The 116,252-nt window shown below is 41.9% G+C and overlaps 4 protein-coding genes across 7 annotated transcripts; 2 read left to right on the top strand and 2 right to left on the bottom strand.

Moving 5' to 3' along the window:
• The first annotated feature begins 15,988 nt into the window (after positions 1-15,988).
• PDZK1 (PDZ domain containing 1) lies at positions 15,989-43,965 on the top strand. The gene is made up of 9 exons (XM_075198245.1): positions 15,989-16,082; positions 25,266-25,477; positions 28,552-28,753; positions 31,342-31,475; positions 34,052-34,247; positions 36,051-36,247; positions 39,060-39,314; positions 40,349-41,062; positions 43,320-43,965. Exons 2-9 carry the CDS (start codon positions 25,268-25,270, stop codon positions 43,380-43,382), a joined length of 1,971 nt encoding a protein of 656 aa, XP_075054346.1. The 5' UTR covers positions 15,989-16,082; positions 25,266-25,267; the 3' UTR covers positions 43,383-43,965.
• Positions 43,966-48,873: 4,908 nt separating this feature from the next.
• GPR89B (G protein-coupled receptor 89B) lies at positions 48,874-73,169 on the bottom strand. 2 transcript variants are annotated; one of them, XM_075197309.1, is made up of 15 exons: positions 72,964-73,169; positions 72,278-72,426; positions 69,762-69,821; positions 69,441-69,544; positions 68,159-68,265; positions 66,417-66,518; positions 64,261-64,381; positions 62,421-62,501; positions 59,453-59,562; positions 58,691-58,779; positions 57,739-57,831; positions 57,458-57,553; positions 55,481-55,570; positions 52,971-53,036; positions 48,874-49,824 (listed from the first exon to the last, which is right to left on the bottom strand). In XM_075197309.1, the coding sequence occupies exons 2-15, from the start codon at positions 72,317-72,319 to the stop codon at positions 49,618-49,620; spliced, it is 1,368 nt and encodes a 455-aa protein (XP_075053410.1). In that variant the 5' UTR covers positions 72,320-72,426; positions 72,964-73,169; the 3' UTR covers positions 48,874-49,617. The 2 variants fall into 2 exon arrangements, with proteins under 2 accessions (XP_075053410.1, XP_075053409.1); XM_075197308.1 differs by having other exon boundaries at positions 72,997-73,169.
• Positions 73,170-73,263: 94 nt separating this feature from the next.
• On the top strand, positions 73,264-81,877 carry GTPBP8 (GTP binding protein 8). 3 transcript variants are annotated; one of them, XM_075197311.1, is made up of 7 exons: positions 73,264-73,485; positions 74,141-74,488; positions 75,638-75,736; positions 77,551-77,681; positions 77,781-77,880; positions 79,594-79,712; positions 81,311-81,877. In XM_075197311.1, the coding sequence occupies exons 2-7, from the start codon at positions 74,165-74,167 to the stop codon at positions 81,387-81,389; spliced, it is 852 nt and encodes a 283-aa protein (XP_075053412.1). In that variant the 5' UTR covers positions 73,264-73,485; positions 74,141-74,164; the 3' UTR covers positions 81,390-81,877. The 3 variants fall into 3 exon arrangements, with proteins under 3 accessions (XP_075053412.1, XP_075053414.1, XP_075053413.1); XM_075197312.1 differs by lacking the exon at positions 73,264-73,485 and adding an exon at positions 73,508-74,001; XM_075197313.1 differs by lacking the exon at positions 75,638-75,736.
• An 8,026-nt stretch (positions 81,878-89,903) lies between these two features.
• Positions 89,904-98,653, bottom strand: LOC142139584 (aquaporin-3-like). The gene is made up of 7 exons (XM_075197310.1): positions 98,453-98,653; positions 97,924-98,050; positions 93,207-93,344; positions 92,592-92,710; positions 91,509-91,726; positions 90,593-91,210; positions 89,904-90,561 (listed from the first exon to the last, which is right to left on the bottom strand). Exons 1-6 carry the CDS (start codon positions 98,558-98,560, stop codon positions 91,027-91,029), a joined length of 894 nt encoding a protein of 297 aa, XP_075053411.1. The 5' UTR covers positions 98,561-98,653; the 3' UTR covers positions 89,904-90,561; positions 90,593-91,026.
• Positions 98,654-116,252: the final 17,599 nt, after the last annotated feature.

Below are 116,252 nucleotides of genomic sequence, written 5' to 3'. Positions count from 1 at the left end.
TACTTGCTAACTCTCCCTGGATGTCAGGGAGACTCCCTGAAATAGGGGTGATCTCCCTCTCTCCCTGAAGAGTCTGGCATTCTCCCTGATGCTGGGGCAGCACGGTGGCTCAGTGGTTAGCACTTCTGCCTTACAGCACTGGGGTCATAAGTTCAATTCCGGACTATGGCCTTATCTGTGAGAAGTTTGTATGTTCTCCCCGTGTTTGCGTGGGTTTCCTCCGGGTGCTCCAGTTTCCTCCGACACTCCAAAAAAACATACTGGTAGGTTAATTGGCTGCTATCAAATTGACCCTAGTCTCTCTCTCTCTCTCTATCTGTGTGTGTCTGTCTGTGTGTGTGTGTGTGTGTGTGTGTGTGTGTGTGTGTGTGTGTTAGGGAATTTAGACTGTAAGCCCCAATGGGGCAGGGACTGATGTGAGGGAGTTCTCTGTACAGCGCTGCGGAATTAGTGGCGCTATATAAATAAATGGTAATAATGCTGAGCCAGTACAAGACGTGTTTGGCTTCGCCATCTGGGGCATGATTACACAGTTCAGAAATTGTGTCCTATGTCCATGTATTGATGCCTTTGCAGGTGGCCATTTTCATGGAGACCAAGATTTAATCAAAGACTGACAGGTAAGACAACATGACTTCAGTAATGGAGACAGAAATGTAAAGGACACTTCAGTCTCTAGAGATTCATTAGCTGCTTTTCTTTAACGCATAGTTGCCTACTCTCCCGGAATGTCCAGGAGACTCCCACATTTCTGGGAGTGCAGGACAACCTCCCGGTTCTCGCCCCTACAATAGATAAGTGGTGGGGGGCTGGGCTTAATGATGCAAATACCGTGTCATCTTAGCCCCGCTCCCTGCTGTAATTGGCCAAAATTGTGACAATCGTTTAGGGGTCGGTGCAAAAATTATGCGATTCATTAATCCCCGCCCCCGCACACCCACCTCCCCCGGGATCTCACTGAAGCCGACGAGGTAAAGTTGGCAAGTATGATTTATATGTTTGAAATTGTTGCAGCGATAAAAGTTGCTATCGGACATTAGCAGTCAGACAGGTCCCGGGTCTTGATGCAGAAAGACTTATGTATATGGCTGAAACAGTATTGGGATTTTTTTTGTGCTTGTTGAAATTATATTTATGTGTTAAAATTTGGAAAGAGAATAAAAGTTATTTTGAGTCAAATACATTTTCCAGCCCACATCTGATTCTTGCAGTACACATATTATATAATTAATAAAAACATCTCCCACTCTCCTACTGTCAGACATGCATAGCTTGTAAATGTGCTCATAAGATACTGGATAATTGTATTTGTCGATTAATAGACTGTGGATTGTCTCTACATCGCCACCTGCAGGTCAGAAGTGATACTGTAGAAACTTAAAAGAACTATTTAAAAATCATTAAGAACTGTAACTATAATACCAACCTCATCTTTTAATAGGCATCTCATGGAGATTTCTTTACGTGATAAGCAATGGTGCAATAAATAACAAAATCAATTCTCATTATCTTGCATGTGATAAACACAACAAATTAGATCAAGTGGTAAAAACTAGCTTAAATTACAACAGTCTGGACTCTAATTACAAGCAACATGTATGATTAGCGCAGTCCTACTACACTGAAAAAAAATTACAATCTCAAAACAGTCCAGCGCCCTAAAGTTATGTTTTCTGAAACTACATTATTTTTAGCGTTGTTGTGTTTTTTAAAATTAAAAATACATTGCTAGAATTTTGGGGGGAAAAATTTCTTCGGACGAAAAGAATAAACATAATTAATGTTTACATCTGAATACCTCATACAGACCCCATGCACTAAATACAAAGTATAAGCCTATGATTGCTCTTAGCTGATAGATACCATAAGTTTCAAGATTTACATGTGTACTTGTGCCTGTTGTTTTAGTTACTAGTGATGTTCATTGCTTAGTTAGTAAGGTGGAATCGGGCACTTGGAGTAACTAAAGGTACCCGAGACCCAGAGTAAAGTAGGAGTTTGTGTTCCCTGCCATCCCCCAAACACACACACAAACGGACACGACACACACAAATACCACCAGGGGAGGGCTGGCAAATTTTAGCCCGGGGGCAATATTCAACTCAGCAGCCTATTTTAAAAGGAAAAATAATGACCCATCCCAAGGTAGCCCAATACTGGACCGGCCTGTGGACAGATACCTCTCAGCCCCTAAACACCACATATGTCATACCTGCTCAGAGCCGGATTAACAATAGGGCTAAAGGGGCTACAGCCCAGGGGCCTCAGGCAGCTGGGGGGCCCAGAACCATTCATCGGATTGGGGGCGTCCCCGGCTCCGACTGTCATCTGTGCAAGGAGAATCACAGGCAGCTATCAGCAACTGTTATGCTGTTAGCTGCCTGCTGTCACTGTAATACTTAAGCACTACAGGGAGTGGAACAAAGGAAGGAGGTAAGCTCACAGGGGGGGGGGAGCTCATGGGAGGGGGCCCTCACAGTACCCTTAGCCCGGGGGCCTCCCTTCCCTTAATCCGGCCCTGTACCTGCTTAGTCCACAGATGTTTCACCAGCGCCAGGGGCAAACGCAGAATTTGTAGAGAGGGGTTTCAACACCACGCTGCCAGTGGGCGTGACCAGCATGCATGGGGGCGTGGCTATAATGTTAGACAGTGCTTGGCTGCTCTCCAACTCTTCCTATCCCCATAATATACATGGGCAATGCTGCGTGTACTACTGTTAGGTGCACACAACTTTCCCTTTTCAAGGAGAGCTCAATTATACAGTGCCCCAGGCTTGGAGGGGGTTTTCCAGGCACTAGGAATGCCCCCCCCCCTCGGTTTGCCTATGAGCGCTACCTGCTTTTTTAGGGGGTTCTGCACATCCTCATGCCTTTCTCCATAATCTCTTTCCATTCCTACCTTGAGACTGAGTAACATATCAGGGTTAGGGCTGTCATCGATACCACAAGTGCGGATCCAGTAGCATCAATAATCTCCAGAACTATGATCACCACTTGTGGTGACCTCAGAGAATACATTGGGCTATCCTGAGTGGCTTCAGATTCCTCCAGTCAGTGGTTTGATGAGAGCTGTGAAAGACAAAGGTGGAGATGTCTTTGTAGGTGAATTGATCTGTGCAGTCTTGAGACCTTTCACGAACAGATGGAAGAATGTTTTATATTACTCTCTAAGGGGTCTATTTAAGTAGCACCACATATTATGAAAGATACTTTTCAATCCTCATCGCATAGATGAGAATTGAAAAGTATCTCATATTTATTAAAAAAAATCACTGTGAAGTGTAACACTTATTTTACATATCTTCTTCTTCCGGTCCTTTTGCAATGTGTTTTCCGGCTTGATTGAATCCCTGTGCGCATGCGCCGACCGAAAAGCTTGGGCATGCGCATAGAGAAACCTACTATACTGCAGTAAACGAAGTGTATCATGTGACAAGGAGGGATCAGATGATCCCTCCACATATGCGCTGTGCAGCTCTGCTATTCGGAGCAGAGCAGTCTTCAGTGAAAGTTTTTAATTATGTTAATGTACGCCAGCGTACATTAACATGATTGAAAACTTAATTTCGGTCATTGGTAAATAGCGTTACTAAGCACTCCCCATACACTGTTATGGGCAGCGCTCAGTAAAATGAAGGGAGATGCAAAGCAGCAGATATACATTATCTGCTGCGATGCTGTGATGATAAATCTGAAATTTGTGATTAAAGTGGGAATTAGGTTTGATAAATAGGCCCCTAAGAACTATAAGCAAGTAAGCTGTTAAAGAGAATAGTCTACAAAAAGAGATGAGCGGCAGCAGAATTTCACGTGATTCGAATTTCGAAGAGTTGCAAAGTTCTGACGATTCCTTTTCCCAGTTCAGTCTTTGGTTCCGTTAATTCCTATTTTGTGGAATTTATGAATGAGTAGGGAAACGAAGGTCAATCAATTTTTCTCTGTGGTGGGGTTGGGGTATAAGGGAGAAGTTCTGGCGGAAACAAAATTGATAGCGGAAATCCAGGCGGAACAGAAATGATCGGGGGAATTCTACATGGAACACAGACAGCCTGTTTCATCCTTGTTAGAACTCTTCATCGCAGGATAGGATTTCCTGTTCAGTATTGCAGCGCATTTTAGAGACAGACTCACTGAAAAAGATTTACGGAGCCTTTAATGCCTACAGTAGTTACGTTTTATTTGTAAGTATAAGCTCATGTCTTGTTCTAAAGACTCAATGGATAAAGCGTTGACTGAAAGGGCTGCTACCTGTATGTAAACGAAATGACCCTACTGCGCTTAGTAGGATGTTAGAGAGGAAGCTGATTGAAGAAGCTACAGAACAAAAACAAAACACAAAAAAAAGGTGCTTTTAATGTGCTTATTATTACTATAATGTGACAAATACATATTAATATGATTAAAACTGATAGCAGCAAAATATTCCAGTGTAATTAACACAATAGATGACTCAGAAAACCCCATATAGAGCACTTCAGTATTGATCCTAATGGACGAGATTATAATTCCGGCATTATCTTGTTGAATAGAGGAGTATTCCATCCTGTACACTATCAAGTTGCAAAACAGAACAACGGAATGTTCAGAACATCGATAGCGCCTGATATGACTCAACAGTCTTAAAGGTCAGGAATCCTAATCTACAGCGATTGTCAATAGTCATCATCTTGGGGTCAGGTCCTCAATTGGACGGTTATGAGCGTGATTGTCAGGATTTTGCAGAATGACACTTCTCACTGTATTGGTAATTTTGCATCTTGGAGAATTTAAAATGTAAAGAAATTCGGGAGCATTTGAGACGTGGTCCACTTTTCTCACATTCCTGTCCCTCTAACTTACATACACTACAAGTGAGCACTTAGGAGTCCATTACTACAAAGGAAAGTGTAAGAGCTTATTAACCATTACATGTCTGATGTGTTTGAGATGTGGTCTCGTTGGCATTTAACGCAACACCGGTGTGTGATCGGCCTCAGAGTGGCAGTCACAGGCCATGGTACATCTGCATTACCCTGCTCTGCATTCACCTGTGGTACGTCCAAAAGGGGAAGAGAGAAAGAGAAAATATGTATCGAGGGGCACTCAAAGGGTTTAAATTGTTGAATGTAGACTATCAAATTGAGAAAAATTCATATATATATAAAAAACATAACTTTATTGGTATTCATTAAAATACTGGAATTCCCCATGTATTATTAGGGGTTAATGACAAATCACAAAATTAGCGAAAATATTAAAAAGTGTAAATGAGTAATAGTGACCAGAATTGAGGATACTGTTAATAAGCAGTGTTACCTGCTATTCTGTGTTGCTGTCTGTAATATTAATTGTGGGTGAAATACCCTATATAGTATAAGTCAAAATACCTGTAGTCTAAACCTTACAGTAATAAGAGTATAATCCTATTAGTAATATGTGATGATATAAAGACCGCGTCTATACGCGTAGTCACTCTGGATAGAGTTGAAAGGACAGATCAGGATATACAGTTTCCTGTAATCAGCTGTGCCTTATTTACATAAAGATTATGCTAATAGGATTATCCATGACACCTATACGGTACTATTGTATTATTCATTTTTGTCTATTCATTGTAATCAGCTGTGCCGTGTTTACATGAGGATTATGCTAATAGGATTATCCATAACACCTATGCAGTACTATTGTATTAATCGTTGTTGTCTATATGTATAGAGACTTTATTGATAATCTGAGTCTAGTTTCATCATCCAACAATAGTAAAATCAAAAGCCCATAATGAGTGGCTCTGCATGGTGGAGTTAGTACTGCTTTCCCTGTAAAGGACCCTGTATAGCAGACGCTGATATACGTGACTATTGTGTTAACATATCTATCCTTTTACGGAATATAGATAATGTTATAAGTAGCCCCCTAACATGAGCACAGTTATAGGCGGAAAAGACTGAAGGTTAGAATGATATTACAAGTTTGACAAGACAGCATTGCACAGAAACGCCTAACGCGCGTTTCGCTAATTGGCTTTATCAAAGGCAAGCCGAAGCAGCCCTTCAGTGTCCTATTTAAAGCGTATAGCCCCGCCTCCAAATGACGTCAGTGTAAGTGACGTTTTGGGGAAACCAGGGGTGGAGTTATTTGATTGGCAGGTATGCATGACAATGTTCTAATAGCTTTATAATAAACACGCTGTAAATGTACCAACGGTTTATAGTAGCAGAGAATGTATGTTTTTGAAAGGAAATACCTTCCGAGACAGTTTGATAAGGATACAATAATCTAGATGTGAAGTTATATAGTTGTATGAATAATTTGGAATGACCAAAAACTAAGATTACATGTTGTCACATATAATAAACTGTATATTTATAAACGTTATTTTGGATACAATATTAATATACATTTGGCTGAAAATATGAATCCTGATTTCATTAAGAGAGATACATTGTTGATTATAAGATTATAAAAGGTGTCATTCTTAAGAGGTAAGTATAGATTATTCAGATAATCAAAATAAGTCTGGTGTGTTGTAAACATTAATAAAGCAAATTTATTTTCCCTAACAAACTGTACTGTGAGTGAGTTATTGTTTTTAATTAAGTTAAGAGGGATAAGTAATAATAATCATTATCCCATTGTGTGAAAAAAATAGTGAATAATTTAAACGTGAGGTGAAAAAGCAACAATTCAAGAAAGATAAATATAAAATAAAAATTGGAAAGTAAAAAGGTGTTGATCAATGTACATGATGTACATAGTGAGAAATAAGTGAGCTATTTATTTAAATGTCAGAATACTTATTTGTGTTGGAACAAAATATTAAATCTGTAGTGTGATATGCAATACTGGTTGTAAAGGTAGTGTGAACAGACAGTGATGATTACCATAACAGTTTGACATCTTATAAAAAAGAAAAAATAATAATAATTAGTGTCACATATTCTCATCATAATGATAAGAAGTTTATTTTGTACACCTATCATATACAAAGTTCTTATATAGAGAGTTTTAGTTTTCTGTTTTGTTTACCAGAAAAAATAGAAATAACTATATGCAAAATATTTATCCAACCAAAATTTAGTTTGATAGGTCATAAAAATACCATATAATTATTGGAATCATTTAGGCTATGTGGGGTTAGGCTATTCATAATGAAGATCTTTTTAGTCTCCCTTTTGAGTAGTTCCCGTTGGAGGTCTCCCCCTCTTAGACCTAGTGTAATTTGTTCCATCGCAAAGGCTTGGAGCAGTTTGGGATCCGAATTGTGGCATCTTAAAAAATGTCTGGCCACAGAAGTTAGTTGTTTGAAATTATCCTTATCTTTTTTAGCTCTCCTTATATTGCCCACGTGTTCCAGAACCCTGACCTTAAAGGGTCTACTGGTCATCCCTATATAATGTAAGTCACACGGGCAGGTAAGACAGTAGACAACATTCAGTGAATTACAGTTCAAAAACTGTTTGATCTGCCAATTCTTGAGATAACGATCAGTATAATTTTTTGTCTGTTTCATATATTGGCATGCACGACAATGACCACATTTGAAAAAACCCATTGTTTTGGGAATAAGTTGTTTCTCTGGAGATAAGATGCTGTGAACTAAATGATCTTTTATATTTTTTGACCTTCTCCAGGTTCGGATTTTAGGATATCTAGATGTTTTTGAAAAAATTGGTTAATTTGTTTCCATTCTTGGCAATATGTGCCGATCATACGAAGTTGATTATCTTTTATACCTGGTTTAGGGACAGGATAAATTAAGGAATCCCTCTCTTTTGAATTGGCCATCCTTTCAGCTTTACTAATAGTTTTGTTACTATATCCTCTGCATTTTAGTTTAGCTCTTAGTTCTTTAACTCTTTTATTATAAGTATCTTGGTTTGAGCAATTTCTTCGTACCCGGAGCATTTCTCCCTTAGGGATGCCACGGATAACAGCAGGATAGTGAGAACTGGTTGCATGCAATAAACAATTTGTAGCCGTTGGTTTACGATAGATGTCTGTATTGAGCTTACCGTCAGGTCCTTTTAGAATAGTTAGATCAAGAAAATTTATTTCAGATTTCTGTATCTCGGAGCAGGAATTTCCTACTCAACAACCGTACAGGAAGAACAACAGACGAGGACGCTACTAACAAATGATATGAAAGTCATCAATTTGTCTGAAAAAGTTCTCAATTCACATCATATTTCACTTTTAAGCAGGGGTCTTTCCTTTTCACCAGTTCAGAAATTTGATAGATTTGAATGGGAGAAAGACCTTATGCTTTTCTCTAGAAAATTACTTTTAAAAAAGTTCTTTATTACTAAACAAAGAGAACAGGCCACTACTGTGGAAATGTACACCAATCCTGATACTCCTATTTTTGGAACTGAAGCTGAAATACAGGCACTGCAAATTTTAGAGGAATTGGATTCCTCCAATGATGTGCCTGGAGATATAACTAATCAACCAGACAGGTTAGCCCAACCTAGATCTAAGAAATCAACCTTTACTCCCGATGTATCGATATGTCCGCAAGTTAAAACCTTTAGAGATATGGTCTCCAAGGATTTGGACTCACTATACCAGATGAGATGTAGAGGCATATGTACTAATAATTTATCTAAGAAGGAAAACGAAGCGCTTAAAGAAATAGAAGATTGGAGGGATATTATCATAAAGCCTTCAGACAAAGGTGGCAATATCGTTTTATGGCCCCGAGAAATGTACCTAAAGGAAGTTTATAAACAACTAAATAATGGCGATTGTTATAAACGCCTAATATTTAATCCAACAGCTAACTTCCTGCTACAATATAATCATTTGATTGAAAATGCCTTCTCAATGGGTATAATCACACAATTAGACTTCCAATCCCTTTCTGTTGATAATCCGAAGATATCGACAATTTACTTACTTCCCAAAGTTCATAAAAATGAACATAATCCACCAGGGAGACCCATAATTTCTGGGGTGGGGTGCCTTACCGAAAAAGCTAGTCGTTTTGTTGACATTCACTTACGGGAGTATGTAATCAGTTTAGATTCATACGTTAGGGACACTCTGGATGTATTATCTAAACTTAACAACATCATAGTAAATGAGAATACCCTACTGGCCTCATATGATGTCGAATCCCTCTACTCTAATATACCCCATAAACTGGGAATAGAAGCAGTCAAGTATTTTTTGGATATGGGAACTAGGAACAACTTTCATGAGTTCCTAATTTCACTATTGGATTTTGTGCTGTCTAAAAATTATTTTCTTTTTGAAGATAAATTCTTTCTTCAAATTCGGGGGACTGCAATGGGCACAGTGTGTGCTCCGACATATGCAAATTTATTTTTGGGATGGTGGGAGAGAGAATACGTTTTTATTGAGGCCAACTACATGTACACTAGCCACATTACTATGTGGCTTAGGTACATTGATGACATACTCATACTGTGGGAAGGAGATGTTAATCTATTTAAGGAATTCACTACTCTACTTAATACTAACACTCTTAATTTGAAACTTACCTCCGAGATACAGAAATCTGAAATAAATTTTCTTGATCTAACTATTGTAAAAGGACCTGACGGTAAGCTCAATACAGACATCTATCGTAAACCAACGGCTACAAATTGTTTATTGCATGCAACCAGTTCTCACTATCCTGCTGTTATCCGTGGCATCCCTAAGGGAGAAATGCTCCGGGTACGAAGAAATTGCTCAAACCAAGATACTTATAATAAAAGAGTTAAAGAACTAAGAGCTAAACTAAAATGCAGAGGATATAGTAACAAAACTATTAGTAAAGCTGAAAGGATGGCCAATTCAAAAGAGAGGGATTCCTTAATTTATCCTGTCCCTAAACCAGGTATAAAAGATAATCAACTTCGTATGATCGGCACATATTGCCAAGAATGGAAACAAATTAACCAATTTTTTCAAAAACATCTAGATATCCTAAAATCCGAACCTGGAGAAGGTCAAAAAATATAAAAGATCATTTAGTTCACAGCATCTTATCTCCAGAGAAACAACTTATTCCCAAAACAATGGGTTTTTTCAAATGTGGTCATTGTCGTGCATGCCAATATATGAAACAGACAAAAAATTATACTGATCGTTATCTCAAGAATTGGCAGATCAAACAGTTTTTGAACTGTAATTCACTGAATGTTGTCTACTGTCTTACCTGCCCGTGTGACTTACATTATATAGGGATGACCAGTAGACCCTTTAAGGTCAGGGTTCTGGAACACGTGGGCAATATAAGGAGAGCTAAAAAAGATAAGGATAATTTCAAACAACTAACTTCTGTGGCCAGACATTTTTTAAGATGCCACAATTCGGATCCCAAACTGCTCCAAGCCTTTGCGATGGAACAAATTACACTAGGTCTAAGAGGGGGAGACCTCCAACGGGAACTACTCAAAAGGGAGACTAAAAAGATCTTCATTATGAATAGCCTAACCCCACATGGCCTAAATGATTCCAATAATTATATGGTATTTTTATGACCTATCAAACTAAATTTTGGTTGGATAAATATTTTGCATATAGTTATTTCTATTTTTTCTGGTAAACAAAACAGAAAACTAAAACTCTCTATATAAGAACTTTGTATATGATAGGTGTACAAAATAAACTTCTTATCATTATGATGAGAATATGTGACACTAATTATTATTATTTTTTCTTTTTTATAAGATGTCAAACTGTTATGGTAATCATCACTGTCTGTTCACACTACCTTTACAACCAGTATTGCATATCACACTACAGATTTAATATTTTGTTCCAACACAAATAAGTATTCTGACATTTAAATAAATAGCTCACTTATTTCTCACTATGTACATCATGTACATTGATCAACACCTTTTTACTTTCCAATTTTTATTTTATATTTATCTTTCTTGAATTGTTGCTTTTTCACCTCACGTTTAAATTATTCACTATTTTTTTCACACAATGGGATAATGATTATTATTACTTATCCCTCTTAACTTAATTAAAAACAATAACTCACTCACAGTACAGTTTGTTAGGGAAAATAAATTTGCTTTATTAATGTTTACAACACACCAGACTTATTTTGATTATCTGAATAATCTATACTTACCTCTTAAGAATGACACCTTTTATAATCTTATAATCAACAATGTATCTCTCTTAATGAAATCAGGATTCATATTTTCAGCCAAATGTATATTAATATTGTATCCAAAATAACGTTTATAAATATACAGTTTATTATATGTGACAACATGTAATCTTAGTTTTTGGTCATTCCAAATTATTCATACAACTATATAACTTCACATCTAGATTATTGTATCCTTATCAAACTGTCTCGGAAGGTATTTCCTTTCAAAAACATACATTCTCTGCTACTATAAACCGTTGGTACATTTACAGCGTGTTTATTATAAAGCTATTAGAACATTGTCATGCATACCTGCCAATCAAATAACTCCACCCCTGGTTTCCCCAAAACGTCACTTACACTGACGTCATTTGGAGGCGGGGCTATACGCTTTAAATAGGACACTGAAGGGCTGCTTCGGCTTGCCTTTGATAAAGCCAATTAGCGAAACGCGCGTTAGGCGTTTCTGTGCAATGCTGTCTTGTCAAACTTGTAATATCATTCTAACCTTCAGTCTTTTCCGCCTATAACTGTGCTCATGTTAGGGGGCTACTTATAACACTATCTATATTCCGCAAAAGGATAGATATGTTAACACAATAGTCGCGTATATCAGCGTCTGCTATACAGGGTCCTTTACAGGGAAAGCAGTACTAACTCCACCATGCAGAGCCACTCATTATGGGCTTTTGATTTTACTATTGTTGGATGATGAAACTAGACTCAGATTATCAATAAAGTCTCTATACATATAGACAACAACGATTAATACAATAGTACTGCATAGGTGTTATGGATAATCCTATTAGCATAATCCTCATGTAAACACGGCACAGCTGATTACAATGAATAGACAAAAATGAATAATACAATAGTACCGTATAGGTGTCATGGATAATCCTATTAGCATAATCTTTATGTAAATAAGGCACAGCTGATTACAGGAAACTGTATATCCTGATCTGTCCTTTCAACTCTATCCAGAGTGACTACGCGTATAGACGCGGTCTTTATATCATCACATATTACTAATAGGATTATACTCTTATTACTGTAAGGTTTAGACTACAGGTATTTTGACTTATACTATATAGGGTATTTCACCCACAATTAATATTACAGACAGCAACACAGAATAGCAGGTAACACTGCTTATTAACAGTATCCTCAATTCTGGTCACTATTACTCATTTACACTTTTTAATATTTTCGCTAATTTTGTGATTTGTCATTAACCCCTAATAATACATGGGGAATTCCAGTATTTTAATGAATACCAATAAAGTTATGTTTTTTATATATATATGAATTTTTCTCAATTTGATAGTCTACATTCAACAATTTAAACCCTTTGAGTGCCCCTCGATACATATTTTCTCTTTCTCTCTTCCCCTTTTGGACATACATGTTATAGTATGTGAGGGTGCACCACAAATCAGTAATAGATTATTTACATAGGTCACATTTGGTTTGACTTTATTAAATATTTTCTGTATGGGTTTACCCAGTGCGGTCTACAATTTTCTAGCTTCACCTCTGGTACGTCAGCAACTGTCCAAATAATGATTATTAGATTATCAGCTACACTGGATGGAACATGGGTGCGCGATAGTAGAACTACCTGCAGTTCTGGTTGAGATGCTGATTTCACCCCATTGCTTGAACGTTTTTCCTCATACCACTATAGATATAATTCTCAAAACTGTGTCCTATTCATCGGCAAACCAAGGGGGGGGTATTTCCTAGTGCCTGGAAACCCCCCTCCAAGCCTTGGGCGCTGTATAATTGAGGGGGCTGGACCCTGCCCCTGCTTCACACGGCTCTGCTTGAAAAGGGAGAGCTGCGTGCACCGAGCAGTAGTGCATGCAGCATTGCCCGTGTATATTATAGGGATAGGAAGATTTGGAGAGCAGCCAAGCACTGTCTAAAATGATAGCCACACCCCCATCCATGCTGGTCATGCCCACTGGCGGCGTGGTGTGGAACCCCCCTCTACAAATCCTGCGTTTGCCCCGCTATTCACTTTCTACTCTGTCTTCCAGTATGTACAGAGAAATGTTTTATAATATTTTCCTTCAGGGTTATCTGTCTCCACACAGCAGGTTTACTATAGGCCTCACTGAGTCTTAAATGTCATGTCAGTGATGCAACCTGATATCATTGCATGCGGGAGTGTCCGTATATTAAACGCCTCTGGAGGTAGGCGCACAGGTGCGCCTCAGATAATTTACTAAATTATGTTCCTCCTCTGACTCCGCAGTGGGGCGTTTTGGATTTAAATCCCTGCGTTGTTTAAAATGACCAAGAGTAGCAGAAAACTGTTAATCATCTCAGGTGGATTCAAGGAAACTTTATCGTTTTTTGAGACTGAATTGTTTTACATATTTCAGATCGATTGGATTGAATCATCTTTGCTTAAAGAAAAAAGTCTGGGAGAGCTGTATTGATTCCCTAGTTCCATCAAACGCCAGATCCAGTCTTGTTTTAAGTCTACTTCATGGTATGAAACTAGACTTCTGCTGGGTGACCCTCCGATTGCCTTGCATGACGATTAGCTCCTTAATTACCTAGTATGCCCACTCTGATCTCCTTGTATTACTGTAGGACCCTGGTCATGAGAGGGCCTTATTTCAATTGTCTGGTTTTGGGATTGTTGGGCGCCTCCAGTTGATAATCTTTTGGTGAATATCATTCCCCTATGGTAGCACCTACATGAGCTCTGGTCGCACCTGGGACCTATGATGTGATTATTAATTGATACGCCATGTATGCTCACTATGTACAATGAGATATGTATTGATATGTCTTGCTGTTATTGATTCACTTGTTTTACATCTAATTATTATTTTTTCTGTACTCTTTAGAGTATATTGTATGTCTGTTTGGAGCCTTCACCATCAAAGACATCCAAGCACGGGCTGTTCTCTAATGGCGGATTCAAGCGGCGATGAATTGATAGTCTGTGATGATGACGTACACACTGATGAGGGTGAGGATGAAGCTGAAGATGATGACGATAACATCTTTTTAAAACTTTCTATTTAAATGTAGTTTGCAATCTACCCCCAAATAGGAAAGGGACTTGGGGCATTTCTATATCACGTAGCGTCTTGAAAGGCTGCTGTTTTGGCAATTTCTCAATAAGGGTAGGGTGTCATAGACAGACTGACCCCAAACTGGCTTTGTCCATTTCAATAGCAAACAATAGAGTAGTGCGTTTTTAACAAAAGTGAAACATCATTTAATTCATAAATTTGTATCCATGGACAACAAATCAATGCCCGTACATTAAATAAAATCAATTCAAGCTTATCTGTGCACTAAGATCATCCACTGTCCAGTTAAGATCTCGCCAAACACCGGTAATCCTGGCTCCTTGGCATCAATATACCGACAGGGGATATGATTCCTCAGCCCTCTCAGGCAGGTGACAATGCGTCCTCAGCTGGTGAGTCCGAAAAACGAGTGCACCTCAAAAGAGATCCTTGACGCGTTTCGTCTGTTAGACTTTATCAAAAGGATGCCTGAGAGGGCTGAGGAATCATATCCCCTGTCGGTATATTGATGCGAAGGAGCCAGGATTACCGGTGTTTGGCGAGATCTTAACTGGACAGTGGATGATCTTAGTGCACAGATAAGCTTGAATTGATTTTATATAATGTACGGGCATTGATTTGTTGTCCATTGATACAAATTTATGAATTAAATGATGTTTCACTTTTGTTAAAAACGCACTACTCTATTGTTTGCTATTTTCTATCTGAGTTATAGTTTGGAATACCCTAATCTGCATAAGAAGGATCTGGAGTTCGCAGAGGGATATTGTCTCAGATAAGCGAAATTATATTATTTATCTGGTACGAGGATAATTTGATAATCAATCTGATCACTGCTCCAACTTGGCAATATCACACTATGTTTTGGCGCTTCTTTTTCTCGTTTGTGTATTTAGATTGTACATCTGCAAGCTGATGTATCAAAGTGAAGCAGCCTAATGTATGTGACTTTAAATATTTTGAGCACAGGTTTTAAACACGTGATCATTGGTGTTTGCACTGAGCGCCGTTGTCTTTTCACATTGTTTTAATATATATATATATAATATAAATGTATAGTGGCGTGTGTTAGTCTGTCTGTGTGTGTGTGGAAAAAATAAAACCAAGCTGCAGCGCCACCTGCTGGGCGGAATTATACACTGACCTACTAAATTCTTAGTGTGTGTGGAAAAAAAATTCAGAAAGGGCTGAAATTTGGTATACTAAGATGTTTTTAATTTGTTAATTTAATTTGTTAATTGTTAAAAGTGTTTATAAAGATTTTAAAAAAATATATATATATTTCTTGAAGGAGAACTGACAGTTGGGAGTGGTTGGTGGTTGCCGGGGGTGACAGTGGGGAGTGGTTGAGGCCTGGGCTATGGCCCAAATGCATGACAAGAACCCTTTTAACACCTTAAGTAGCTTGATTTGACTAGAATGCATGAGTATCATGCACGGGTTAACTTGTATATATATATATATATATATATATATATATACATACATGTATATATATATATATATATATATATATATACATGGATATATATATATATATATATATATATGTGTAGACATATATATATATATATATATATATATATATACACATAAATATATATACATACATATACACACACACATATATATATATATGTATATATATATATACACATATATATATATATATATATATATATATATATGCATGCATATATATATATATATATATATATATATATATAGTAAAGTGAATGCTACAATGTTAGATAATAGAATTCTGAGCAGATATAATTCCATGTTTATCCACTAGTGTGGAGTTAAATAGATCATCTTTTAAGTCAACCTTTGCCCAACCAAAGTCCGGCTTAACTGTGCCAGTTCAAGGGAAGACTTCACCCTCGGTGAGAGGACACTAAGCCACCCGTCCCAGTCACATCTGAAAGGTAAGGCCAGCTTCTGCTTACACTAGTGCATGCAAGGAATATATAGGACTTATTCACACTTGTGGGTGTTACTGTTCCTCTTTCATACATTGTAGCAAGATGTTGCAAGTGTTACATTGTTCTGTACATTCCGCACACAATGCAGTTTGGAGAAATGAGGAGGGTTTAGAAATGGAAAGTGCAGCAGTTTGCATATCAGAAATTGCACTATTTTTTACCACTACGTACATTACATTTGGAAACCAATTGTTTTGTTTTTTAATGGTCTTGAAACGCTGACACTGAACGGATGTGTTAATAAAATCCATATCAATTTTGATAAAATAATAATAACCAACTTTACCATTTAAAACCCAAATCCTCTTCCCTATTATACAAGACTGTTCTTCTGAATCTGACGTAAAGATCTGTGTGGTTATAACTCAATATTGGCTGAAGAAAGTATCTGCTGGTCAGCAAAATGTGTAATGGTATTTGCCTTGTACGATGTATGGGTGTACAATGCAGTGTTTTGTACCGAAAATAGAGAATCATTGGATCTGTCTGAGGTTGGAGAAGCCGCAGCGGAATACCAAATCTGACAATATATTGTGCTGACGTTTGGAAACTGCAGGATTTGTTGGTCTGCAGTGAAAAAAAAAAAATCCTGCAAACCTGAGCTTTGTGAATTCAGCACTATGGAGTAATGTAGATTCTTTTTTTTAAGCATGTAATTTCCTGGCAGTGCTGTAAGTCCAATCATGCTGATTAATCATTGAAGGAGACCTATTAAGGAGTTTCGTGTCTGGCGAAATATTTGAGTGTAAGCTCAGAAGATTCTATTATCCATAAAAAGAGATAGTGTTTCAAGAGAAGAGAGCATAATACTCTATAAAGTATATCCTTTATAAGATCTCATTTTGAATATAAGATACTACACCAGAGGGTATATTTACTAAACTGCGGGTTTGAAAAAGGGGAGATTCTAGCTGTCATTTTCTAGAATGTATTAAACAAATGATAACTAGAATCTGATTGGTTGCTATAGGCAACATCTCCACTTTTTCCTACCCGCATTATAGTAAATATCCCCCCAGATGTGCACAGTTAACTGCCCTTTTAAATCTCTCCTGAGTTGTAGAAGTTTAATTAATAACACGTTTTGTCCCAACTTTCACCATGAATTTCTTATGTTAAAAACATAAGGATATTTGCACCGTGGTAAGTGTCCTTTTATAGAGGTCACATAACTACAATGTGACTTATAATGTCCTTTTTAATTCACAACCGATGGTATATTGTTCCTTACAGTACAATACCTCAGCTAAAAAGCGGGACAAGGTGCAGACAAACAGGGACTATGGTCACGCAGCATTGGGTGTGTAGTCTCATCACATGGGGAATGCTACCTCCCCCGGGGGTACTGAGCTTTGTGAATTCAGCGCTGTGGAACACTGTAGATCCTTCCATACTATATATAAGTTCCAGTCAGTGGGTTTATAAGCAGAACCATAATGTTGCATGATCATTGAAGGATAGCTATTAAAGAGTTTCATGTCGGGCGAAGGATTTGAGTGTAAGCTCTGAAGGTTTTATTATACATAAAAAAGAGACACTGTTTCATGAGAAGAGGCCATAATACTATAGATATATTCTTGATAAGACCTCATTTTAAATATACGGTACTACATTAGAGGTACACATTTTATTTAGATGGACACCCATATCCCCTACCCCGATAACTTCCTTACAAATATAAGTGATGACATCACTACTCTCCAAATATAAGTGATGACATCACTACTTTCCAAATATAAGCGATAGCATCACTACCCTACAAATATAAGTGATGACATCACTACTCTCCAAATATAAGTGATGACATCACTACTTTCCAAATATAAGCGATGACATCACTACCCTACAAATATATGTGATGACATCACTACTCTCCAAATATAAGTGATGACATCACTATTTACCAAATATACGAATTAGAGATCAGCTACATTTTCAACACTGTTCTCTAAAAAATTTGCCTTGTTTTGGCCCTGAAATGTTGCAGGTTTCACCACCAGTTTGTGGCCCTAAATGTTCCTAAGCCAACCCCACCCACACCACACGGTAGAATTAATTGGCAGTTCTCGCCCCAGCATCATTCATTGCACAAAATGCAAATTTACAGAAACAGTACAGACCGGGAAAGGAAAAGCAGAACTGAAGGATTGTATGGCTGGAACGTCAGATATAAGTGGCCTATTCTATGCAAAGTTATCTCTAATATGAATGTGTGATAAAAGATATTTGACATATATTCTTGTCACTTATGCAATATGAACCACTAGCTTATGTACTGTTGTAGTTTTGAGTTGGAAAGCAATGATCAACAACAATAATAAGTGTAAAAACAAGTAGTATTTTACACCACATCAATGTGACAAGAGCCTCACATCACTGCTCTGTGCTGCTGGGGGACCCTGTTCCTTTCACTCTATAACTCTCAGTCTGTGGCTTCCTGCTGCCTCCATTCCCCTCCTAATATCATGTCACTGCCCCTGTCACATGCAGCCCTGTCCTCACTAACACATCACTCATCTCCTGATATACTATGTACTGCTGGGTACCATGCTCCTTCCACTATATAACTCTCAGTCTGTGGCTTCCTGCTGCCTCCATTCCCCTCCTCACATCATGTCACTGTCCCTGTCACATGCAGCCCTGTCCTCACTAACACATCACTCATCTCCTGATATACTCTGTGCTGCTGGGGGACCCTGCTCCTTCCACTATATAACTCTCAGTCTGTGGCTTCCTGCTGCCTCCAGTACACATATCCAGAAATAATTTGTGCTGCTGCGAGCTGCCTTATGATTTGATTGGCTACAGGTTGTTCTATCCTCGCCAGCTTTAAACTGAGGACATCCTACACGGGCAGGAGACTGGTGCACAGATTCAGAACCGTAACTTAAAATTTTAGCACCTTGGGCGAGAAAGAAAAATACTGATCCCTTGCTCTCAATTTTAGCCAAATGAACCTAAAATATTCATAAACTACACCCGTTTATAATTATTTATAAATGATTACATCATCAAAAGTGTAACTGGGAGATTTTGCATCCTGGGCAAGGAGTTAGGGCGTTACACTTCCCAGTTTCTAAATTATTAGGCCCCACCCCATTCCCCCTTCATTTTTGAATGTCTCTTTCTTTACTTATGCTATGTCAATTTTTTGGGAACTTTTGTTTGTTTATTTGACCTATGTCTACTTTGTTTGTACTGGCGCCATGTACGGCACCTTATAAATAAACGCTAATAAGAATAATTCAAAATAGAGGGAGATTGGAGCTTCCTCTTGTGCTCTCTTATTACAATAACAAAACAGTTAAATCTCAGGGTAAGGGGATAAGTCACAAGTATCTTGGAATGTGGTGATACGAGGAAGGTGACACTGGCGTATTAGGAATCCACAATGTTCTGACCAGGCGCTAAAGAGAGGATACTCTTACACCCAGCAAACATGATTAGACAGCAGAATCACTCTGCTGTGACAGAGGTGCTGCTTACCCTATTAACTTATATGATCTGCTGACTGAGCATGTTCTCTGAGTTGTTTCTTGGACAGTAAATTGCTTCTGTGATATTGCACTAACTGTTGGATGTTTAAATTCTTGAAAAGTTAATGCCATCTGTGGATAAACCTGGTACCTGCAAAGCGCTGTTTTTGCCCTGTCAAAGAGAGGAGATCAGTGAAGTGACAGCTCACCTCTCCCTGATTCCTGAGCTTCTCCCGTCATTCCTGCCCTGTCTGTCACACATTTCTGTAGAGGGTAGAGCAGGACCCCAGAGAGCAAACAGTCCCAAATTCTACACTAACAGTCTCCACTGTGTGCACACATTTTCTAGACAAGCTGGTTACACTTTAACCCTTGTTTGTCTGATTAGGCAGTGTTAGGCTGTTTGGCTAGTATGGGTTTCTTCTAAGTGTGGGTTTATTACAAGTGTGTATGCAGATTTATAGAGCACAGTAAGAACTACATAGGCGTTCAACAGGAGGGGAACAAGAGGGGGATATTTTAACTTTATAAACTGCTACAGAAGTAGCTGTGTGCAACCAATGCTTCTGACATCCGCTTCCTCAGTATGTTTGGATGTTTTCCTTTTGCTGCTGTTTGTTTTCTCACACTCAAACCACACTCACTACTTACCTCTCACTACCCCTCACGTGTGCTCGTTTTCCTTTTTCACCAATATTTATCAATTATCTTTATGCTCCCAGTTACCAATTACTCCCTCTATTACTCCTGCATAGCTACCCATAGCAATGCTTCATGTGGAACTAGTCCCCTTTCCTCTTCTGACCCTCAGCTCATGAGAAGCAATCTCTTCACTGGCATTCCTGGTACTTGATTGTTCTAGTAGTGTATTGTATTTATATTATTGCTCTGCCGTTGTATTGCTTTGTTGTGGTTTTACTGCATTGATTACATTGCCGCTGTCATACTTCACTGTTTGCACACTACCTCTCTTATCGCTATTGCTGATCCCATTACCGCTAAACCACCGTCATTCTCTCCATTGTCCCTCCATTCGCCATCTTCCTTATTGCCATAATCTCACCTCACATCTCCCCTCTCACTGCCCGACTATCGCAGTCATACTTCCTTTGACCTTTATTTATATTTCACCTCTGACATGATTTGCTCCTGCCCCCGCCATGTCTTGCACTTGCTTCCTTCTTATTGCCCCTTCCCTCTCCATCTTAACCTGCCCCCTCTGCTCCCCACTGACGAGCCCCATCTCTGCTTATTTTCCACCCTAAGTTACCCCCCTTCCCATTCCTGTCCCCACCGTTCAGACTCCAGCCCCCTGAGGACCTCCCTCCTCATTTTGTTTCTCATCCCATCCCCCCCTCTGTCCCTTTCATCCACTTTGATCAAAACCCTGACATCCACTGCAAACCAGCAACCCCAACAACCTCATCCACATCTCCTCTATTCCCACCCTCCCTCTCTCATCTGCTCTGTGGAATGTCAGATCAGAGTGCAACCAACTGGCCTGCATCCATGATCCCTGCATCTTTAACCTTCTCACTATCACTGAAATCTGGAAATCCCCTGCACCTTTCCCACTGCTCCCTCTTTTGGGAACCTGTCCTTATCTCCCAGTCCCAGACCTGGGGGCCGGCAAGGTAGCAACATGGGAATCCTTCTTTTACCTGGTTGCACCTGTCGGGTTAACCCCGTGAACCCTCCCTCTCCTTCTCCTCTTTATCCGCCTCTTCCACCTGGTTCACCTCTGCATGGCCGCCATCTACTGTCCCCTAGGTCCTGTCCCAATTCTTTGATAACTATGTCACCTGGCTCCCTAACTTTACGTCCTCTGCCCTTCCCTCCCTCATCTTGGGGAACTTTAACATCCCTATCAACAAATTTTCTTTCATTGCCACCTACAAACTTCTTTCCCTCTTCTCCTCCCTCAGTCACTCTCAATGGACCATCTCTACCTCCCAGAGCAGTGGGCGCTCATTTGATGTGTTTTTTTCCTACCTCTGGCAAACAACCCTGCCTTCCCACTCTCTGACCACCATCTTCTATCCCTTAGCATCTCCCCACAACTCGCCTTCCTCCATCCCTAAATCTACACTCACCAAATGCAAAATTGATGCCGTTGACCCTACCACATTCTCTTCCTTTCATGAATAACTTCTTTTCTCCATCACCACCTCTGCTTGGCTTGAAAATCCTATCTCCCTCCATAATCATACCCTCACCTCTGCAATTGACTCTACAAATATTCTCCCATACTGCTGAGTGCCTCTAGAGGAAGTTGAGCTTTCATGCTGATGTGTTCCACTTCAAATACATTCTCTTATCTTACAGTTCTGAACTATCACTCTCTCATTTCCTCCCAGTAATCTAACCCCTATTGCCTCCCACCTTTAACTCCCTCCTCTGCCCTCTTCCCCCCTTCCCCTCTACACTCTCTGCTCTTTAGTTTGCCACCCACTTTATCTTCAAAAGTCCATACGATATGACAGCTCCTCCCATTAGTATCTTCTCACCCCACCCTTTTCCTCCACTGTACCCCACCTTTTCGCCCTTAATCTACCAATGGAAACAATGTCTCCCTCCTCCTCTTCCCACGTCCACTCTCCCCAGTAGTGTCCCCTCCCTCCCCTCCTGTACCCCTGTGTCCACAGATGAAGTGAACTTTTCTCTAACCTCCTCTCATCACTCCAACTGCCCCCATCCCCACTGATCTCCTCCACTTCTTCTCTCCTGAGGCCTGCTCCAAGCTTGTTCCTTACCTCAAAATATCCCTCTCCTCTAGTACGTTCCCCTTCTTATTCAAACATGTCCTTGTCTCCCACGTACTCAACCCTACCTAAACCCTACCTTTTTCTCTATTTACTGCCCTATCCCCCTCCCTCCCTTTTGCTTCTCAAGCGGGTATGTACATCTTCTTTACCACCTTCCTCTCCTCTAATTCGCTCCTCAGTCCAATCTGGCTTTTGCTCCCTCTACTCCACAGAAACCGGCCTGACCAATGGTTTTCTCTCTGCTGAAGGGTCACTTCTCCTTTCTTATCCATCTCAATCTTACTGCTGCCTTCGATACCATTGACCACCCTCTCCTCATACAATCACTCCATTGCATCATCATCCATGTCATTGGCCTCTCCTAGTTTACCTCCTACATTACCAACTGCTCCTTTTCTGTCTCCACAGGAAACTCCATCTCCCCCCTTTTTCCTTGCCTGTCAGAGTCCCCCAAAGATCAGTTCTTAGCGCCCTGCTCTTTTCCCTCTACACCCTCTCCCTTGGCAATCTCAGTAGCTCCTTTGTCCTCCAATATAACCTGATTGGTTATGACACCCAAATATATCTACCCCCACCACCCCTGACCTCTCCTCTCCTCTTCTCTTGTGTCTGTTGTCCTCTTTCTCTTTCTCATATTGAATGGCCCAACACTTTTTGAAACCCAATATGTCTAAGACTAAAGTCATTGTCTTACCCCTCCAGGGTTCTCTCACCTTGTCTCCTCTCCCTATCTGTTGAAAGCACTACAGTCTTTTCTGTCCCTCATGCCTGGGAGTCAACATAGACTCCTCCATCTCCTTCACTCCTCATATTCAGTCCCTCTCCAAATCCTTCCGCTTCCACCTGTAGAACATCTCCAGGACCAATCCCTTTCTCACCATGGAATCAACCAAAACTCTTATTCGCTCCCTTGCCATCTTTCGCCTAGATTACTGTAACCTCCTCCTCTCTGATACACCTGACTCTTACCTCGCTTCTCTTCAGTCTATCTTCAATGCCGCTACCGGCCTTATTTTTCTCTCTTGCCAGTATATCTCTACTGCCCCCATCTCTGCTAGTTGCAACATTGGCTCCCGGTCTCTTACAGAATCCAATTAAAACTCCTCACCCACAAAGCCCTAAGACATTCCTCAACCCCCTACACCTGCAACCTCATTTTTATCCACTACTCACTCCCAGTCCTTCCGCTGTGGCAACAAATACTGCCTTACCATCACACCGATTACCTCTCCCACTCCAGCCATTAAACTAACCTCTAGTCTCCAAGGCTTTAAACATGCCCTTAAAGCTAATTTCTTCATTCAAGCCTATAATGCTTTCCCCTAACTCCTCTCCCTCTGCTACCACCTCTACTCTCCCACTCAGTGCCACCCTATTTCTGTCTACCCCTTCCCTCTAGGATGTAAGCTCTCAAGAGCAGGACCCTCTTTCCTTGTGTTCTCTTTGATCATTAAACCTTCTGCCTGGTCCTCTGCAAATGAAGGTCTCCTCCCCAGCCCAGTTTCTCAAGACCATGCTCCTGGGCACAGAATTACATCACAGGGGTATAGCTTTTCACTTATCCACTGTCTAGTCATTAACTCGATCTGCAATATAATGCTCTCAGTTTGAACTCTGTTAATTTGTACCTGGCTGGTCTTTGTATAACTAGGTATAGTGTAATTGTGTATTTTTCTTAGCTCTCTGTGTATTGTGTACTATTGTTAATGTCTATAATGTACATCCCTAATGTACAGAGCAATGGACCATTTGTGACGCCTTATAAATAAAAGATAATAATATTGCTCCACTATCAGTGATACTACTAAGCCACACAGAGAACGCATACTAGAATCAGATGTCTGGATTGGCTGTGATGGCTGGAATTATACGAGCTGACTGGGTATGTAATGATATAGAGCAGTGATGGCTAACCTGTGAGACTCCAGGTGTTGTGAAACTACAAGCCTCAGCATGCTTTGCCAGCTATCAGCTAGTTATCTACTGGCAAAGCATGCTGGGGCGCTGCCTTGTTCATGTTGCATTGGAAGGGGAGGTAAAAAGTGGGGACAGATTTATAGTTGGGATAGGGCATGTCCTAGATAAACTTTAAATTTCACTGTAAAAATAAAACTATTGTGTTTGTGTCCTACACGAAAAAACAACCAGTAATTAACTTATGTGCAAAATAATAAACTAATTTGCACCCCTTGTATTGTAACATGGTTTGTCCAGGAGCAAATTTCTTCCTTTTTTGCCTTACTTACCTTAATGAATCAGGTCCAAAGTACACTATAGTATAAAACTGTACCTGAAAAATAAATATAATACTTTACAACATTGTTTTAAACGCTGCATTGAGAAACATAAATGTAATCAGTTCAGAGCAGTGTCAGAAATCCTGTGTATTCCTACATCTGTGTCTTGTTCATTTTCAATAACCCCTTTCACAACCTTTACCAATGTTCTCATCACACAGTAATGTAACCAGGCCCGGCGCTCCCATTAGGCAAGGTTAGGCACTTGCCTAGGGCGCCGGGCTTTGGAGGGCTCCAGAATGAAAATTACTTTAAAACTGTGCGGCAAACGCTGACCATACCTGTCACGGCCGCCGCACAGCATTCAGATGCACGGGGGAGGGGGGAAGAGGCTATTGCTCACCACCGCCGCCTCTCTGCTCCATCTCCTCCCCTCCACTCACTAGTGTCAGTGAGTGGAGGGGAGGAGACGGAGCAGAGAGGCGGCGGTGGTGAGGTAAGGAAAGACGGGGTGAGGGGGGAGGAGGGCGCCGATTGTTGCGGGGGGGTCGCCGATTTAGTAAAAATGCCAAGGGCACCATGGAGGCTAGCACCGGCCCTGAATGTAACATTGTATTCACATATGCATATGTCAATGTTCCGTCACAGAAATGTCCCTCAACGTCAAGCCTCGGGAATTTGTCTTAACCAAAGAGGATGGGAAGGGCTACGGATTTTCCCTACGTGTTGAAAAGGACGTAACTGGTCACCTTGTCCGGTCTATTGAAAGTGGAGGTGTCGCAGACAAAGCTGGATTAAAAGATGGAGATCGAGTATTGAAGGTCAATCAAGTTTTTGTGGATGACATAGAGCACCCCGAGGTAACATCTTACTTCCTCCTTACTCGCTGTGGACTTGGGTTTTGACCCAGCCGTGCACACAATGACACACATTACTTGCCAGTGGGCCATACCCCAAGCTACTATATTGTGAGAGGATGATCACATCTCAGTTAGATTTACAGGAGAGGTCTGGGAGTAGATAAAGGTATTAGAGGAAGGGAAAGCAACTAATGGAAGTGTACTGAGTGGTGATCTCTACAGGTAGAGACAAAGACAATATTGCACATGCTATAATTACACGCACTGACTCACCTGTCAAATTTCGTCATGTATGGATTAGGGTCATAAGGTTTCAGAGTGATATTGCAAGGGACGTGCTCTCATTTTTATAGAAAAATAATATGTATAGTAATGGAGGGGCCTCAACTGGATTGTCGAATTGATAGAATTTTTTTTAAAAAAATTGCCAGAATTTTTGAAATTTAGATTGATTAAAAACAGGATCAACCAAAGTCAAGGCAGTTTTGACCACTTGCAAACCGACTCGAACAGGGTCCAGCTTAAATTGATACATTTTAACTGTTTTTATGGGAACAGCGAGCCTTGGGGAATGGCAAATGTGAAATGCAAACTGTCTCGAAAACAGTCAAGCTTGAATTCATACATTTTAACTGTTGTCATGGGAACAGTCAACCTCTGGGAATGTCAAATGCAAACCTTGAATGCTGAAGAGGAAAGTGACCCAAAAAAATTCATACCTCAAACTTGAGTCTTATAGCGATATACTCTGTAAGCCCAATCTCTTCACCATCAGCTCATTGGTGTTAAAGAATGTGCTTGTTTCTAAATATGAAATATCCCAACGACAAACTGTGTGTAGAGCTGAGAGTCTCTCACCGGGCTTCATTTATCCGCTGTTGAGACAAACAGCGGTTTTCACGCTCAGGAACTTCTCTCTCTCCTCAGCTGCACTGTCAGCTGAACGACAAGGGAATATTAATTACCCATTCAGCTATTCAATTCTGGCCAAAATGGTGCCTCGCTTCGTATCATTGGATGGGACATCACACTCAATGTGACTGTAGAACATTCCAATTCTACACCAAAGTTCAAAGCAATAAGGACTCAGTTAAACTTAGTTTCGAAAATTAATTTTAACCTTGGTGGAAGGTTCCCCTTTAAAGTAGGGTTGGGGGTACATAGAGGGGCAGGCTAGGTTCGGGGCTTGGGGGCCTATTGGCCTAACATTTTGAGGACAGAGCTAACAGTCTAGAGGATATTTACAATTGCAAAAGTAAAATTTATGGTTAAACTCCCTAAAGAGTCGACCTATCACTGTAGACACCATGACAGCAATTGTGTAGTCTGATCCAATATTCATAATATAGCAATTCACTAGGAACTGGTGACAACAGAGTATCTTATGAGTATAGGTTTAGTCATAGAAGTGTTGCCTCTGTCCTGTAGCATTGTTGAATGTACTTTAATAAATGTACATTTTATGTAAACTAAAAAATAACAACAATTTTTAACCTACAGGAAAAAGAGTTTCTGTAATAAATGATGGGTAGAATTGTATCAGTTTCAGTGCTATTCATGTCTGTTTTTTTTAAGTCTGATATATCTAGCAAAATGTATCTGTCAAGGAACCAATTTAAGAAAGCGTTACATCTTTCAAACGCTGATAATTAAAAAAAGAATGCAAGTGAATGGACCTATACAAACACACTTTGTGATATCATCATCATCATCATTTATTTATATAGCGCCAGCATACAGCGTAGCGCTTTATAATTGGGAACAAACTGTAACAAAACAATACTGAGTAATACATACAGACAGAGGTAAGAGAACCCTGCTTGCAAGCTTACAATCTATGGGACAATGGGAGTTTGAAACACAAGTGTACATGCTACATCATATTGCACATTGGACCAGCTAGAATGCAAAGGTAAAAGTATAGAGTGGGCTGTGTCATCAGTCATACAGCAATGTTGGTCAGAGGCTTGTAGTCTTGTGTTAGCTGTGTAGAGGGTGAAAATAGGGTAACCTAAGGAGATTAAGATGCTGGTTGAGGAATATCATAAGCTTGCCTGAAGAGGTGGCTTTTCAGAGAACGTTTGAAGGTTTGAAGACTTGAGGAAAGTCTTGTGGTGTGAGGATGGGAATTCCATAGATAACCGTTTGATATCGGCACTGTATGCAGCTTTCACAAGTGTTAATGCTCAGTACAGTATAACTGAGATCTACGGGGGCATTCAGTAAGCGCATAGTACACTCTGCCACAGGGAGGCTTGGAGAACATACTTCCAACAAAAAGTAAGGACAAAGTAGAATGACTATGGTTTTTTTTTTACATACGCCCCCGTCCCTTTTACAGACCATGAATCGGGACAGTCCCGCCAAAAATAATTGGGAGTTATGCCTAAACCAGTGATGGGCAACAGATGGCCTTAGGCTCGCATGCGGCCCTCCAAGCCTCTCAAGTCTATCATGTAGCCCATTACTCTCCTAAACTAAACCAAATACGACAAAATATTTGAAGTACCAAATACATAAAATGGGGAGGGGGGGGGGTGAGCATCCACTCAAACTTGAGGGCTGAAGGAGTTGTGCTCCTTGAGGTGAATTTGAGGTGATGAACAGAGGGGTTACTCATTGTATTATGCAGAAATACCAATTAAATTTCAAATACTAGAAATGTTAGAAAGAATTTATTTTTATATAGTAACTCAATTAAAAGTAAACAAAAATGCCCAAAAATACAAAAGAAAAAAGAAAACTCTATTCTTGCCCATCGTTGCATGGTAAATATTACATCTCAAAAATGAATATGTTATAAGTTTATTTATGCCTTGGGTAAGGGGATAAGAGAGAACTCAGCCCAGAACATTTAAAGCCAAATTCCACCTGAGAAACCTGTACAATTCTGTGCCCAAATGCGGAGTAAAGTAAATATTCTGTGGAGCAGATTTGAAATATGTGATCAGTCTCGAACTCTACACTTTTTCATATATAGTTGTTATACAACAATTTACCAGCAGGTGGCGGAATACAATAAATACAACTATTAGAACACAAAATAACTTTAATGCATTTTTGATCATTCACAGGTAGTGAAACTTATTGTGGACAGTGGAAAATATATGACGATATCAGTTTTGGATGAAGCTTCTTACGTAAATGCCAAGAAAAATGGGGTGGACTTGTCAGGCAAAAAATCACCTTCAGATGAACCCGTTTCCCCAAAACCGAGGCTTTGCTATTTGGTGAAAGATAAAAGCTCCTTCGGATTCTCTCTAAAAGCACAAAAAGGTGAGAACGGACACAGTCAATTTTACAATAAAAACTGATCTTATGCACTCAAACCCTTCCCTTTTTTATGTGTTATAATATTTTCTTAGAGTGAAGCTAATCCTCTTGTACTTAGGTGGTGCCTCATACATTGATTATCTAAGCATCGTCCCATACATTGATCACTCCAGTTTTCTCCCTTTTACATATAACATACATCAGCTGTGCCCTCCCATGTATACATAAGCTTGCCCAGCCTGACAGCACTACAGTACCCACACATGAGAATACCAGCTACCCCTACATGAACATACCAACAGTGCCTGCACATGATCATTGCACGTCAATCCCCACATGATTATACCAGCATTGTATCCACATACATACACCAGCAGTGCCCCCACATGATTATACCAGCATTGTATCCACATACATACACCAGCAGTGCCCCCACATGATTATACCAGCATTGTATCCACATACATACACCAGCAGTGCCCCCACATGAGCATACCAGCATTGTATCCACATACATACACCAGCAGTGCCCCCACATCAGCATACCAGCATTGTATCCACATACATACACCAGCAGTGCCCCCACATGATTATACCAGCATTGTATCCACATACATACACCAGCAGTGCCCCCACATGAGCATACCAGCATTGTATCCACATACATACACCAGCAGTGCCCCCACATGATTATACCAGCATTGTATCCACATACATACACCAGCAGTGCCCCCACATCAGCATACCAGCATTGTATCCACATACATACACCAGCAGTGCCCCCACATGATTATACCAGCATTGTATCCACATACATACACCAGCAGTGCCCCCACATGAGCATACCAGCATTGTATCCACACATACATACACCAGCAGTGCCCCACATGATTATACCAGCATTGTATAAACATACATACATCAGCAGTGCCCCCACATCAGCATACCAGCATTGTATCCACATACATACACCAGCAGTGCCCCCACATGATTATACCAGCATTGTATCCACATACATACACCAGCAGTGCCCCCACATGAGCATACCAGCATTGTATCCACATACATACACCAGCAGTGCCCCCACATGATTATACCAGCATTGTATCCACATACATACACCAGCAGTGCCCCCACATCAGCATACCAGCATTGTATCCACATACATACACCAGCAGTGCCCCCACATGAGCATACCAGCATTGTATCCACATACATACACCAGTAGTGCCCCCACATCAGCATACCAGCATTGTATCCACATACATACACCAGCAGTGCCCCCACATCAGCATACCAGCATTGTATCCACATACATACACCAGCAGTGCCCCCACATCAGCATACCAGCATTGTATCCACATACATACACCAGCAGTGCCCCCACATCAGCATACCAGCATTGTATCCACATACATACACCAGCAGTGCCCCCACATGAGCATACCAGCATTGTATCCACATACATACACCAGCAGTGCCCCCACATCAGCATACCAGCATTGTATCCACATACATACACCAGCAGTGCCCCCACATGATTATACCAGCATTGTATCCACATACATACACCAGCAGTGCCCCCACATGATTATACCAGCATTGTATCCACATACATACACCAGCAGTGCCCCCACATGATTATACCAGCATTGTATCCACATACATACACCAGCAGTGCCCCCACATGATTATACCAGCATTGTATCCACTGTGACCGTGTGAGGGGAAAAAAGGTAAAATCTCCTGGGGTAGATGGCGACGAACAGCAGCAATAAGTTACTTGAATGCAGGGTTTTCATTTTAACTGGCCTCGACCAGTTATATTAGTACAAGCCAAGTAAGCTAAACAAAACATAAATAAAACCTTGCCTGTCCCGCACTTACGGAAACATTTGTGGAGACCCTGTCTCCTGTGCAGGACCTTATGTCCCACACACAAGTCATATACATTGACACAGTTTCTCACCACAGCAGAGTCTCTTAGGAGACATCCAACCTCCTCCCCAGGACTGAGACCCAGATTGAAGCAGAGCTACAACCTTTAACAGGCATGTGTCAGGTGCAGCTCCTAATTAGTCTGCTGTGAGCCTGCAGACCAGGCGACCCACACTGGGCCTTTGTATGGAGCCCACCTTGCTCTCTGCAAGCAAAACACCAGGGACCCTTACCAGCTTTTCCTGAAGCCGAACACTCTTTTGGAATCTCCTTCCTAAACAAATCAATCTCTCTGGGTTTAAAAGCATGTAAGTCAAACAGCCTGGGGCATGGATACCTGCCACTCAAACCAGTGACTCTGTCACACCACACATACATACACCAGCAGTGCCCCCATACAAGTATACCTCTTGCGGCCCTGCATATTGTAGCCTCAGTGATAGTACTGCAGCTCTCCATGACCAGTATTTATGATGCCTGACTGGCATCCACAAGGCGCTGGTTCCCAGTGACCTGATAGGCTGCGTTCTTAAGAACATCGGCTCCGCCCACAAGATGGCTGCCCCCAGATAGTGCCATGGCCTGCACCATTTGTAAACTGTGGTTCAGTATAAGCCTGTCCTATATCACATTATTATATGCTCTTTGTTTAGGCAACCGTGGTATATTCCTGGACACGACCCCTGATGGAGCTGCTTCTAAAGCAGGGATACAACAAGGTGATCGCATCATTGAAGTCAATGGCAAGAATGTTGAGAGCAACTCGTATGAAGAAACTGTCAAGTTGGTAAGAGAATGGTTCAGGGGGTAGCGCGGTATACAGATATAGGTTCAAGTGACCCTGGGGGGCCCTCATATTCATGGTGAGTCAGGTGCTAAACGTCAGGGGCAAAACTGACTTTCAGTTAAATAAATGATTAGTAAACTCTAATACTCGTGTCAGGAAACGTCCTGGTACTGCAGGAGGACGTTTCAGTCTATTGTTGGTGATTGCTCACCAATAATAGACTGGAACATTAATTGGGATATTTTTAAATCTCTGAGGGCAATCTTTTGCTGTGAAAAATACCTAACTTTTTACAGACTGATTAAAGGACAGGGAAAAAGTTAATTACGGAAGGGAAGTCGCGCAGAAAATTATCATTACCCTATTTTGCCATTGTAAAATCCCCATTCACCGCTACTCAAGTGGCACCTAAACATCACCGTATATACACACGGAGCGGCCCTCTAACCTTCGAAAGGGCCACACATTAGCCTATCTCAGTAATAAAGTAAAACAACACATCTAATCAGAGATATAGACACCTATATGTAATAACATGTCAGCAGGAGTAATAAGTGTTTCAGCTATAACAGACTAATCTGTAAAGCAGGAAAGAGCTGGGGGCCACAGGTGAAGGCTCGGAGGGCCACATGTACCCCTAGGCCCATTGAAAAGAGTAGTTTTTCCTGACCCTAATTTTTGGCCAAAAGGAAGTTTCACACCATCATAAGTAGATGTGATATATCTTTTGTATTGACCTTGTATTAAGGGACAAAAAACAAAATTCATGCATGCATAAAGTACTGTTAGGGCTAATGGCTACCTAGATAAACTTTTAGAACAGATTGGATAGAGGTCTTCACCTATAGCAGCCGCCTTTCCCATAGAACGGATTGTGTTCAAAGTTACTCGGAGGACCCCAGGACTTCACTCTAGTCTAGTAAAAGTTTATCAATGGCCACCGTAGCACAGAGGTGGAGGGTAACCTTAATACAGGAGACAAATACCAGAGACAGTCCAAAGGCTGTGGTCAGTAGTGAGCAGGATAAACAGGTACAGGCCAGAGGTCAGGGCAGCTTGCAAGCAAGGGTAATCCAAAAGACAGGCAGAGGTCAGGGGCAATCAGCGTTTAAGCAGGGTCCAAAAACAAGCCAGGGGTCACAACAGGAATCTGATAAATGAAACAGAGTATCTGCAGGACAGAGCTGGTCTGCAAAATGTAGTACACAGGACGCTATAACCGGCAGGGAGGCTAAGCCCTCTCTGCCTTAAATACTGGTGTTGCCCAATCAGGAGTCAGGCCATCGAAATCAGCCATACTAGGTTGCCCAATTAATTTATACCTATTGCGCACGCACCCGGCTGTCCACACTTGCCGGAACGTGGCTGATTAAGTGAGTGTCCGGACTGTTGCCCTGGTGACGGCTGGGATGAAGAGGCCAGAAATGACGTCCCCCGGCTGTTGCCGTTACAGTTGAGACGCGGCCGAAGACAGAGACAACGAGCTGTCGCGGCTCATAACAGTCGCAGCGTGTAAATAAGTTAATTAGTAAGGAACGGAATATACATACGCATACACAGGGTGTATCTTACCTCTACCATCACTATTAGATTATGTAAACTGGATCTAATAGAAGAAGTTCTATTGAAACCAGTTTAAATCTATTAGTGGAAAAAGGAGAGACCCATAAAACTGGAGCAAGTCATACCTTGTTAAAATTATAATGAATTTATCATTTAAAAATGAAAATGGTTAAATATAAATTAACTTCATAGCTCTATTTGGAATCTATATTGTGCTCTTACAAATAGCAGACCCTTCAAATAGTGTATTGGTCACTAAATTTGCCCAATTTTTCTATATGAAGGGCTAAATAAACACAGTTATTCAAGCTAGCAAAGCAAAAAATAGAAATCTCTTCCAAAATGGCAGTACACAGCAGTTTTCGTAAACTGGTTCTTCTGGATCAAAACGACAGATGAGAAAAATGCACGTATCGGCATGAAGGAGTAAAAACCCTGTGGGAATGAAGGTATTAATGTACCTTAAGCCAAATTTATAGTATTTAACCGTCTTATACACTGTAATATATTCTCATTGCTGAGGCAGAAACCCTCTCATTTCCCCAAGTCTTCAACCAGAATTGTTTCTTGCTGTCATTGCATTTACTGTATGTGCTTAAAAGTATTTTATGTAGCTATAGAAAAAGGTTTAGGGTAAAATTGGCCCAGTGAAAATATTATATTCATCAACACTATTTATTTATATAGCGCCACTAATTCCGCAGTGCTGTACAGAGAACTCACTCACATCAGTCCCTGCCCCATTGGAGCTTACAGTCTAAATTCCCTAAAATACAAACACACAGACAGACTAGGGTCAATTTGATAGCAGCCAATTAACTAACTAGTATGTTTGGTTTTTTTTGGAGTGTGGGAGGACACCAGACCAAACACACGCAGAAATGGGGAGAACAATCAAACTCTTCACAGATAAGGCCATGGTCGGGAATTGAACTCATGACCCCAGCGCTGTGAGGTATAATAGTAACATATAACTGAATACCAGTCCTGATTGTCTATACCATTTCCTCTAGGTGAGGGAGTCCGGAGATACAGCGATGTTTTTGGTAGTTGATAAAGAAACAGACGATCACTTCCAGAAAATCAAGAAGAAGATCACAGCGGATCAGGCTTCTGTACGACTTCTCCCCAGTCCACCGAAGATCGTGGAACTGAGCAAGGCTCCAGACGGCTACGGCTTTTATCTGAGACAGGAAAAAAATCGGAAAGGTAAAAGAGACTATGGGGCATATTCAATTCTTTATTTTTCCCGCCACGTTAAAACTATTACCGTTATTACGGTAGTAGTTAAGCTGGATTTCAGCTCGCGGCTCAGGGAGCTGTGAGCTGAAATCCAGCGAGAAAAATACCGTAATAACGGTAATAGTGCGCGGAGCGCGAGATTTTCAACGCTTCCGCCGACAATTGACTATGCCCCTATGAATGATAAAATCATGATCTGTGTAGTTTGTAGCCGGAGTTATTTTCACAATTTTCAAACTTATCTTATTGAATAGAGTCCAAAGCTCAATTTATGTGCAAAGAAAATTAAAGATGGACACTTTTTTTTTTTTTTTTTAAATGTATAAGCCAATTGTTAAAAAGATGATCTGAGAAATCATTCATACGTCTTAGTGTGGTTGGTGTGTGTCACAGGGTACTGTGAACGGTAGCACGTCTACAGTTACAAAGCGTTAGCATCTATTGCGTTCAGTCACTCCTTGTTGATAGGTTGAAGCGAAGGGGCGGTACTTCTCCCTGTCACATGGGAGCGATTAAGTTAAGAAAAAGATATTTTGTTTAGGAGGCTTGGGGATCGGTTTCTAATTATTCAGCTGCATGTTTTTAGTTGCAATCTGTTATAATTGTCTGTGAAAATATTCTCTGCTTTTAGTGATATTTAACATACAATGATTGTTAGATTTAAATATATAAAAATATATATGTGTGTATGAATATATATATATATATATATATATATATATATATATATATATATATATTGCTGGCTATATAATTTTTATAACTTATATTATTTATTATCTGAATTACAATGATAGGGTGGCATTGTTTTATAGTGAATTTATTTAGATTATATTATATATTTCCTTACCTTATGAAAGTAAGCTTTAGTTTATGAATATTTATCCGCTCCTAAGGAATTATTCATATCAGTCAGCCAAGCTGAGGATGTCAGGACCAGGAAAGAGAGACAATGGAACATAGCAATAAAACTTTGACACAGACAAGGCTAAACCATGGAACAGGGAAACCAGGACACGGACCAAGATGGGATACATAAGGGTGCAGGCTACTCCTAAGACAAAGTTGTAGCAAATTTTGGATCCAAGGATACCAAAGGGAAAGACATAGGGGCAAGCCACGAAATGACCCAGCAACCTTCAGTGTTTGTAGAAGGCCTAGTGTAGGCCTGAAGGTTTCTAGAAGCTCATTACAGGTGATAATGATATTGCAGCTAGTTCACCTTTGATTTTGCGTAGACTACAACTGGAGGAGGATATCATCAATGTTGTTATCTGGCATTGATATAACCCGGTTAATGTAAATAATATGTATGAAATGCAGTGTTTACATTAAACTAGGTTTGCAGAGATTGCTACAGTATCTATCCCATCCCTACGTTGACAGCTCCCATTTTTAAGACACTAATTAGGAGGCATCACTTGGGTGCAGGTCAGAACCCTGAGTCTGAATGATAGACTTGCAGCTTCCTAGCTAACGGAAATTCACACACAGGGGTTGACCTGTGATATAAGCACAGATTTAAGGAAAGTATTGCCTATATATATTGCCAATTGAGCTTCATGTACCATTTCAGCTCCCTTTCACACATTGTCTAGCGAATTTTGAATTTGGCTTTTGCTGCTTGTGATGGATTGGAGGAAATTCTCTGCCGGGGAAAGTCAGGGTAAAACTTTAAAGTTAGTTTTTATCTCCATGCTTCCTACATGAACATTAATTATATACAGTCCAGTGCATACTGTCAATCATAACGAGGAATGTTGCCTGCAGGTCATTTCATTGTGGAAATTGATCCGAAAAGCCCAGCAGAGAAAGCAAATCTGAAGGACTATGACCGCATTGTGGCGGTGAATGGAGAAAGTGTGGAGCAGATGCAACATGAGGATGTGGTGGAAACCATTCGGAAGGGAGGAAACAAGACCACCTTACTGATATCAGATAAAGTGACAGATGAACTGTACGCTAAGGTGAGAAGTCCATAGGAGGGTGACAGACATTTGGTTGTTGAGTAAGTGGAGTCCAAAGTAGAAAAGAACAACAAATTCTCTTTTTTAAATAGCAATACATATTATATGACACATCCATAGAGCATAGTTTAACATCCTTCCATATAACCTTCTCATATAACAGAAATCTATCCCCAATATGATCCCCCGATATAAGAAAATATCTATCCTCCAATATAATCCTCCGATATAACCCTTCGATGTAACAGAAATCTACCCCCCAGGTATAACTCCGATATACCAGAATCTAACCCCCGATACAACCCTCCGATGTAACAAAAAACTACATCCCCCATATAACGAATATTTATCCCCTGATATATCCCCCCGATATAATGAATATCTATGCCCAATATAAACCTCCAATATAACAGAAAACTATCCCCCGACATAGCGATCCAATAAAACAGAATCTATCCTGATATAACCCTACGATATATCAGAAATCTGTGCCACGAACCCTAATCCCCGATATTCCCCTATAATCCAACAATATAAAATAATTGTATCCCCCATGTAACCTTACAATATTACATAAATCTATATCCCGGTATAACAACCAAACTGGCATCCATAGATTGTTACATTAGTTGGCAAAGTCTTGTCCAAAGATGAGCAGAAATCTAAAGTGCGCTACTCTTGGAGTCTTGATGCACCATTCATCTGTGGACCACCATGCCGCACTCCCCCAGTTGGAATCAAAGATAGTGACCTGAAGACCTCTACATGCACCAGATTCTACCTTTATATGTCTCCTGTTCCTGAATCTCAAGAGTCTCCATACAATAGAGACTAACCTTGGATGACATTAGACTCTGCCTCCATTAAAATTCTATGTGCTACTTTCCCATTTTTCCCTCATGACCGTATTTGTTGCAGATGGACTGTCATAAGGCATCTGATGCCTTCTATTAGACTGTTGTTATTAAGTCAACAATTGGCACTTTGCATGACTATTGTTGATTGACCATGTATCGATCGATGATGATGGGTTGGTACTGCTGCCGGTCATTGCTGCTGGTGTTTACTTCATCAACTTTATCCACTTTCCTGTTTGATCTCTGCAGCTCAGAGTAGTTACCCATTGGGCCATTAGTGTTACATTCAGTAAACCATGCCTGCTACACCACATATCAGTGATTAAGTTATTTCCATGGTAAAGAGATAGTGATAGACAGACCCTGGACATCAAGAGTGACTATTTCTTTACAAAGCTGTGGAATTGCTGTATTCGGTAAATAGTGTCTACAGGGCAATTTAGACCTAGGCCCCAAACAATGAATCATCCTGAGGATTCCCCAAGGTTAAAGGGCATCAAAATCTAGGCAACATTTTACCTAATTTTCCACCAGCTAGTAGAACCTATTTGCTAAATTTTGTTCTTTTTCTTAAAAACCACTGTGACACTTATTGCTTTTTTCCTATGGTTTTACGTTGGAGAAGTGGGTGAAACTGAGGGTGTATTGTGATTTAGTGTGTACCCATTATACCTTACTAACCAGCCAACCATAGATTCAACACTTTGATTTGCAAACATACGTTTTATCAATACCAAAAAAATACTATACTAAAGATTTTGAATCTGTATTGGGACCAAAATGTTGTAGAAAACTGGTCTCTTTGATGCAACTTTGGTGGTGGCAGCGGTGTGGTTCCTTGTAATGAAAATAGTGAGCAAAACTGAGAGGAACAGCGTGCTCCTGAATTTATTTTGAAGAAGTGACACATTCTGGATCCAACCTGTCCGTGGACCCACATTCATGTGACATTAGACAATCTTAGACCTTCTGATTCATTATTGTCATCATCACTGAGGGCAGACAGTATAATATCACCATTATCACACAAAACAGCACTGCATTATGGGGGATGATGCTGAGGCACTGTACGCTGGAGAGACAGGTAGAATGTCAGCCTTGGGGACAACGAAAACAGCAAACTAACTGATCCATTATCATAACCACCCCCCCCCCCCCACTTTCTACATCTGTCTAATTACCTTTATCCATATGTAGGTAAAGTCTATCTGCCCCCTTGCCCTGTATCCCCATTAATGTCATCAGTAGTATCTTGAGAACCAGAACCTTGCATTAGCTCTTTAGAATTGGGTAATTGTACATTTCAGCCAATGCTGTAAAAAAAATATTGTAATAATTGGCAAATGCGTCTTGCCAACACTATGGACACCAGTAAATACATTTTTTGCTTTTTGACCAAATGCTCCTGTTGTCAGTGTTTGTGTCCACATGAGAGTATTATATGCTTCTGATTTTAAGGTGCTCCTGTTGTAGGGGGAGATGGGTTTAATCTTTAGGGGTAGAGCTACTAAAGTTTCTAAAAAGGAAAAGCGGAGAGGTTGCCCTTAGCAACCAAACAGATTCTAGCTATCATGTTCTAGAATGTACTAGATATATTATAGCTAGAGTATAAAATAAATGATATATGATTGCGTGTTAATGAGAAAAAATTATATAAGGTTTATTTTACCACTTCACTTGGGTACATAGAGCTGCATTCAAATTCCCATCCCCAACACCTTATCTAGGAGCACTGTGTCCCCCAATACCCCTATTTTGATTAAACACACCTAAAACAGAATGTTATGGATTCTTGAGTCTTGCTAGAAGACAAAATCAAGAGACCTGAATGTAACATAATACATTTGTATTATGAATATAGCCTCTAGAGGCACCATATGACAATATCTATATAAGGTTGTTTATTGCCCACTTATCATATTACTGAGTATAGAATTCTGTGCTTGCTATTTCAGGCTGGACTCTCCCCATTCATTTATTTAAAACAATCAGAGACTTCCCCATCAGTGAAAGAAGAAACTACCAAACCAACGGAAAAACCATCTTCCAAACCAACTCCTGTTCCAGCGGTAACAGTGACCCCCAAAGCTCCGACATCTTCTCCAGATCCAAAGCACAAGCCCAGACTCTGCAAAATCAAGAAAGGTAGCTCAGGTTTCGGCTTCAACCTGAACGCTATCAAAGATGTACCAGGGCAGTACCTTAAGCAGGTAAGTGACCTGTCCATCTAGCGCAATTAAAAAACAGTGGTTATACATTATTGTGCTCTTCATGAAAGGAACTTCAACACGGTATGAATTCATTTGCATACATTACAGAAAGGTACTATTTATAAACATTCTATGAAGGTCAGTTATGAATTACAGTGCAAACCCCACAGAGCTTTTGTGCCGTATTGTGCCTATTTTTGCACAAATGCACTTACAGGGAAACTCTTAGATTTGTGGCCTAAGATTGTGGCCACTGCTGGGGTGCAAATAGTTGGGAGGAGTTAGATCGGTAAGTTCCTTGCCGAATATGGAGCGCACCTACTTCTACACCCACATGCAAAAAAAGAATTGTTTGCTGAATGAGACCACTTAAATTATATAAACAAGCATTCTGTTCCTTTATCTCACTTTGTAAAGCCTCTGCCTGCTAGGAAGGAGATTAAGGGAGTATGTTCATAAAATCCAAAACATACTCCATGCTCTCTGCTTTGATTAATATTTAGGATGCACCGAATCCAGGATTCGGTTGAATTCTTGGGGTCTTTAGCAAGAGTCGGGTTTGGCGGCATCCAAAGTATTTGGCCAACTTAATCCAAATTCTAATTTGCAGAAGGCATAGAGTTTTGATCCCCGGTGTCAAAAATGAAGGGCAGCAGTGGATCCAGGGATAAATAGGACTGCAATATTGGGACAGGAGGGATTGTTCCAGATTGAAACAGATTGGAAGTTGCTTTATCTGGATCAATTTCAAATGTAAGAGAGGGATCGCAGGAGATCCAAATAGGTTGAACTTGATGGACTGGTGTCTTTTTTTCAACCACATCAACTATGTTACTATGTAAATTACTGTAAACTTTTAATAATTCAGGCCTTCCCTGTGTAATCTGAATATGTAAGCGAGGGCTCAGTTTCGGTTTGGTACTCATCAGAATACTTGTAACAGGGTTCAGTATCCAGCTGCATTCTAAAATGGATTGATCGTATTCATCATGAATATAGATGTTCTGCTCTTAATAACTCTTTGAACTTGGCAGGTGACGAAGGGAGGCCCGGCGGACGTGGCCGGGATAAAAGAAGAGGACGTGCTGGTGGAAGTGAACGGAATTAATGTGATGGAGGAGTCGTATGATGATGTTGTGATGAGAATCAAACAAGCAGGAACGGACATTACGTTACTGGTTGTTTCACAGGAAGCTTTTGAACACTTCAAAGCACAGAACATCAAAATTAAAGCATCCATGGCCGATCCTCTACCCGAAGCCAACAGTGCTCCCAAAAAGAGTGTGGAAACCGCACCGAGCAAGGCAAAATCAGACCCCCCACCCGAAACCAACAGTGCTCCCAAAAAGAGTGTGGAAACCGCACCGAGCAAAGCAAAATCAGACCCTCCAACCGAAACCAACAGTGCTCCCAAAAATAGTGTGGAAACCGCACCGAGCAAAGCAAAATCAGACCCTCCAACCGAAACCAACAGTGCTCCCAAAAATAGTGTGGAAACCGCACCCAGCAAAGCAAAATCAGACCCTCCAACCGAAACCAACAGTGCTCCCAAAAATAGTGTGGAAACCGCACCCAGCAAAGCAAAATCAGAACCTCCACCCGAAACCAACAGTACTCCCAAAAATAGTGATGAAACCCCACCCAGCAAAGCAAAATCAGACCCTCCACCCGAAACCAACAGTACACCCAAAAATAGTGAGGAAACCCCACCCAGCAAAGCAAAATCAGTTCCTGAGAAAATCGAATTGGTGAGTAAACACTCTGTGCCCAAAAAAATAGTCTCACTTACAATGTAATTCACGGCAATGATTATAGTGATATTATAAAAGGAGGCACTTTACAGAGATGACTTACATGTATTGTATAGCGTTAGATATTTTCGATGTATAGCATTGCGTATTTTTCTTTTATAGTGTATGCAATTGCGCTACAACTTACTTAGTGATGTCAAAAGTGTTCATGGTTAAATCAGCTCCGTACTGAGCTTTAGTTGTAAGGCTTCTTTCAGACCAGCCTATTTTCTCCGTACGCGGATCGAGCACAGAGATCATTGAGCTCTACGCAATGTGCTTTGGGATATGGAGTAAACTGATGCATCCACCATTTTTATCCATGTTAGCTCTATGGTCTTCATGGTCACTGGAATGGAAACATAAGCGAAACTTGAGATTGAAAAAGCCTCACGCAAGCGTATGCGTATGTACGCCGTATACAGAGTTAAGAATGCGGCCAGGTCTGAATGAGTAACAAATGTGTCCGCTGGACAACAGACGCACCCCTAAAACACTTACGTCCAACTTGCAAACATGTTCAAAACCCTGTAGCTTTATAAGTTATTAAAGCTACTTTTATAACGCATCAATTAAATTTGAAAACCCTAGATAATACAGCAGGTACAACTTAACAATATGCGTACAACACGCTCACCAAATTCTACTCTATGGCAGAGCGACTACTAAAGTCTCAATAAGTGCCATTTGCAAAGCTCAGTTACAAGCAGTTTGCTAGTTCAACGTTATTATCATCTTCAAATTACAACTGCCCCTGACGACCCGTAAATAAAAACACGTTTTGAGTCATATCTATGACTACGTCCCAGTAGGTATCCATATGCAATGGCGTGAACATGGTGTTACTGTACATTGTCCTCATCAGAACACCCCTTCCTTCCCTTTCAGGTGTAAGGAGCGGTAAGTGCCAAAAAGTCACAGGTCTTAATAGCCGTAGTTGCGTACATTCACTTTCGGAGCATGTGCTGTGCAAAAAAACTCTGCAAAGATATGTTACGCAAATGGACGTACGTCTCATTCTGAATCAGGCCCTAAGTGTTGTCACACGGCCACCCTTCTGGTGATGCGCACACAACCACTTCTTGCTTGTACTTTGCTCTTATTGTCAGGATAGCAAAGTAGCTCACAACCCAAAATTCCACAAACTTTCCTGTGACCCTAATGCCTTAATTAACAGAGACCAAGTCCCTAGTCACCGGCCAACTTGTTCGGCATTGGTCACACTGCATAAGTAACAACTCAAGCTTAAATACTTTACACTCCTCCCTCAGCCCAAGCTTGATGGACAGGTGACACTCCCACCTGGACTTTATAGAGGAGTTCTCTGCAGGTGCTTTGCTTGATTAGTCTCCCTGCAGACACGCCCTGTCAGTTGTGGAAAAAGATACCTCTAAACCACTTCAAAATATGTAAGTTAAATCACATTCTATACCATTATTTTGGCACACATATGTCCTCCGCCTGTCTATCTTTAACCTAGGTATACTGTTGTATAAATGTGTAACCATGTTTGCAGCCTTGCCCTGCGGACTGTCAGCTAAACATATAACTTTTCTCTTAGAGATCTGTGGAAAACCACTCCCTTTGTCCCATTGTATAATGTAATACGCGTGCAATTCACTTCTCTCCCAAACACAGCACATTACAGACAGAAGTACAATTGAATCCTTGAGTCCTGAATGTTGTCATGCTTAAAATAATTAGAGAAAAGCACAGGAAAAAGTCCTGTTATGCCCTGGCTAGCAGAAATATCTATGTAACATTCATGGGATGTATAAAAAGCAACTTTAAATGTAGCAAAGTGTGTAATATTTATACTAAGGAGGAAGCCAATGGGCATACTTTAAAAATGTACACTAAAATTTACCTGTTATATTTTTTCTTTAACTAGCCATTTTGACAATGTGTGAGTCCCAGGCACTGATCTCATTAAGTCCCTGTATGAGAATACTTCACAGTAATACATTTATCTGGTGCTCAGATCTGTGCATAGTCCTTGCTGGGTCCAAAAGCACTAAAAATAGTGGTGATTCGTGATGTTGCGGATTTCCGGATAAACACAACTGAACCTGCTGGTTGCCCATTTCTCTATATAAATATGATACAAGTGTCAAATTGTATGCAGCCCATTCATTTATACGGCGACATTCAACAGAAATCCACCTATGTGCCTTTAGTATTTAATACAATGACTGAACTATATTCTATTTTACAGGAAAATAAAGCATCAAAGGAACAGCCACCCAACAATCAAGATGACGATGACACCAATCTATAAGCCAGTTATCCCTTGGCCCATACACAAATTACAGACAGGAACCTGGCGGGGTTTGAATGACGTCTTCCTTCTCGGTGATCCCGGCTCAGTCATTTATATTCACAGACTGAAACTCAGAAATTGTTCACAAGACACAAAATCCCATCATTGGGGAAACTGTGATACGGTTATATCTTAATTGCCTGGTTCCCGTGTTTATTGATTACCTATTGGATGAGACGGTTGTTCTGTAATAATTAAACACGGTGCAGAACTCTCTCTTCACTCCTAGTTAACACTACAATAAAATGTTTCACTTTATGGCTTGTTTATATCCTTGAGAACTCAGAAATCAGCTGGAACGATGTCTTATCAATCTCAGGGAGCGGCCAAGAAATGGTGGAATATTAAACATGTTTTTATCGTACTAAAGTGAACTTTGTACGCCTTATTTTTTAAAGTTACACCCCCCTATTTTGTTTTTAATAAATTATCTCGAGATTGATACTCCAGCGCAGATTCGTTGTTAATGTATTGGTAGATTCTGTAAAATGTGGATAAAAGGTTTGTGAATGTGTTTGCAAATAAGATGGAATAAACAAAAATTTTAAGAAGTTTTTCTTTTTTTTTTTTATGTTTTACCACAATAAAATTCTTACTGATACGTTGGAGAATATCCCTCAATCAGATCTTCTCTTTCACTATTTAATCTCTGAAGAAGAAAGTTACAACCTTGTTGCTTTAACAGCACATTTGCCTTAAGCTGGGTACACACTACAGAGAAGTAAACGATTAACGATATACCAACGACAGAATAAATTATAAAAATCCCGATCAGCATACCGATTGACGTGTACACACTATACACGATTATCATCAGATCTCTGCTCTTCATCTGTCAAAATTATTGGCTGCAAGGTAGTCCATAAAAGGCAAAAAAGTGACAGTTCAGGTCTTAATTCATTGAGAGACATTCAGCCCGGAAATTGTATTGGGCAGCCTGTCTTGACACAGCACTGTGCGGAGTGCAGAACTGTAAGCTGGCCGTAAATTCTGTGTGACAGCTTTATCTCCGGCAGCTGAAGCTTAACCCCAGGAATGGACGGACGCTGCTCTAATCTCCTCATGCTGCACTAATCTTATCCGTTCCAGCCCACACACAGAGGGTTAAGACTACATGTGCCAGGGGGAGAGAGGGGGGAGCAGCCCGTACCATCCATATCAGTCTCTTCTCTAAAGCAAAAAAGCCGCAGACAGTTGACAGAAACCGTGGATCATGACAAGATCAGCAGCAGGCAGACTGAGACCTGTCACTCTGAGATGCATTATTGTCCGATAGTCGGGTGAATTCATACCCACTGCAGGATTGGAATGTGATTGGTCGGCAAAAATTAAACAGTACGACCAACCGAACGACACGATGATTGGCACTTTGGGGCGACTTTAGATCATTGTGTAAGTATACACACTACACGATATCTGATCAAACAGTCGGATGTCGGCTGATTTGTCCAATTGGACGAAAAACCTGTAGTGTGTACCCAGCTTTAGTTTTCAGAATGTCCTCTCAGCGTTTACAATTAGGATGTCGAATTAGTTCGTACACCCCAAAAATACAAAGTTAAACTAAAGGACTTTTCCTTTCACCCCGATACCTTTTAATGAAACCTTAAGGAATATACTTTTGATATTGGTTTACAGACCTCACATAGAAAAGTGTTGTCTAAGGCAGTATCTAATATATAAGATTGCTGCAGAGGCAACCAGTGGAGGCTGCAATTCCATTCCGGAAGTATGGCAAGGCATGCTGAGACTTGTAGTTCCACACTAGTAGAAGAGCCACTGAAATACAACATTACCTAGCAGTATAGTTATATGCCAATCACATTCAGTGTTCTCTGTATAAAAATGATTCAACAAGGAAATAATTTAAAAGAATAGTTCATTATGAATAACATTTTTCAATATAATGATTACCCTTTATTAGATCTCATCGTCTGACAACCAGCTCATGGCCTCTAGTGACAACCGTCTACGTAAGGATCATCCCCACCCATCTGCTTTGCTAAATTGTGTATCTCAGTCAGAGCCGGATTTAGACCTCATGGTGCCCTAGGCAAGATATTGGTATGGGCCCCAGCCCCCCCCTATGCCCCCCACGCCGCCCCACCCCAGCCCCCCCACACTCCCCCCAGCCCCCCGCCTTCCTGAAACAATCCATAGCATTATATTTTTTTTTAGCATAGCATATACTCCTATTGTTAAGTAGAAGGGTAAGCTATGTGCCGCCGCACATCACGCTAGTGGCGTATAGGAGCTAGCTGTAGGCTTCTGTCCCTGCCAGATTTGTGGCTGTGTTTAGCAATATGTTTAAGCAGTGCCTTGATGTGTCTGGAAAAGTCTTACAAAATAAAGTATCAGCATTTACAACAAAGCAGTCAGCTTCAGACTTATACTGATACTGGAAGGATTTCAATCACCAATGCACAGTACAATATACATCAGAACAAGTGTGGTCTGCATAAATTCAGATATATGGAAATCACAAAGGAATTGTGTGAAATTACTTTCTTAAAATACTATACAGTTTATAATGCACAGCTAAAATAATTATAATGTTTACTTAGGCTACTTTATTTCATACTGAGCACTGATCATTAGTTTAAGTATTTATTCCTAGTATGTGGCATTGAGCCATTATATGTACGGTATGTTTGTCTTGCTACTTTCTATCAGTAGATAAAATATACAGAATATTGACATTGTGGGAAAAGTCTACCCAGAATTTGTAAAGAATTAGTAAAGAATGTAAAGCATTATGTATCATCAGTGCTGGAAGTGAGGGTGTATGTGTGGCACTTCTTCACCCCACTTCCTTGCAAGCAGCATATATCCTCTACAAGCAGATACATGTGAGTATAAGACAGTTGTTGCATCCACCTGATGAGACTGCTGTTGTTGCTGAGCACCCCCTTCTTGTACTCTTCTTATCAGCACCTGGACCCCTTTACATCACCAGCCCGCCTGCAGCTCACAGGGAGATCTCTCAAAGTTGTAACGTCATTGCCCAAAGACGTTGAAGTCTGCCTGCACCCCAGAGAATCATCAGCCTCTCCAAATTACTCTATTTGCTTGTGCCTGAGGTCTATCTAAACTTCAGCTCCCAGCTTACCTCACATCAATGGGCTCCCAGTCCCTTCCGAATCTGGAACTGCCCCCTGGTGCAGTGTGAGTCGCGGCACCGCCCCCTCCCCTCCCCGCGACTCGCGGGTGCCGCGAATCGGGGGAGGGGCCGATTTTTTTTTTATTTTTTTTTTACTCCTTTGTCCCCCCCATCTGGCCCCCAGAGAGCCGCTAGGCCCTAGGCAGGTGCCTAGGTTGCCTAGCGGTAAATCCGGCCCTGATCTCAGTTTAAGAGTTAGATTTACTAAAACCTCCCAAAAGGAAAAGTGGAGATGTTGCCCATAGCAACCAACCAGATACTAATACATTCTAGATAATCATAACTAGACTCCTACGGGCAACGTCTACACTTTTTTCTTTTTTAGAAATTTTAGTAAATCTAACCCTAAGGGGCATATTCAATTGTCAGCATTAACGCTGCAAAACGAGCGCTCGAAAAATATTACCGTTTATACGGTAATATTGCGCGCGAAAACCGTTAATACGGTAGTTTACTCGCGGAATTTCAGCTCGCAGCTGAAATTCCACGAGTAATTACCGTATTAACGGTGAGATTTTTCGAGCGCTCGTTTTGCAGCGTTAACGCTGACAATTGAATACGCCCCTTGTCTTGTTTCAGTCTCAATGAAGCGAAACATCATCTCTCTGCGGTGGCAGAAAACCATCCTCTAAATATCTAACATAACACAAAGCCGCATTCAGGAGGACAATGGTCACATCTCAGAATTCATTGGTCTTACACTGATGCGTCTGGACAGTCCATTTGCACCATTAAGGTAGAAACTGGAAGTGCGCCTAGGTGTGCAAGGAGGCGGAGAAAGCTCAAGAGGTGACTGTGCAAAAGTCTAAGTGACCCATCAACGTCCAACCTTCCAGCACTTTATTACGTCGCCTTTCATTAACTAAAACAAGTTTAGTTTTTCTCTTACTAATCAATTCTGACGCTTCCAGCTCTGCAAAATCGCCATATCAGACCCTTCCTCTCCCAGGTTGCCATCAAAACTCTTACCCACTCACTGATCATTTCTCGTCTCGACTACTGCAATCTTCTCCTTCCTGGCCTCCCGGCTCCCATTTCGCTCCTCTTTGATCTATACTTAATACTGCAGCTAGACTTATCTTCCTCTCTCACCGCTCCACATCTGCCTCCCCTCTCTGCCAATCCTTACACTAGCTCCCCTTCCCCTACAGAATCCTCTTCTAACTCCTCACCGACACGCACAAAGCCCTCTCCAACTCCACTGCTCCCTACATACCCCCTCCCGGCATTCCTGGTCGGCCAGTGACCGTTGCCTTTCCTTCCCTCTGGTAGCCACATCTCACTCCCTTATCCAAGATTTCTCCTGTGCTGCCCCCAACCACTCGAACGGTTTCACTCGTTCTATCCAATAGCCTGTATAATGTAATGGTCATTGAAAACCCATCTGTTTATAAGAGCAGTTCTCCACTTTGCCATCTCACCATGTAGTATACCTCACCCTCTGTCATCTTCCATCTCTCCCACTCGTGTTTCTTGCTCTCAGATCCCCTTACACTGACTCCCCCCAATATGTCAAACATTTGTCTGCCCCTTTAGATTGTAAGCTCTAGTGAGCAGGGTTCTCTTCCCTCCTGTTCTCATAACCTATAACAGTTGCTCACCAGGTACATTGCGCACCTCCTCGTTGGGCTCTCTGCTCTATGACTCCACCCCTCCATTGTTTTTGCACCTCTTTTAGTGGCTCTAAACCGGTTAGCTGCACCCACGCTAATAGGCACAGGTTTCAGCCTGCGCTGAATATACCCCTTGTACCCCAGTAGCGCTGTTGAGAGTTGTACTTATTTGTTTACTGTATTAAACTGATATACCATGTACTGTCTTGTTGTTTGCTCTCTGTACGGCGCTGCGGACCTCATGTGGCACCCTATAAATAAAGGTTAATAATAATAATAATATTAATAATTACTTTAGCCTCATTTATGGCTTAAATAAAGTACTTCAGGTAGAGAACATTGGGACTTTTATTACTCTATTAAACTTTTTGTTAAACGTATAGGGCAAGACGCGGAGACCGCCAGTGCGGAGCTGGTGCTAAATTCAGGTTCTTTTGTAGAGTAAAAATGACCATGTGCCCTTTTGGGGGAGTCCCTACTCCGCACATGGAATACCCTCCCTCCCCCAGCCTGTGCAAATGTTCTATTCCTCCGCAACTGTCGCCATCCTGCTCTGCAACCGTATGTGCCACGGTGGAATAAAGTTGATCTTGCACCTCAGATGGTTTTCCTAAATGCCTCCACTCTCATTACGCACATTTGTTTTACCTAACTCACCCAATGAAATAATGAGATATTTGTAAAACAAAATGATTTAATAACAAAACATCTGATACAATCATCATCAAATACCCTTCAAGTAACCCAGCATTTGATTGAGTAAAAGAGCTGTTGGCCACGATTAGCGTCTATCACCAACCAGCGCTATAATCCCTTCCATCTTTGTGTGTCGTGGTAAAAGCAGTAATCAGGACGGTCCCGAGAGTGCAACGCATTTTACGGTTTGCAAATCCTTCATTGTCTAAGTGTCGGGCCACTTGCGATGATGCTATATTGAACGGGACAGTTCCAGGAACCTTAATTACAATACGTTTGACCTCAAAAGTTGGTGAGACAACTTTATGAGTCAACTTGATATTGTGAAATAAAGGGAGGGGTGCATCTCACACCATCTAAATAAAGTATGCAAAAAGTTTGCTCCCAGAAGTCATTTTAAGGTTCATTGGTTCTGGGATTTGTCCAGCCCAGAGATATCATATAGCAAAGTATTTGTATTCACTCAATTTTAAACACTTTGAAGAACTATCTAGGAGCCAGGTGAAGGTGTGGGAGATGTCAGACGTAGTGGCCAAGAGCACGTCTACAAGTGTGGAGTCAACTTGTTTGTATTCCAGAAGGTCTAGCAAGTCTCTTCCCTTTAGTCCGATTACAGGAACCCCAAGTCCTATCCACCGGACGAATGTCCTGGCCGGGCTGCGGGACAGATGTGGATCGTCCTATGAAACAAGCAACAGTCTCTCCGAGTGGTCAGCGTTCAGAGTTACAAAGCCATGTGTTTCTCTGGGGCTTGCTTGTGTGCCAGGTAAAGGAAGAGGATGCTGGACAGAGCGCTGACCAAGAAGATGACGTCAAACCAGCGGTGGTAGAAGTTGAATTGAAGCTCTCCTAAGACCTCCGTGATGATGGTGCGGTATTCTAGAGGCATGCTCATTCGAATCAGGAGCACGGAGGACACAAAGTACATGCCCTGCAATATAAAGTTGGATGTATGAACTTAGTTACATATAGAGGCACATTTATAAATGTATTTTATCATATTATATCATATTGCTGTTTATCTTGCAGCTGACTGTGTTAACTTTTGTGTTGTAAAGGTTATGTTTTCTTTAACTACAGGTTGGAATATTACTGTTAATGTTCTAAAGCTCTGATTGGCTACAGGTTGTTCTGTCCGTGTAAACATTCTAATGTTCTGATTGTCTACAGATTAGTTCTAGCCCTGTGAACATTCCACTCCTCTGATTGGCTACTGAATGAGCTAGCCTTGTGCACATAAAAATACTCTAATTGGCTACAGGTTAGTCTAGTCCTGTAAACGTTACAATGCTTTGATTGCCTACAGGTTAGCCTAGCCTATTTACATGTTAGTCTTTAACATATGTTACTATGTGAATAGAACAAGTGTGTTATCTTTAGGACTAATGATCCTGGTGGATGCTACACTTCCAAAATTCATGTGATCAGTATGGTTAAAACACACCACGTGCACAACGCATTTCACCAAAATATCTGGGGCCCCGATGGCTCTATAGTATGACTTTATCTCTACCCTGGTGCTTACACTCTGATGCAAGAAAAAATACCATAGGTGTTTGTATCCCAGACAACATGCTTGAAACATACAGGGAGGACAAATAAGGGGAACCTGCTCATTAGATTTACCACTTTACTGATTATTTCCATAATAATAAGAATTATATGCTATTTAAAGGTCCACCTGTCACCATGATTTATTATTTGTTTGGTTAATCAGTAAACAAAATACATTTATAATCCTGGTTACTTGTCCCCAAGGGTTTCCTTATCTACACCAGTGTAGGTTAACTTGGTGTTCCATAAAATTAAAAAAAGTGACCTGATGGATGACAGAAGTAGGGTTTCATTTAGGCAAGGAGCTTCATCAGGCTACAGCGATTCTCCTAGTGTATTACACTATACACTGCGTTACAATTCTTCAAGGATAACGCCATTCAGACAGGCTATAATGATTCTGCCCAATTAAAATGATTATACTACAACTTACTGGAATAACGCCTAATATCCGAAATAGTATTTTTCCAGAAATCAGCAGTCTGAAGACTCAGACGTGGCTGCTGCCACCTGGCTGGCATGTTGTGAACATTGGATACTTATTAGCCACATAACAGAACCAAGGAAACAAACTGCGGAGTCGTCCAAATGCCAAAGTAGAGTAAAAGTTAAGCATCAGGACGCCTAATTAAAATTATTTATATAATTTCTGAGTGAAAATACACTTTAACTGCACTAATTCTGGATAAACAGAGTCATATATGGAGTAACCCATATGGTATTTTCATACCCACATCTCAGAGCTGTCACTAGTTATTAGTGAGCGTATATATACTGGCCCTACCCAGAACACAAACGCCTGTTCTAGAGGCCACTTATGAAGCAGAAAGCAGCCGCTCTGCAGAGTAAAAGCAGCTCTGGACGCGCTGTCAGCCTTGTGCTCCACCGAGACGCATAGGTTTGTGTAGGTGGAGAAGCCTGCACAGGCCGAGGGCAGGAGTTGGGTGGAGCACAGTACAGACTAGGCCCACCGATGCCCATTATTTTGCGGAGCAGGGTCAAAATGATATTTAATTCTGCAGGGCAACATTATGTAATGAGATAAAGGGGTGGAGAGAGCACATTTTAAAGGTGTTCCAACTCCCCAAAATAACTTCAGTTGTGCCTCAGAGCTGGCGGTCTACGGTCTATACCTCCAATGGGTCCCTTTTTGTGCCTCCACATTGCACTTTGGTAGAATATCTAGGAGAACTCAGAGCAATGTAATACAAATTTCAAACATGATAAGGGAGCCATATACCAGGCTAAACCAAGGACTAAACAGTATTTTAGGTGAAAAACTAGGTTTGATTTACTAAAAGGGGTGGGACTAAACTGGAAGGAGGTAGGACTCTGAAGTGACACTCCGCCCACCTAGGCCCACTTTTAGGTTGCGGAGGCGTCTCCCGATAGTGGACAATAGGTCTGCGCTTTAGAAGTCGTATAAGCTAATACAGTAGAGCAATGCTTGGGATAGACATAAGGATATTTTACAAAGAATAAAAGATCAGGAGGTTGGAGGTTACCATAGGTTACAAAATGAGAAGACTAGATGGGCCAAGTAGTTCTTATCTGCCATCAAATTTTATGTTTCTATGTCTAAGCACCTTGATGTGCGCTCAATGGTGCATTCAGGTGCACCGGAAGAAAGCAAAGTTGTTTCCACTGCGCATCAGGTGCGCTTCATAAACGAGGTCCATGTAGATGACCGGTGCACTTTAAGAGGGAGCTAACGTGATGGAAACACAATCTAAGCAACATCCAGGGTTTCAGAGGACATTCTTGGTGGCTGCTGTGTTGCACCATTAGGACTTGAGATCAAAGTGAATAATTAACATAAATGTTGCTGATTATAAAGGCAAAGTACAGAACCTGGGGAGCGGGGATCCGTCACAGACTGTACGATACATGTGACAAGGAGGTGATGGAAAAGCGATTTGGTAGAACAGCAGAAGATTAGGCTGGTATACGATGTTATGATACATCTGCACTTTGCTGCAAATGCTGGTATCACTGTATGATGCATAACATAGCAGAGGTGTAGACGATGGCCCTCACTTACAGTTAGGGGCAAAATCCATGGACAAACCCTGGTGCAAGAGCTGCAAATGCAATTATGCTCTTTTCTTTGCATGCAGGAAAATACTGTCTGTGTCTGCATGTAGCAAATAAATACTGGACAGCTTTATTTTTACTGTGCAATTTAGAGTTGAGCTAGGACACGCCCCTCAGAACTCTACATCTGTCTGCACATTTTACTAGGAATTTATTCAGAACTCTAAATGAGGCTGTAATTGTGTTTTCATAGCTTATTTGTTATGTCTTGGTCTATTAATTTTATATGTCCCTGGGAAGGTTGTTTGTAAGTGCTACTTGCTGATATTATGTCACGTGAAGACACGGTATACAGACAGTACACACGTTCAGCCACTACATGAAGACACAGTATACAGACAGTACACACGTTCAGCCACTACATGAAGACACAGTATACAGACAGTACACACGTTCAGCCACTACATGAAGACAAAGCTTCTTACTCACCATGATCTGGGCTATTAGGAGAACAATCACATTGGAAGACTTGTTGCTGGAGATGGCGTAGAAGAACTAATAGGAAAACAAAGACATTTATGGATAGACATAACGAGCAGCCGGTTACCGGAAACCCCTCAATGTACAAAGACTGACGTAACCTGCACTTCGTTTTCACACTCATCACCAGGATATGTACAAATATTGTGCAAAATTAGGTTTCCACTTACATAGTGGGCCTGATTCATTAAGGATCTTAACTTGAGAAACTTCTTATTTCACTCTCCTGGACAAAACCATGTTACAATGCAAGGGGTGCAAATTAGTATTCTGTTTTGCACATAAGTTAAATACTGACTGTTTTTTCATGTAACATACAAATATCAACTTTAAATTTCAGTGTACAAATAAGCTATCAAGTATTTGTGTGCTACATGAAAAAACAGTCAGTATTTAACTTATGTACAAAACAGAAAACTAATTTGCACCCCTTGCATTGTAACATGGTTTTGTCCAGGAGACTGAAATAAGAAGTTTCTCAAGTTAAGATCCTTAATGAATCAGGCCCACTATTATTATAATCCATTATTTAAATGCCAGAAACAAGTTCCACAGTGCTGTACCTATAACAGGTACGAAACAAAACCTTGCTAACATTGACTGACGTAGTACACCACAAACTACCTACAGGTCACGTCAGTCATTTGTTCCAGAGACGAAGAAAGGAAAACATCATTTATAGTAATATTCTTATAGTAACTCTCCCCATCCCGCCACCCAACACTGCAGCCAAACTATATAGTTAACATTCATTTATATAGCGCCAGCACACAGCGCAGCACTTTACAATTGGGAACAAACACAGTAATAAAACAATACTGGGTAATACATACAGACAGAGAGGTAAGAGGGTCCTGCTCACAAGCTTACATTCTATAGGACAATGGGAGTCTGATACATGAGGTCACATGTTACTCCAGTCAGGACCAATGGGAACGTGCTTAGTGGAGCTATGTGATCCGGTCATCATATATATTATTACAGATAAAGAACACAGGTAAGGTCTGTGTGAGATGTGTATGGGGGTAATCAGGAAAAATAGCCTAGGGGGAGGTTAGGAAGGGGGCTCAGGAATCTGAGTAAGCGTGTCTAAAGAGATGAGTATTCAGAGAGCCTTGAAGGGGTGGAGGCTGGGGGAAGTCTTGTTGTACGAGGAGGGAATAACACAGAGAGAGTGCAGCCGGATATAAGTCCTAGAACCGCAAATGGGAAGATGTAATAAGAGTGGAGAACACTGCACTCTACCCCCCCCCCCCCTCAAAAAAAAGGCTCGCTGCCTAGGTATAAACCTAGATTTGGAAATATCCTTTGATCCACACCTTCAATCTGTATCTAAATCATGCTCCAGACATCGACGAAACATTTGCAGAATACGCACATATCCCACACAAGACACTGCAAACACTTTCATACATTGATCATCTCCCGCATTGATTATTGTAATTCCCTGCTTAGTGGTCTTCCCCAAATCAAACCCCTACAATCTAATTTGAATGTAGCAGCTAGATTGATTTTCCTTGCAAACCGTTCTTCCTCTGCTGAGTCACTCTGTCAGTCTCTACATTGGTTGCTTGTTTTTTTACCAAATCCAATATAAAATTCTGCTACTAACATACAAGACCGTCAACAAAATTGCACCGACATACATTTCCTCACTTGTCTCAAATTATCTCCCAACTCGACACCTCCGTTCTGCACAAGATCTACGTCTCTCTTCCACTCTCATCACATCCTCCCATTCCCGGTTTCAGGACTTTTTTCGGGCTGCACCCACTTTGTGGAATTCCCTCCCTCGTACAGTAAGACTTTCCTCTGGTCTTTCCTCTAGTCTTCAAGTCTTCTGAAAACCCACCTCTTCAGGCAGCTTATAATATTCCTCAACAACACTCTTACCCTCCCTAGGTTACCCTATTACCACCCTTTACACAGTTAACACAAGACAACAACTCTCTGACCAACATAGTTGTGTGACTGATCATACAGTCCACTCTGTCTGTCTGTATTACCCAGTATTGTTTTATTAGTGTGCTTGCTCCCACTTGTAAAGTGCTACGGAATATGCTGGCACTATATAAATAAATAAGTATTATTAATAATAATAACTTCGCTGCTACTGACCCAAAGGCGCCGACAAGAGAATGAACCATTAAACCATTAGCGCTGAGTCACGGGGGGATATGTGAGCATCTTCCCCACAATGTTAGGGGTTCAGGACATCAGACTCTCCCATCTGCTGCTGGTGGGTTTACTGTACAGCAGAGATCTTTATTAGATATCTGCATTATCATTATAATCCCTCCCATTTCCATGGATAAGGTCCACCAGTGCTGTGTTGTCTACCTAATGTCCCAGCTATGAAATCTTTAGGGCTAATAGATTTTCCCCATCAATGATTTTAAAGCCACTGAGATTGGGCAGAAGATGGGGGAGGGGGAGATTTATCCTCTAATATTACTTACCTTGGTGAGGGTGATCAATAACCCTCTGATAGATGTGATGATGATGATGCCCACAAGGATGAAGGAGATGTGCTGGGACCAGAACTTCACCTGAACAGAAATCAGAAACACGTCAGAAGGCGAAGACCCGTATCATTGCATTATTACAGGATATAACTCTGTCCTGTACATTATAAGCACCCTGTATGTCTATCCCTGCCCTGTACATTATAAGTGTCCCATATGTCTATCCCTGTCCTGTACGTCTATCCCTGTCCTGTACATTATAAGCACCCTGTATGTCTATCCCTGTCCTGTACGTCTATCCCTGTCCTGTACATTATAAGTGTCCCATATGTCTATCCCTGCCCTGTACATTATAAGTGTCCCATGTCTATCCCTGCCCTGTACATTATAAGTGTCCCATATGTCTATCACTGACCTGTACATTATAAGCATCTCGTATGTATAACACTGTCCTGTACATTATAAGCACCCCGTATGTCTATCCCTGTCCTGTACATTATAAGCACCTCATATATCTACCCCTGTCCTGTACACTATAAGCAGCCCTTTATATCTACCCCTGTCCTGTACATTATAAGCACCCCATATATCTACCCCTGTCCTGTACATTATAAGCATTCTACAAGCCACCAACCAAACTACATAAAGAGATCGGCTTTGGTCAGGTAGGAGGAGGTCTACACCCTTTATAAGGCCACAGACTGACATTTCTATACACAGTATAGAACATAAATGATGACACCACACAAAGCACGTGATTCGTTACATAACAGGAGCAGTAACAACACACCACTATGTCATACTCACGTACCTGTTGGATTATATCACCACTGCCTGGTTACAGTATAATGTACAGAAGATTATAACAGTACAAAGTTACTGATGTATTAGTGTGATTTAAAGGGGGACTATCCCACTCTTCCCACAACTAGAGGAATGATTAGGGTCGCACCACGTCCACCAACACATTGTGTGGAAATGTGTTTAGATACAGCCACTGTATTGAGCCAATATATGTTTTGTGAAAATAAACATTTTTCACTATTCTATCCCTGTACTACTGTGCTCAAGGTATACAGAGAAGACGAGCTATTATAATATTATTATAGTCATGTAAATGTTAGGTGCAGATTAATGGTGAGTACGGAACATATATAAGACAAGTTAACCCGTGCATGATACTCATGCATTTTTTTGTCAAATAATGTCAGTATACCAAATTTCAGGTCATTCGGATGAGCCCTTTCTGAGAAAATAGTTTTTTCCACAGACACACACACACTAACACACACCGCTACACATGCAGGGGCGGATCTAGAAAATGTTTGTTCCCCGGGGGGATGTTAGGGCGGGGCGATTTAGGCCCCGCCCCCTTTCCGACTTCTGAGGCTGCCGGGGGCTGCACAGTATGTGCAGGTCCGCTCGGCAGTGACAGGGTGTTTAAAACACAATCAGAGCAGCCGGGCAGCACACTGTCACTGCCGAACGGACCTGCACATACTGTGCAGCCGTCGGCAGCAAACCCCTGCTAGGGGGGGGGGCGATTGCCCCGATCGCACCCCCCTGGATCCGCCACTGTACACATGTGTGTTCATGAGGTAAAATTACCTCACGAAAATGAGTTTGACCCCTCAACTCGTCAATAATGTCAGTATACCAAATTTCAGCCCTTTTTGAGGTTTTTTTTCCCCACACACACTAAGAATTTAGTAGGTCAGTTAACCCGTGCATGATACTCATGCATTCTAGTCAAATCAAGCTACTTAAGGTGTTAAACACTCCCCACTGTCACCCCCGGCAACCACCAACCACTCCCAACTGTCACTTCTCCTTCAAGAAATATATAGGTCAGTGTATAACTCTGCCCAGCAGGTGGCGCTGCAGCTTGTTTTTTTTTTTTTCCCCACACACAGACAGACTAACACACGCCACTAGACATTTATATTATAGATATATACAATATGTCCTTACATCGAACTGTATGCCCAGGTAATTCACCGTGATCTCTATCCCTCTAGTGACCGGGTCCGTCTTTCCGACCCGGTCAAACACAATGTTTATTGTGGCCTGGAAAGGAATAAGGAGAGGTCAGTGATTAGCAATCTATAAACTGAGTAACCAAGATGCAATCCCCAGACTGTATCAACAAGACAAATCGGTCTACTCTAGGTTATCAGTAACAGTCATTAAGGGACAATTAACATAAATAATCTCTGTATTATCAACGTTTATGCAAACGTAATCTATTTTACCATAAAAATTTTCCACACGCAGTATATGGAGAAGAAGTAACCCAGGAAATTGAAGTATTTTCCTTGGAAGGTTTTAGAATATTCAATCCGCTCCTGAAACAGAGAGAACAACGTGTCAAACACACCAATCACTAGATCATCATTACCTCCCCTGTAATATATGTTGTAGTGACGGAAGGAGGGAGGGTTCAAGCTGTGTGGAATGGAACTGCTGTCTTTCAAAGTATTCAGCTAATACCTGGTATAACTGTGTACAACAATTCAATACAGTCTGCAGGAGTTAAACATAGCAACCAATCAGATTCTAGCTATCACGTTCTAGAATGTACAAGATAAATGAGAGCTAGAATCTGATTGGTTGCTATGGGCAACACCTCCACTTCTCCTTTTTAGAAAATTTGATAAATATCCCCCTCAGTGTGTTTTGGACATGGGTAAAGGAGACTATTTAACACAATCTACCAGAAAGGCAGAGATGCCTTGGGAGAATGGATTGTCCAGGCGTCAGTGCATGGGGGAACTAACATTAGTATTGGGACTCGTCAACTGGAGTGCGGCAGATGATCAGATTGCCACAGACAAAGTCCGCTTACAGACCACTGTCTTGAAAACTACTAAGTGCTCAGTTACTTAGCAAGAGGGAGGGATTATACTCAAACCAACAGAGGTAGACGTTTCTTTCCAATCGGTTGTTAGTACAAATGTTGTGTTCAGTCTCTGCTCTAAACTGTCCTTTCCCAAACACTGGATTCTATAAAATAACCAGATCCACTGAAGGACTTAGCGGATTCTCTAGAGATCTATTAGAGGCCGTCGGCCCTGATACCTCCGATTTAGGTCCAGACCTGCAATAAAAGCTCTCGATTCTGGCAACGTCAAACAAGAGGAGAGCCAGGTCTACTTCTCAATCTTGATAAAATTGTGGGATTAGTCTCCGCTTAGAGGCTCTAACCTTGGTGGCATGAAGATCAGCCGTCTCCAGAAACAGCTGCCGGCTCAGCTCTTCCAGAGCGTCCACCTCCTGCTGGATCTGAGAGAGGTCTGAGAGAGGAAGTGAAGGAAACTAGGGCAGAGAAGAAGTCAAGTGCACAGGTCTTCATAGCTTAAAGGACAACGGTAAATCAGGTACATGATCTTACAAATAATTTCATTGACACAAACCATGCACCTTCGTCTTCCACATTTTGAGTTACAGCTACCTACTGATAGCTGTGATGACTGTCTGGTTATATTTGGCTTCCCCGATTGGCAAGGGAAGCCGCCTCACTGAACCAGGCAGCGTTCAGACTTAGGGGTAGATTTACTAAACCTTCTAAGAAGTAAAGTGGATGTATTATCCACAGATTCTAGCTATCCTTTATTCAGTACATTCTAGAACATGATAGCTAGAATCTGATTGGTTGCTAAAGGCAACACCTCCATTTTTCCTTTTTTGAAGGCCAACAATGCTACTTACCCAGTCACTACCGCCCCCTCCTGGTCTATGGAGTTTAAACACAAATAATTCCTGGTTCTTTAATAGATACCTTATGTTGAACTTGTCTTCCCCTACTAAACAATAAGGTTGTGTACATTTGTGTGTTTTCTCCCAATTTTCCATGCTATATAGCTATCAATCAATCGATACCACTTGCCCCATTAACACTTAAAATAAAATTTTAAAGGAGTTATACATTTTGGGACTGTCAGGTTATTGGAAGATGACAAAAGATACTTTCACTGCCGGGGGCCGATGACGTCACGCTCTTTATCATCCCCCAGAATCCACTGGGACGGCTGTGTACTTCTCCTCGCTGGACCATATTCCTCCGGACCATGGCTATCCTGCAGGGAGAACAATACCGTGTCCTGTGTATTCCTGTATCCTTAGTGTGGTCTATATTTCTATATTGCAGTGTAACTCTCGTGTATACATGTATTCCATTTCTACCAGGATAACTGTTTTTACTACTGAAATTCCAATGGCTTATAAATCTGGATTAACAGTACGAGGGTAACCAATAAGAGAATTCTTTCCCTCAATGAACACCACACCCCAGACATAGTACAACTGTCGGAATCCCATGTACGGAACTCTGAGATATCCTCACAATGCCGGTACTGCAACTAATTCTACATTGTAAAATAAACAGACTACATTGTAAGACTGTCAATAAAGCTAGTTGAAGAAGCTGCCGCAGACATAATCACGGCTGCAGTCAACTTTGCAAGGCCGGCAGATAGCCTTCATACGCCAAAGAGACGGGGGCGGTCCCAGTGGCTCTATCTCACATAAACAAGACAGTGGCACACTGGTTAGCATTGCTGCTTCACGGCGCTGGGGTCATGAGTTTGATTCCCAACCAGGGCCCTATCTATGCAGAGTTTGTATGTTCTCCCCGTGTTTGTCTGGGTTTCCTTCCAGAATCCTATTACATACTGGATGTGTTAGTTAGTTTAGACTGTTAGCTCCAATGGAGCAGGGACTGATGAGTGATTATATAATCTCTGTACAGCGCTGTATAATATGAACGGCATTATATAAATAAAATAATAATATTAGTAACAAAGCTCCAGGAGTCCTTTTCGGGTCTATTTAGCTATTGGACTGACCTAGCAACTGGTCAAGAAATGACATTATAAGTTAGTTTATTGATACAGCACCAGCATTGTATGTGGTTATATATAACAGGAAAACTATATTATTCTGGGAGAAACAAAAACTAGGAAGTAGCAGTTTGCCATAATAACAAATACACTGCTTGATAAGGCCGGCAAATATTACTGGAAAACACCATTATTATAAATATATTACTGTAAAAGGGGAAGTGAAAACAAACAGTACGGACATAAAAGGAAATGGATAGAACATTTATTAATACTAATGGTGTCAGCTGCAGGTTAATAAGGTATAAATGAGAAGTAATCAGTGGGAACGATGTTACATTACTGCTCACAATCTGACATTAGTCAGTGACTCCAGGTGAGTGTAATACTGACAATAATAATCACTGTTCTGTTATTACGTGAACTCTTCTAGTCTGTGGAAAATGGGCAGGATGGGCCCTTCGGGGCCACTCTGTGCCCACCCTGTGCCATGGATAAACCCATGCTACTACGCAGTGATCGGACCAGACCCGTCTCTCCAGGAGAAGACGACAACTTTATACAACTGACAACAGTTATTATATTCCAGCAGAACAGCAGCGTTTCTGCTTTCTGAAACAGCCTTTAATTACCATCCTGCATCTCCTGCTCATCCTTCTGCCCCCACTTTTAGAGTGGGCAGGATGAGAACAACCTATAGACCAGCAGAATGGTCAGAGCAGTGCAGAGTATTTCAATGTGTAATAGCAATAGAAAGGTATGTTTGTGACAGGGGAAGAATCATTACTACATAAAATGTATTCATTCAAGTCAGAATCACAACACTCACATAATAAGCCAAGTTCATAGGAAGCTACTTAACCAGAACATGCAAACTTCACACAGATAGGGCCATGGTCAGAATTTAACCAATGGTCCCTGCGTTGGAAGGCAGCTGCCGCCATGCTGTCCATAATGTGAGGAAGGGAATGGAGGCAGCAGGAAGCGACAGACAGAGTTATATAGTGGAAGGAGCAGGGTCCCCCAGCAGCACAGAGAATATCAGGAGATGAGTGATGTGTTAGTGAGGACAGTGCTGCATGTGACAGGGGCAGTGACATGATGTGAGGAGGGGAATGGAGGCAGCAGGAAGCCACAGACTGAGAGTTATATAGTGGAAGTAGCAGGGTCCCCCAGCAGCACAAAGTATATCAGGAGATGAGTGATGTGTTATGAAGGACAGGGCTGCATGTGACAGGGGCAGTGACATGATGTGAGGAGGGGAATGGATGCAGAAGGAAGCCACAGACTGTTACACAGTGAAAGGAGCAGGGTCCTCCTAGCAGCACAGTGTTGTGATATCAGGCTCCTGTCACACAGATTGCAAGGTCAGACATACCTCTGTACATCCAGCCTGTTCTGCTATATAAACTCTCTGTGGATGCCAGGTATTAACATTACAGGTATATTATTTACTTCCTGCATATTTCCCATTGGCAGCAATCAGATGGACACATGGAATAACTCTGAACATCTCCTGGTACTTGCGACTAGAACCTAGAACTAGTGTGTACAGTAATCGGTACATTGAACAAGGTGTTTACATTTATCCGTTTTGTTTTGAAGAGTTGCAATAACAGTTGTGCGGTAAGACGACAGATAAGGGATATTGCAGGTAACCTTTGCATTGCAGAGATACCGATATCTCTAAACCCGAGTGACAAAGTCCCCGACAGGCTCTCAGAAATTCCACAAGGTACAGCCAAAAGGCCTCGTTGTCTCTGGCTGGTGTTACTGGGAGAATATCAGATACTAAGGCTCACTGATCAAGCCGTTACATTGGGAGCCTGCAGCACATGTGACAAAGGTCCCCAATTCTATATAATAGAACTTTGTATCCTTGCACCAACATGGGCGTCTCTGCAGGGGGCGCAATATCTTACATGTTAGTACTGCACAATGTGATAATGGGATACAGGGGTGGACAGGGAGCCTCTAAGTGGCTCTTATGCATTTCCGTTGTTCTAATTGACCTTGACTTGCTGCACTTCAGAGGTGCATGTGTGATACACAGGAAGCTGCTGCCCCCTAGTGGTCTCTGCTGCTCTCTACATTACCTCTTCTTCTTGCTGATGATCATGTCCATAGTCTGCAGCAGTCTCCTCTCCAGCACCTGAATGTCTGCTTCCGTCACATTCCTGGAAGACCAGTAAAGTGGATCAATATTAATTTCTGTCTGAAACTGGATGGATCAATACAAAGTGCAAGTCACACCCGAAGATACTGTCCAAATACCGACAAAACCTCATTGACCAAACCTGCACTGTACATAATGGCGATAGATATCCCCCCATCGCATGAATGGGACCGTTGGCTCTACTGTTGGAGGATTCAGTCCGTTATAGCACCAAAGTATCAGGAGAACTTTTATTCAAGGGGGGGTATTCAATTGTTAGCGTTAACGGGAAAAAACGAGCGCTCAAAAAATCTTAGCGTTAATACGGTAATTACTCGTGGAATTTCAGCTCGCCTGCTGAAATTGCGCGAGTAAACTACCGTATTAACGCTTTTGTCGCGCAATATTACCGTATAAACGGTAATATTTTTTGAGCGCTCGTTTTTTCCCGTTAACGCTAACAATTGAATACCCCCCTTGGTGTCAAAGTGTCAGTTGTTGGGGCAGAAATTATTTGCAATTTTCGTTTTAAGAAAAACCCTCTAAATACATCTATTATTAAATAATTATTATTATGGCAATCAGAATAAAGCATTAGCTTTTTACAAACAATACATTATCCGTGGAGCGCCATCTCATTAGATTGGACCGGCACTCAATCTACAGCTATAAGTGGAACTCAGGGAGATCCAGCCGATTGCCGAGAGCACAGAGTGGCCAGATCTATATTCAATTTGACTGACTGAGAGCCTGCCCAAATCACAAAGACCCGCCACTGAGCACTTGTGGTCCTAAGGGGCACAATTAGCGCAGCTGGACGGTGACCGTCAGATTAAAGACCGCATTTTCCACCAGTCCTGATCGACATCATAAAGATCATAATCATACGTTGATTTTCCTGGACCTATAAGTGCTGTGAATATAACCAATTGGCCCACAACAGTGTGTATAGGCACCATTAAAAAAAATTGTTCATAGTATAGAAAGTTTACTTTACCGTCTTGCTTTTTCATGAATGTTAGACTGTTTCTGTTTACCCAGAAAACCATTCAGCAGCAGCTCAGTGAATTGCCATATTTCTGCGGAAGTCTACCCCACAACCCAATTAGCGGTCTCTGATCAATAAATAAACCGCCCCATTAGCAACTGCCTGTTCTATAAACTATGTAAATTCATAGAAAAAATAACTGGGTAATACCCAAGTGGATTAATGCCTCCCTGATAAAAATGGGATATCACATGTCTGCTGCTGTCCATATGGAGAGAGATGGCCGACGTGCGTAATTCGGTCCATATCATCAATACATAGAATTCTACGTTTAATGTCTATTGCACAGTAATTGTAATTGAAGTGTTACATTTTTATATTTAGTTACTGTATAATCACAAGGACGCTACTGCCCCCTAGAGGGAGTACACAGGTACTTGAGCTTGAGGCCAGTTCAGTGTTGATTCTTTGTGAACTTAATTTATACATGTAGGATGCAAATACTTGATAGCTTTATTTGTACACTGACGTTTAAAGCTGATCTAGGACCTTACAGCGTGTGTAGTCAGCATTGCTTAATTTCTAAGTTGAGTGGGGCATTTATCTAAAAGAAAATCCTACTTGCGAATAAAGACATGTAATAGAATAAATAAAAATAAAAATTTATATAGAAAGCATTCTGCAAAAGCAATATAGATAAAAGTTATAAAGCTTTCGCAAATAGCATAAATATTGGGGATCAGATTGAACGTCCATAATGATACAACAGAATATACAGGCGGTTCCCACTCACCTCAAGAAATAGGACATATAGGTGTAGGGACAATTCACAGCACCAAACCCAGAGAGCAGGGCCATCAAAGTTACTCCAATAACGCCCACCCTGCTGATCAGCTGCTCAATGGAGAGGATTCCTGCAGGAGAAGAGACATCAGCACAGACAGACACAACATTACGGTAATGGAGGGGGGTTATGTAAAGGGAATACATAGAAAGGTGGACGGGTGCTGAGGAGTCAGATGGGAACATCCCGGAAAGGGTCATTTCCTAAGCGGTTACAATGCCGTTCTGAGACACTATGCTCCTGTTTCTGCGCCAAGATGGTGGCGACTGAGGCTGGGGTGAGCGGATCCTCACCGAGTGCAAGTTAGGCACAATCGTGTGCAAACGAGACTTCATGTTGTAGGATATAAGCTTTGAGGGGTCAATACTGAGTCTCCGAATTAGATGTAACCACAGAGCATCTTCTCTGTCCTTGGACGTGCGAGAAACCAGTGGCCATTATATATACGTTCACCTGTGACACTTTACTCATGTACATGGAGATCGCACTTGTTTTTGTGATACTAATAATTGCTCCAGTATTACTAATACTTGGGTCCTGTACCGGACGTCTGCTATTATGCTTGCAATGGATGATTGCTGATTATTGAAGATGACGATGATGAGTCCTATTGTACTGACCTGGTGCATTTCGCAAGGGACACACAATTCTGAGGCAAAATTCTACCAAATGAATATAAAAAGGAACGCGGAAATGGACCAGCTCTAAGGATGCAGACGGTGGTCCTAAACCAAGAGTAGACTGGACATTGATGCAGCATTAATACTGTGTCTGGCAGGCAGATTCCCATCCCAGCAATCCGCCAGTGGCTGCAGAGCACAGAAAGTATGTACCCCCCAGTCATGTGATCAGCGCACCAAGAGGCACAATTGCAAAAACAGACAAAAAAAAAATTCAACGCACGTCCGTGTTTCTGCGCTTCTGTAAAAGACACTTGGGGACAACTAAAAATATTAATGTTGCTGCATTTTTATAGCACATGAAATAATCAGGTCTGTCTCATGCAATGCTTTGTGGTCCTGCAAACACAGACGCAGATGTTTTATTTTAGGACATCTACTTTAAATTTGGCATTATTAATATAAAGGTATAGGTGAAGCTTTCAGGAACTGCAGACATTTGAGACTGATCATGAAGAGAAGAGTTTTTTCCCCCTTGCCCATTAGAGTCGCTGGGTGTAAGTCTGACATAGGACACTGCAGGGAGTCACTGAAGAGAGTAAATGAGATAATAACAGGACGGCAGCTTGTGAAGTGTCTGGGGTTATGTTGGGCCCGGGAACCTGTGATGCTGATTTATGAACATTATGAGATTACGGAGCACTATGGGTTTTGGGGATATTTAAATGTTCCCTTCTTTGGCGTGTCACCGGCAGACAGGATATAGGTGGGATATAAATTTACATGAACATTAGCAGACGGCTTAAGCATTATGTCAGGCAGTCAGTGCTCAGATATCAGGATGACGGCATGAGACAATGGGCCGGGTGCCCAGCAGCTGCGTGTACTATCACAGTGTACGACGCGCGCGCTATCACAGTGTACGACGCGCGCGCTATCACAGTGTACGACGCGCGCGCTATCACAGTGTACGACGCGCGCGCTATCACAGTGTACGACGCGCGCGCTATCACAGTGTACGACGCGCGCACTAACACAGTGTACGACGCGCGCACTAACACAGTGTACGACGCGCGCACTAACAGTGTACGCGTGCCATCACAGTGTACGACGCGCGCGCCAACACAGTGTACGACGCGCGCACTAACACAGTGTACGCGTGCCATCACAGTGTACGACGCGCGCGCTATCACAGTGTACGACGCGCGCGCTATCACAGTGTACGACGCGCGCGCTATCACAGTGTACAACGCGCGCACTAACAGTGTACGACGCGCGCGCTAAAACAGTGTACGACGCGCGCGCTAACACAGTGTACGACGCGCGCGCTATCACAGTGTACGACGCGCGCGCTATCACAGTGTACGACGCGCGCGCTATCACAGTGTACGACGCGCGCGCTATCACAGTGTACGACGCGCGCACTATCAGCAGCCCCCCTGTATCTCAGTTCTCCCCTATATAGTATTGTTATCGCACACATACCATGTTTGGGGCTCAGTATTGGAAAGGGGTCTCCCAGCTTCCAGAAGAAATACATGAACGTCAACCACAAGACACAGGCGAAGATCAGCCTCTGCCGGTGCACTGAGGACAAAGGGTCACAGAACATAAAATACTGATGTCAGGCGGATACTCAATAAAATAAATAAATGTGACTATAAACTACACACAGGGGTATTCAATTGGCAGCATTACTGTTATAAGTAACGTGGCTGGTGCATTATTACAATAAGTCTAATGCCGGCTCAGGGACCTGCGAGCTGACAGCCAGGCTAAAACTACCGTAATAACGGTAATTATTTTAAACTTCGGGGGGGGAATTGAATTCCCTCCACAGAACACTTTAGTAAGGTGAATTTTGGCCAAAGAGCATTTGGGCAAAATTACAACAAAACAAATTACACAGCCGACACACACACACTGGAGGCGGCCATTACACAGCCGACATAGGCAAACCGAGGGGTTTCCTAGTGTCTGGAAACCCCCCTCCCAGCCTGGAGTACTGTATGGTTGAGGTGGATGGACCCTGCCCCAGGACCAGTCACTTTGCAGCTTGTGTGCAGATCGTATCTGTCCGCACTGTTCACAGCCATCTCTCCCCAGCAAGTTATGAAAGCAGCAAGAACAGGTAGGAGAGAGCAGGACAGTCTGTCAGCTGTTCTGACACACTCAGTCAGGACTTTGTCGTGACTGTAGGTACAGTTGGGAGGTATGTCCCGCTTCACACGGCTCTGCTCGAAAAGGGAGAGCTGTGTGCCCCTAACAGTAGTGCACGCAGCATTGCCCATGTATATTATGGGGATAGGAAGAGTTGGAGAGCAGCCAAGCACTGTCTAATATTATAGCGACGCCCCGAAGCATGCTGGCCACACCCACTGTCAGTGTGGCATGGAAACCCCTCTCTACAAATCCTGCGTTTGCCCCTGGCCGACACACACAGTGGAGGCGGCCATGACACAGCCGACACACACAGCGGAGGTGGCCATTACACAGCGGAGGCGGCCATGACACAGCCGACACACACAGCGGAGGCGGCCATGACACAGCCGACACACACAGCGGAGGCGGCCATGACACAGCCGACACACACAGCGGAGGCGGCCATGACACAGCCGACACACACAGCGGAGGCGGCCATTACACAGCCGACACACACAGCGGAGGCGGCCATTACACAGCTGACACACACAGTGTGGCAGCCTGTGGCTCCTAGTAAATGAACAGGCTGTGAGACATGTTGCTTAGCATATATAATTTACACTGCACCTGCTGCCTACACGGAGAGGCTGCCCCCAGTGTGACTAAGTGACAGGTGCATCTTAAAAATGCTTGCAAATGGTTACAATGGTGTACGCCTTCATATATCACATACAATTTCTCATCTCTTACCCACTGAAAATAACTGGAATTGACGTTTATAAACTAAGATCTAGGTGCAGATTTATCTAACCTTGTAAAAAGAAAAAATGGAGATGTTGCCTATAGCAACCAATCAGATTCTCGCTATCATTTATTTAGTACATATTCTAGAAAATGACAGCTAGAATCTGATTGGTTGCTACAGGCAACATCTCCACTTTTTTTTTTTAGAAGGTTAGATAAATCTACCCCGGAGTCTTTATAACTAGAAAAGGGGTTAGTTCCTGCCACGTACCCTTTAATACCATCACACCCATTATCCTCCCCCACCCCAATATTGAGGCAGTCGGTAGGTTTGTACTCACATAGTCGGATGTTGCTCACCACAAAGTAACCAATATAAAACGGAACCACGAAGACGAGGACCAGTAGGATGACGCATAGATTGAGCTTCCAGTGGAAATATCGAGAGCTGAAACACAATAATCATTATATTCCTCCCATTACATTATACACTTATTACACTGGCTATTGCGTTCTATGGGAGAAACAAATCTGCACTCAAAATACATTTGTGAAAAACATTTATTGAAATTGATATTTTTATCTACACAAAATCACAGTAGAAATATGTCAGCATCTAAAAACGCTGAACTCACCCAAACCTAACTCAGATAGTAAATAATACTGTCATCGTCACGTCACCTTTAGACTGTAAGCTCCTAGGCACAGGGCCCTCCTTCCTCGTGTTCTCGTCTATTATTCCATCACCCTCTGTTCCTCTAGGCTGCTCCCCTAGCTTAGTCTTCTTGAGCCCAGGCCTACTTCACACTGGTCATTACCATCACTCTCACTCACTGTCCCATATATAACCTGATCTGTATTATCATGTTATCTGTGTGTAATCTATTAACTAGTAAGTTGCCGTTTGCCTGATACTTGCCTGCTCCCGGAGTCCGGGAGACCTACCCGGATTCCGGGAGTCTCCTGGACATTCCGGGAGAGTTGGCAAGTATGAACTAACTATTATTCCAATGTGTGTATGTCTAATACAATGACATCAGCTAGAATATTACATTACAAAGGCTATACATTATGAATAAATGATTTTGTTTCTTTTTAGGCTGAACCTTTTCACAATAGACATTGACTGTTTTTACTATTATCTGAAGATAAAAATATCGGTTTCAATAAATATTATTTTTTTTTAACATATGCTTCAGACTATTTCCTCATTTTTATTTTCTAAGTAACATTCGATCATATATAATATGTAGTCATTTTTGCTTGTCATTATTAGCCATCATATTGGGGGGGAGGAGATGGTCACATTCCTGAACCTGTAGCCTTGGGAGTGTATTATAGTATTAGAATTTATGACCATGTGACGGGGCATGATGGGAAATGTAGTTCCACAACATCTTCATGGCCCCATGTACACAAATCTCTGCATCATGGAAGAAGTAATACAACTGTATTAGTGTCAGGAATACACAGAATCGTATACTTTATGTTTAGCCAATCTCCTGCGCAATAACTTACAATACACTGTGTTATGTAATAATAAATGTTTTATCGGATAAGTGCGATATATGGAACAGCCCTAACGATGTTAAGTGTTCTGTATTTAGCGATAATGTCACACACCTGCTATTTAACAGGCCCAGGATCTCAAAAATGATGAGTTCAAACATAGTGCACGAGAAGGCGAAGGTCACCGAGAACACGACCTGGATGACATACTGCCGCACCTGAAATAGATCACATGATCAGAGAGGTTTCATGTATTGTGGTCACGTGATCCCAAGTGGTCAACCCTATCTATAAGAATATTACAAACAGCCCACTCCCACATTTTCCAATTTTGGTCACTTTTCATTTCTCAACTCAGCTGCAAATCAGTTTTACTTTTGCCCACTCGAATGAATTTTATTATAGGGTAAACATGGGTGCTAGCCCAAACCTCACCTCATAGTCTTTGAAGAGCTGGCGCATGAAAAACAGCCAACCGAAGCCAAAGAACAGCAGCTGAGAGAAGAAGAACAAGCAAGAAAACATAGCAACGTTATGTGATAATAATAGGATAGAGCTTTTATAAACTGAGCATCACAAAGACATTATAGCAGTGGGGGTTACGTACAAACATACAGTAGGGGCATAGCTTTCACCCATCTATATTCAATGTAGACCCTTGATATCAAAGCTAATTGCTTTGGAGTAACGATAAACACAGTAAATTAAGCAATCTAAAGGTTAGATCGGAGAAACACATACAACAACCAGGATTTGACAATAGATGTAATAGGTCAAACTACGTACCCATGGAGGAGTCCAAAGTACTTAAGAGACAAAACGCGTTGGGTTACCCCTTGCACCCTACCCTCCATCCTCCAACCTTATTTTGAAGCGAAGAACAGAAATTTCCTTCCACTGCTCCATAAGAAATTTGAATTACATTTTATCAGCCGAGTTGTTTTCATCTGTTTGATGTACACGATTAGTGTTTTTTGCATGTTCACTAAATGTTTTTAAAAGGTTCTACACTATGTTGTTATTATATATATTTCTGGTTTCTAACAAGCGATATGGAACATGCTAGAAAGAATTGGACACAAAACCTAGAAAAGAGGAGGTGAGCGCTTGATTAGATGAATGCCGGTACGTAAAAAATTTCTTTGTGCCACAAGTGATTTGTTAAAACACAGATGGGCCGTTAATGATGCTATATGCGGTATGCAAATTTTACTTATAAACTAGGTTCCAAATTATAAGAATTGCACTAGGAGCTGCCTCTTGTTCTTTTGTATTTTTTTTATCTATTTAACTAAAGATGTACCGACATGTCCTAAACCGCATAGACATCTATCAAGCAAGATAGAACATATCCTAAATGAAAACTTCAGGGTCACATTGCAGTGGTCAGACTTTGGTAAAGAATGATACTATATTCTAGTTAGATTTCACAAACATGAAGCACCTACGGACTTTGGTCACAGTTCACTAATAGGGAAACCTTCCAATTAAAGGAGAGTAGATGGTCTGAAACACAGCCCAATATTATTATCTCTCAGGGTCTGGGTGATTTTGTCTTTGCATCACTTTTGAGTATTTCTGTCTCCTTTTATACTTTTTCCCCACTTCATTCTGCAATATAATTTACTGTGGAAACTGATTTTATGGCAGAACCCGCAATGGAGTCCAATAAAGAAGCTACGTGCTACAATATTATTATTATTTGTTCTAATCCTACTTATCAAATGGATCCTTCAGTGTTCATTTCTCTGAGTCCACCTCCGCTCCGCTTCCTCTATCAGTTGGAGACCACAAGGCTCAGTCCTAGGTCCTCTGCTATTCTCCATCTATAAAACTTCTCTTGGAAAACTAATAAGCTCCTCTGGATTTCAGTATCCCCACTATGGAGATGATACAGAAATTCATCCATCTCTCGCCATCTGTGTTGTCCCACATTACTGTCTCTCTACCATTTCATCTTAGATGTACTCTCACCAACTCAAGCTCAGTCTTTCAAAAACAGACTTTATTAATATTCCCACCCAACAATAGAAGTTACCTACCATACATTTCTATTTCTGTTAACAACACGGGCAGCACAGTGGCAATGTGGTTAGAACTTCTGCCTTACAGCACTGGTGTCGTGAGTTCAATTCCCGACCATGGTCTTATCTGTGAGGAGTTTGTATGTTCTCCCTGTGTTTGCGTGGGTTTCCTCCAGGTTCTCCGGTTTCCTCCCACGCTCCAAAAACATACTAGTAGGTTAATTGGCTGCTAACAAATTGACCCTAGTCTGTCTGTCTCTGTGTCTGTCTGTATGTGTGTGTATGTTAGGGAATTTAGACTGTAAGCTCCAATGGTGCAAGGACTGATGTGAGTTCTCTGTGCAGCGCTGCAGAATTAGTGGCGCTATATAAATAAATGGTAATAATAATAATATACCCCATACACTCAAGCTTGCTGCCTACTAGGTGTCATCCTTAACTCAGAACTGTCATTTATTCCCAAATTCTCTTACTTACATCTAACAATCATTTCCAGAATACGCACATATCTCACACAAGACAATGCACAACACTATGTTCCAAAGTGGTTACTTTTGTTAGCAAGTGAAGTGGGGACAAGTTGGGGGGAGGAGAATAAAAGCCTGTTTTCCTTTTCTAATAAGTGGGTGTAATGCTCACGCAGTTGTACTGTCTGGGAGCAGCCATGATTATGTAGTAATGCATGACAAATAAAGTGTAACATTAACACTTACTGTGTGTATTTGCTACTTGTCAGGGTTTAAACGGCTTTATTTATTGATGTGTAGGGTAAAGTTTATTTGCAGACAGCAAAATATTTATAAAAGGCATCTCTAGCTATACAAGCATGTAGAATGAATCTGTCAGACAGCAATGTAGCCGCGCAGCATAGGCAAGTGTCAGGTCACAGACTTGGTATCATTAGACAGACCTCCAGTGACTCCTCACCTGAGATATAACCATGAGGATGGAGTCGATAAGGAAACTCATTTTTGATTGTTGATGCAAATCACTTCTCCATACAATATCCGCCCAGCGATCTCGATTGTCAATGCTGGATAATTTCTTCACATGTCTGATCGGCTCCTTGGTTTACACTATAGAAATAAAATTAAAAAATAAAATTATATATATATATATATGGTAGAAAAACAAGATATCTACAAGTGGCGCTTAACCCAATGTATGGATAATAACACAAATACAAAATTGCATATGTGTATACACTATATAAGGTACTCAAGTAATATAAAATATATAAAAATATAGTGAGAGTAACACCTCCACAAACGTGCGTGTGGCAGCCAACCCTCAGAAACGGATGGTTAGTCCGAAAACATTAGTAAAGTATATATATATATATATATATATATATATATATATATATATATATATATGGGACTGGTGCTTCCCCAGATAGTATAACATATAAATATAAGAGTACAAGCTAATCTTGTGTTCAGGAACGGCTGCTATACTATAACTTCCATCAGACACAGTCTGACAGCACAAGATTATTGTATATCCTGAGGATCTCCAACTGTTATGTAACTATAAGTCACAGCATGCCCTGTGTACCTCTGTTGCACATATATATTACAATACAATGAACCAGTCCCTAGTACAGTTATTACAATGTATCAGTTCTGAGGTCAGGGCTCTCTCACATGTACACAGTGCAGATCTCCAGGCTGTCACTTCATTTCTTCCTACATACTCAGCAGTCGCACACTGACACCGTCTCCCACATCACCAGACGTGGTGCTATCAAGTGTCCCCACTATCGGCAGTCAGGTACATTGCTGGATACATGTTTCTGGAGACTAATTCCCCTTACTACTAAGGGAAGGCAGCTTAATAAAAATGGCTCCTTGAAGAGAGACAAAATGGGACACACAGCTGGCTCTCTAGTGTTTAAAGCGCTGTACGATGCGATTGGCTCGCTGTAGATGTACGTCTTCGTAACCGGCTTTTTTGGTCTGGTGACAAAAGTAGCCAATCAGAACGAGGTCAGCTCCTGGACGCAGAACTATTGGCTGAATGTTTGGAATCTGATTCACATCGAGGCTTGGAGCGCAGCCATGTGCAGAGAACAGTGGAAGTCACCCTGATGAAGATTGCTGAATGACAGGAAGGGAGTAACTGCAGGAACCCGGGTACGTTGCAGGGGGACAGGCTCTATTTAAGATAAATATCTGGATAGGGCACCTGTGTCACATGATGTGCTGTTACCCTGGAGACAATGCTGAGTGACAGACTCTGGGTGGGATAACTGTGTCACATGATGTGCTGTTACCCTGGAGACAGTGCTGAGTGACAGGCTCTGGGTGGGATAACTGTGTCACATGATGTGCTGTTACCCTGGAGACAGTGCTGAGTGACAGGCTCTGGTTACCCTGGAGACAGTGCTGAGTGACAGGCTCTGGATGGGATAACTGTGTTACATGATGTACTGTAACCTTGGAGACAGTGCTGAGTGACAGGCTCTGGCTAGGGTACTTGTGTCACGTGATATTGTGTCACCCTAGAGATAGTACTGAGTGACAGGCTCTGGTTACCCAGGAGACAATGCTGAGTGACAGGCTCTGGATGGGATAGGAAAGGATAGAAATTCTCTATTGCATTTTAATTTTAAACAGAACCACTGAGGAACGTTAGGATATAATTGAAGGGTGTGATTTACATTCCAGAGTCATATATAAAAATATCACCTCTATTTTATTACTTCTGTAAACAGCATAACTGGCTTGTCAATATATGTGATTTATTCTTTGTGACATTGTAACCAACTTGCCTTTGTTTAATTTTCAGGTACAATCATATAGCTGGATAAATATGAGGAGAGTATTATGTGCTAGCCAGTTATTCCGCAGACAGTTTCCTGCATGCAAGTCGTGCAGAGATGCTGCGAGTTTGGCTTCCATGTTGGAGGTGTCCAAGCTGCCTCAGAAGAAGTTGGACAGTGTAGTGTTTCCTGTGAAGAACTTGGAGAAGGTACTGAGCCCGGACATCGATAAGACCAATTTCAGACTTTTTGACCCTACAATTGAGGAGATTACAGCGGCTGAGCGTTTGTTCCGGCCATCTGGAAAACACATGATAGATTATATCACTTCAGCAATCAGAATGGATCATGCGCCTGACCTGCAGCAGCCTGAGGTTGGTGATTGTTACTTAAATCATTATTCTGGGTATTACAGCTTACTAGAATAAATCCTGATGATTAAAATAGGACTTGTGCCTGAAATCACTAATTGAAAACAGAGAAATATTGAGATAAGTTATGAATAACTGACCTTCCCTAGCGACTTGTAAATGTAAAACAAACTTGAGTGCACAGATTGTCGCCATGGTTACAGATGATACTAATAAGGCAAGTTTGTCACAATCTATCAAATGGCAGCAACAGTGTATTTTACAGTTTTTTCTTGCCTGTTTCCCAACTTATTTTCCAACTGATTTAACTGTTCTTGGACATACAGTCATGGGCAAAAGTTTTGAGAATGACACAAGTATTGGTTTTCACAAAGTTTGCTGCTTCAGTGTTTTTAGACCTTTTTGTCAGATGTTGCCGTGGTATACTGAAGTAAAATTACAAGCATTTCATATGTGTCAAAGACTTTTACTGACAATTACATTAAGTTTATGCAAAGAGTCAATATTTTCAGTGTTGACCCTTCTTATTGAAGACCTCTGCAATTTGCCCTGGCATGCTGTCAATCAACTTCTGGGCCACATACTGACTGATGGCCGCCCATTCACACACAATTTTGCCTAAGAACACAGCAATGAATAAAGAATGGTACCAAAACATCCTCCAAGAGCAACTTCTCCCAACCATCCAAGAACAGTTTGGTGAGAACAATGCCTTTTCCAGCATGATGGAGCACCTTGCAATAAGGCAAAAGTGATAACTAAATGGCTCGGGGATTAAAACATCTAAATTTTGGGTCCATGGCCAGGAAACTCCCCAGAACTTAATCCCATTGAGAACTTGTGGTCAATCCTCAAGAGACAGGTGAACAAACAAAAACCCACAAATTCTGACAAACTTCAAACATCGATTAGGAAAGAATAGCCGGCTATCAGTCGGTATGTGGCCCAGAAGTTGATTGACAGCATGCCAGGGCGAGTTGCAGAGGTCTTCAATAAGAAGGGTCAACACTGCAAATATTGACTCTTTGACGCTAGTGTTTGTTTTGCTATTCTGAGCAGAGTTGGCGCCCCCTGCTGCCCTCTAGTGAACACCACATAACAGTCGCAATCCAGTGCCTTCATGTTACTGTCAGTGTACATGTTTCTTTACAGGTTTGCTTTATTGGAAGAAGCAATGTGGGGAAGTCCTCTCTAATAAAGTCCTTGTTCGCTCTGGTCCCTGGAATTGAAGTGCGAGTCTCCAAAACTCCAGTAAGTCACAGTGATCTCCAGTAACTGTGATCACTATACCATGTGTCCTTATATACCTGCTAAGCCATTGTCACCTGGTGTAATTAGATTTGTCAAAGTGTAGCTGTAAGAGATCTATGCGCACAGTGTGACATCACGCACTGTGAGAGGGGAAGGACAAAGGGGCTATTTATTATTAGGAGCCCCGTTGCGGCAATAAGAATTTTGTTTTTTTTTACATTTTAAACACAGCAATAAAGGAAAATTACTTATTGGGGGAATTTATTTAAAAACAAAATATACGGCCAAGGAATCTGAGCGATACTTTGCTGGCCAGCAATAGGGGCCCCGAGCAGTAAGAGTTAACTTATGTCTTGGGGTTATACTTACTAAACTGCGAGTGTGGAAAAATGGAGATGTTGCCTATAGCAACCAATCAGATTCTAGCTATCATTTATTTAGTGCATTCTACAAAATGACAGCTAGAATCTGATTGGTTGCTATAGGCAACATCTTCACTTTTTCAAACCCGCAGTTTAGTAAATATACCTCTTGGTCTGGCCCGTGTGTGACCCGGCCTGCACGCAGGAGTCAGCTGTTTATGGAACGCAGTTCACTAGGAAGCAGCAGGTCATGAATATAAGTTGGACCTCATGAATATTAGTCAGGCAGGGCTTCAGTGATGTCACTGGCTCTTGGAGAATTGGATAGATATTAGAATTTTTTGCACCTTTTTAACTAGTTCTTATTTTGTTCAAGCCAAACTCACAGCTACAATGCCTGTTACCCGCATATCAGTACATTTACAATGCACTACCGGTGAGATGTGCACATTTTTCTTTGGTGTGCGTCAAACACGCTGAAATGAAAGAAGCAACAACAAAAAATAAAAAAAGCTCATAACAAGTTGTAAGAACGCGGCCTCTTTTGGTACAATCATTTTTATTTACACGTCTTTCACTTGCGTTAGAAACACAGATGCCAGGTGGAACTTTAACAGCAACATATAAATAGATTTATATAGAGGCTACTTACTTTTTTTTTCTTTCTTAAATTTGCCATTTGATGTCACCAACCACCTATTTGGAGGAAGCAGTAGCAGATTTACTAATTTAATGCACGTTCACACCACACAGTGTTTCGGCAGCGCCAACAGTAAATATGGCCAAGGGATATAGAGGGTGTTCCCGCAGATTACTGCAGCCGATTTTGCATTAGGTGACGGGAGTTGGTATTGAGGTGTTGCAGGGTTTTCTACAGAAGTTGTTGTATTGTGCCGCATTCTCAGAGAATGCGGCACAATACAACAACACTCGGAGAATACGGCACAATACCGCAACACTCAGAGAATGCGGCACAATGCAACAACACTCAGAGAATACGGCACAATACAACAACACTCGGAGAATACGGCACAATACTGCAACACACACAGCCCACTCAGTACTTTTACCTTTGCAGTCTGGCTGGTCCATTGTGCAATATTATGTAGCACATGCCCTTGTGTTTCTAACTCCCATTGTCCTATAGATTGTAAGCTTTCGAGCAGGGTTCTCTTACCTCTCTGTATGTATGTATTACCCAGTATTGTCTTATTAATGTTTGTTCCCAATTGTAAAGCGCTACGGAATTTGCTGGCACTATATAAATAAATGTTGATGATGATGATGAACACTCAGAGAATGCGGCACAATGCAACAACACTCAGAGTGTTGCGGTATTGTGCCGTATTCTCCGAGTGTTGTTGTATTGTGCCGCATTCTCTGAGTGTTGTTGTATTGTTACGTACTCTTTGCCTCTATTACAGCAGCATGTTACTCCTTTTTCTCTCTAAGGGACACACAAGGAAGATGAACTTTTTCAAAGTAGGAAAAGCCTTCACGCTGGTGGACATGCCGGGGTACGGGTACCGAGCCCCTGAAGACTTTGCAGAAATGGTGGAAGGTTATATACAGGAGAGACGCAAGTACGTTGTGTGGGGCACTCGCTGACACTCCTTCTCTTCTCCCTATTTGCGCTGCACAGAGACACACACTTTACACATATTGTTTTATGCATCTTACAGTTTAAAAAGGACCTTTCTGCTGGTGGATGGTTCAGCCGGGATCCAGGAAGCTGATTTAATTGCAGTGGAGATGTGTGAGGAGTTTGGAATCCCTTATGTTGTAAGTTTTATATCTACGTGTTTGTTGATTTTATTGGGGACGTTTATAAAAGGGGAGTAAACAAGAACATACTGGGAAAGGCAGTAATTGACATGAAAATCTTTTGTTTTTCTGATCTAAAACCTTTACCCAAAGGGTTTATTCACAAATAAATATATCCATCATGCTTTAGTGGTTTTCATGGGAGGTGCTTGTTGCACACTGATTGACTGACAGACTAGATCTGCAGATATCATTACATTCCATTAGTTGATTGATACAGAGGGGCGGGGCCAGTGATGTCACAGCAACTCAAATGGAGGTAGTCTCAGCTCTTTGACCTGCATCCGTTCTAATCAGGACACCGTTCTAACACTCAAGGAGGATGTATATCTGCCAGTGGTGTTTTACACTCAGTTTTGTTTGGTGTTTGTTTTTTTTGTTTTTTTTGGGGGGGGGTTTGTCTAGTTCTTATTAACCATTTAATGTAAACCCAATGTATTGAGGGGGTGGGGGTTCCTCACTTCATTACCTGAAGCCAGATCCTGTTTCAGATCAGATTATTTTAATGTGATGTGTAACAGTTTTGGGTAATCTGCGCTTCCTAGATTATATGGTTTGCTGCCACATAAGGGAATAGGTTTAAGTGTTTCTATAGGTCAGAAAACGTTTGTTTTCAGGGTGCAAAATGTAGTTAAGATGACTGGGAATATGTTTTTATAGACAGAGATTTTGGTGGGGTAAATTTAAAGTTTTTGTGGTATTAGGAAACAGTCTCACGTAACACAGTGACAATCAAAGTATGATTGAAATAACCGTATACAGTGGGTGCTAATGTCCTCCTTAGAACTCATATGGGGGGGGGGGACAAAGGAGTGCACATAGTATTAGATGTACAGCTGAAATGAGCCATGGTAAATATACATAAATAGTGAACAATAAACAGTGACAGATAATGAAATGTAGATATTCCCTCCTTAGATTAAGGGAGCGATCAAATTAGATCCTTACTGAGAGCTTAATTGTGTTGAAATCAGTTCAGGAAGTAGTTGGGTCGTTTGTTGAAAGATTGTAATAGCTGGTTGTATCTGTGTCTAGTAGCACAAATCAGAGCTTATAATTGAATCCCAGATGTACAGATCGGGAGAAAAAGGCACTTTGTGAGCTGCTAGGCTGTAATAAATTCATATGACAGCATTGTTATAAGGTGAGAAGAAATGTTAGCGATTGAAAAGGATGTGGCCTGGAGGTGTCCCTCTTACTCACCAATAGTGCCCTTGTCTCCAGCGGGTAGTTACCTCCTGAGCAATGGATCCCCCAAGGGAGACTGGGATGCCGGTGACCCCTTATGAGATAGTAGGTGACAACCTCCGTTCAGATCTTGTCCTGGGCAGTGTTATATTAGGCGGATACTTCCCCCCCCCCCCCCCCCTGCTGCAGTGTAGATTGAACAACTTTGTCCGACAGACTTTCCTTTAGTTACTCCAATATTATTTAAATGTTTGTTTTTGTCTAGTCTTATTAACCATTTCATGTAAACCCAATGTAATAAGGGGGTTAGATGTTCCTCCATTACCTGAAGCCAGATCCTGTTTTATATCAGTTCACTACTGTACATTATACAATGTGTACATAGTTATCCATTAGAAGTGTTTTTGGGAAGACTTGGGAGTTGTGAAATTACTGTGTTATCTATTATGCTTTTGGGCTGTAACACTTGCACTCTATCTGCAGCTTGTGGTGACGAAGATTGACCGGTCCCGACCTGCAGCCTTGGTCCTACAGTATCTGAAAATTGAGGAATTCATAAAGACTCAAACACAAGGCTGCTTCCCCCAGCCCTTCTTAGTCAGGTAACAGGCGCAGAGAATATCATCAGTAGCCATATTTGGTGCCAAAATAAAATAGTAAGGAATAATTAAAAAAAAACTAGAACACAACAACTAAGGCTGGTGTCACATGGGCAGTTTTTTTGCAGAGCTTTTTCCCCCCCGTCGGGGACATTTCACATTGGTGTTATTCCTCCCACTGCTGAGAATCTGCTTCTGATACTGAGTACAACCTTTCAGGTGTCATTTTTTCCCTGCATAAAATGTGCATTACTGAAATAGATTTTCCCGCTGTGTGAAAAGCTAGTGATACCAAGGTTTAATTTTATTTTAATTAAGCCATGGTTGCCGATTTTATTATTATTGTATCAGAATGATAAAGTTATCTACTAAGTGTTTCACACCTGTGCTCAGTATATCCCATATTGTATATGGTACCAGCTGCATGGCAGTATACATGCCCATATGTGTATGCAAAACAAAAAAAAAATAAACCAGTTGTCAGCACTGGTCTTTAACACTGCATATCTGTGTGTATCTAACAAAATGAAAACATGAGGTATTAGTTCATATTTTTTTTTATCAAAACATTTACGCCTGCATCCCAACGTCAAGCGCACCTCATTATATGCAGGTCCTACACGGACCTATATGCTTTATAAACCATTAAAGCGCAGCTAAAATCAGATGCACTCACCTCCCAGGTATAAGGACTTGCATCTAACAAGGGCTGGCTTGTGAGCCACACCCAAATGAGCCTTAAATAGGCCTGATAGACAGCTGCCAAGACAACATAAGGCAATATTTATTTATTTATAAGGCGCCACAAGGTTTCCGCAGCGCCGAACACAGTACAAACAATGGACAGTACAGGGAATAACAGTACAGAACAATAAACAAGTAATACCAAAACTTCAGAGGCTCCAGACAAAGCAGATGTAATGGAGTAGGAGCAGAAGAGAAGTTAGAGAGACAGGAGGGAGAAGGGCCCTGCTCATAAGAGCTTACATCCTAAAGGGAGGGGAAACAGACGGCCGGCACAAAGGAAGTCAGAGGGGGGAGCAAGCGTGCACCCCAACAGAGGAGGAACAAGGGGATGGGAGCGAGCATGGAGAGAGGGTTAGGTGGAAGGCTGGTAGGCTTTAAGGAAGAGATGGGTTTTGAGTGCCCGTTTGAAGGAGCACAAGTTAGGGGACAAACGGATGGAGCGTGGGAGGTCATTCCAGTGGAGGGGGGGCAGCTCGGCAGAAGTCTTGAATTCTAGAGTGGGATGAGGTGATCAGAGTGGACGAGAGGCGACGATCATTGGCCGAACGCAGGGACCGGGTGGGAATATTTGAAACAAAACCCTTGTTGTACTCCAATCACACCACAGCGTAGACTGAATGGACACAGCCATTGCCCAAACTCTAGCTATAGACTACACAGTCCACAAAACGTAGGTTGCACATTTAAAGATCTAGTGCACACTGCCATTCCCCAGCACAGTAATAGTGGCACTCAGATTGTACGTCCACACCTCTGCCAAACTGCCCGACCCGCATGAAATCTTGCTAACCTCATGTTGTGCAAGGTCACATATTTCATATAATAGTTTCACTTACATTTTCTCCCCCTTCCAGCTCTCTGCATTTCTCGGGGGTTCATCTGCTCCGATGTTTCATCGCTCATATAACGGGAAATCTCCCTAAAACTAAATAATGATCTCCATTCTCCCGGATGACGCTTCCTCTGTAACGATCCTGGCTCCGAGAAGAGGAGAAGTCTTATCCCAGGGGAGGAGGCCACAAATTACGTTTGCAGAGTAGCATGACGTGAACGAAGGTTACATTTTGCTCACCAACCAACAGGCCACTGTCTGGGCTGACCGTCCACGTCATGTGCTAACCCGTATACTGTACTGCGCTTATTCTAACTACAATGAAGATCAAAGAGGGAGATTTGACGTTTGGCGCAGTGGGAGGAGCACAAGCAACAACGATCATTTATATTCTCCATGCTGGAGACAGATCTCACTTGGTCTGTGGAACGGTCCTGGATGAACACTTTTCCTACACCCAGGGTTCCAGCTAGTTCTCTGAAGACTGAACCAGACCAATAATGGATTATAAATAAGTCACATTCTCAGGTTAACTTTATTCAGGGTTTATGAATACAAAATAAAAACAATTTGGCTTCTGCCACAGTTACACTTGACACGGGTTTAATCTATACGGTCTATATACTAAACACTGGACGTTTCCATTTAAAACATTTATAGTACAGGTATTCCTCACTTAACGACCAAGTTCCGTTCCTACGACTAGGTCGTTAAGCGAATTGGTCGCTAAGTGAGTACAGTACTGTTATATGCACCTACATGTATTGTAATCATTTTTATTGATTCTGAATGAAGAAATAGACTAAAGAAAACTGTATTTTGTTAGTTTGCTTTACATTACATAACACTGCATAACAATAAATAAACATGTGTACAGTAAAGCTCTACAAACAGCAGCAATTATAACAATGAGGACCCAGGGAGAACCTGGTCGTAACTCCGAGTGGTCATTAAACGGGTAGGTTGTTAAGTGAGGAATACCTGTAAAACAAAAATTGACAGTCAGTCCCTGTGGGAGACTTGTGTTTAACATACAAGATAAAAGTCAGGACATAGAGAAGACATTGACATACATTAATAGCAGAAATGGGCGCTGACTACGTGTAGAGGGGGAAACGCTAGTTTTTTTAAGGCTCTGGGACCAAATTATTTGGAGCACACTGCGTGAATATGGCCTTCATTCTATAAAGGACATTATACAGGCTTGTTTTTCTTAGTGGCTCAGTGAAACAAGTTTCCGCATCTTAGAGACACTTTTGAAGTGAAAGTATGAATGGAGCATAGTGAGCCCAAGTGTGGCCACTAGAGAGCACTATTCTACTGCCCTCTATGGAAGATTTCATTTTCCCCTTGAAGCCACCACAGCTGCACTCATAAGATTCTCTATAGATCAGGCCTGGGTAACCTGTGGCTCTACTGGCAGAGTCCCAGCTGCAGAGCATGCAGAGAGACACAGGTTGTCCAGGCCGCCAATGTAGGATTCTTTTGGTTCATTAAAGTCAACATTTTTAGATGCAAATAATTCTGAAGTCATGAGCGAAATACTATCATTTCTAGTTCTTGTAATAACCATTTCAGTCAAGTTGGCCAGCAACACACAAACAGGTAGTAATAGGCTACTGAAGTGACAGGCTATGTACAAAATTTAAATTAACATAATTACTAAAAATATAAATTATAATGGCAGTTTAAGCACAGTATGAGTTTTAGTTTGATTTAACCGTCTAAGTAAAAGCACTAAAGCAATTTTGTTACAAAATGAACACTTCTAATGTGAGCGAACTGTTCATTGTAAGCTGGGTAATCTATATTGTACAGCTTTTGTATATGGTGAAAGTGTACCGCCTGTACACACTATTACCACTATATGGTGCATCTTCCCACATCCAGCATATAAAAGGTGAGTGGTTTTGTTTGTTTTAAATACACAAGAGCAAAAGTTGAACCATAAAACACAACCACTGGGGCTTATTCGTTCTCGGAACGTTGTACAATCACATGCACGTTGTATTTCTGTGTCCAGGGTAGGAATTCGTTTGTTCCCCACAGAGTACCGCCAACCATATAGAACTTTATGCTGTAGACTGAACAAACTCCTACTGAGGGAGGGCATTCTCGTTACCATCTTCTGCAGGTTCCTCCTTGTTGCAGGCAGTCGGGTGGTGGATTCCAATGAAAAGTTCATAAATCAGCGTACCCACCAGTCCATCTACCATCGGCCCCAATACCGGCACCCACCACCAATGGTCGCCAGCCCTGCCAGTAACAAATAAGCCATTATATTGCTTTACTGAAGCTGTTCACGAAAAAGTGAAGCTAAAATTAGATGATTTAGATGAATGCAATGCTAGAACATTAGGAGAGCAGATGTTACCTGAAGACTTCAAGGCCCCAGCCAGCAATCGCTGTGAAGATACGAGGTGCCAGGTCCTGGGCTGGATTAATGGGGTACCCACAGTTGAAGCCCATGGACAGACCAACTAGTAGTACTACAAGGCCAATCACAAAAGGTTGAAGACCACGAGGGGCAGCGTTGTTTTCTTCATCTATAATGGCCAGAATACAGATAATCAAGGCAGATGTGGCAGTCACCTGGGGGTAGAGTAAAAGTTAGAAGCCATTACAAGAACAGTTACCACTTGTTTCCACCATCATTTACAGCAAAAGCAACCCACGTCTCCACAGCAAACCTTGCCAAGACAAGTAGGTCAACAGCTGGAGAACCACTGGTTGACCAAATCCGACTCGGATATATAACCAAACTAGTTGCCACTATCCTCAATGTGAGCCCTCACTAGTGGGTTAACTCATTGCTCAACTGAATAAAGACGGGTAACCCCTCACTAAATATATAATGTAGTTTATCCTTCACTCATGTATCTGAGTAACTTACCAGCTTTTAGGACTATGCACTAGAAGATCCTGCATTCCATGGATTATCCTCAAAGAAAGCATCCCACATTTGGATTTTGTGGGTGTATCTAGGTTTAAACGAGTCCTCAACTACATCTACTAAAAGGCTTTGAATATATTTTATTTCCATTTCATCACTTACAGGCGATTCATTACATTCACATGGGTTCTAATTTACCAGGGCCCTCTAATAAGAGGGCCCTGGTAAATTATCAGACTCCAAACTTATTTACAACCTGACTTAATTCCTTGCAAAGACTTTGATTCAATTAATAAGTACATAGCTCAGGAGGCTGAGATATCATCTCTGGCCTGTGGTATACAATCCATGTAGAGACTGGTCTATGTGACTAGCAGTGGATCATGGAGCCACGTACTCCATTGTGGGTTTTCCTAGTTTCTTCCCTCGTGTAGACTCTGAGAGACTGCTGGAGAAGTAAGACGTTACCAATGTACGTAACAGAACAATAATCCCTTACTTAGGTGCTTACCTTCAGCTGGTGCTTTTTGACTTTTTGGGACAGGCTCCGGATCCATTACGCATGAAATAAAAATCTCCTTCATAGAAAAGTGATTTGCAGCAGTAATACAAACGACTGTGCAGCTCTCCGCTACTATATGTATGCCCTGGCATTTGCGGTTTCTTGATATCATCGCCATTTATTTATATAGCGCCACTAATTCCGCAGTGCTATACAGAGAACTCATTCACATCAGTCCCTGCCCCATTGGGGCTTACAGTCTAAATTCCCTAACATACGCGTTTCAATTTGTTAGCAGCCAATTAACCTACCAGTATGTTTTTGAGTGTGGGAGGAAACCGGAGCACCCAGAGGAAACCCACGCAAACACGGGGAGAACATACAAACTTACTGGACTGCAGGAACAGTGAACGTATTTATATATTGCAGTAGAAAAAATTTATTTCTTTTTTTTTCTTTTTTTTATAATTTTTTAATAACAATGGACTCAGCAGGACAGAGCACAGGACACAGCACCACTGGACTCAGCAGGACAGAGCACAGGACACAGCACCACTGGACTCAGCAGGACAGAGCACAGGACAGAGCACTGGACAAAGCACCACTTGACTCAGCAAGACAGAGCACTGGACAAAGCACCACTGGACTGATCAGCAGGACAGAGCACAGGACACAGCACCACTGGACTGATCAGCAGGACAGAGCACAGGACAGAGCACTGGACAAAGCACCACTTGACTCAGCAAGACAGAGCACTGGACAAAGCACCACTGGACTGATCAGCAGGACAGAGCACTGGACAAAGCACCACTGGACTCAGCAGGACAGAGCACTGGACAAAGCACCACTGGACTCAGCAGGACAGAGCACTGGACAAAGCACCACTGGACTCAGCAGGACAGAGCACTGGACAAAGCACCACTGGACTCAGCAGGACAGAGCACTGGACAAAGCACCACTGGACTCAGCAGGACAGAGCACTGGACAAAGCACCACTGGACTCAGCAGGACAGAGCACTGGACAAAGCACCACTGGACTCAGCAGGACAGAGCACAGGACACAGCACCACTGGACTCAGCAGGACAGAGCACTGGACAAAGCACCACTGGACTCAGCAGGACAGAGCACTGGACAAAGCACCACTGGACTCAGCAGGACAGAGCACTGGACAAAGCACCACTGGACTCAGCAGGACAGAGCACAGGACAGAGCACTGGACAAAGGCACCACTGGACTGATCAGCAGGACAGAGCACAGGACAAAGTAACCACTGGATTAAGCAGGACAGAGTGACAGGACACAGGACACAGGAGCACCACTACAAACTACAACCTCCCTCGTCGCTGATCTGAGCCCGAATGAAGATGGCGGCCGCAAGCGGGGAATTTATGCAATCCGAGTCTCGCGAGATCCGACGTCAAAGCCTCTGTTTCATTTTTTTTGCCCGCTGGAAATACCCGAACAGTGCTCGGATCCCGCCGGGTCCGCACTGTTCGGGTGGGCTCGGATTAGCGCAATCCGAGCCCGCTCATCTCTACTTTTAGTTGGACCTATTTTGCGCACTTTGATGGAGAAATGCATTTAATTAATATAAGCTATCAATGAGGCTAAGCTGAGCAGTAATTTAGGAGAAAGGACGACAAGATTCTTTTAATGAAAGGGCCGGGGCTGGCTGGGCTCGGGGGTTGGACCCAGAGTGGGCTTCCTTGGGCTGGATCACTGGGCTACATGCATTTTTTTTTACTTTAAAATGTTCCTCATGGGCTGCCGAGACCAGTTTTGTCCCGCTAGCCCCTGTGCAAAGGCATTTCCTGAGAGCAAAGAGACCTGGGCAAATCATCCATTCATAGTGGTGGAAAAATCAGGTGTTTCGAGGTGTGCAGTGAGGCCCTATGACCTCATAACTCTATGCAACAAGAAGTAACTCTGCAATTTATTTATATTTCTGACCTCCCTATGTAGGAGCAGAACATGCCACTCTCACCTCCGGGCCCTCCTGCCCTGTTCTAAGCTTTGTACCTTCCAGATGTGCAGTCACCAGAGGTTTGAAAAGAGCAGAGCAGGGGAAACAATGCTTCAGTATGTGGGCTTGGGGGCAACTCGCGATTTCCGGATCCCATAGCTGCCGCACCCCTTATTGTTACTCCCTTGTCCCTATGGGTTTTTATTTTTAAAAGCTGAAAAAAGTGCACACAAAAAGTTATCATTGTTTTAGTTATTCATAATAACACCAATGCACATTTTCTATGTATTATCAGCATTCATTATTGTTTGCAAGATTCTGCAGTTTAGCTAGTGACAAGACTGATGAAACATATTGTGAATGCTCCTTAGTCACAAATGTTTATTGTTATCACTCATTTTTTTTATTGATGTATAATTTTTTAAAAATCACATTGTGCGTTAAATAATTCATGAACCAGGATGTAATTTTTATGTAAATATTTAAACTGTTCCAACACTATGTTTTATATTTGTTAATGCTACTCTTGAACTCCTGTGAAGTATTATTCATGTTTGTAAATGTCTAAGAATGTTCTGTAAATAACACGCCCCTTGAGCCCCGGTTTTCTGTGCAGGAAAAGTGCTTAATTTCCATTTTCCATCAAATCGACCTTGATGCATCTTCTGGTGCAGTAGGCACAATGTATAGGTGGTCATAGGTGTTTCAGGTTCTTATGGGCAGTGTAATGTTCTTGATGTGTTTTGATAGCCCATACGGACAACAGGATTATGTTCTTTGATAATAGTCCTAAACCCAGCAGTTAGCCGGGGTTAAGGAACGCCGCGGTGCGCAGATGGTGAGCAAAAGTTATAGCTAATGAGAACAGGAGGAAAGAGCCCTGCTCACTAGCGCTTACAATCTAAAGCACTGAGTCAATATTAAAGATGGCTTTATTCAAATAAACTTTTAATCTAAGCATAACAGTTGTATTGCAAGGATAGGGATCATTGGTGCCTATGTTACAACACTCTTTCCACAAGATGAACGCACTTTCTAACTGCACTAGCGCGCTTCAGCCACATTGAAATGCATCATCATTTATATAGCGCCACTAATTCTGCAGCGCTGTACAGAAAACTCACTCACATCAGTCGCTGCCCTATTGGGGCTTACAGTCTAAATTCCCTAACACACACACACACACACACACACACACACACATTATGTTAGCAGCCAATTAACCTACCAGTATGTTTTTGGGTGTGGGTGTAAACCGGAGCACCCAGGGGAAACCCACACAAACGCGGGGAGAACATACAAACTCCAGACAGATATGGCCATGGCCAGTAATTATTATTATCCTTTATTTGTTAGACGCCACAAGAGTTCCGCAGCGCCGTACAATGCACAAACAATAGACAGTACAGGGTAAAATATTACTGAGCAGTAAACAAAAATACCAAAGCTTCGGAAGCTCCAAGCAGCCTAATGCAGAAAAGACGGAGCAGAAGAGTAGGTAAGGACACAGGAGGAAGGAGGGCCCTGCTCGAATGAACTTACATCCTAAGGGAGGGTGAACAAGACTCAGGTACAAAGGGGCCAGATGATGTAAAGGAGAGAAGAGGGGACAGGAGGAGGGAGGTGAGAGCGGGTTAGGAGGAAGGATGGTAGGCTTTGAGGAACAGGTAGGTTTTTAGTGCCCGTTTGAAGGAGCTTAGAGTGGGAGAGAGACGGACGGAGCGAGGGAGGTCATTCCAGTGAAGGGGGGCAGCTCGGGAGAAGTCTTGGATTCTGGAATGGGAAGAGGTGATTAGAGTGGAGGAGCGACGACGGTCATTGGCCGAGCGCAGGGAGCAGGCAGGAGTGGGAATTGAACTCATGACCCCCAGTGCTGTACAGCAGAAGTACTAACCCCTAAGCCACCGTGTTGCCCCAAAAAGAAAAGTTGATTACAAATTATACACATAAAACACATTTAGCCCAATTTGGTACAATGATTTGTATTTTAACATCCATTTACACGTGCTTAATTTGCGTTGGAAACGCACGTGAATTTAACACAAATTGTTTTACATTAAATATTTTTGATTTGCTATTTCACCTATTTGTCCAGAAGTCATAATTGAGTAAGCAGCATCAGATGGAGCGATGTAATAGAGAGATAGACATTTAAGGCATGTTCAGTCAGGGTTTGCGGAGCACCAACAGTGAACACAACTGAGGGATATAGTTACTGTACCCAAGGTTACTGCAGCATATTTTGCAGTAGGTGACTGGTGTTGGTATTGTAGTAGTGCAGGGCATTGGCTGAGTGTTACATTAATATAACTGTTCCTCCTCTATTTCACACTAAAGGGTACACTAGGAAAATTAACTTTTTCAAAGTAGGAAAAGCCTTTGCTCTGGTGGAGGTGGCGGACTACAGCTACAGAGCTCCTGAGGTATGTGCAGAAATGGTGGAAACGTTGTTATTGACACCTCCTGGTGACAGAGTGACCCCGGCAGTAGCACCCAGAGGAGAGACGCAAGGAACCGTTGATCGCAACGGAGGGCGTGGACAAGTTGCTCACAACAATAGTGGTTGGAGAGTGACAGTCAGGGAGTCGGGTAACGGGACTCATCTGAGGGAGAAAGTACCTCAGAATATAACTGATACAGAGCAGAGCTCAGTCAGGGTAATATACTGAATAACCTCAGAATATAACTATGATACAGAGGAGAGCTCAGTCAGGGTAATATACTGAATAACCTCAGAATATAACTATGATACAGAGGAGAGCTCAGTCAGGGTAATATACTGAATAACCTCAGAATATAACTGTATGATACAGAGGAGAGCTCAGTCAGGGTAATATACTGAATTACCTCAGAATATAACTGTATGATACAGAGGAGAGCTCAGTCAGGGTAATATACTGAATTACCTCAGAATATAACTATGATACAGAGCAGAGCTCAGTCAGGGTAATATAACCCAGGGAGAAGAGCCCCAATCCAAGCAGCCCACATCAGACCTATGGACAGTGGGCTGTTGGTTGATGAGCAGACAGTCACCTACTATCCAATCATGGACCAAGCTGCACACTGTGCTCATTCCAACATGGTCTCTCCAATGAAGACCACAAAGGGAGGCGTGACCTCTGCGTCCCTCCAATTGCACCAAAGATCATTTGTAGTCTCAGATTTGCCAACTTTGTTGGTGTAACGATCCTGGACCTGTTTTATGCCCAGATTCTTTAAGACAGGATGACACCAATGATGGATTATTCTCTCAAAATAAGATGTCATGTTCACTTTATTCACATTTGTAAACACAAACAATAAAAAAACAGTTTGGCTTCTTTCAAAATCAATATATGGGTTTAATTCTTTAATATGCACATTCTAAACTGGACAATAAAAGCATTTCATCCGAAAGGTTTAGGAGTAAAAAAAGCTGGCTGTTGGTTACTACAAAAGACTAGCGATTAACAAAACAAGATAAAAATCAGTAGACAGAAGACATTGACATACATTATTACAAGATTGGATTTTATGGCCCTGGGGCCAAGTAGTTTGGACCAACACTGCATGAATACGGCTTTCAGTCTATAAAGGACATTATAGGATTTAATTTTTTTTTAACCCTTTCCTTAGTGGCTTAGTTAAGTAAGTTTCTGCAAAAAAAACACATTATAAATGGAATTTCAATGGATCCTAATTATGGCTACTAGAGAGAACTGTTCTAGAAGTTCTCATTTTACCTTCGAACCATTGATGTACAAATAAAGTTATCTGTAGAACTTTGCCTGTCTAAATGAACAAAGAAATAGAATCCTATATTTAAAGGCCAAGTTTTTAGAAGCAAAGAAAGCCTATATTCTATGTTAGGAGCATAATACAGTATCATTTGGAGGTATCGCTGTTGTAATTTGAAGCAAGTTGGTCAGCAACTACACACTGAAGCCGGTGTCTAGAGGCCACTGGAATGACCAACTATGCCTCAAATTTACCATTAACATAATTACAGAATACAAATTATAATGGCTTCTTGTAATGGTGTACTTTTGTAATCTGGTTTTACGTTCTTGTTAAGTAAAGGAATGAAGTTTTGATAGAGAATGAACACTGATTCCTCACAATGTTCTGGGTAATCTATTTTTGTTGGTTCTTGTATAGAGTAAAATCCTACTATCTGTACACGTTACCTTAACACTACATTGTATTACACTCCTACAACCAGCAAGCTAAAGTTTTTTGTTTTTTTTGGTTCAATACACAAGAGTAAAATAATGGATATAAAGGATCACACTGGCCTAATGGGTTTATAAAAGTTGTAGTATTAACACTGTATTACTCGCCTGTGTCCAGGCTAAGATACAGTTTTTCTCCGAAACACCACAGAACAATATACGATTTTATGCTGCAGACTGAACCAACTCGTACACTGGTGGGCGAGTCACCCCGCCCTCTTCTTGAGATTCGTCCTTACGGGATGCAGTTGGATGATGGATTCCAATGAGAAGTTCGTAGATCAGTGTACCCACCAGTCCTCCTACCATTGGCCCCAATACAGGCACCCACCACCAATGGTCACCAGCCCTGCCAGAAACAGACAACATATTTAGCCTAATGTAGGGTAACAGAAGTTACAAGCTTTAACATCTCCACCTGTCTACTGAACCTGTACACAAACTTGATCTAACACTAGAAGATTTAGATCAGGCGTGGCCAACCTGTGGCTCTCCAGATATCCCATCATGCCTTGCCAACTATCAGCTGGCCATCAGCTGGAAAAGCATGCTGGGACTTGTGGTTTCACATCACCTGGAGAGCCACAGGTTGGCTGGGCCAGATATAGATGAATGCATGACTAGAGCACAAGGACATCAGATGTTACCTGAAGACTTCAAGGCCCCAGCCAGCCATTGCTGTGAAGATACGAGGTGCCAGGTCCCGGGCTGGATTAATGGGGTACCCACAGTTGAAACCCATTGACAGACCAACTAGTAGAACTACAAGGCCAATCACAAAGGGTTGAAGACCACGAGGTGCAGCGTTGTTAGATTCATCTATAATGGCCAGAATGCAGATCATCAAGGCAGCTGTGGCAATCACCTGAGGGCAGATCAAGTAGAAAGGGAGAATAGCTATTACAGGAACTACATATGGGTTTGGTGCAGAAGCGAACAGGGAAAAAACACAAAACAAAATTCACTTAGGTAAATATACATAAAAGCAAACCATTATATGAGGTGATTAATAGAATAAAGGACATATACAGTGTGTAGACTTTACTACAGCAGATTTGAAGTTGACAGGACATGTAGCTCTGCATCCAGAGTACAACAGGACGGCCAAGTCTGGCTCACAGTGAGGCAATGAGCATCTTTCAATCGTATGGTTTTCCTTTCCTCCAAACTACCTGTAACTGTTCACTACAAAGTATAGTCTTCCATAAACTAGTTTCCTTAAACAATAGACCATGAACATTAGAAACAATGTAGCCAATTTATGAACCATGTTCAAGTCACTGGATTCAGTCAATTGTGACTTTTCCAGATGAGTTTACCCTCAAAATCCATCAGCATGGAAAGCATTCTTATCTGTAAGGGTAGTCAGGTCATGGAACTGCAATAGATGGGCTGAGTGACAATTCTTTGAATCTATTTAAAAAGTACATTGGATGCCTTTCTTAAGAGTATCTATTACATGTCGAGGGGGATTAATCCAGAGAATTATTCAGACTGCACATTTCTCCCTACCGCTGGGGTTTTGCTTGCCCTATAGGGTTAAATTTGGAATGCACGCTTTCAACTCTACTATGCAATTATAATTGAGATAGTGTTGTATCATATTTATGTTTTCCCTCAGAGCCATTCACCTACAATAACTCAATCCTGGACGATCCAAGCAGCAGTTCTGAATAAGTCAGGTTGTCCTACCTAAAGATGCCCCCAGCATGATGTAAATCACATCTTACCTGATCCGTAAATCCATTGAGGACACTCAGATGTTCTGACGGATAGGATGCAAATATCCCAGCAGTTGCCCGAGGTCCAGATACAGACCATTCCCCACCACTGTATGCATGCAGGGCGTCTAGATCACAATGAAACAAAACCAGCAAGAGATTGCACAGAATGTATACAATGTTTGCAACGGAGGCTTCATAATTACCAATACCTAGCAGTCACATTCTCAGACACCTTGTTACATGAAAGCTTGGCTAAACAGCTTCTATGCCAGTACAATATCTCATTACCCAAACTCCATGCTCTAGACCACCTGGTCCATGCCTGCATTGTGTAGGAATTTACAAGATGCAGAGAGGTAGCAACAATCATTCAGCAGAATGTCAATACAAAGGATCAGAACTCCAACACGACTGTTTATTCAGAAAGGAATAAGATGCAACAGATTAGAGAACATGGTCCCTTCTGTTTGCATCATTCAGGTGTGAAGATTGCACATGTGAAAGTTCTCTCTTAACAGCAGCAGGCAAGAACGTGACGACTATTGCATTATAAGGTGGGCATGGAGTCCCATTCAGCAGACTGAACTAGTTATGAGAATTGAAAACTACATGGAGCCTTACCAAAATACAGAGCAAATACCAGGGCAGCACCAACAAAACATCCAAGGAATTGTGCCAAGCAGTAGACCAGCATTAGTCTGCACGTGATCTTCTGGAGGAGGTACATGGAGAGGGACACCGCTGGATTGAGGTGGGCACCTACAGAGTAAGACAAGATGGAGATTGCATTACACTCTTGTACATAGACGATAGCTGGATCTAGGCTACATACAGCATGGACCAAGAAATCAGTGTATAAACAATGCAACATGCCATGAGTCTATACAGGAAAAGTGAATTATAAATCATATTTTACAAGATGCCAGTAGTTGCTTCTCACAGCAGGTTTCAGAATGGAAGGCAGTGTTCCCTGCTACTGAAGGTGGCATTTGATTGGTCATGAATACTGTTAAGCATCTTAAATTGACCAAGTGTCAACCTCTTGCCGTACATGTGCAGTAATCATAGGTCTCACACCAGACCCTAAATATGCAAAGGTCAGAACAACTACAACCGTGATTAGGACCAACGCATAATATGCGCATACTACATTTTAAACCAATTTCAACATACATTTTACCGCTGTGCAGATTCATCCAAGCTCATGAGACACTGTAGTCTTGGTGGGCGTTACGGTGTTAAAGTCCCTATCGGTATGTTTACCGACCTTTGTTGGAATTCAATTTTCTTCACTTTAAATGCTTATGTGCAATAAATATTCAAGTCTACAGCTCTGGTGATACGATGAAGATTGAATGCAATCTCTAGAAGGAGGAGCTGTGCTGATCACTTCAAGAACTCTGGAGGGGAGAAGTTTCAGGGTAATTTGTTTCTAAAATATAGGACAGTCTCCGGAAATTAAAGACATTTGTCAGCAATGTAGTTTTATTACATTTCCACAAGATCTATTTCATAGATTACTGGGGGATCTTATGAGGTAATCCACAAAACATGAACTACTGTGAGGTCTGAAACACTGCAGTCTACCGTTAGGTCAGGGTATGGAAGGACAAAATAGAACACAATATAAACACAATTAGAGTATCAGATAAAGAGCAAACAGCTCGTAGAGATACCTGTGTAGACAAAATGACCTTTGAATGGGACAAACTAAAGCTCGGTGCACACTACAGAAAATTACTGCAAATGTGATCTCTAACGATTTTACCAAGGACTGAAAGTCCCGATAATCTTGCAGATTTCTGTGTACACAGTTACACAATTTATCTTCAGATCTGTGATCTTCATCTGTCCTAACCATCTGCTGAAAAGATCGTGACTCTGTAAGCTCTACAGATATCTGCCTACACTGTTGGTCGTGAGTGCATACGCTTCCACATTTATCTGACATTGTTCATCGGTATTTTATAAACTTCTAAAAAATCACATGTGTTTTGGTATGATAAAACAGGATCGTGGAAGTACACACTAATGCGAATCTTACCAAATCACTTATCGCATGAGCTACACGATAATTGGATGATAACCCTGTAGTGTGTACCCAGCTTCAGAACCTAAAAAAACTGCTGACTTGTTTTTAAAAGGCAAATTAAAGGTTTCTAAGCTCTATCCCAATGGTCAATTGTTTAAGGACCTCTTAACTTGTTTGACTTTGTTTTTATCAGTTTTGTTGTTAGAGTTAAAAGGTCAGGGGGATAGAAAGTCAGGTCTTGTGGAGTATGTTAGCATAACATTTCTTTATGGTCATTTATTAAGTTAATGGAATGATATTACCAACAGTGGACATGTCTATTGATGGGGTATAGTGTTCCGTGTCTGTATAAAGTGTAAAAAATAGTTTTACGTTATGTCCAATTGTTAGTAGGTAGGTATAGTGTCCTATGTATAGAATTGTATCGTACCTGTCAACATTCCAAATTAAAAAAAATCCTGGGATGTGTATTAATTCTAACTGTTACGTAGGTGGACTGGTGGCCTGTTCTGCATCTTAAATCTAGGCCCAGTAGTCACATGACCACTAGAGATGCATACGTGCTCATTGTGCTACATTTGTCCGATGCCTAATAAAAATTAGATGTAGGAGAGAATATATGCAATAGTCACCTTACTGCCTGTGTTGGCCAAGGGCTCCCCAGGAACACACCTCTTTAAATACATCCTTGCCATATATGAAGGTAGGGCTCCACCACAGTGCGGCTGGAAGAGGTAGCTCACCCGATAGTCTAATAACAGTTGGGGTGAGTTTACCTTTTTAGGGGGATTTCCCCAAGGTTTTATGGTTATCACTGTGGGAGGGAGAAGACTTTGGTTTTGGAGCATAGGAAGGTGGTGCAGGAGAACTAGACTAGGAAGACGACATAGACCCAAGGCTGGACCCTTCCAGGATTGGGTCTCACCTTTCGGTGTGGTTCATATACCAACACAGACATGGGTGAGGGGGTGTTCAGGGGGATTTATCACATCTCCTATCAGGAGATGTGGTCAGCAATGCTAGAGATCCTTAATTTCCACCCTTTGGTTTACACATTCTTTGACTATGGCAAGATATTTCAGTACCAAGTCACTCTACTGGCAGACGTAGAGTCGACTTTCAGATCCTGCCCCCCCCCCCCCCCTCTGCTTTCCTCTACTAGGCTCGAGGTTCACAAGGCAATATTTTTTCAGCTACCGCCGTTCCCTGGGCTGTGTAATCTCCTTTCCATTTTTATGATGATTTTAGTTTCTTATTAGGGTGGATGACCAAGACAGAATCTGGCTACAGGGAACAGAATGATCACAATTTTCTGCTGGTCCCACAAAGTCTCCTGTCTACAAGTTGATCACATCATGTTTCCAGGCCTACGCCAGCGAGTTTGGCGTTCCCCTAGCACTGGACAAGCTAGTCGGCCCCACAACCATTATCCTATCCAGCTGTTCATGCTCCTAGAGCAGAAGCGTGTAAAGTGCTGATGCCCGTGTTTTTAGCTAAAAGGTTACTCTCAGACTTGAATTATCTGAGCAAGTTATGCACAGGGACCAAATCCTTTGCAGGCATTAGACTCCAGGCTCCCCCATCTTCAATGCTTCCTCTTATTTCTAAAGTATCTGTCACTTTGTTTCCCCACTTCATCAAGACAGGGCAGAAACTCTTAGTTCACAGACTGCTAATAGTATAATTAACTCCTTAATTTAATGACAGACTTAATGACAACTAATGATTTACTGTTAGATAACTATACCTTGCTGTACACACCAAATAAAAATCTATGGAGTCCCCAGGTGCCTAATCATATGAGTGTATACACAGTTGTAAAGTGTAAACAAATGACAGAACATGGATCTTAATAGTAATGTGTATAATTAAACACAAATACAGGTAAAATTGCTGTGTAAACAGTAAAGGTCTAAGGTAGAACCATACACTGCAGCAATAAGCATAAGTATGCTCGTGTAATTCAACTCAAAAGGTATCCACCTAATGGGTAAATAAACAAGATCGCTAATGATATAAGCGATCAAATCCAATATAGATAACAAAAAATATACCAACTCCTCGGAAGGTCATTCTATGCACAATGGTAAGCGTTTGTCAAGAGCATTTCAAAAGTACAAATAAGGAAAAAAAAGGGGAAAACAAATGATAAAGGTAGATAAAGAGCTTCCAGAAAAGAAGCGGAATATTCGGACTTTCTGGAAGCTTTTGATCTACCTTTTTCATTTATGTTTTCCCCCTTTTTCCCTTCATGCATGAAGTACACATTAGCCTTGGAGAGAGACTGTGTATTCCTCGTGTTTTATGATTCTTATTTGTACTTTTGAAATGCTCTTGACAAACGCTTACCATTGTGCATAGAATGACCTTCCAAGGAATTGGTATATTTTTTGTTATCTATATTGGATTTGATCGCTTATATCATTAGCGATCTTGTATTTGTGTTTAATTATACACATTACTATTAAGATCCATGATCTGTCATTTGTTTACACTTTACAACTGTGTATACTCTCATATGACTAGGCGTCTGGGGACTCCATAGATTTTTTTGGGTGTGTACTGTTCCTACCCTGGAGGGTGGGACCCCCTCCTTTCATATTCTCTCTTGTTTGGCAGCCGTTACAGACTTACTGGTGAAGCCCAGACACTCAAATTCAGTTTTGTAAACTATACCTTGCTATCAATATTTTCTTCTTCTGAATTCTAATTTCTTCTATCTCTTCGACCTATCTCGCTTACTTTCTTCACCGATCAGTCAATCTCCCCCTCTCCCTCGGGTTCTCTTCACTGACTGCTATATGTAAAAGCTACATCTACCTTTTCTTCTATACAGTGCTGTGGAATTATCTTGACTACCACAGAACACTGTTCACAAAAATCATTACGATTTACAGTTCTATTCAGATTTTTGTAGTATTCCTATATATAGATTGATTCAAAAACGAGTATCCATATTGTAGCACACTGCATTGTGATCATGCCCAGTGGTCAGGTCATGTTTGGAGGGTAAAGGGGGTGGATGTAGTCCTATGTCTGGATAAAGTATATTAGACTGGTATTATAAGGCAGTAGGGAAGTTGTGTTGGGAGGTGTAGTGCTTAGGTCAGTGGAGAACATTTAACACAACAGCAAAGTGTCTCAAAATTAGTTTCATAAGTTGACGAGCATGGAACCAATAAGGCCTATTCACACTTTACAAAATAAAAATAATTATCTTTCAGCAATCCAGCTACAAACACTTGTTGCTTTATGACTAAATAAAAAGGAATATCAATAGTGTATATCCCATATGAAGAATCTTACCTGACACTCCACCACACACATAGGCCCCAGCCATGACTGCAAAGCCAAACGCCATATTGACACTTAGGAACTGGGCTTTGGCAAAACCACTCAACTCCATCTGAGCCACAGAACCACAGCCAAACAGCTAGGAAGGAACAGGACAGGTTATAGCCCCCTGGTGGAAGGAATGCATACAGCTACTATAGCCAATAAAGATCTGTTATATGCAACATTGTTACAAGACGCACTCTACATTAAGTTTTCAATTATATGCCTATAGCAGAAATGTCACTATTCTTGAGGTTTAGGTAGAAATAGCATAAACAGAAAATAAGTATGTTGAAAACAAGCATTTCTCTTTTAATTAAGTAAAGCACTTATATAATGGATTCTCAGCATACAGTTCAATCAAAGAGAATAAAAGATCTATTAAATCATCTTCTACCAAATACAATTAAGCAACAAAAAAAACAAAACAAAAATGAAATCCACTTATTTAGTTTCATTTGCAAACAACACTTAGCACAATAAGACATTCATTACTTACAATTAATATGAGGCAACCCAAAAATTCAGCCAGTCCACAGCGTACATATTTATTGTTCGTACTAAACGTTGATTTGGTTTTTCCCAGAAACACATTGTAAGCATCCATGTTTAGCAGTGTCCTGTATGTCTGATCAGTTCATCTGGTCTGCTGTCAGCCTCTAACACAATGGGATCTATAGACATAGGAAGGGGGCAGTGACTATAACAGCTGGACTTTATAGCCTAGTTCATGCTGCTGATTAGGAAAAATAAGGGAAACTGATCAATTGATATTGGCTGGTTTAATTATACCAGATTCCAACAGATTATTGTCACATTACCTGCTTAAATACTGGACAGATCAATACAGCACATTTATAAGAAGTTCTGTAAATCTGTTTTGTAAGTGTGTGTCACAGATAACAAGATGATTGTCTTCCACCTAATTTTTAAATCTTTCATTCTACTTTCATTATGATTCAAATCACTGGCGCACGGATGCTGACAAATGCCCTTATTAGTTGAGTGAAAACATGGTAAACTTTTGTATGTATTAAGTTTTGCAATGCAATAAGCCATTTTCAGTTGCAAAGTCCTGATGCTTCAATTGCACCAAGGTCCTGAGTCATTAAGGAAAGTAAAATAAAAAAAGGAGTACGTTTTCTCTTGCACAAACCATGTTACAGTGCAAGGGGTGCAAATTAGTTTATTATTTTGCACAGAAAGAAAATACTGGGTGTTTTTTCATGTAGCACACAAATACTTCATAACTTTAATTTTACACTTGAAATATAAAGTTGATCCAGGACATGCTCTATCACAACTATAAATTAGAGATGTTCACTGACCCCTGTGTTCTGGTTTTGCTTTTGGATTTGGATTAACTTCATGTTTTGGTCTTGGTTTTGGTTTTGGCAAAACCGCCCTTGCGTGTCTTGGTTTTGGATCTCTATTTCTTTTAAAAATCCCTATTTTTTTTTCTAAAATCACATAAAAATCACATTGCCCTACATCGGGTGATGAAGTTCGCTCCTTTATTCTTTCCTCTCCACTCTCTACCTGTCCTCTCGATCCCATCCCCTCTTACCTCCTTCGCTCTCTCTATCCCTATGCCTGCTCTTAACTTGCACACCTTTTCAACCTATCATTCTCCTCTGGTGTAGTCCCCTCCTCAATTAAACACGCACTTATCTCTCCTACCCTCAAAAAAAACTAATCTCGTCCCCACCTCTCTTGCTAATTATCGCCCTATCTCACTTCTCCCCTATGCCTCCAAATTACTTGAGCGGATTGTCTGCAGCCGCCTCATCAGACATCTTTCAGACAATTCCCTCCTCGACCCTCTCCAAACCGGTTAACGCCCCCTCCACTCCACCGAAACTGCCCTGGCCAAAGTTACTAATGATCTCCTATCAGCCAAATCCAGGGGTCACTTCTCCCTACTCATGCTCCTTGACCTCTTTGCAGCATTCAACACAGTGGACCACCCCCTCCTGCTGCAAACTCTTCTCTCTCTCGGCCTCTGTGGATCTGTCCATGGCTGGTTCACCTCATACCTCACCAACCACTCCTTCTTCGTATCCACATATGGTTCTTCCTCCACACCCTCCCCTCTCCCTGTAGGAGTCCCGCAGGGCTCTGTTCTCAGCCCTCTACTCTTTTCACTCTATACTTCCTCCCTTGGTGCTCTCATCTCCTCCTTCGGTCTTCAGTATCACCTTTATGCTAACGACATTCAACTCCACCCTCCTCTCTAGTGTATCTGACTGCCTCTCCGCCATCTCCTCCTGGATGTCCTCGTGCTTTCTCAAAATTAACATCTCTAAAACTGAACTCATTGTCTTTCCTCCCGCTGGACTCCCCTCTCACCATGACCTCTCTATCGTTGTTAACAACACAACCATCTCTTCTGTCACCTAACTCCGCTGCCTGGGTGTCACCCTCAACTACTCTCTCTCTCTTTTGCTCCCCACATTCAATCCCTGGCCCAAGCCTGTCACTTCCAACTACGCAATATCGCCCGCATCCAGCCATTCCTCTCTCAGGTTGCCACCAAATCTATCATCTACACATTCATCATCTCCCGCCTTGATTATTGCAACCTACTCCTTACTGGCCTCCCCCACTCCCGTCTTGCCCCCCTCCAATCTATACTCAATGTGGCTGCAAGACTCATCTTCCTTTCACGCTGCTCCTCCTCTGCCTCCCCTCTCTGCATTGCCTGACACTGGATCCCCGGGTGGGGTACGCTTCGCCGATGCTAGTAAATCCGACGCTGAGGACACCTACAAAAGAAAAACGATTTCAGAAGACAACAACAAGAATATACACAGACTTACCTGATCAGCGACTGTCCAGATTTTCGATTGTACCAGAACACTGTCAGGAGCTTCTTCTAAATGCACAGGTGTCCGGCAGTAGTGCCTGATGTCAGTGCGCCATTAATGAATTTTTATTTAAAGCGGCACTATAGGGACCCCTCTCTTAACCTGCGTGATCCCCACATTGCAGCTTTAAATAAAAATTCATTAAGGGCTTACTGACGTCAGTCACTACTGCCGGACACCTGTGCATTCGGAAGAAGCTGCTGTCAGTGTCCTGCTTCGATCGGATATCTGGACAGTCACTGATCAGGTAAGTCTGTGTATATTTTTGTCGTTGTCTTCTGAAATTGTTTTCTTTTGTAAGTGTTCTCAGCGTCGGATTTACCAGCATCAGTGAAGAGACTACCACCGGGCTCCCCGTTCCCCTACAGAATCCTTTTCAAACTCCTTACCACCACCAACAAGGCTCTCTCCCAGTCTACTGCTCCTTATATCTCTAACCTTCTCTCCATTCACACTCCTGCCCGCTCCCTGCGATTGGCCAATGACCGTTGCCTCTCCTACACTCTGATCACCATTTCCCACTCTGATCACCTCTTCTCCCGAGCTGCCCCCCTTCACTAGAACAACCTCCCTCGCTCCATCCGTCTGTCTCCCAATCTGTGCTCCTTCAAATGGGCACATAAAACTCACCTGTTCCTCAAAGCCTACCAACCAACCACTTAACCCCCTCCTCTCCTCCTCTCATTCTCCCCTCTCTCCTCCTGGCTCCCCTTCTCTCTCCCCCATGCTTCAACTGGCTCCCCTTTGTGCCTGATTTTGTTTACCTTCCCTTAGGATGTAAGATCGTATGATTAGGGCCCTCTTCCCTGCTGTCTCCCCCTCCTGTCTCCATACCTGTTCTTCTGCTCCGTCTTTACTGCATTAGCCTGCCTGGAGTTTCTGAAGTATTGGTATTTTTTCTTTATTGTTCTGTAATATTTTAGTTTCACCCTGTATAGTCTACTGTTTGTAATGTGTACGGCACTGCGGAAATCTTGTGGCGCCTAACAAATAAACGATAATAATAATAATAATAATTTTGCTTTTTTTCCCCCCTACATTATTATTAACCTCAATAACACTAATTTCAAGTCATTTGCTGTCAATTTTGACCATCTCACAGGTTACAATATTATTTTCATACACTTTCAAACAAAGACTGCAGCAGTTCTTGCCAGTGATAAGAAGAAGGCCATTGTCATGCCTGGGCATAAGACCAAAAAATCCACCTCCTATGTGTGGAATTATTTTTACACAAATACTGACAACAGTTGTCTAGCCATTTGTAGCATTTGTAAAGCCACAGTCAGTAGCGGTAGCGACCTTAACCATCTAGGATCCTCATCCATGTTACGGTATTTGAAGCGAGTTCATGGCAAACTGTTGGGAAAATCAGAAACTTATGCTAAAAAATAACAGCAAGCAGTCCAGCATCAGCTACCTCTCTTCTCTCAGCTAGATCCCAGCACCTGCAGTCTACACCCCCAACACCTTCATCATCACTATCCTCACAAGTGATCGGAGTTTGTCCTGCATCCAAGTTTCTAATGCGAGATGACTCCTCCCCTATCCAGGACTCCTCAGAAGAATCCTTGTGTGTTAGTCCCACTGCTGCTGCTCCTGCTGCTGGGGGCAGGGCTGCCAAGAAGAATTCAGGGCCCGGGTACAACAAATTCATGGGGCCCCCCTCATATTCAAGTAAGCCCCAAAATTTTTTTGCGCCGCCTTACGGCGGCGCAAAACAATTTAGGTGTATGGTCATACATTCAGGGGCGTGGCTAGCCAAACGGCGGTGCAAAAATTTTGGGAGGTGTGGTCATGCATTTGGGGGCGTGGCAAACGTGCCATTGGGGCGTGGCTAACATAAAAACCACTAGGCTCTCAATTCGCCGGAGCGTCACATATGTTCAAGCACTCCTGACTTTCAGGACATCTACCACCACAGTGTAGTATACAAACAATGCAGTGTGTACACAAACAGTTCAGTCTTGGCCTACACCTTACATTGGGCACAACATTCACCAAAAATTGGTATTGTCCCTACTAGAATCACAACATTTCACACACTGTGCTGCTCTCTCCTACCTGTTCTTCTCACTTTCTCCACCTGTGGCTGCTGGTTTCTTTAGTTGTGGCTTGTCCGGATCCAGGAATGTTGAAGGACCTATTTTGAAAAAAAAATGGCTACATTTAGAAAATTACAGCCAGCCCCGGCCTTAAATCAATAGCACTCACGATTAATAATTAGGCCTTCCTCCAGCCCCAACATTAAAATAATAGTATTCACATTTAATAAATAAACCTATTTCACTTCCTGCAAACAGCCCCAGCAATACCTATTTCCCGCAACCATCACTGCCATTAAATAATTCATAGTCACATTTAATAAATAGACCTCATTCTCCCTAAACTCATCCAAGATTCAATAGCCCCCAAACCACCCCATCTTAAATTAATAGTCCCTACTATTAAATTGCCTCACCATCACCCTACAAACAAAATAGCGCCCATTAATTAGCCGCCACCTACCTCACACACACTACATTGCAACAAGCCCCCTGTGCCATCACACACATTACTGTGCCCCTTCATCACAACTACACTGATTGCAAACACAATCTTACAGATGTGCAATTGTCTCTCCACTGCCTGCATCACTTTTTTCTTGCCCAAACCGTATTGATTTGCCAACAAAATTATTTATAGAATTTGGACTCAGGGGTGCCGAGAGTGGATAGGTAAGACAAATACAAAATATCTGACCCTTGGGGCACTGAGGTGATAGTGAGGGTGGATGGGTCCCCAGCCATACTCGCCCATTCACAGCCCCAATTTAGCTACTGCAAGCAGGGGAAAGTGTCAGCGTGGACCAACAGCTTCTGGTGCGCAAGGTGCTTTCACACATCCATAGGCTGCCCTTATGCTCACACTGCGACCTCCATGCTGCTTTTCCCCCTTCTTTTTTACTTTGTGCCTCTCTCCCACTTTTTTTATTCCTCTGTTCCTCTCTCCCACTTTTTTTCCTCCTCTGTTCCTCTCTCCCACTTTTTTTTCCTCCTCTGTTCCCCTCTCCCACTTTTTTTTCCTCCTCTGTTCCTCTCTCCCACTTTTTTTTTCCTCCTCTGTTCCTCTCTCCCACTTTTTTTCCCTCCTCTGTTCCTCTCTCCCCAATTTTTTTTTATTCCTCTGTGGCTCTCTCCTTTTTTTCCTCCTCTGTTCCTCTCTCCCACTTTTTTTCCCTCCTCTGTTCCTCTCTCCCCAATTTTTTTTTATTCCCCTGTGGCTCTCTCCTTTTTTTCCTCCTCTGTTCCTCTCTCCCACTTTTTTTTTATTCCCCTGTGGCTCTCTCCTTTTTTTCCTCCTCTGTTCCTCTCTCCCACTTTTTTTTTATTACTCTGTGGCTCTCTCCTTTTTTTCCTCCTCTGTTTCTCTGTCCCCTTTCTTTATAGTACTGTCCCTCCCTGTTTTCCTCCCCTAGCCTCTCCGTTTCTTTACTTACCTTTTGTCAACTTCTTTCTTTTCTTTTCTGCTCTTCTGTCTCCTCTTCTGTCTTCTTTCTTCCTGCTGGCTGCGGCGCTCCTCACTGACTGACAGGCGTGACTTGATGACGTCACGCCCGGCAGTCAGTGTGAATGGAGGAGAGGAGGGACACGGCGCCGCGCGATCACGTGAGTATTTTTTTTTTTTTTAAATTAATTTCTTCTTACAGCTCCCAAGAAACCCAAGACCCCCCCCCCCCCCCCAAAAAGCGCAAGAGAGAAAAATAAAATAAAAAAATAAATAAATTTAATTAGCAGCGAGGGCCCGGCCCGGGCCCCCTGGCATGGCCGGGCCCGGGTAAACTGTACCCGCTCCCCCCCCCTCTCGGCGGCCCTGGCTGGGGGTGAATCTTCACCCCAGAAGAAGACCAAGAAGAAGACTACTAGTAGTTTACAACAATTGACTGTTAAACAATCCTTCGCAAGAGGAAGCAAGTATGAAAGCTGTCACCCAGTCGCAAAGCGGATCACAGACGCCATGGAAACTATGCTAGTATTAGATCTGCATAGTTACGGCTCTGCCGCTGACAACCTGTTTAAAAAAGGGATGTCATTGCAATATGGCCTATACAGTTTAGACTCTCCTGAGAATATATGAGTATTACAGCGGGGGAAATTCCATCACATTCCCTGTTTTGCTCACACACTCAACTTGGTGGTACAGAATTTTTTAAAAAATGGCAATGACATGCAGGAGATGATGTCTGTGTCCCGAAATATTTAGGGTCATTTTCGGGATTCTGCAACATCATGTAGGAGAATGCAGTAGGTGCAAGAAGAATAGAATTTAGGGGGAATCTACTTTAGTCCAGCACAGTGAAGAATACTTTCCGTGTTGTACAAGGTGCTGAATCCACTTGAAGTAGTCACCTGTGAAATGAGTGCAGACACTGTTAGCTTGAGTCAAGTGATTCCCCTAATTAGACTTTTTGAAAAGTAGAAAGAGAAATTGAAGGAGGAAATGAAACAAAGCAAGTCAACTAATTATGTTGGACTTGTGGATTAAGTACTTTATTCGCTTCACCAGGATCCAAGAGTTATCAACATCTTGAAATCGGATCATTACATTTTGGTAACTGTGCTTGATCCTAGGTATAAGAGCTATGTCTTTTCTTTCTTTTTCTTTCCAACTGACCCAGATCTCAAGAGATGCAATGAGCTCCTGGTCAGCAAGCTGATAGCTCAAGTGGTACATGACACAATGATGTCTCCTCCTTCAGTTTCTCTGGAAATTGTTGCTAGGAAAAAACTTAGCTTTCCCAAGACACCCAGTGGTGATGCAGATGAGTCTGCACAAAATTTTGACATTTGGTCTGGTCTAAAAGAATTGCCCAAAAATCATGACAGCTCTTCCGTAAAATGAGCTACAAATTCCATGAGGAAGGCCATTACCGGCAATTACATCAAAGTACACAGACTTCTGTGATTGTGGATTCCAGCGGGGATGAATTAGTATTTTTTGAGGATGATCTATGCACTGATGAGGGTGAATATGATGACAGTGTAGATTGCAGGTTCTGAGATCTAGCTGAGAGAAGGGAGCTAGCTGATGCTGGTATGCTCGGTAATATATTGGGTAGAATGGCATGTTTGCAATTTTATATTTTTCTACAGTAAGCTTTCACCTTTATTAGAGAGGTGTTTTTTTCTTTAAAAATGTACAAGTTTTTTATTTACATTTTTGTTTCCCTGACTTAAAACCACTATGTACTTGAACATAGACTTTAGCACTTGAGGTAGATGGATTAGTATCATCATGACTGAGACTGGAGAGTGACAAGAACAATGACATCCTTCCTGTTTCTGCATGAGCTATGGCAGTGTAGAATGTCACTGGATACTTTTAAGAACACTGACAGCCCTATTATTACAATTTTTGTTTCAGCACTGAACCCTGCCACCTCTCCTGTTTCTGAGTGAGCTATGGTACAGTAAAATGTAATTGTAGATTTAGACCTATTAATTCCTATTAATTCTATTTCAGCAATGACAATTAGCAATGGAGCTCTCCTCTTTGTATTTTACCTATACAACACAATACAATGTGACTGCAGATTTAGAAGACCAAGCCTGCCAGACCTATTATTTATATTTCAGCAATGACAGTTAGCAATGGAGCAATGGAGCTCTCCTCTTTGTCTTTTACCTATATAACACAGTACAATGTGACTGCAGATTTAGAAGACCAAACTTGCCAGGTCTATTATTTGTATTTCAGCAATGACAATTAGCAATGGAGCAATGGACCTCTCCTGAATGTCACTGGAGACTTTGAAGAACACTGCTACTCCTCCTCTTTCTTTCCTACCTATGACACTGCACAGCTGCTCTAGAGACTGCCAAGAACTGTGCTAACCCTTCTGTGTCCCTCTGTGAAATGGCGCTGGATCGCTGTGGAGGGTGCTAATTATAGAATTCAAAACACGCAAGATCCAAGGTCCGACGACGTAATGATGACATTTTGCTTCGTTTTCAAATCCGAGGGCGTGCGAAAGTACCGACACGCCTCGGCTCGGTACTCGGATCTGCTAAGTTCGGGTGTGTTAGGTTCTCGGGGAACCGAGCCTGAGCATCTCTACTATAAATCTGACCCATTATGTTTTTTATTTTTTTTTGCAATAACTTTTTATTGAGAAAAATTATTCAAAATATATAAATGTGTAACTAAAGGGCAATCAAACAAATTATCATACAATATGGATGTAAGGAGAGTTGAGTAGAAATAATTCTCATGAAATCCGGTAAAGGACAAGTTCTAAATTCCAACCTTAAATTTGCAAAGTATAACATACATGAGATTAAATATAATTAAAGTAAGGTGAATATAGGAAAGGAGGAGAAAGAAGAAGGGGGGGGAAGGTCTTTTCGAGCAGGATCCCGGTCTTCAATGATAACTAGATAAGGGGAAATTGGAGAAGGCAGGAAAGAGTGCTATTCCCCATCAAGAAACTCCACAAAAGGGGACTATTTGAATAAAGCAGAATATTTTTCGGTGTCTTGGAATTCCACCCAGTAGAACCATGTGGCACAATAATCAGTAAACCTATCAGAAGAGCAGAGAATCAAATCGTCCATATACCTATAAAATTTATTGTGGGTGAGCCATTCTTTCAGAGTTGGAGGAGCGGAGGATCTCCAGTGTATAGGAATCACTGCCTTTGTGGCACTATTTAGATGTTTTAACAGGTTTATTTTTTTATACAATGAAATTGAAAGCTTTGTCTGAATTTATAACCAAAAACGTGAATCTTCTGGTACTTTGGATTTCATAATTTCTTTAGAAGTAGCAATGACTCCATCCCAAAATGTCCTTAAAGATGGATTTTACCACCAAATGTGTAATGGTGTCCCAATAGCCAGATTACATCGCCAACAAGTGTTAGAGGTCCCAGGATACATTTTAGCGAGGACATTAGGACAGCTCTACCATCTGGAGAGGTGCTTATACTGTGCCTCAGTCACCGAAATGCTAAGTGAGATAGCTTGGGTAGCCTGAAAGATATTATTCCAGTGCTTCTCTTGAACAAGGTTACCCATACTTGCCAACTCTCCCGCATTGTCCGGGAGACTCCCGCATTTTGCGAGAGTCTCCCGGACGAGTGTGGCAATCTCCCTGATAGGAAGGGGAAAAATTTAGTTTAAACGCCGTGATTCACCCGGAATCGCGGCGTTTAGCCCCGCCCCCACTGTAAAATGACGCGATTTGCGTCATTCCGTCACGGGGGCGGGGCCAAAATGACGCGATTTCGCAGCCCCGCCCCCTGCACGCCCACGTCCCAGCCGGCATCTCCCGGAAGAAAAAAAAAAAATGTTGGCAAGTATGAGGTTACCCAGATCTTTCCCAGTCTTTTGTAAACTAAAGCAAAGAGGAAAAGTGAATTTTCAATCTGGATTTTGTAAATCCCAGAAAGGACATGTGTAGGACATGTAAAAGCAACACACATACTCTTGAATAATGTCAATTCCCTTCTAGCACCTTTGCGTAACTTGCCTGAATTTAAGAAGTGTTTAAGTTGTAAACAGTGCCAATGCTCTGAGCTGGGTAAACTCCACTTGGCCTGAATATATTTAAAGGGATGCACACCAGATGGGCCCATTTGTCACCACATTTTAAATTTACCGCCCCCTCCAATGCAACATGGTTTTGCCAAGGTGCAAAGTTACTCCTTTTTTTTTTGCTTTGCTCTCCTTAATGACTCCAGCCCGGCGAGGTCAGTTCATTCTGCTGTGTTGTGCTTACAGTAGAACTGAAAACGCTTAAGGACAAATTCTGCCGGTGTAATGTGCAAAATTTTTACGGACAATAGCAGAACGAGACAAATAGTTTGCAAAAATAGTTTTTAAAATTCCCCTCATGCGCTGATATACATAACACTTCCAAAATATCAAAGTGACATGTTCCTATATATGCAAATGAACGTTATTTGGGTGCACAACGTCTATTTTGTTTATATTTTAAACTTTTTAAAAAAAAATATTTATTTAAAGCAACAGCCTACACTGACAAGATCATGTTTTCTGATAATAGTCTTAAGTTCATAAGAAGATGTGGATCAGCTTCCGAGATATAAGTGTGTGAAAATTAGTCAGGGGCCATATGAAGGTTGCTACATCTGATGTATTGCAGGCTATGGGCATTGCCCCTTATAAGTTGCGTACCGCGCAATACTTTCCGAAGCACTGCACCTTTAAATATCTCTTTGTGCACATAAGTCATCAAGCATGCTTTTGTCTGACTCATTTTCAAAAAATTCTCAATTTTCAAAGAACCTACCTTTCTGTCTAACTACTGTACAATTTCTCTCCTCCCCTTCTCCTCCAAAATCCTTGGGGGACTTGCCTACAGCTGCCTCATCTCAGAAACCTCCTGTCACTCACCGGACAGTGAGTGCCTCTTCACTGGTGCGTGGCTCTCCAGTATTCCTGCCAGCACCTATCCTGAACCGTGGCCGCCCGCCATCCTGATGGTCTGCGCATGCGCAGTTCCTAAGAACTCTTCTGACCTTTGCTTTTAGTTAATTGGTTGATCAGGCAACGCTCCCTATTTAAAGCACCTGTGTTCATTACCTCGTTGCCTGATCTTGGAGTCTCATTCCCTGTGAGTCTCTGAAGGTGTTCCTGTGTACTTCTCCGTGTCTTCAGCTACTGCTGATTCCTGCTCAACTCATTGCCGGTTTCCAGACCGCTTCAAGTCTCCTGTGTTCTACTATGTCTTCAGTTCCCTGCTGATTCCTGCCGGTTTCCAGACCGCTACAAGTCTCCCGTGTTCTACTATGTCTTCAGTTCCCTGCTGATTCCTGCTCTAATCATCTGCGGCTTCCAGTCCGCTATTACCTCCAGTGTTCTACTCGTGTTTGCTATCTCCAGTGATTCCTGCATTGCTCATCGTTGTTCTACTTGTGTCAAGTTCTCTGCCTGTGTGCTGACCCGGACCCTGATTACCGCTACCACTCACCTGTGGTTTCTTCACTCGTGCTGGCGTGCAGCCGCTCAGCTGTTCCTGTATCCTCTCATGGACAGCCTGCTCTACTGAACCGCGGTATGCTTACTTTCTATTGACTGTATTCGTTTACTGCATATCCGCTTGGACTGTTCTCCAGTTACCCACGGAATCCTCTATCTCCCTGAACCTGTGTTATTACTCTGCATATCTGCTGGGAAGTTTACCTCTTTGTTCAGTCGTGAGATACATATGGTAATTGACCTTCTGCTATTAGCCTGGATTCCAGTAGTGAATTCGTCTCTGTCAAGCAGCGCCTGCCACACCAACATAGACTTGTGCATATTGTTTGGGATCAAGTTCCTTGTGCTCTTAGTGTCTACATTCTATGTTTCCACTCATCGACACCTGTACCTATCCCCACCTATAGCAGTGGTACAACTTGCTGTATGCAGACTACTGACTCCCAGTTACCTACCTGCACCAGTAACAAGTCCTCTCACTATAAGCAGTGGTACAACTTGCTGTATGCAGACCACTGACTTCCCCGTTACCTACCTGCACCTGGAACAAGTCCTCTCACTACAAGCAGTGGTACAACTTGCTGTACGCAGACCACTGACTTCCCCATTACCTACCTGCACCTGGAACAAGTCCTCTCACTACAAGCAGTGGTACAACTTGCTGTACGCAGACCACTGACTTCCCCGTTACCCTACCGTACACCTGGACAAGTCTTCTCACTATAGCAGTGGTACAACTTGCTGTATGCAGACCACTGACTTCCCCGTTACCTACCTGCACCTGGAACAAGTCCTCTCACTACAAGCAGTGGTACAACTTGCTGTACGCAGACCACTGACTTCCCCGTTACCTACCTACACCTGGACAAGTCTTCTCACCATAGCAGTGGTACAACTTGCTGTCCGCAGACCACTGACTTCCCCGTTACCTTCCTGCACTTCTTCACGTCCATCAAGATCCTCGTGTTCATATCTACCTAATCATTAACCAGATTGCTGCTAGTCATTGACTTTTCTATTTGCATCCTCTCACCATCTGCTGAGTTATATGTTCTGCTAGTCACCCTGCTACCAGAGGACCACTGTGTAACCCACACTACTCTGGTAAGATCTTCATCTGGTGACATCCTTTGGCAAAGACTCCTAGTGCCCGTGACGCCTCCCTCTTCGACATTGTAAAGCATTCTCTCCTACAGCACTCCCTTCACTCCATTGGTCTCTCCTGGTTCACCGCCTATATTTCCATCTGCTCTCCATCCATCTCCATCTCTACCTCTGGCTCCTCCCCTCTCTCCACTTTCCATTGGGGTCCCTCAAGGCTTCGTCCTCGACTCCTGTTCTTCTTTGCGTGTACCTCCTTGGTGAACCAATCAGCTCCTTCAGTCTTCAATTCAAGCTGGACACCAGAATATACCTCTCCTTCCTCTCCCTCCTGTTGCTGGTGTCCAGTTGTTTCTCTGCCATCTCCTCCTGGATTTTCTATTACTTTCTCAAAATAAACATGTCCAAAACTGAACTTATTGTTTTCCCTTGTGAGTCTGTCGACAACATCACAATCTCTTCTGTTCCCCAAATCTGCTGCCTGAGCATCATCCTCTGCTCCCCTCTCTCTCATTCACTCCCCATGTCCAGTCCCTCTCCCGATCATTTCCATCTGGGCAGCATCACCAGGATCAGACCATTCCTCTCCGCTGGTGCCATCAAAAGTTTTATCTACTGCCTAGACATCTCTCATCTTGACTATTGCAACCTCGTCCTGTCTGGACTTCCCCTCGATCATCTGTCTCCTGCTACTTGTGTTATGTTTACCCATATTACATGATATCATGGCTGGGTCTATGTTTATTATGGTCCGGAGGAGGATTTGGGTATTTACGGACCATTGTTCCAGGACACCACAAGCCAGACTTGATGGCAGGGAAACAGCAGAGGAGCAACTGCTGAGAACATATTCTAGCTCCACCCCCTGTTACTTCACAGACCCCAGCATTGACCAATAAGGAGGTATCCGGACCTAGGAGGAGGGCGCTGGGAGAGGAAAAGACCAGGGGATTTTGGAGGAGGTTAAAGAGGGGAACCCAAAAGAGAGAGGGGTTGTTGTTGGATTTTTCTGGAAGGACTGGTACTTGGGCTGATGTTGAGTAGTCGTACTCCATCACTGCCACAGGAGATTGCTGGACAAGGAAACCTCTAGGACAGAACGGGTGATGAATTCTAGAACTGACTTTCCATCACTCCAATGGGAGAGACTCATAGATTCTGGGAAATTGGTGTGCCTACAGGAGTAGGGAGACTGGTACCCAGAGTCCCACCACGCTGGTGGAGAGTTGGCCAAGCAGCTGGGATCTGGAAAATACAAAGATCCACCAACCGGATTGAAACACGCAGGACCATTTGACTGGCCTTCCACCTGATATTTGTATACACCCAGTAAAGGCTACATAAAGTTTACTATCGTTGCTACACCTCTGCTCCCAGCCTGTCTCGTTAACAAACAGTTATTAGAGTCAAGAGAACCATTGTACAGAGAACACCAAGAAAACTGTCCAGATTTCTCACCTATTAGACTCTAAGTTTTACATCTTGCAGATTGTTTTTATGATCTGGTGATTTACTGACAGAAGTATAAATTGTAAGCTCTACTTGGGCAGGGACTGATGTGAATGATTGTGAAAGTCAAATAATTGGATGAAGTAAACAAAATTGATTAACTGTGCGATTGCGATTAGTGCACCATGTGTAATGACGCAATTGCACGGAGTAATAACACACACATTTACATTCGCACTTACACTTGTGAATATTACACATTTATTAAGGTTCCAATTCACAATTATTTATTAGTAAAATGTATTAGAGATTAATTATACATAGATAATATTAAAGTTAAGGTATTTATAGCTCAGGTCCTCTAAAAGGTAAAGAGTTTGGTCTCATATTAAAGCTTATTTCACCAGCATTAACCCGGTGTCGACAGAGTAGCGATCACATCTAGAGGTCGCAAGTTATGAGCAATATGAGATTAATACTCAAAAGTACTTTGTTTATGGGTCAGTTTAAACTGGTTATTTGGTGGGAAGACACATAGGCAACAGTTGGAGTAAATTGCCACCACCCATCATCATCATTATCATCATTTATTTACCACTTATTCCGCAGCGCTGTACAGAGAACTCATTCACATCAGTCCCTACCGCATTAGAGCTTACAGTCTAAATTCCCTAACATACACACAGATAGACAGACAGACTGAGAGAGACTAGGGTAAATTTTTTATAGCAGTCAATTAACATACTAGTATATTTTTGCAGTATGGGAGGAAACCGGAGCACCCAGAGGAAACTCACACAAACACACGGAGAACATACAAACTCCACACAGATAAGGCCATGGTCAGGAATTGAACTCATGACCTGTGGTGAGACAGAAGTGCTAACCACTTCACCACCGTGCTGCCCGCCCTTGGAGAAGATTAAATAAACTGACCTATGACCAGCAGTCTACTTGAACATCATTAACCCTGGATCAATGAAGACCTCTCTTAGTGTTATCTGTGTATATTAGTGACATCATCACTGTTTATGTTAATTCGAACTGCATATAAGCAAGCTCCTGGGCCATTGTAAAACCTCTATCTTCCTGACTACAGACTGAAGCTGAACAATGGACCTGGGCCCAGGACACACTTGCGAAACTGTAATGTATTCGGTTTATAATTTCCCCTTTAGTATTATATTTTATTTTATTTAATTTATGTTCTATGCATTAACTTGCTTCACTGTCATCCTGCTATGTTTGGCTATTAAATCTCTTTGTGCGTTGAAACCACGATAATCGCATTGGGCAATGTTCATTGGTAGCGATAGAACAAACATAACATGCTGCATGTCACTCACCGGACTGTTAGTGCCTCTAGGTTGGAACATGGGTCTCTCTCGCTCCTGCCGGCGCCTCTCCTGAGCCGCGGCCGTCCGCCATCTCGACTAACATTGCGCATGTGCAGAAACCCTGAACTGTTAATACCTCGCCTCTAGTCTCATTGGTTAATTAATCACCTCTCAGTACTTAAGGCACCTGTTGCCCTATTACCTTTGCCTGTTCTTGGTTCTCATTCCTTGAGACTCTGAGGTGTTTCCTGTTTCAGCTCGTGTTATCCGTTTGCTCTGGACAAGTCTCCTCTCCACATTGGTAGTAGAACTTACCCGCTGCAGACTACTCTTGCTACCTCCGTTACCTGCCTGCTTCTGGACAAGTCTCTCCACATCAATAGTAGAACTTACCCGCTGCAGTCTACTCTCACTACCTCCGTTACCTGCCTGCTTCTGGACAAGTCTTCCCTTCACATCGGTAGTAGAACTTACCCGCTGCAGACTACTCTCGCTACCTCCGTTACCTGCCTGCTTCTGGACAAGTCTCCTCTCCACCTCGGTAGTGGAACTTACCCGCTGCAGTCTACTCTCGCTACCTCTGTTACCTGCCTGCTTCTGGACAAGTCTTCTCTTCACATCAGTAGTAGAACTTACCCGCTGCAGACTACTCTCGCTACCTCCGTTACCTGCCTGCTTCTGGACAAGTCTCCTCTCCACCTCGGTAGTGGAACTTACCCGCTGCAGTCTACTCTCGCTACCTCCGTTACCTGCCTGCTTCTGGACAAGTCTTCTCTTCACATCGGTAGTAGAACTTACCCACTGCAGACTACTCTCGCTACCTCCGTTACCTGCCTGCTTCTGGACAAGTCTCCTCTCCACCTCGGTAGTGGAACTTACCCGCTGCAGTCTACTCTCGCTACCTCCGTTACCTGCCTGCTTCTGGACAAGTCTCCTCTCCACATCGGTAGTAGAACTTACCCGCTGCAGACTACTCTTGCTACCTCCGTTACCTGCCTGCTCCTGGACAAGTCTCCTCTATACATCAGTGGTACAACTTGCCTATTGCAGACCACTCATGTTGCTCCGTTACATGCCTGCACCTGGACAAGTCTTCTCTACACATCAGTGGTAAAACTTGCCTATTGCAGACCACTCACGTTACTCCGTTCCACGCCTGCACCTGGACAAGTCTTCTCTACACATCAGTGGTAAAACTTGCCTATTGCAGACCACTCACGTTACTCCATTCCATGCCTGCGCCTGGACAAGTCTTCCCTTCACATCGGTGGTACAACTTGCCAATTGCAGACCGCTCACGCTATTCTGTTACACACCTGCGCTGGACAAGTCTTCTCTACATATCTGTGGTGAAACTTACCAGCTGTAGACCATTCATGTTTGCTTGTGATATAGCTACTACTCTGTATGGTACCTATTAGCTGGACTAAAGTCTACAAGTGCCTCTGTATTGTAGCTGCAAGTCGCTGACTCTTCTACTATATTGTTGATTGGTCTTTGCCTAACGTTATCTAGTTATCAAGTACTGGCCTGCTATATGCTACCTGCGTGCTAAGGCACTTGGACTCTTTCCTCATTTTATCCTGTTTACTAAACTGCTGTACCATCACAGTTCCACGGTGCCAAGACTCAGCATTTATACTATTGACATTCCTTTCCTCTATTCTACTGTATGGTTCAACTGATTCACCACACTACCCAGAGGTCCGCACCTCTGGTAAGTGTAGCTACACCTGGTGAATTCTGGGTAAAACTCCTAGTGCCCGTGACACTGCATGAGTAATATGTAGGGGCTATCTATGGTTTTTCTGTGTTGATTGGGGTCTGAATTACTTAATTTCTTCTTCAACTATAATCACCATCATCCCCTAATTCATTCTTGTATTTCATTGTAACTGTGCATACTTTGATGTCTAACATTTAGTACATGATTATAAAGTTATAAAGCAGATATTGTATATTTATATTGTTTATTCACATTGTTTTAATCATGCTTTTTCCATGTGACTTGTACTAATATACTGTCACAGGAACAAGTTCTTATGATTCAAAATTGACAGCCAGTGAGGTACAGAACTCTTTGAAAACATGTCATTAATTGACGTTATATGACTTTGGGTCTGCAGCCCGCCATTGGCCGTTCTATCCTATGGGGAGAGCATTGCAGAAGAGGAATCTTCAGATCTTCAGGTTTCTTGTTCCTTCCATCCTTCCTATCGCAAAGTGTAGAAAGGCCATAAGAACCTATAGGTAGAGTGATTGCGATAGCGATCAATTTACTATAGACTATTCGCCCGGATAGGCTGAAGAATTTGAATAAAAGGATATGTTAATTAGTTTATTATCACTGCGCTAGCAAATGATAATTAATGTAAATAAAATACAAAGGGTCATAAAATAGACCCCTTCATTTTGACGCTCAATGATTTTATTAAATGTGCGTTAGACAGACATGTTTATCAAAGGGCCATTTTATACGCAATAGGGCTCAGTGCTGCTGCTCGTCTTATTTTTCTCTCCCGCCATTGGCTCCCTGTGGCCTACAAAATTGAATTTAAACTCCT

Source organism: Mixophyes fleayi, chromosome 2 (assembly GCF_038048845.1).
Source record: "Mixophyes fleayi isolate aMixFle1 chromosome 2, aMixFle1.hap1, whole genome shotgun sequence".
Taxonomy (NCBI): Eukaryota; Metazoa; Chordata; class Amphibia; order Anura; family Limnodynastidae; genus Mixophyes; species Mixophyes fleayi.
Note: the sequence above shows the minus strand (reverse complement) of the source record. Positions and strands in the feature narration are given on the sequence as shown.

Coding starts and splice junctions, on each gene's coding strand:
- PDZK1 (XM_075198245.1), top strand. CDS start 25,268: ATGTCCCTCAACGTCAAGCCTCGGGAATTTGTCTTAACCAAAGAGGAT. Junction 31,476..34,051: donor ATGAAGAAACTGTCAAGTTG/GTAAGAGAATGG, acceptor CATTTCCTCTAG/GTGAGGGAGTCCGGAGATAC. Junction 36,248..39,059: donor CAGATGAACTGTACGCTAAG/GTGAGAAGTCCA, acceptor TTGCTATTTCAG/GCTGGACTCTCCCCATTCAT.
- LOC142139584 (XM_075197310.1), bottom strand. CDS start 98,560: ATGGATGCTTACAATGTGTTTCTGGGAAAAACCAAATCAACGTTTAGT. Junction 98,051..98,452: donor TGGGTTGCCTCATATTAATT/GTAAGTAATGAA, acceptor GTTCCTTCCTAG/CTGTTTGGCTGTGGTTCTGT. Junction 92,711..93,206: donor GGTATTTGCTCTGTATTTTG/GTAAGGCTCCAT, acceptor ATTGTGATCTAG/ACGCCCTGCATGCATACAGT.
- GTPBP8 (XM_075197311.1), top strand. CDS start 74,165: ATGAGGAGAGTATTATGTGCTAGCCAGTTATTCCGCAGACAGTTTCCT. Junction 77,881..79,593: donor AGTTTGGAATCCCTTATGTT/GTAAGTTTTATA, acceptor CTCTATCTGCAG/CTTGTGGTGACGAAGATTGA. Junction 79,713..81,310: donor CCCCAGCCCTTCTTAGTCAG/GTAACAGGCGCA, acceptor TCCCCCTTCCAG/CTCTCTGCATTTCTCGGGGG.
- GPR89B (XM_075197309.1), bottom strand. CDS start 72,319: ATGAGTTTCCTTATCGACTCCATCCTCATGGTTATATCTCAG. Junction 55,571..57,457: donor ACCTGGGCATACAGTTCGAT/GTAAGGACATAT, acceptor ATTTCTGTTCAG/GTGAAGTTCTGGTCCCAGCA. Junction 53,037..55,480: donor TATTGATCACCCTCACCAAG/GTAAGTAATATT, acceptor TTTTCCTATTAG/TTCTTCTACGCCATCTCCAG.